Source organism: Eublepharis macularius, chromosome 2, assembly GCF_028583425.1.
Source record: "Eublepharis macularius isolate TG4126 chromosome 2, MPM_Emac_v1.0, whole genome shotgun sequence".
NCBI lineage: Eukaryota > Metazoa > Chordata > Lepidosauria > Squamata > Eublepharidae > Eublepharis > Eublepharis macularius.
The window spans coordinates 213,032,367-213,159,052 of NC_072791.1; the positions used below are offsets into that span (position 1 = coordinate 213,032,367).

General features: G+C 45.0%; 1 protein-coding gene across 1 annotated transcript; it reads right to left on the reverse strand.

Annotated features, from left to right (window-relative positions):
• Positions 1 to 1,854: 1,854 nt before the first annotated feature.
• On the reverse strand, positions 1,855 to 95,333 carry ITGAV (integrin subunit alpha V). The gene is made up of 30 exons (XM_054970819.1): positions 95,120 to 95,333; positions 79,886 to 80,013; positions 66,309 to 66,400; positions 62,130 to 62,244; positions 50,184 to 50,245; positions 48,020 to 48,065; positions 46,997 to 47,122; positions 44,433 to 44,477; positions 44,120 to 44,163; positions 43,966 to 44,022; positions 41,396 to 41,448; positions 39,938 to 40,140; positions 38,128 to 38,319; positions 37,655 to 37,700; positions 37,228 to 37,335; positions 36,462 to 36,520; positions 34,447 to 34,601; positions 33,172 to 33,309; positions 32,562 to 32,629; positions 30,224 to 30,371; positions 23,309 to 23,401; positions 22,989 to 23,068; positions 20,707 to 20,787; positions 20,496 to 20,601; positions 18,753 to 18,911; positions 14,447 to 14,560; positions 9,043 to 9,156; positions 8,841 to 8,951; positions 6,117 to 6,239; positions 1,855 to 4,496 (listed from the first exon to the last, which is right to left on the reverse strand). Exons 1-30 carry the CDS (start codon positions 95,275 to 95,277, stop codon positions 4,401 to 4,403), a joined length of 3,120 nt encoding a protein of 1,039 aa, XP_054826794.1. The 5' UTR covers positions 95,278 to 95,333; the 3' UTR covers positions 1,855 to 4,400.
• Between the last annotated feature and the right edge of the window lie 31,353 nt (positions 95,334 to 126,686).

Sequence of the window (126,686 nt, forward strand, 5' to 3'; positions counted from 1 at the left end):
GAAGTCATGCATAACCAAAACAGACATCATAAATCAAACCCACACTAAGTAACACTCTCATAATCTCTGATTTTCAGTTGAGGCAATTCATCCATTCAGGATGAATTCACTAGTGCTCTTGTGGAGTATTCACACATGCATATTCATCAGTAAGTTCAGTATCAATATCAACCCTGCATGTGAGAAAGACTTTATATTGCCTTTGAAATGACTGTCATGAATCATAAGCAGCAGAAAGGTTTCCGCATCACCTCAAATGCGATGTTTTTTTAATAGAGGGCACTGAACAACGAACACGCCTAAGTGGACTGACTTAAAGAGGCAAGGGGTTACGTGTAACTGGCTGCCTTCATGGGAGCCAGGGCCCCAACAGAATTACAGAACAGGCAAATTCTTAGTCAGGCTGCTAATGATCATTTGATAATTAATTACTCAGAACTGGTTAGAAAACTGTATTGCACTTGAACACTAAAAAAAAAAAAAGTCCTAAAATTTCACACTGTCTCAACCAACCACCAATTCAGTTCCCAACCATTACATTCACTTATGCTGATGTCAATGGAAACTGAATTCTGTACCTCATAGAGAGTGATATGAAAATTAAACAACAGTGTACCAATATTAAAAGTATAACCTTATAATCAACAGAGAACATCGCTATCTCCAAGACAATGGCAAAGTCTTATGGGGACTGGGCAGGGGACTGTTGTGAATTTCATGGAGTGATTCCCACATTTGTTTTGGTGTGTACAAAGAATAGCTTTTCAGAGATCTGAGACAGAGCCATTAAAACACAAACTGAGCTTTGTTTTCTTCTGTCCTGTTGCGATCTCTAGTCAAACAGCTTTTGCACATTTTGATAGTAGCTCAAAATTCAGTAAAAAAAGTTTCGGCAGAGATGAAAGCAGAATAAAAATTTCAGTTGCGTGTACCACAACAACAACGCCTCTATCATAGTGCCTTGTCTCTGAAAAGTGACTCATGGTACAGCTCATTTGATCGCTTATTAACAAAAGCTATTCTGTGGTGCAGACCATAAGCTTAGATACGAAGGATGCAACGTTTTTTGACCCAAACACCGAAAACCTCTGTAATGCTTACCGATGGAGGCTGGTGTGCCAGCAAACAAAAAGGGGGGGAGGGAGCGCTGAGGACTGTACTTGGTCAGACCCACTAGAGCAAATTGAGCCCCAGAGGCTCAGCACAAGGTGTGCATGTGTCTACCTTTGGCTTAGATCTTATCTGGCGTGAGCCGAACCACAGGTAAGAAAACAAACTTCCCCCTCTCTCTGCAGCCTGCCATGCCCCCCAACATAAGGGAGTGAGTGGGGAGTCTGAAGTGGGAGAGGGAATTGCCAGCTTTTTTGCCAGAGAAAGTACCCCTGAACAGTAGAAAACACGTCTAAGCTAAGATCCAGCCCATTAATTTCACAACAAAGTTTCCCACACTGCACCATCTCTCACACTTCATATTAACACCCTGAACTGAAATCACAGCAGCACTTGCCCTACCTTTACTTCTTTAATTCCTGTTATTTCCAAGGCTTCAAGATTAAAGACTGAGAATTTCAAAACTTCCAGCCTTGGTAGGTTACAGTTGTAACTGCTGATACTAGGTATCAGGGCTTTTTTTCTGGGAAAAGAGGTGGTGGAACTCAGTGGTGGAACTCAGGACCGCACAATGATGTCACTTTGGGTCAGCTGGAATAAGGGGGGAGTTTTTTAAAGTTTAAATTGCCCTCGGCAAAAATGGTCACATGGCCGGTGGCCCCGCCCCCCTGATCTCCAGACAGAGGGGGGTTTAGATTGCCCTCCGCACCGCTCGGCAGTGCAGAGGGCAATCTAAATTCTCCTCTGTCGGGAGATCAGGGGGCAGGGCCACCGGCCATGTGACCATTTTTAAGAGGTGCCAGAACACTGTTCCACCGCGTTCCCGCTGAAAAAAAGCACTGCTAGGTATCTATGAGAATTCATGTCACAAAGACATGTCACAAATGCTGAAGTGGTTCTCTTCCTACCAACGCATTGTGCAAATATTCAAATGGCATTAAACTATTCTGCAAAATACAGAAAATATATTAGCATACCTTTTAAAGGTGTTTCTAAAGTACCTTGAGATCTTTTAAATAAGAAAAATAAATCAAATTTAAGATTGCAATCCAGAGAATTATTCTACCACTGTTTGCGAGTGGGTGGGTGGGGGAAGACACCCTCCATGTCACATGGCATTGTGGGAGAATTTTGAATATTATCCCTTTTGTGCCATGGGTTGGGGAGGCCTATTCCAGGGAAATGGGTAAATATCCATCTTCACATAAAAGTCCTTGTGTGCACCACAATTATCTCTCTGGATTGTAGTTATTTGCAAAGTAAAATCTCACAAAACACAGGAACTTCCTCACTATGCCATACTCATAAATAAGAAGAGCTTTGCTGGATCAGACCATTAAGTTTGATGTTTCATATAGCCGGTAGCTATCAAAGAACGCTTTTTAGTCCTATCCCCTTTTAAATGGCACGGAAGAAACGATAAACAGTACATCATTTCAAGATGGAGGGCTTGAAGGGCGTACGTTACCAGTTGATTCTGCATTTCAGCTAATAGTCTCTTATTCCCAGAGGAAATATTACGTATTATTACATAATATTACAATGCAATTAAAATTAGTGTACTGCACAATATCCTAAACCGGGCCAACTAAATACATGGGGAATAACTTCTCCTTCAACATATCTGTGGAATACAAGAATTCATGGGAAAAAGAAATTTGTTAGAAAAACACCGGACAGTGTTAAATGTCAAAAAGCCTTATCCTGGGTTATGTTTACCTACAATTTACTTTCACACAAGCAGATTTAGGGGTGGAATTTGACAATTTTTTTTTTTAAAAAAGGGATGGTGTTTTCACTTACCATTGCATATAAAATATAAATTCTTTCTAACAACATATTAAGTAGAAAAGGCATAACAGATTTCATTTTGCCCATTTCTGTGACTCTTTCAAAAAATATTTATATATATATAGTAAAACTCATTCATCTGAATGGCTTGGGAGATATCCAGTAAAAAGAAGTTTGGGTAAAAACCAGGATACTATTATGACATTATAGTGTCATTGGCCAACATAGAAGGATACAGTATTGGGGGGGGGGGGATCAGGTAACTAAAGATGGAAAATGAGGGGATTTATTGCATTTGGCAGTTGCTGTTTAAGCTACTAGCAAACAGGTATTTTCATCTGCAGGGTGGATTGTATCCTATCTATCGGCTCAACAAGCATCTGGTGCAACTTGATAGAATAGATCAGGGTTGGATTGCAAGCAGCACAGATGTGGTCCTTGTTGCTCCATACAGCTTTTAAGTACTTTCCAAAGTAACATTTCCCTGTCTTGCAAAAGGCCATCACGTTACGCCTTTCCAATTTCTAACTGCTGGTTTTCTTTTTGCTAAAAAGCATTCTATTTTGCTTGAAAACCTTTGTAAGCATAATTAAATTATGCAATGTATTTAAGACAAATATAGAGAGAATATTTAATTTGCACAATTTATTCTGGATGCAGGACTTGGATTTTCTTGCACTCTGCCTGAATTTTCTTAAATGCGTAAAACCCAAAGCTTCGTCCTACACATAGAAATATAAGGGCTTTGGGGAAGTTACTTTAAAAATGGTTTGAAGAATTGATCCATGTTGCCACAGACCAGGCGGATATAAATTTCTAGAGAAAGGGCTGATGATCTCCCCCCAAAAACAAGAAATCAAAGCACATTTTCAACATTAAGGGTTCTGTGAACAGGACAGCAACTCCTTCAATGGATTCCATAGTACAGTCCTCATCTATGATAAACCCATCACCAGGGAGACCACTGTAACAGACCTGTAACCCATTGCATACTTGGATACTGCTCACTTGGAAATACAACGTCAATAGCAAGTAAGTACTCTGAAGAATTTGTAAGTACCTTGGGAAAGTCCTGTTAGGAAAATTCAAGAGTACAAGTCTCCACTTAATGTCCATGCAGTTCTTTAAACTGATGTAGGAAAGAAGGTTCAAGTTGAAAAACTTTAAATGTCATCTCTGGAACCGCTGAAGTTATACCAATCAATCTGCTGGAAAAAAATTGCCGCCTGACGATGGATAAGGAAAATCATGGCACTAAAATATGCTCTTCAATGAACACGTATTAGTCACATGTAAGAACTGGATTAATAAAAGGGAAGCTAAAATGTATTGCCCTGATTCTGCAGTTCAGTTTAACCATTCTAACTTAAACCATTACCAACGTCAAAGGACATTCTGTAGTGCAGTTCTGTATTCTCTGTCCCTTAACAGAGAAATACGTATTTTTAAAGAAGACATTGGCTGTTGTGTTTCAGTAAATGACACACCTAAAACAATGTTTAGGCATCCGATGTCCCTTCTCCATTTTCATGAGGCTGCAACTGTTCCCTTTCTTGTTCTTCCTGAGGCGGTCGCACCCTTTTGAAGAAACCCATCTGGATTCAAGAGAGAGAAAGAGAAAACACTACATTGCATATTGGGAACAAAAGTCCATTGACTTGTATGGCTGGAGATAAATGAACAAAAATGGCTCCCATAGGAGATTTCCATGTGCGCAACAGTCTTGGCACCAGCAGAAATACTAAAAATTACTCCTTGCTGCCTGCTTGTGCAAAGTGAAAGCTGTTGTATCTAGAGATGGGCACGAACAGCAATATGAACTAAAAAAAGCCACGAACAGCCCAATCTGCTGTTCGCGAACAAGCTGTTCGTGAGGCCCCATTCTAAACACACGGGTGGTTGTTGCAAGCCTCGTTCGTTGCTGTTCGTCAAGCCAGACAGTCTGGCACCTGCAATCAATTCTCTTGGCAACTGGAGGCAGGGACTGCCTGAACTCTGTCTGAACTCCTGCTGTTGCCCTAGAAACCCCAGTCTAAGCCCAATTTAGCTTGATAGGCAGGTCTTCCTTTCAAGTATGGAGCTCCAAATTTGTTACAAGGAAGCAAAAAGCAGTGGGGACGGGGGCTCCCAGCTCTGGTTTTGCAGACAGTGAGGGAGAGATAGTTGCTGTTGGCATTTTGAGAGAGAGACAGGGAGAGTGTATTGGAGCTTGAATTTTCTGTGTGTGTGGTGGGATAGGGATCTACCCCTTCAAGCTCCAGGACTGCTGTCAGGCTCTGGGGCCAAGCTATTATTTATTATTGGTACCTTTCCTGCTGCCTGCTCAGGAAGGGGTTCTGGGAGTGGTGTGGTAGGGATCTTGATGGCCGGAGGAGAGCCTGCTGGCCCCCATGAACAACGAACATGTTCATGAACAGGTCATGTTCGTCGATGTTCACTGTTTGTGGATGGCAATGAACAATGAACACCATGTTCGGGTTTTTTTTCTGTTCGTGCCCATGTCTAGTCGTATCCTCCCTATCTTTTCCACGTATGCTGGACACAGTACAAGGGGTTTCTTCAGATACAATTTCAAAAGTCAATCAAATGAAATCAGGTGAGCCATTTGTTGTACATTCCATTGCTCCAAATGCACGCAGTTTGTTTAGTTAAAAATTACGAAAAAGCACTCTGTGTTGCTGCAACTGTTACATTACTGCTTGGGCAATCAGAACTGCACAAAGTACATCTCCCTTTCCGTTCACACATGCCTGGACTCAACCTACTATCTTCCTGAAATTCTAGTGATTTAATTGGATCTCTCTTTCATTCCTCTATATCCAGAATGGCGCTGACAGTACATTCCTAAGCACTGGTGCACCTTTTGAAGCTCATTGCTGTTAATGGACTCAGAGAGGCGTAAACTCTGCTTAGAATTGTTCTGTAAAAGATCCAAAGCTGTCTTAGGCTTCACAATTAGAAATACAACTCCCAACTTGTATGTCATTAAGGGGATTCCTCCCCATAAGCTCACCTAAAATATGACTTTAGCCCACTGGGCTCAGTCTGCTTCGATGCAGCCCTTTCCCGTCATGGCTATCCTCTTTCAAAAGAAGACCTACTACTGTGAAAGGGCTTTGCTATGTGCTGAGACGGGACAATTTCAGGTCACACAGTCTGACACCAGTACGAAGATTAAAAAAAGAAAACACAAAATAATGAACTACACCACTTACTCTGTGCATTACGAAGACGAGAAGGGCTAAAAGTAACAGCCCTGCTAGGACAGCCAATATGATTACCCATATCTGCACTGTCATGGGTGCTGGCTGGATGCCCCACAGGATATTTGTGGTCACCTAAAGCAAAGAATGAAAACATACTTTAGAGAGAAACACCATGAGGGCATCATGGCATAAATGACAAGCTTTGAAAATGTACTACAATCATAATTTGTGGGTCATATTGTCTGTTAGTAGAATAAAACGGACTTGCGTAAATTAAGAGGAGGGAAGGGGGAAGGGAGGATTTCCTCACTGATGACAGGGACTTTGTGTGTGCTCTGATTCTGGGGGCCTGTAGAATTTACAGAATTCAGTTCCTTGAGAATCTTAACATTCTTAGTTCTAGCACTCCTAATCTTAGCAAGCTCGAAACTCTACAGAGGCAATGTCCGTTGCAATTTCAGAAACCAGGGATGAAGCTGAATAAGATTACCGGTGGGTAGGGGTGGAACTTCAGTGCTCTGCATAGCTTCTTGTCCCTCCCCCATGCAAAATCATACAAATGGGCAGGGCTTTTTTTCAGCGGGAACGCGGTGGAACGGAGTTCCTGCACCTCTTGAAAATGGCCACATGGCCGGTGGCCCCACCCCCTGATCTCCAGACAGAGGGGAGTTTAGATGGCAATCTAAACTCCCCTCTGTCTGGAGATCAGGGGGCGGGGACACCGGCCATGTGACCATTTTCACCAAGGGCGATTTAAACTTTAAAAAACTCCCCCCTTGTTCCAGCTGACCCAAAGTGATGTCATTGTGCGGTCCTGAGTTCCTCCACTGAGTTCCACCACCTCTTTTCCCAGGAAAAAAAAGCCCTGCAAATGGGAGAATAAATTGTGATGGAGAGTCTGCATAATTTACACAGATTGCAGAATTCAGGAACCGAAGGCATAGAATCTGGTTTGCTCTGGCAGGAACAGAATATACAGAAGCACAGAATATACAGATCCTTGATTCCACTGTAAATTTCATGGGTCTAACATTACTGAGCCCGCTGATGTGGGGAGGGCGGAATATAAATCTAATAAATTAAATTAAATTACTCTGCCATCGCAACTGGTGCATCCCTTTGTGCTCCCAATTCAAGGGCAACTTTACATCGTTGTCCTAGCACAGCAAGGCTCCACTCCCTTGATACTGTCAGCTAATACGGCCTTGGAATCGAGCAACAAGATGCATTGTGCCTAGATCGGAAACCTTTAGAAGGCAATAGGAACTTTTCATATTTAAGTTTTTTATATGATTTCTATTTTTAACATCTTTCAGTGTTAGGCATTCTTTAAAAGGCTGCAAGTTCTATTATGTGATTTTGGTGCTTTTAATCATAATGTATTATAAGTTGCTTTAGGGATCTCTGAGACGCTAGCTTGACTGCTATCCTATGCACATGTGCCTCGGGGTAAGCTGTACTGAACCCAGGGAAACTTCCTTGCAGGCAAATGTGAAAAGGATTATAGTGGGCATGAGTTTGGCTTGCCCTGTCCGGCTATCAGATTTCTGTGCCAAAATTCTAATCTGTGTGCCCAAGTTAAAACCTACTAAAGCAACAAGGCAAAGGTCAAGTGTGATGGACTCAGCTTCAGATGTTGAGATATGATTGACATGTTTCCTCCCCCCCCCACCCGCATGGGGCTAGCCTGAAATGGCAGTTGGAGATGGAATGTTGGGGAAACTGTCAGTTGGAGTGGGAGAGAGTAAACAAGAGAGTGAAAGGGAGTGGGAGCCTGGCTTTAGACCAGAGAGGCTCAGCCAGAGAATCCTCTGTGTGAGGAAGAAATGTTTGTGAAGCACTGTTAGTCCTCAGACTAAAGTGGGAAAACCCAGCACTAACTCCTGTTTAGACTTGAGAGATCTGGGAATTATAGTGGGCCAAGGAAGTAGGTAGATAGGAGTCTCCCCTTCAGTGCCAGGAACAGGGTTATAGCTCATCACTATAATGCCTGCCCAGTATCTAGGAAGGGTTTGTCTCAGTGGAGCACTCTTAAGTCTGGAGAGGAGAGAAAGTTGTGCTGTGTCTGTGCTTTAAAAGGGAAACATTTGTGAAGCAGTGTCAACCTCTGAAAGAAGCCAGCAACCTAGTGTTATTCCAAGTGTTTTGTGCTTCACACCAGTGAAGTTGCTGTACAAAAACCTTTCTGTTACTTAAGTTCAAACACCTGCCTACCTGCCTTCTGACTTTACCTACTGTAAATAAGCCTTCAGTGATGTTTTGAACCTCCCCAAGCCTTGTGTGCCAGTTTCTGCTAAAGGGAAGCGCAAACCCCTGATCTGTCCCCTACTAAGACTTGGCTGGGTAACCATTTTTAATATTTCTTAAGGGTGGGACAAGAAGGAAAGTTGAAGCTTAACATCAACCACGCTACCAGAGGCTTCCCAGCCCAGTATACAGCTTCATAGGCTTAAAGAGGAGAAGTTTTACCTCAGGGTAGGGGAAGGTCAGCCTAAGCCTGAGTTGCAAGTGGGTTTGTGGCATCAAGCTAGTCATCAAAAGCTTTTAATTGGAGGCTAAAATTGAATTAAAGGCTTCAGCAGCATTAAATCAAACCGAACCAACATAACACTGTTTAATATCAGTTAGTAAAAATGGTGGAAGCTGATCAGATGAGCGTTTCATTTCGCCCGTCCTTTTCAGCGTAATGATGCCACTCCATGTCAAACCAATTTAAAATATCACACAGCTTACGATTGTAGAATTGTGAACATCTTCAGGAAAGGGAAGGTTCTTGTAAGGGAACTCGATCACACTGAAGGATGCAGATGACTTGAGTGAGTAGGAATGGTTCTGGTTTTCTTTCTGTAACGGGAAGGGCATGGAAGGAACGTCAGAGCAGGATCTAGATGTTCCAGAAGCAAGCACAAGCAGCAAAATAGCAACAGATGCTTACATTCATGAAGGTCTGAGTCCAGAGGCGAGATTTTAAGTACAGAATGGTGCTCTTCCCCTTTTCCAAGCGACCAACTTGGCAGAAGATCTTCAAACATTCTGCCGTTCCACAGCCCTAGGATTAAAATAAGACACGTTTTAATCAAGATGGGTAGCCGTGTTAGTCTGTCTGTAGCTCATGCCCTACCGCTAATTTTGTTAGTCTTAGAGGTGCTTCTGGATTCTTGCTCTTTTCCACTGTCATTTTAATGTGCACACAGTTCATCTTCCAGCCAGCCTAGTAACACAGAATTCCCCACACTTTCATTACTTCTGGATTTGGACACCTTATCCTTTGACCTTTAGTGGTTAAGAATGCTTTCAGAAGTCTTGGCTCATTTAAAAAAAGTTTGTGATGAAGTTAGTATGCTGTCGAGTGTTGGACTAGGAATTCGAATCCACCACAAAACATGCTTAGTCAGTCACTGTCTCTCAGCATAACCTACCTCATAGGGTTGTTGAGGAGAGAAAACTGGAGGGAACCACATAGACCCCCCCCCCCGAGCTCTTGGGAAGAAAGGCGGTATAAAAATGATGCTGTGGCTACAAATAAATTGTGCTGTGATTGATCATCTTGAGATACTATTATTACAACACAAGGGTTCATAGACATAGGGCCGGATTGAGGGGGGAGGAGGGGGGTAGTCGGCCCTCAGCGCCGCCAAAGAGGGGGCGCCGGGTGCAGCTGTCAGGGCACACTCCGGGCGCACTCCCGGCTGCACTGCGGGCAGTGCCATTTGCTTGCCCAGCAGGACACAGGGAGCGCGTGACAAGCTGGCTGCCCCCTCAGCTGAGCAAGCGAGTGGCACGGAGGGCTCGGAGACCGCCCGCACCATTCGCCTGCCCCACAGGACAGGGAGCACGTGGCAAGCTGGCCGCCCCCTCAGCGGGGCAAGCGAGTGGCGCGGGCGGCCTCCAAGCTGCTGGCGCTGCCGCCGCTCTGCTGGCGGCACGCCCACCCCGCATCATGATGTCACGAAGTCAAACTTTGCTTGTTCCGGGCACTGGGAACACTAGATCCGGCACTGCGTAGACAGGGGCAGATTGCCATTAAGGCCACTGGCCCGAAGCAAGGCCCAAGGCTCAATACATTTATCTGAAAATTGGAAATTATTTCTCTGGGTGCTTTGATGCTATGTTTATTGAGATAATAGGGCAGTATTCCATGCACAGGGGAACAATTCACGAGAGGTGCCATCTCTGGGCTGGGAAATTCCTGGCAAGTTCTGAGTAGAGCCTGGAAAGGTCAGGGTTGAGGGAGGGATGGGACCACAAGCAGGGTACCATGCCAGAGAGTCCATCTTCCAAAGCAGCCATTTCCTCCAGGGGAAGTGATCTCCATAGCCAGGAAATAAGTTGTAATTGTAGGAGATCTCTAGCCCCACCGGGAGGTTGGCAACAATACCATTCACCTGAGGGAGGGAGGGGGTTTCTAATGTTTTTCTATGTTGCTGCTATTGTCAGTTCAGTTGCGGTAAGCAGACTCAAGAAGACCCGTTCTGCCCCTGAAAGCTACTTGGGGGGCAGACTCTCCGTGGAACGCAGGTAAGCCCTTCTGAAGAAGGGAAAAGGGCAATAAACAGAATCATCATCTTCATCATCCATGATTAGTCCCCCCGAAACTGAAGATGAGGCTGAGAGAATAAAGGCTTGTTGGAGGCCACCAACTGACTTCACGGTTGAGCTGAAATCTAAGTCCAGGGTTTCACATGCTTCTGCAACGGCAGTCTACCTGCTGGCGGCACTTCACTTGGTGCAGAAGTTGGCACGCCCCATTTCAGTGCAAAAGCGCCAACCCTTGGAGGGACGTTGTGAATATATGTGCAGGGATCCATGTTCGTATGAAATGTTAAAAACGGGATGAACGCTCAAGTGTGAATTGGAAGGAAGCGCAGTAACTCAAAAGCAGAAAGTGAAAAAAAATTGGCTTAGATTGTATAGGGCAGCAGCGGCCCCTCTGTTTGCAGAGGAGCAGAGGGTGGTTTTTGCTGATTCGCACCTCCTGCTGCAGACTCTCAGTTGGGGCTAGACTGAACGGAAAGGGAATTGTCTCCAGCACGGCTTAGGATCCCAGTTTTTGTGCCAATCTCTGTGCACTTCCTCTCCCACAACTGCTGGATCAGAAACAAAAGCAGCAGGGGCAGGAGAAGAACGCAGAAAAAGTTACCAAACAATTTTTCATCCTGACATCTCTGTGACTGTGGAAAAATGTGCCTACATTTCCGCTGCAAAATTCACCATAATGTCAGGGAGGGGGTCGTTTTTCCAAACAAGGAGGCCAGAGTCAAACATCCGCTTTGCTGCTGCTTCATAGTTTATTGGACTGGCGAACTGATATTCAGAATTAATCTGGATTTTTAGAGGATGTGTGAGCGACTTGTACCTTTTCCCCCTACAGTTGTCTGCACAAGAGGGGGAGAATATGTATTCCACTGTGGGGGCAATGTTCTGCTGCTCTGATTTGGATGTGACTCTGGAAGCACAAATCATCTCCTTGAGAATGCCTGAAGCAGCTCAGAATAAGATGGAATTATGTTTTTAAGCAACAACGATTAAGTTCAGAATGCAGATTTGTGTCACCCCGTCCTCCCCTTCAACCGTGCACTAAAAATGTTCAGCAAAATTTAAGAGACAAGAACAAGGACCTCTCCTCCACCCTCCTGCTGTCTTTTCCTGTCACTAATAAAACACTTTTGGACCACAGAAGGCATCCCCCTCGAATGGACGAGGCTGAGATCAAAAGAGAGGCTGTCAGCACATTCTTTGAGAATTCCATTGTCCTTGACTTTTCCATTCCTGGAAAGGCTCGGAACAATGAGTTATTTGTCAAGCTTAGTGAATCACTCAGTGATTCAACGGGGTAACTTGCACTTAAATCATCACTAGCAAGGGCCATTAGACCCGATGCTGGCTACACCGCAGTGACTGACGTTATGCCATGCCTCCTCCTGAACATGGAAAGAATGCTGTTAGGAGCTGTTGTCAGACAAGCATGTTGCATTTCAAATTGACGTCAGCGTCACCCTGAATAAAGAGGAAACGGAGGACAGGCCAGAGGCAAAGTGTGCCTTCGAGGAGGAAGACAGAAGTGTTATTTGGGTGTCCCACGTGTGCAGTGAAAGGTCTATGGGTCAGACCCGGGCTACGCATTCTGAAAATTTGAAAGGGGCTTACAGCACCCAACATGCTTTAGGAATAGATAAGATTTATAAATAATTTCTGAATTGTTTTATGATTTTAATTAATAATTGGTATTCATTATTTAATGTGTTTTAATTGTATATGGTTGTAATCCGCCCTGAGCCTGCTGATGCGGGGAGGGTGGAATATAAATCGAATAAAATAAATAAATAAATAAATTTCCCATTAGGGATTTTTAGTAGTGGTATGCAGTGGCAGAGTGCTTCATGGAATGAAAACTACAGTACTCAGTACCTGCGAAGGTTTGAATTACAGGTTAATTAACAGTATATGGTGACATCTCTGTAAACCAGACCTCCATAAGTTTTCAGAGAATCCCAGAGTTAGAGCCACGGCTTTTTTTCAGCTGGAACACGGTGGAACAGAATTCCGGCACCTCTTGAAAATGGTCACATGGCCGGTGGCCCCACCCCCTGATCTTCAGACATTTTTGCCGAGAGCAATCTAAATGTTTAAAAAACTCCCCTTTTGTTCCAGCTGACCCAAAGTGACATCATTGTGCGGTCCTGAGTTCCACCACCTCTTTTCCCAGAAAAAAAGCCCTGGTTAGAACAGTTTCAAAGGATTAGCTCTTTCAACCTAGCATAAATGACAGCATCCAGAGGGAGCAACTTTCTGCGCTGCTGGAGGTGCAACTCGGTGTCAAATCAGAAATAGGGCCAGCAAAAGAAAGACTACAAAGTTTCACCGAGATCTGTACAGTCATTTGGATTGTGCCACACCGTGCTCATTCCAACAATTCACTGGGAATCAATGAAGCCTTTAAGTGATTGCACAGTGCAATGAGGCACCAGGTGTCCAAAAATCGTCCACCTGAAACACTTTCAAGCTAAACTCTGTATTTAGTATGTATCCCACAGAGGGTCATAGCCAGACTTTCCACCTCAAAAACGGCACTTGCAGCCATTGCTAAGCCGTGGGACACACAAAGCTTGCCTGTTCCCAGCAGCCTCTGGAAATCTTCTGCCTCCAAACTCAGCTCTGATTCAAGAAAGCAAAGAGGCAGCGGAACTCCCACGCTGGCCGTTTCCACGTGTCTTTCCTGCCTGCGGAACATCGCGCACAAGACCCGGAAGACAGTGTCTTCCTGCACGAAATTGCAATTTCGCGCAAAACTCCTGGATAACAGCATCTTCCTGGCACAATTTCGGTCTTCCGGGTCTTTTGCGCAATGTTCTGCAGGCAGGTAAGACGTGTGGAAACGGCCACTCTCCACTTACATGGCTTGGCTGGCTCCATGTTGGAATCCTGTCTCCTATTATGAGGTAAAGTTCAGGATCTAAGTTTTGGCTTTTAAGTATTACAACGTCCCAATTTCCAGATTTTCCAATTAATCAGGATATCTTGGTCTTTGTATGTAAAATGTCAACTTTCTAAATGGCCTAATATATTATTTTATTTATGTCATTTTCAATCCGCCTTTCTCACTGAGACTCAAGGCAGATTACCTAGTGTGAGATCAGTACAGTCAATATCACGGACATTTCTGTAAACAATGCCATAGGGTAAATAAATGCAAGTTTACAAAGACATTAGCATTAGCAAAAATCCAATACAAAGTTGAAGAAATGCTGAAACAGAACATAAGCAATTCTAGGACTGACATTTGACAACACAGAACTATCCAATAGGATCATACTTAAAGCAACAGATAGGACATAAGGCAACATAGTGGTGAAGTCGTTAGTGAAGCATCTCTTTGGGACCATGTCCCTACAATACAGCCCTCCTATTTGAGTAAAAAGCCCTTTTGAATAATTCAGTTTTGCATCATTTGTGGAAGGCCAGGAGAGTGGGGCTCTCCTGACTTCCTCAGGCAGGTTGTTCCATAGGACAGGGGCCACCACAGAGAATGCACGTGTATGGTCCCCCCACCCCCACTAATGCAGCCAGTCATTAGGGGGGGGCATGACCAAGCTTCTCCATACATATTAGAGAAAGGGGAAGGAGGACTTGGACAATCATTCTGCCTATAGTCTAACCTCTTTTCTCGTAACTTACCTAACCCTCTTTTTCAACAAGATCACTCAGGACGATAAATCTATATCAGTATTTTGTTTATGAAACAGCCCCTTATGATGTCATAAGTGTTCCTAAAATTCTCACACTATAATTACAATAATGGCAAATGATTACTGGCAAATAAATCAGCCCAAAGGTATTACCAAAGTTTGTATGTCTCCCTCGGCATTACTCAGATCCCTCCGATTGATATGGTGATCACGGTTGTCTTCTCCATTCCATGTTTCATTTCTTTCATCTTGTCCAGTAGCGGACATCTAGAAAGGTAGCATCAAGGAAACAAATGTTGGAAATGTAAAATTAAGGTGGGTACATATTACCATATGTGGTGGACATGTAAAAAAGCGGTGGAGTTTTGGAAGATGACTCATAGAATGATCCAGCAGATTCTCAAAATTCCTATACCACTGAACCCTGAACTTCTTCTATTAAATCATATAACGGCTCAGGTGAATAAAAACCAAAAACATTTGATTCTGAATATAATTACAACAGCTAGAATTTTATATGCAAGATTTTGGAAAACAACAGATATCCCAACACAAGAAAATCTGATTGAAAGAATACTCGATACAGCAGAAATGGATAAACTATCCAGTTTATTGAAAGACAGAGATAGTATGATATATGATGATATTTGGGAGCCTTTTTACGATTGGATACAAAAGAACTTTGAAGGAACTTAATTCTGAGCTAAGTTGAAGACCTTTATGGAAAGTGCTAAAAATGAATGGAAAAATTGTAGTAAGAAGCTGACCTATGGATTACAAAAAGATAATAAGAAAATATATTTGACTGAACAGTGCAATGTATTTGAATTATGTAACTTGTATTTCCTTCCCCCTACCCTTCTTATTCTGTATTTCCCCAACTATCAATAATAAAATTAAAGTATCTATTAAAAAAAGTAAAGGTTTGATGGTTTTTGTATAGGCGTGTGCATCCCTAAATATTTCATCAGCTGATAAGAAGCAGTTGAAGTGTGAAGGAGCTAAAAAGGATATCAAGGCTGCGAATGTTCGGGCACTCTTCACCTGCCTTGATCACTAAGCTGCTGTCACCAGGTGAGCACGTGTGAGTGGATGTAGCACCAGATGTTGTGTAGGGAAGGTCAGTGTTGCCAGGTAAGCCAAATGAGGATGTGCTTGCATCACAGCCTTCCAAAATCTCTTTGCTCCCTGGATCTCTCATCCTGAAAAGAAGGCTCTCAACATTTGCATAAAGTAACCTATATAACCAAGGCAAGAGGTCTAAAATATGTCGTTTGAGTGCTCTGGAGTAATGCTCCTTGTATGCTATTTTTCCTCGCTCTTTTTAAAAAAAAAAGGTAAATCAGGATGCGAGCACCAACACTGTGTGCTAAGTTCCATTTACAGGCAAGGAAGAATAAAAGGGAGATTTGTATCACATGACTGCAGGTTCATATTCACTTGAGACACAATGAGGATGGAATGGAACAAAACGTAGTTTGCACCAGATAAAGATTTCCACTTCTGTCCTCAAGACGGACAAGAGGAAGCCCTACTTCACACAATGAGGGCTGTGGAACTCACTGCCACAAGGTGTGATAATGTCCACTGGCTTAAGATGGGTTTAAAAAGGGGTTGAACAAATTTATGGATAATTGGTCTATGGCTGGCTATTCGCCATGATAGTGGCGGAATGCCCCTGCTTATCAGCTACTGGGGAGCAGTCAGTGGGCAAGAGCTGTTTGTGAGCTTCCCTGTGGGAAAAAGGATGTTGGACTTGTAACGAGCTTTTGCCCGTGTCTGAAGTAAGCTTCCACTAACCAAAAGAAAGATGTATCTTCCTCTTGGAAAGCTTTCAGCAATTAGTTTTCAGACCTGTCAAACAGATAAGTTCTTTGAACCACCTGTTTATCAGTACGTTTATTTTATATAGGGTTCGATCTTGCTTTGCAGCTCCTTATCAAGCACACAGACACCTGTCTAGAGTTTATTTCACTTTACTGAAAATACACCCTAGTTTCTTAATGAATCAAGTAATTAAAATATAAATGGTTATTAATATAAACCCTATAAAAACAGAACACATAAAAGGCAATGAGAAAAAAGTTTGCTAACATTTCCTAATAAATTCTAAGTTTAACATGATCAAAGTTTCCATGAAATGCATAAAGATAAATTCTCACCAGAGATTTCTTCCATCAGAGCTCTGACATTCTATCTGAATTTGCATTTTTATAAGTTATCATATGCAAATATCTACGATCTATTCACGCGATAGCACAAAACAAATGATAATTGGTCTGATGCTTCATTGAATATTCATAATTTCTATTGTATGACCTTCCAATTAGTAAAAAGTGACGTTATACTCAAACTTGCAAAACAAAACTATAAATCTCTGAGAAATGTCAGAAAGAGTTAAGTTAAGAGATCATTATTGGTTGAACAGACTAGATAGACTGTTGGTCCAATCTAGCATGGCTACTCTTATGCTCTGTCTTTTAGCTCCCTCGGATGCCCCTAACATACCTCAACAGCACCATGCTATTCTTGTAATTCTTTATAGAGAAACTTCCAGTCATGGGCTGTTTCCACACGGCTTACCTTATTCTGCAAAATAGCGAAATCTCGCGCGAAATCTTGTGAGAAGACGCTGTTATCGCGTCTTCTTGCGAGATTTCGCTACTTGGCAGAATAAGGTAAGCCGTGTGGAAACGGCCATGGAAAAAAAGAAACATTCCTGAAATATGAGGGTGGCTGAGACAGTCCCTGCAATGCTTTGCCAGCTGCACAAATTCACCTCAGCAGCAAGAGCCAAAGGGCTGCATGAAATACGGCCAGTGTGAACACTGACCGTCCCTCCAGGGGTCCTGGGCACAGCGCCCGGGCGAATCTTTCCTCAGCAGTGTGAAGGAGGAAGGTGCTAATAGCATTTGAAATGGACAAAGAGGGAGTGCAGCCATTATTCTCGAGTTGTTCATAACTCAAGGATTCTACTAAATATAGCGAATCACTTCATTTCTTCCAAAAAAATGAAGTTATTCCTGGAATGGAAGAAAACCTTTGCATTCCACACAGTACATTGATTTGACCACAATTTAGAGAAGGCTGAAGATACCATTCTGATCTACTGAAAATGGTATCAGAAAAACACAATCAAAACAAAATGTTTTCCCTGTTGCTAATTGCACACATGCAGGCTACCTTTTCAACTTCCTCAACAACAAGAAGAAAAGAATTGTAAAAAGAAACGATCTACTGTGATCTGCTGCCCAGGGATTTGTCAATCAGCAATCATCTGTAGAACTGCATGCAATACCACTCTAAAGTTGCTTACCAGGGCACAACATTATTACATGTATTTATTTATTTATTTAGGATATTTCTATGCTGCCTTTTTGGAGTCCTGCTCAAGGTGACTTAGAATTTTAAAAACACAATATAAAAATCAAGCCATTAAAAACAATATATATATCCAATCCCTATTGTTATGGTTCCTCTTTGCTTCCCACTTCCCTTTAGTATGTATTCTGGTGATTATGAGAAGGGCACAGGAACGGGGTCGAGTGCATGGCTTTTTTTATTTTTTAAAAAAACACAACCATCAGATCCCAAGCTGTCTGCTTTGGGTTTTGACAATTGCAATACGCTATTCCAAATGGAATATGACGTTTTGGGATGGTGGAGTGCATCTTGTCATGTTGCACGTGGAGGCAGCTTCAATTACAGATCATCCTAAACAGAATTACACCCTTCTGACTCCACTGAAATCAGAGTTATAACTTGCACAAAGAGGTATGGTTAGAAATTTAGTTGCAGACATATTCAAGTTGACACACTATTGAATTGTAATAATTCTTCCCTCTGATATGATGTTTAATCTTCCATTACGTCCCCTGCAGGGTGTTGCGCTCTGCAGACAAGCAACTCCTGGTGGTCCCCAGCCCGAAGGACATCCGTCTGGCCTCAACCAGGGCCAGGGCTTTTTCTGCCCTGGCCCCGGCCTGGTGGAACACTCTCCCGCTGGAGATCCGGGCCCTGCAGGACCTGTTACAGTTCCGCAGGGCCTGTAAAATGGAGATGTTCCGCCGGGCCTTTGGCTGAGTACCGGCAGGTGTCCCCCTTCTTCCATCTAAGACCACCACTTTTTCTGGGGCTGCCCTCGGCCATCTGCTATGCCCATATACGGACTCCCAATATTTGTTTAAATAGCCTGCTCCTGGACTATTTTAATGACTTTTTAAAGATTATTATTGATTTTATGGTTTTTTGACTTTTAATGTATTTTTTGAATGTTGTTAGCCGCCCTGAGCCCATCTGTGGGGAGGGCGGGGTATAAATCAAATCAAATGAATAAAATAAATTAATTAATTAATGTTATTTGCTGGTGTTATTATTAATAATAAGCTACCCCAGAACAGACATGTAGGAGGAAAGGAGTGCTCAGTACACCAGTATTTTGAAAAAGGCTTTCTCTTACCTTAATTTTTAGTGGGTTGATCTCCATATCCGAGGTGCAGTTCATGGGCCCTTCGATTTCATACTGGACAATATACAGCAAGGTGTTATTGTTGTACTTGTAAGGCCACTGAAGATTGAGCATCACCTTGCTGAAGGCACTCGGGCCGTTGTTTCTGAGCTGGTGGGGAGGAGGAAAAACAAAAGGGCCATGTCAGACTATTCTCTTCTGGCTTCTGCAGTGTAACCCAATCCCAGCTGATGGTTGTTGTGGCTCCAACAGCTGGCCTGTGTGAACAGCTGGATGCCCCCCCCCCCGCAAATATCCTATCACTGGCAGTCTTGCAAACTGGAGGACATGGCTTCCTTTACTGAGTCAAGCCAGCTCATGCTGAGTCTTCCTCTTTTCCTACTGCCTTCAACTTTTCCTAGAATTATTATCCTTTCTAGTGAGTCTTGTCTTCTCATGATGTGACCAAAGTACAATAACCTCAATTTAGTCATTTTAGCTAGGGGTGTGCAGCCAATCCTGGTCATATTCTCTGATCCAGGTTAGAGAATCCCAGATTTAAACGGCCGTTATTCCCTATGGGGAAAATGTCCAAGGGCTGGAAGGGACATTTTTAAAGCAAACTCCATCAAATTTGCAGACTGTCCACTAAAGATCCCCCAAATTTCAGGAGGATTGGACCCTGGGTTCCAATTCTACAGGCCCCTGAACAAGCTGCCACCAGCCACACTTCATTGTTTTCTATGGAGGAAATGTTTCCAAGGTTTTTAAACTCTTCGGCTTGCCCCTCCTGCCTTGCTTGGGAGTCTCTCGTTCAATATTAACTCCCTTGCAAGCTTAAACAACAAAGGCCAACAGAAACAAACCGCAGCAAGGGGAACCAATGTCAAACCTGAGAATCTCAATATCAAACCAGATAATCCCAAAAGTGTCTACAGAAGCAAGGGGAGGGGGAAGCTTGTTGAGCTGCAGAGTTTAAAAAGCTTCTGGCAGCAGCAGCTTGAAGGCCTCTTTTTGAGCTCAGGTTGGGAGGGGAGGAGCAGAATGGTATGGGAATCCTCAGTGACACTTCTTTACACTTAAGGATCTTTTCTAGTTCCTTCATGGCTGCCCTTCCAAGTCTCAATCTCCTCATGATTTCTTGGTTTCAGTCCCCCTTTTGTTTGATGATTGAGCCAAGTAATAGAAAATCTTTAACACTTTCAGTTTCTTCATTGTCAACCTTAAAACTAATTCCTCAGTAGTCATTACTTTTGCCTTCTTCATGTTCAGCTGTAATCTTGCTCTGGTGTTTTCTCCTTTAACCTTCATCAGTAGTCATTTCAAATCTTCGCCATTTCTGCCAGTAATGCGGTGTCATCTGCGTAGCTCAAATTGTTCATGTTCCCTCTACCGGTTTTCACTCACCTAAATCTAATCCAGCTTTCCTTATGATATGTTCCGCATATAGATTGAGCAGAAAGCATAGGATGGGGTTTTTAATAGCTATCTAGGGCCTCATGTGTGAGGAACTTGAGAGACGTGATAAAAAGATGCCTAAAATAGTCTTCATTGTCAGTAAAAACCAGTATTAGCATCAGAGAAATGCAATTCATGCTGTACTGTAACATAAAATTGAATTCACTAGTTCTTTTACTATTAAGTAAGAGAGCTTCTTTTTTTTTAAAAAAAAGAAGACATTTCTCGGTGAAACTTTATATATATTCCACATTAGGATAGGGAGGGCTGGGCCTACACTGACATAATGAGATTTACCTCATAGATGTGTTGAACCAGAGGCCCAATATCATCTTCTGTTTCTGGATTCTCTTTGGCTTGCCAGTTGGGTATCGGAAGAAAGATGTGATCGGGGGAAGAGACGCTACATTGGTCAAGGAATACAGAGGCATGATCAGGCACAGAAGAATCTCTGGAAGTCATTACCCAGTTAAGCAAATAAGCCCCTGGCCAAAGTGGTACAACTCACCCTCTAATTTCAACAGCTGCTAAGATAGCCAGGTCCGCTTGATAAGACATCACTGGACTTATGTTGTTAAACAAATTAGAGCTACAAAAAAGTACAATGGTTCAGAGAGAACATTTAGATTCAAGCCAGGACCCCACCACGAAAAGGAAAAGTTGCTGGTTATGTTTCAGCGGCACACTGGAAATCGAATACTTTGGGGCATTTCAATGTGTTATTCCTGTGGCACCTGAAAAGCACGTTATTTCTGATTCATTCCATTTTACACTATTACAGTTTTATAAGTATTCAGACATCACATCTCACCTCATACTGTATTGAGGAGGGGGATATTTAGATATCAAGTAAGATAGAAGCCCCTTGGAAATATCTTGGGGCATAGCACTTCGAGCTTCATTATCAGAGGACAGCAGAAATTTTTTTATGACAACCAGGGCTCATTTCGAGGGGGAACACACAGGAACGCAGTTCTGGCAGTTCTCCAAAGAGGTCACACGTCAGGTGGCCCTGCCCACCTGACTCTTGGCCATTTTGGGCCCGTTTCGTCCTGGACTGGGTCCGAAATGGCCTGGATCGGGCCTCTGACGGGTGGTGGATCACTCTCCCGCTCATCAGTCGCTCGATCCTGACCATTTTGGGCCCCTTTTCAGCCCCTTTTTGCCATTTTGGGCCCAATTTCGGCCCTGAATGGCCAGGATTGGGTCCAAAACAGCCAGAATAGGTGATGTCAGGGGGTGTGGCATATGCAAATCAGTTATACTAATGACACACTTCCGACAATGGCAAGAGGCATGGCATATGCTAATGAGTTATGCTAATGAGTTCCTCTAGCTCTTTTTCTACAAAATGACCCCTGATGACAACTAGCAGAAATATCTTCCAGTATAATCTGCCACTGGTATAACCTTTTTTTTTAAAAAAAGGAAGACAACAGATGCTGGTCTCCAAATGGCTCTGTGTTGTGTGTTGGGATGCAGCATTAGTGTTGCGGGTTGGAGGGAAGTAATTGCTTGTAACACACACAGACAAACATCTCAAGTGTGGAGGGGAAAAAAGAGCCACAGGTACAAGCAACTGGCTTCAATTTTGTTTAATTTATGACACCAATGGGCAATACGTCTAACCAAGGAAAGCCAGCTAGAAACAGGACATTTGTTCAATGTCAAAAGAGAGTATGAATTCTGCATTGTTTCTCTTTTGCCCCTTTAAACTCATTATGAAGTGTTATCCATTCATTAGGCTGAGATTAAGGGCAAGACTACATGCAATTCCACAATTATTTTTCCCAAATGATTTTTTTTAAGCCGTAGGACTTTTTAAACTCTTTCCCCCGTTATTTCCCCACTGAAAAGTGCCACTCTCAAGCTGGATTTAACCTCACTGGAGAAAACATACAGAGGCCTCTCTATTTTCTCCAGTGAGGTAAACGAAGTTTGTGAGTAGCCTGAGAGGTAATAACAGCAACAACATACGATTTATATCTCGCCTTTCAGGACAACTTAATGCCCACTCAGAGTGGTTTACAAAGTATGTTATTATCCTCACGACAATCACCCTGTGAGGTGGGTGGGGCTGAGAAAGCTGTGAGAAGCTGTGACTGAACCAAGGTCACCCAGCTGGCTTCAAGTGGAGGAGCGGGGAATCAAACCTGGCTCTCTAGATTAGAGTTGACTACACCAAACTGGTGTCTTCCAATGAGAGGCCTCATCGCTGCATTCTGTTTTTAAAACATGATTGGGAAAAATAATCACAGAACTAATCAGGGCAAAGAATTCTACACCAAGATTTTTTTTTTGTTACCTCTATTGCTAGACCTTTGGCAATACCCTTCAGCAGAGGTCATTTTGTAGAAAAAGAACTGGAGGAATTCATTAACGTAACTCATTAGCATAACTCATTAGCATATGCCACACCTCTTGCCACCACCGGATGTGTGTCTTTAGTATAACTGATTTGCATATGCCACACCCCCTGACATCAACTATTCTGGCTGTTTTGGACCCAATCCTGGCCATTCAGGGCCGAAAAGGGGCCCAAAATGGTCAGGATCGGGCCACTGCTGAGTGGGAGAGTGATCCACCACCCGTCAGAGGCCCAATCCGAGCCGGTTTGGCCCCAATTCAGGCCGAAACAGGCCCCAAATGGCCGAGAGTCAAGTGAGCGGGGCCACTTGACATGTGACCTTTTTGGGGAACTGCAGGAACTGTGTTCCCCCTTGAAATGAGCCCTGCCCTTCAGGAACAACCACAGTCAGATAAACATACACAGCGTTAAATACTCCTTACCTACGGATCTGAAGATCAAACTTCACAAAAGTTTCCATCTCAGACTCTTGATGCACGTTGAAATGAAGACCCGCTGAAAGCTTTACCAAAAAAGAAGAAGCAGAAGGTTTAACAGAACAGCAAGCTTCTTCTGGCCCAAACCCAGGGGGTGGCCAAACCCCAGGGGGTGGTCAAACCCCAACTGGCCAAACCCCAGGGGGTGGTGTTGTAGTTTTTTCAATATTGGTTGCTTTACACACACAGGCTACTGCATGCACAGTGCGGGTGTCCTTTTCTTTGGGAAATAGCAGCAAAGTAGTAAGTGGGTCACTCTTTCTTACTTTTGTCCCAGCTTTCATAGGGTTTCCAAGGTCGCAGACAACCAGCCGTGTCTGGTTTTCAGTTTTAAAAGCACAGGATAGCCTCGCTAGAGCCTGCAAGGGAACAAAGTCCATCATTTTCAAAAATAAGCGCATTCTTCCATCCCTAAGAAAGTCACAAAAAGTTCTAAATATACTTCCTCCAGCTACACAAAACTTTCTAAATCTTGTTAGCTGAACACATGAAGTTCTCTTTTATGGAGTCAGACCGCTGATCTATCTAGGGGTTGGATCCAACCAGTTTTTCCGCAGGTGAAAAAGGGAGAAGGGAGTCCCCTTTGACTACCAAAAAGGATATATGGGGAACATGGGACCTGCATGGAAAAAGGCCATGTGGGATGCGGGCTATAAGAAAAAGCAGGTTTCGGAAAGACTGAATGAAAACGTTAGCAGGAGGCCTTTCACATCACTTGCAGCCCGGTCCTTTTAACTGGAGGTGCCAGGGACTGAACTTGGGAACTTCTGCATGGCAGGCAAAGGCTCTCCCACGGCCCCTCCCCTAAATGGACATTTTCCTGATCTGGGTGCAAAATGATCTTTAAATTCTGCTACGCCGTCTAATAGTCAACCATTCCTTACTTCACTCTAACTTCAGTTAGATGATATGTACAGCAAATTATTTTCATGCATGAAAATTATATATGCATAAAATACTTTGCTGTATGAACACACTGCTGCTGTCCTGTGTGTAGGTATGTGTGTGTATATAGACACACAAAATATATCAGGCTTAGTAGTGTATTTTGGAACGCCTTCTTTAAAAATCTCACACCCAGCTGATGTGTGTGTGTGTGTGGGGGGGGAATAGCTACTTCTTTGTCAGGGAAGACATGAGATTCAGTGGCGGTCATACTCAGGAACATCACAATTACCACAAAGACATTTTGACTTTCACAGATCGCTAATCAAGATGACGGCAAAGGTGAACTGTGTGATGGGCCAAACTTGCATGTTCACTTGAATGTAAGCCTCACTAGAGTCCATGGGGGTTCTCCCTAGTAAATGGGTTGGATCCTATTACTTCATTCTGCGGAGCAATGAGTCATTCTCCAGTAGCAGCAGTTTTCCTCTGACAAACGACGCTTCCTCTGTTGCTGCAGGACTCCTTACGTAGTAAAAAGGAGTCGCTGAATCAAGCCCCGTGCGTACAGGGCAGCAGCCTTAACAGGAAGTAAGTCACTTCTGAATAAACATGCTCAGGACTGTGTAAAGTCTTAGATCTAATCGAAAGTCATGCACAAACTGGGCTTGAGGAAGATGCAATTCCTTCTTCCCCTGCTAGGTACCCATGCACAGCATGGTCAAACCTGCCCCCCTGAGTCCAGCTAGTGTATGTTTTTGTCCCTGTGCATAGCCCTGTTGGAGGGTGTGTGTGTGTGTGTGTCAAGGGGACTCCTGCTCCCCGTTGTGCTAGCAGGAATGCTGGCAGCCAGGGGCCAGCCCACAATTAAGAGAAGACAGTTTGCAAAGATGCAAACCAAAGTCGCTGGGGAGTCTTCCGAGGGCCAAGCGGAGAGGGAATGGATGACAACTATTGAGCTGGTCGTGACTCTTGTGGTGTCATTAAACACTGTGGATCAATATAGATTCTGCAGAGCTAACATGTCTTTTTGCAACTTAGGGGGAGGGTATCCACCTCACTGAGCCCGTTTTTGCCCCTTCAGCAACAGCCATTAACCAGTCGTATGAAGAAGAAAGAGTTCATAACCTGTTTACCTACTGGGATCACAGGTGGGAAGTTTCTGGAACTAATTTCTCCTGTATTACGATGACTTCTACCTTTCTCAGTTAATTCTAGTTAGTTTGCTAATTCCAGAGAGCATCTCATTATTTCACACCACGTGCCAATACTTGGCAAAGCTGCTCTAGGGTGGGCTTTTCTCCTGTGGCCTGGATATTGCTGAGGCCTGCTCTAAACTCCTGCAAGCAGAGTGATGTGGACAATGGGATCAAGCAAAACGACCCGCAAGTTGATTTCCTTACTCAGCTGTAGACATGGGCATGGAACAGGGTAGGGGGGCTGGGGTTTGGCCGCGGCAGGTCCCTTTAAACTATCAGCTGGCAGATGGCGGGGGGGGGGGGTGTCCCCCTGCCGCCTGCCAGCTGATAGTTTAAAGGGACCTGCCCTTGCAAGTCCCTTAAAGGAACAGTTTCCCTGGGGAAATGGCCATTTAAATTGCCCCTGTAAATACGACACAACGAACCAGTATACAGTTCGTGGAAGTTCCGTGAAAAGGAGCTTCTACGAACCCTGGTTCGCGAACCCCGAACCGGCCTGGTTCGTGGGTTTTTCTGGTTCGTATTTAGGTTCGTGCCCATCTCTCCTCAGCTGGCCTGAGGGGGATTTCTAAGGAGGAACAGCCATAGGGCTTGTGGGTTGGCTAGGGATCCATTTTGGAGGCCAGCAGCTGTGGCTGTTGAGCTTTCCCAGTGCTGCCACACTCTCCTCTTGCTCAAGACAGACCGAGACCTTCTTCAGCACGAGAAGGAAGTAAGGAAGGGGGCTGAGGTGAGACTGGCACTGAAGCTGCAGGCTTGCCTACAACGGGCTGATGCCCAAACTGACACCATTGAAAACACAGGCTGTGGGGGCCACAGACACAGGGGGTGGGGAGGAAAAGACAAACTAACCAGAGGATTTTGGGGGAGGGTCTCTCCTTTCCTGTATGAAGCACATGCTGCTAATGGCAAGGCTTATGTTTGTTACTTATTTTTATGCTTCTCATTTCCTATGTGGTGGATTACTAGTTATACTAGTTTTATGGGGCTGAGAGAGAGACAGCGACTGGTCCAAGGAGGGCTGTGGATCCCGCTTCAAGTCCAGCACCAGTCCAAACGAGTTTCCAAAGGAAAATTAAAAACAAAACAAAACACTACTCAATTTAAGACAACTTCACTACTTCAGTCTGATGTCAAATTCATAAAAATCACGCAACTTAAGTGACACTTCTGCCTAACTCATTTTGTTAATGACATCTTTTCCCATATCATAAATTAACCAAAGCTTTGGATGACGCCATTACACAGTAGCTCAGTTCTATGAATACTGTCAAGTTCGTCAACAAAACAGTATTTGGCTCATTTAATGTACAAAACTTTTAAAATTTCAAAAAGTGCTTTTAAGACAGTATCGTTGACAATCATTACATCCTCAGGAAAGTAAACCTGAATCCTTCATGAGGAGGAACGTTTACAGCAACGGAATTTTCTGGAGAGTTAACTGGGTTTTAAAAACAGTGTTAATTGCTGCCATTTTTGGCATAGAACAGCAAGTGCTAGACTGTGGAGCTAGTCTCTGGGGACGGCTCCGTTCGTTTCCCAAGTCCTAAGAGGCTGAGCTTGAATTAATTTAATTACAAAATGCGTGGCTCTGAGTGCCTCCACAGAAACAGCTTTGTCTTAGCAGCTGGCCTGGTATGTTGTATGCATTTTAAAATGCAGACTGTGCATTTTAATTAGACAGACACCTCTCTCGCAGTTTAAAGTGAAGATCGTCCTGTTTTATAGATCCAGCTGACAATTCCATGCTGGTCCGTATGACGATCCAAATGGATAAAATTAAAATAGCTCCGGCAGGTCAAGGCAGAACCAGTGAAGCTTTAAGGGAAGGACTTTGGCTCACTTTGTCTCACAGCCTCCTCCCTTTAAATACAAGCTAAAAAAATTGAAAGGGGAAGACTATATTTATAAATTTTAAACATATACATTGTTTAAATTGTACGTATACCTTTATGATTACTGTTTTTCTGATGGAGGCATAGAGCTCAGAGAGAACTAACAATGTGACCGTGTCAGAGTTATGGGTTTGGACATGGGAGACACAAATGCAAACCCCAGCTCAAGAGCATGGAGTTTACTTTACTGTATCTATTTAAAATATTTATAGAAACACAGAGCTGTAAGTGACCCCACAGATCATCTAGTCTAACCCCCTGCACAATGCAGGAAACGTTACAGCTACCTCCTCCCGTCACCTTTCCCACTGACCACTGCTCTATGCCCAGAGGAAGGCAAAAATCCCTGGGCTAGTCTGGCCTGGGTAGAAATTCCCTCCTGACCCTGAGGTGGAAACTGGCATTGTTCCGCACATATAACATATAACATGAGGTCCAAGCACCGACTCTTCCCTTCCTGCCCTCCCTCTCTCAATCCGACTAGGTCCATACTGAGTCATAGAATCAGCCTTGCTGTCAGATGGCCATCCAGCCTCTGCTTGAAAACCTCCAAAGAAGGCGAGCCCACCACCTCCTAAGGAAGCCTGTTCCACTGAGGGACCGCTCTGTCAGGAAGTTCTTCCTAATGTTTAGTCAAAAACTCTTCTGTTTGAAAATTTAAATCTTTTCCAAAGTCAGGATCCCTAGGCCAAACTGGCCTGGAGAAAATTGCTTCTTGATCCCAAAGTGGCGATTGGCATTACCCTGGACATGTAAGAAGGGGCCACGAGAACTAAGCCCTGATGTAACCCTTCCTGCCCTCCCTGTCATGATCTGCCCAGGTTCACAGAATCAGCATTGCTGTCAGATGACCATCTAGCCTCTGCTTAAAAACCTCCAAAGAAGGAGAGCCTATCACCTCCCAAGGAAGCCTGTTCCACTGAGGGACCACTCCGTCAGGAAGTTCTTCCTAATGTTTAGTCAAAAACTCTTCTGTTTGATGATGTAAAACTTTTCTGGGTAAGCATGTCAAGTTGACATGTCGGTAGTTACCTGGACTCTGCTTTTACCCCTTCTTGAAGATGGGGACAACGTTCGCCTGCCTTCATTCTTCTGGCACCTCACCTGTTCTCCAAGAATTCTCAAAGAGGCTCCAAAGTTACATCAGCAAGTTTCTTTGGTAACGTGGGATGCAATTCATTTAGCCCCAATAACCTGATTTCATTTAAAGAAGCCAGGTGTTTATGTACCGAACTATGACTATCCTAGGTTGCAACTCCCTCCCTTCATCATGTGTTTTCTTTTTGCAAGGTTGAACACAGTTTCCCTTGAAAGAGAAAAGCAAGGTAAAGTAGGACTTGAGCCAGTTCTGCCCTCTCTTTATCACCTGTTAAAATTCTACTTTTCTCTCCCCACTTCCTTGTTCTTTTTCTTGCTACAAACATAACCAAAGAACCATTTTTTGTTGTGTTTACCATCTCTGGCTAGCCTAAGCTCGTACTGATCTTTAGCCTTTCTCCCTACAAGCACTATTTCGTTGTATTCCTCCTTGGTTATGTGGCCCTCCTTTCATTTTAATTCTCAGATCTTTAGAAAGCTGTTTATGGAGCCACCCCGGTATCTTCAGGTTCCTCCCGTTTTTCCTTCATATTTGGAATTGTTTTTGACGATGCCTTTAATATCTCTCTTTTAAGAAACTCCCACCCATCTTGAACACCCTTTTCCTTGAGTTTTTCGGACCATGGGATTCTCCCCAGCATAACTCTGAGCCTGTTAAAATGAGCTCTTTTAAAATCCAACCTATACGTCTGGCCATGTTCAGCTTTTCCCTTCCGGGGTTCCCAGACCTGAGAGAGGGTGCCTAGGTGCGACTGTAAATTGCCTGGATAATAGCTTCATTCCAGAGGTCAACCAGGGCATTAACAGGACTGCCAACCGTATCAGCAGAAAACCCCCGAATGCTCCTGAAAACCCATCAGATCAATCAGGCACCAAGGATGGATTACCTTAACTGATCCCCAACCCTGCGGAGTCTTTGGTACCCGTTAGTCTAAACCCCCCAGCAAGCAGTGATCTGTCCACGACAAGGGTAACATCTTCAAACACCTCATCTTCAGATCACCTTTCTGCCCAGAGCAAAACATCAGATCATGAGTGCGGCCTGCACGGTGTGTGGAGCCTGTTATTACCTGACACAGGCCCATGGTTGTCATAGAGACCCTGAAATTCCAGGCCTCTCTCAACAAGTTAGCCTAGGCACAGATGTAGAAGTCACCAACTTTGAGAGCTCGGGCCATTCCAGAGAGAGACCAGCCACAGAGAAAGCCTCAGACCTAGCCATTGCCTTAAGGACAACCCCACCACAAGGAGAAAGCTGTCTGAGGAAGTTAAAGTGTTCCAAGTGGGTGACCAGAGGCAGGAGCTTGGCTGCCTCATGTTGTACCAACTGACATTTCAGAGACATCTTCAAAGCAGCCCTGCACAGAGCGCACTCGAGTAGTCCAGTCTGGCGGTAGTGGCAGCGTGGATCAATGTGGCTAGGTCTACGAAGTCTAAAAAAGGGGTTAGCTTATGAGCAAGAGTTAACTGCAAGAAGGTGCTCCCCTGATTATCAAATGGCCTGCTCCATTGGGTCTTTTAGTCACTGAAAAACCATCTCCTTGATAGTCTATTTCTACTTCTGTTAGCACACAGAAGTTTTGTGTGGGTGGGCCACTCAGGTTGTTGGCTCTTGGAAACGCAACCATACAGGCCCAACTCTGTGTGGCAAGCTGTGTGGCAATGAAGTTGCTGCTACTAGATGCATCCTAATGCATATCCCTCAAAAAGGGGGGGTGGGGGGAACTGTACACATTTGTGCTGATCACATATCTGTACTGAGGCCTTATTCATCCTTTGCCAAAATAAGCTTATTATTATTTCCATTCCACAGTTGAGGAACTGAATTAGTGCACTACCCAATCTATCTGCCCACTGGATGTATCAAGATTTCTCCAGTCAAAATAAAATATTGACTGCTGGGCTACCAAGAGAGCATCAATCAAAGCCATAATAGTCATTTTCTAGATATCCTTTTTGGACATCAACTAGATATCCAAAACTCTTAAAACATTTCAGTATAAAGAGGAAAACACTGAAGTTTGGTTTGATGCTAAATAGAATCCTACTATCGCAACAGCTATCCCTCTGTGCCCTGGGGGACTGCAATATTCACCGGACCTACCTCGTTGTTACGAACAATGCCAATGAAGTCTGCTTGAGGAGGGACAGTCACAAACAGCTCCGCTTCGTAGGCTCCCTCCCCTTGGTTCTCGGCATTTATGATCAGAGTTAAAGGATTGTCATCACCGATATAGATCTCCTTCTGATCACTGCACAAGATCAACAGGGAAGAAAAGAGAGCTCTCTAAATCAAAGAGCGCTCAGGGTTATATTAAACGAGTGTGTAATGATTTCAAGTAAATGGGTGCATGTGTCTTTAAATGCTTGGTGTGAGATAGGTGAAGAGTGGGGTGAGAGAGGGATGAGTGAGTGATATGATTGGCTCATGACTGAGAGTGTGGGTGGAGTGAAGGCAGTTTTGGACTGAGAGCCAAGCTACAAGTGATGCCTGACATAGGTTGAACACTTGTCAGCTTCCCTCAAGTTTTGGTGGGAAATGTAGGCATCCTGGTCTTGCAGCTGTAATGGAGAGCCAAGCTGTAGAACCAGGATGCCTACATTTCCCATCAAAACTTGAGGGAAGCTGACAAGTGTCCAACCCGCGTAAGGCGTCACTTGTAGCTTGGCTCTGAGAGTGGAGGGAAAAAGTTTCAATCAGTCAGAAGAAAGCAGGCTAGCTGTGTGCTGCCTGAGTATGCTGAAGTATTTATGAGAGAAATATAACCTGTATGGAACCTGAACTGAGCATGTTTGTGAAAGAACACTCAGTCAGAGAAAGAGAGGCCAGCTATGTGCTGCCTGAGGAGTTTTAAGCATTTCTGTGAGAGAAATATTGAGTCTAGAGAAAGCAGGCAAGCTGTGTGCAGCCTGAGTAACTTTTAAGAACCGACAACTACTTTTATGAATCCAATACGCTTCTTGACAAAATAAAAGTTTATTTTGTTTTGCTATATCCCAGTGTGGCTGTCATCGCTATATCCCATTCCTATCCTCAGGGCCACACAGAACCACGAAGGAACCTAACGCTTAGGCACGTTACAAAAAAGAAAATTTAAATAAAACATCTTGGAATATAATATTCCTGGTGGCAGCAAACTACCCAGAGGGTGTTAAGGGAAAGAGAAAAGGCAAAATCTACCCTAGAAAAAGTAAGGGTCATAACAGAGTGGCTTGGCGTCACCCTAGTATTGTGCCAGGCCAGCAGAGTGCCCTTGAAGAATGTGGACGCCTCTTCACAGCCACAATTACAAAACCAACTGAGAACAGCTGCGAAAGGCCCATCCCTCATAAATTACCCTGCCTAGTATAAAACACACTCTTCTTTGACACCAGGTACTGCAGAATTGCCAGACAGCACAAGACACAACAAAAGGCAGATGAACTGCACTGAGGGAATGGATGCAAACCAACAAAGACATTTTTACTTGAATTTAAAATTACTTCTCTCTCTCTCCCTTCTTACTGAAAGTAATGCCACTTACAACAATTAAAACGAAAAGGAAAAAAAGATAAAACATCAAATGAAACGTTGGAGCATGGTGACCAAACACAACAGAGGATAGAGCTCTTCTGTATTTAATAACCATCTAAAAATGTATGGCTGAATCAGATCAAAGCCCATCTCATCTAGCTTTCTCTTTCAACCACTGCCAGCCAGCTGCCCGCAAAGCTCTGGAACAAGGCAGACGGATGCTGGCCTGCGATACACCAGGGAGGCAACCTATGCCGCTCGGGCTTGTCAGGGGAATCTGGTCATACTAAATTTAAATTACTTATAAAGAGCCAGGCTTCGGTCAATATACATATACAAACAACACTGCCCTCTGCAGGACAAACCCACACAGAATCATTTCTGCATTTCATAGGCAAAGGCCGGCTTTTGGACTAACAACGTGTTCTATGCAAATGTATGTAACAGTGCCCTGACGTCTCCCCCCCCCTCTTTTTAGAGGGGGAGGGTTTAGAACACAGAAGCAGCAAAGAAAGAAGGTACTTAACTCTTCAATTATTCCACATTCTGTCCTCCATGACCCCATCACAGCTTTTTGCCCAGCAAGGTTTAAAACATGTGTTTGGGAGGGAGAATACACTCAGGGAGAATCTAGTGTGGCATCCCTCTTGTCTCTGCCACTTCCCTGCTCTAAATTCCTGCTTTCCAAGAACAGTTTCATTGCTTTAAGAACAGGTATCAGGGTCTTGCTAAATGTACTAGCATGTAACATGCAGTTTGCCCTTAAGTCTAGGGCAACAGAGTTTAATATCCCACCTTTCAGATTTTCTTTTGCATCACAACAAGATCGGCCAACCCTACGCTGTAATCTGTGTGCACAGGTGAAATGAACGCTATGCCTGGCTTCAGACTCCACTCTCTGCCGTTTACCCAAATGTTAACACTCTACCTGTTGACTGCCACCCGCAAATCGGGACGACAAATATTATCTTCACCACAGTCCAGAAGAATATGAGCCTAAATTTTTTAAAAAAGAAAAGTTGGATTAGGCAGGAATTATTCAGTCTCCATCAAGATATTTACAAATGATTCTTTATTTGAAGTGCTAAAATGAGCACTAAGCAGAGTTAGAAATATGAAACCGTGTCCCCAGGAGAGGGTGGCTTTTATGAACGTGGTAGGAAGAATAGCTTTTCATAGTGGAAAGCTGGTCCATACACTGAAAAAGGTACAACAAGGAACTGTTCTTTTCCTTTGAAGTCTAAACTGAGAAGACAGTGGAGAATCTATCATATGTCTATCCCAACCTTCCTACAAGGGATTTTACAACATGGTATCTCCTGAGATCTGGGGGGAAACTTACTATAATTTGTCAATAACCACCTTATTCTGAGACATGGAGACCAAACTGCTTCCAACCTCACCCAATCCCCACTGAGCCAAATCTTTCAGACTAAAGAGGCCCATTTCTAAGACTCATCGCAATAATTCTTTAAGAGAAAGTAGAAGTGCAAAAGAGCAGGCCAGGCGTTTTATTAATGCATCTATTGATCTCATACCTGCCTGCTGATGTTCGCAGGAGTAAACTGGTTGAGGATGGGCTGTAAACCGGTAGAATCCGAGGCGGTTTTATAATCCAACTGATACTCCATGAATATGGTGATTGGAGTAAGCTTGTCTCTAAATTCAGATTCATCCTAAAATGAACCAAAAACATGGTTAATGTTGCCAAAAAAATAAATAAATGCTCCCAGATGGGGAATTTATAGTCCAGTCCTATGGCCCTTTTCACGCTACTTACCTGCTCCCGGAACATTGCGAAATATCGCGCGAAACCCGCAGAAGATAGCATCTTGTCACGAGAGTTTTGCGCGACATCGCGCAAAACTCTTGCGAGAAGATGATATCTTCCGCGTTTTTTGTGCGATGTTGTGCAACATTCCGGGAGCAGGTAAGTAGTATGAAAAGGGCCATAATTGCAACCTTCTATGTCCACTCAAGTCAATCAGTTTCAAATGATATAACTCTTTTTAAGAGTAATCCAGAAGTTGAATCAGCTGCCTAGGGATGTGGTGGGTTCCCCCTCCTTGGCAGACTTCAAGGAGTGGCTGGACAAATATTTGTCAGGGATGCTTTAGGCTGTTCCTGAATTGGGCAGGGTTTGGACTAGATGGTCTGTAAGATCCCTTCCAACTTTACAATTCTATGATAGCACTGTAAGACATCTTATCAAAACACTATATTGGTGGTTTTTGTTAAGTTTATTCCTTAAAACTATCCACCTTTAAAACTTTAATGAAAACAGCACTTTGATGGGAAAGTCAGCCTCTGTATTTTTACAAAGGAAAAAACAAGGAGCCTTCCTAGAAGAAAAAATAGAGATCACGATCCACAAAAAGTTGAGGTCCAACTGAAATGAAAGGGTTGGCTGCTGTTTGCTGAAGACGGTGGATTTCAATAAAACATAAATTCCTCTGGACTGTATCCAGGCAACCTGGAAACAAAAATGTGCTTTTCGACGTGACAAAATTAACTTGCACTAATAGTTTTATGAAGCACCATCTTCAGTGTTGACTGTAAATCCATGGTGGCTAGTCCAAAGTCAAGAATTTGCACCCCGAACCATCTGGTAAAAAGAAACATGTTTTACGGCCTCTTGAGATAAATGAGCACCAAAGTAGTCCTGATCTTAAGTTCCCCACCCAAATGGGCCATTTCCTCTATTTTCTGTAGAAAACCTTTTCCAAGACAAAAGACTCTGCGGGCCCAAATCCCTGTAAACATTACCAAAGTTAAGCCTACATATAGAAGGAATGGAGTTGGTATTCCCTTACCCTTAAAAAAGCAAAAAGTTCTTCACAGTGCATTCGACCTCCTTTGAGGACCGTCATGTTCTTAGAGTGGCTGGACTGTCTGTTGTGAAGAAAGAGGGCCCTCCTGATGGCACCTTTTTGCTTGAGTTTGTCCAACAGCAGCTCTACATGGAAAGCTATCAACAGATGCAAACTGTTAAGTTGGTGTTGCCCAGTGAGGTGTTGTGCTGGGTGGAGCCCAAGAGCGAAAGAGACCCTTCAACTCAGAAGAAACTAGACTGAGGCCCAGACAGAGGGAGACTAAGAAGGTGACTGGTTAGGAGCATCCAATGTGGCTCTAACCCTGTTTGCTCTTGTGCTGACTGCTCCTAGCCAATCAGTGGTCAAACACATGCGCGATTCCGATTCCACCTGCTTCCTGATTCCACTGCCATTTTTTGCTCCTGCTGGTAAGGGCATAGAGTCTCCCAACCCTTCTCTTTCCACTCAGCAGCAGCCTACACTCCCTGCCTTGCACTGTTTTTTTGCCCTGCTTCCTATGTTAGGAATCTTACAGCACAATTTTAAGCACAGCTACACCCCTCTAAGCCCACTGACCTCTATGGATTTTGAAAGGGGTAACATTGCTTTTGTCCTTTCTGTGGCTATTCTTAAGCCTAGTGCTCACAAATGGCAGGGCAGAGGCAGTGATCAAGCCAGTGTCTCAACGGCAAGACTGTCAGGAAGAAGAGTTCTGGCCTAGCCTTCTCCAACGTATTAGTTTTCTACAAGAAGGGAACCTTTTTGAGTGAAGGAGCATTCAGTCATGTGAACTGGTGGTTGTAGTAGTCTAGCCCAGAATGAGGTTCTTCTGCCTCATCCACTGCCTAAGAAAAGGAGGCATTTCCATGCTCCAGGGCAAAAGATGTCCTACTCCTGAGGCTGTAGCAGCTGCGCCCAGCAGCCTCTTGTGGGGCTTTCTCGAGCACCATCTGTTCTCCTTGCCACCTAACCGGCCCACCCAGCTCCCACTACTCCGTCTCTCAATAAATGCTGGTGGGCTTCTCAAGGCATCAGAATCCCACACCAATATATTAAAGTTCATGGCTCAGACCAGAACCAATGGCTTGAAATTAAATCAAAAGAGCTCTCGGCTCCTTCTTTGGAGGTTTTTAAGCAGAGGCTAGATGGCCGTCTGACAACAATGCTGATTCTGTGAGCCTGGGCAGATCGTGAGGGGGAGGGCAGAAGGGGTTACAGCAGTGCTTGGTTTTCGTGGCCCTCCTCAAATGCCCAGGGTGGTGCTGATTGCCACCTTGAGGTCGAGTGGCAGTTTTCCACAGGGTAGTTTGGCTAGATATCCTGGAGGTGTTTCATCATCTTCTGGGCATGGAGCAGGGGGTCACTGGGGCAGTCGGGTATTTGTGAATTTCCTGCATTGTGCAGGGGGCTGAACTAGATGACCTTAGAGGTCCCTTCCAACCCTATGATTCTATGTGGGTGCTGATTTCTAGCAATCTCCAGCTGACCTCTTTAGTCAGAGGGTCAAGATAAGAGTGCGATCCTAAGCAGAATTACACGCTTCAAAGTTACAGCTCTAAAGTGGTGCAAAGAACTCCCATCCAGCCCAGGCCACTTCAGCTCAGGAAAACAGTGTGCACCGGTACGGGAAAGGAGGATCTCCACCCACCCATGCTGCAGTCCTCTGCCAAATCAGGCTCCTGTGAACCTTTAAACTGCTGTTCTTTGCAACTGCTGTGGGGTTGGGGGGGGGAAGCGATTTGGTCCAGGAAACCCAGGCCTGACTCATTACAAAATGTAATGTGCAGCTTGGCCCTCTCTACTTAGGGTCGGGTTACAATTCTTCCTCCAGCACTCCGAGGGCGGCCCTCATTTCAGATCTGAAGAGGGAGAATGGAAAAGGGTTTTGTACATGTCGGATACTGGCGGCATGCCCTGGCACATACACAGATGTGCACAGCACTGTAGCCAAAAGTTAGCCATCTAAATGGCCACCACTATATGAGGTATAGAAAAAATAAATTGGCAGTACTTACTGAGGTCCTTGGGAAGGCTTCCTTTGCCATTGGCTTTTAAGCAGAATTTCACTTTAAAGCTGTTGAGAAGAATTAAGGGCTGGTTTTAAAAATGTATATTTTAGTGAAGATGCAACTACTGAAGGCCGCAATTGGAGTGATGGCTTTGTCAGTATAGAATGGGTCATCTCCTGGATCTTGCCCGCCGTAGCAGTCGACAAGATCCAGTTTCCGTGTGTTGGCTGTTTCAGCAGCATTGCATTTAGAGACTTGAAAAATACTCGGCCCTCTCTCTCCTTTTCCAGTTCTGAAATGTACTTCATTAACCTAACTGTTTGTCCACATAAACTTTTTATCCAAATAAACCTATTGCGTATTTTGTAGACAGCTTTTCTAACTTGTGAAATGGAGCATCCACTGAAAGACCGCTTCAAAGGTCAACATCCAAAGGCGGCTTTGGTTGTTGCCAAGGAAAGAAACACAAGAGACCATCCTCCCTTGGGTGGCCCTGCTCTATGCTCTGTTCCGCTGGCTATCCAGAGAGGGCTTGGGATGTGGAATCAGAGGAGACTCGAAAGCTTTAAATGGGACATCTTCATTAAGCCACTTCATCCATGATCTACAGCAGTCTAAAGCCAGGGGAAAATTTAGAGGGCAGTAAATTCAAAAGCAAGTCTCCCCCCTGCCCCGTAACCTTTGGATGATTCATGCATCTCCCCACAGGGGAATTATGCATTTTTCCACTTTGGAAATGGATACAAGCCAGGAAACATTCAAACTTTCTTACCAAGAAACTTTCTGGCCATTTTCATTCAAGTCACAGGATTTGCTCTCCGGATTGAGAATGGATGGGGTAACTTCTAATACCGCATTTACAGTAATGACGGGCCGGGCCCTTTTAAAAGAACCAAACAGGAAACAAAGGAGACATTCTAGAACCATAACTTTCTCAATGCAGTATATCTCAAAATACTTCATTCGCTTAAAGTAGGAGGACAGACTGATAAGACATATTGTGACAGATGACGTCTGGTCTGGTACCCCAAATCTCACAAGATAACCTTGTTGAGACTTTTGTGGTCATTCTGCCATGAAGCAGAGATCTCCTCCCTTGCCCTAATACAGCCTGACACAGGAAGGCAAACTTCACTGTGCTTATGGCTATAATACAAATACCATTCAGTTTTCTGCTTTTAACTTTTTGATGCTCTTACCTATATAAGGCAACTCTGTCAACACCAAACGCTCCTACGATCAAGTCTGAAAATAGAATATGTTAATAATATAGATTGGAAAGCTTATTAACTTTTTAAGTGTTCTAATGTGATCACTGGTATGTCCGAAAGATGCTCTATGCTCCAAACAATGTTAAACTTGCATATGAATAGGTGAAGATCCAAAGGTACTAAACACTTTCTCTCGCTCCACCCCCTTCACTACTTCTTAACTTACTAGTTTTAAGCAGACTCCTAAAAAATAAAAACTAGACCACATTTAAATGATTGCAAAAATAAATCACATGCACATAAAATTTTGCAACTGAAAATGACAGATAACACTATTATTTTCTAATAAAAGAGGAAATGTCTCCATATGATCTATATGTTGGAGCAAATGAAAAACTTTGAATCAGGCACTCTGGTAAAATTCAGTATCAACTGAAACCACGTTGTCATGAAAACATCACCTGGGTAGCCATTTTGGTCCACATCGGTAGCTCCTTTCAAGGAGTACCCAAAGCTTGGTGGCATTGTCTGAGAGGCCCACTGTCCTTCGAGGATTTGAGATGGTATTCCATTCAGTCCCGTGGCTCTCCCATTATAGATGTAAACCATCCCTTTCTTTTCCTCTCCACCATAAGGAGCAGACACTGCGATGTCTATTAGACGAAAAAGGAACTGTCAGGATCTCCAAAAACAAATAAACGAACAAAAGTCCCAAACCGAATACACGTGAAACATACTGTGTTTATCAAAATGTATGCTCAAACTGATTCTATGGCAACGAAGTCATTTGGCACTTTGCAACCAATTCAGAACAGTGTATGTGGAGGGGTGTCAATTGAGTAAGGCATTGAATTAGATGGATTTAAATATATGAGAAAAAATATTCAAATAAAGGAGAGTTCAGACATTTTCAGTAAGACTCCGCTAGCCTGGACCTTATTATGAAAACAAAATATAGTTTAAAGCAGGGGTGGCCAAACTGTGGCTCGGGAACCACATGTGGCTCTTTTAGACATTGTGTGGCTCCCAAAGGTCTCTAAGTATCGCCGTGGCCATACATTTTAGTTTAGTTTAGTTTATTTCCCTCCCTTCCCTCTCTTTCCTTCTGACTCAGAAAATACCTGGGGACTTTAGGGGTGAAGCCTAGCAAGAATGTGACATCACTTTTGTGATGTCACTTCCAGGTCAAATGTCAGGTGATGAATCTTCCCATGCTCCACCCCTTCCGATGATGTCACTTCCAGCATACTGCACCAAACCCCCACCCCTTTCTGTGATGTCACTTTCAGGACACCCCCCCAAACCCGCCTGTTCATCTGAAGTCACTTCAATGCATCATGTCTTGTGGCTCTCAAACATCTGTTGTTTGTTCTATGTGGCTCTTACATTAAGCAAGTTTGGCAACCCCTGGTTTAAAGGAAACTGCATTTAGAAATGGAGAGGGCTCTGCCAGCTTCAGAGAAGTAGCCTTTTCAGGGCTTTTTTTCAGCAGGAACACAGTGGAACGGAGTTCTGGCACCTCTTGTGTCCCGTGGCGATGTGGTGCTGTGTCCAGTGGCCCCGCCTCCTGATCTCCAGACAGAGATCAGTTCCCCTGGAGGAAACGGCCGTTTTGTAAGGGGGCCCGTGTGTTTCTCCCTCATTTCCCTCTTGAGAGTTCCACCACCTCTTTTCCCAGAAAAAAAGCCCTGATCTTTTCAAATGCAAAGGTGCCTACATTGCAGGAAGCCCTTTGCTTATTTAGCGTTTAAAAATCAGCTGTGCCTTGCTATCTGAATGGTTTTCTATAGTGCCCTTTGAGCATGGAAATCGTTTTCGAAATGTGGACCTGGTGGCTGTCAGCATCATACACAACTGCTTTAAGTAAGATCCAGAGGAGTTCGCCGTGTTAGTCTGTAGTAGCAAAAATCGAAAAGAGTCCAGTAGCACCTTTAAGACTAACCAACTTTACTGTAGCATAAGCTTTTGAGAATCACAGCTCTCTTCGTCAGATGCATGCATGCATCTGACGATGAGAATTGTGATTCTCGAAAGCTTATGCTACAGTAAAGTTGGTTAGTCTTAAAGGTGCTACTGGACTCTTTTCGATTTTTGCTTTAAATAAGAACGTAACAATTGCCTTCTTAGATCAGACCAAGGGCTGCCTAATCTTGCATTCTGTTTGTAACGGTAGCTAATCAAGTCAGTGACCAGCCTGAAACGAACTCTGCTGTACGCCGCAGGAGTCCAACTGTGAATTAAAATGAACAGAGTCAGGTCTTAACGCCCTACCGTTGAAGCCATCTTGGTCAAGATCTCCCAGAGGTGCAATGGAGCTGCTGAACCTTGCAAAGACCTCGAAGCCATTTAGCTTCATGGGGAGAAAGCCACCAGATGCTTGTTGCAGGTACACAGTCACCTGGCCCACTTCGAGAAGTTTGCCATCAGAACCACGATCCATAAAGAGTGGGGCTCCTATAAGCAAATCCGTGTAGCTGTAACAAAACAAAGTATTTCAACCACTGTGAAAAAATATTTTCATCCACTTTGTCCTTTCACAGGTTCACACTGCTGACAGCCACAATCCATCCATCTATCCAAACAACAGCACTTGCAACAAATAATAATCAATGGCTTACTACAAAATTAATAGAAATTCTTCCATCAATTTACAGTGCTCAGTGCTAAAGTGTACTTCCACAACATCAGTTAACAAACGTTAATGCACAAAATTCATACACTTCAATTATAAATACAAAAGACAAATATCAGCCATGTCCCTTAATAGGCAGTCCCTCAGCAATAGAAACGTCCTCAAGTTTGCGTTTATTCTTAGCATCAAGAGCTGGAGACTCCCTTAAGAAGATTGTAGACAGATTGCTGAGTAATTGTCCAAAATGCAGTCCGTGGTGAGCAGGGAACACCCGACCTGAGCCGGAAATAGTCCCTTCACAGTGAAACCAGAGGTAAGTATGGTGTCGTAGCAGAGTGGAAATTGACTGAGAGCCAAACTACAAGTGACGTCTTACACAGGTTGGACACTAGTCGGCTTCCCTCAAGTTTTTATGGGAAATGTAGGCGCCCTGGTTTTACAGCTTGGCTCTCCATTACAGCTGCAAGACCAGGATGCCTACATTTCCCATCAAAACTTGAGGGAAGCCGACTAGTGTCCAACCTGTGTAAGACGTCACTTTTAGTTTGGCTCTAATCTTGTTCCTTTCTTCTTTGAACCTGGTGGATTTCAAGGATGGAAGGAGAGCCCAGCAAGGGTTCCCCTGGCCCTACAAGCTGCCGGCTTGATCACTCACAGCTGATATTTGTCTTTTGTATTTATAATTGAAGTGTATGAATCTTGTACAATAATGTTTGATAACTGATGTTGTGGAAGTACACTTTAGCACTGAGCACTTTAAATTGATGGAAGAATTTCTATTAATTTTGTAGTAAGTCATCGAATTATTTCTTGCAAGTGCTGTTGTTTGGGTAGCTTGTGGGTTGCACTTTGCAGAACTCCTATGGTTTGTGACAGCCACAATCCAGGCAAGTGAAGTATTTTTAAGGCTTTAAACATGTGTTCAGCTCCTTATCCTTTGACATCCAAGAGACTTAGAAATTCAAATGCTTCAAACCCTCATTAGTAAGTGAATTTCTGGTTTTAGACGATCATATTAAAATCTTTGTTAATCAAAGATTATATTTTTATATTACAAAGACAGCTCATTCCAGAAAAAAATAAAAAGCATAACTTACTCATCTCCATTAATATCTGTAGCCGCAACAGAATACCCAAAATAGGCAGCCATCTAGGAGACAAGATCAAATAGATAATTGTTGCATTTGATGCAAATACTTCAAAAAAGATATTTTGAGACACTTTTAACACTTCCCAGTGTTTTAAAAAATGCTAAGAGCTTTTGTGCATGACTGATTCACAGAGGGAGAAGATTTTAATAACTGACACTGACCTCCCCTCCACACTGTTTATAGCATGAAACAGGAAAAAAGACAGGCAAAGAGAAGGTGCCTGTCTTTTTTCCTTTCAGGGCTATAAACAGGACTGGGGAAGGGAAGTGGTTGGCTTCAAGTAATGAAACCATATAGGGTGAAAGTTTAAACTCCTTTCTCTCCCCTGCTCCCCCATGTTGCAACCCCAATCTCAATCTGAGGTCTGCTCAGCAGCTATAGCCTTTCTAACATGCTAGGAACACAATTATAAATTTCTCAGCATGAGTTCTACTTTGGCCCTTAAGCATTAGAAATATTTTTGCTTTCATCCAATAAAAGTTCCCTTACCCGCCATGCATGATTCAAATTTTGTTTGCTAAAACAGTTTATTTCCTGTTTTACTTCTTTCCCTCTACCACAAACCTATTACTTTCTACAAGAACCAGGGGAAAAAAAGGAATGTTTCCTCTCCTCTGCACAATTAATGACAACACAGAAATGCATTTTGCCCCATTTGTTGGACTAAAAGGTGCTCTCCTAGGCTAAGGACCTTTCTAACTAATCATGAGTAGTAGAGATGGGCACGAACTGAAATACGAACCAAAATTAAGCACGAACCAGGCTGATTTGTGGTTCACGAACCACGGTTCGTCAGATCCCATTTCTGACAAACTGCCACGAACTTTTAGGTTGGTTCGTTTGGTTCGTCACTGCAGGCAGCCTGGTGCCAATCAATCAGTTTCCTAAGCAACAGGGAGTGGACTTCCTGTAGACCTTCTGTTGACCCGGAAGTGATGGTTGTCTGACCTGGATGTGCCGTTTTCATGAACCAAATGAAACGGTTCACGAACCAGGGGCAGGTTCGTGAAAGTTTGTGGTTTGTGAAATTTGACGAACCACAAACCACATGGTTTGGTTTTTCCTGGTTCGTGCCCATCTCTAATGTGGAGTTTCTCCGTACACTAAGAATACATGTCACAGATGTTAAGGAAGGCTCCTCACTTATAGTGGGAGACATCTATTAGACATCTATTTTCTAGGTCATATAAACTGGGTATAAAGTTTGGAGGAGGAGGATATTTTCTGGGTCTAGAGCAACTAATCATGAAATATTGAAAGTGCTCCTTCTGTATTATGCATTATAAGCTGTAGCTCTGAAACTTCTTAGAGCTGGAATAGATCTTGCTGCCATCATGCTGCTGACGCCACCATACAATGCATCCGGTGATAGACACTGGCGCTATAGTGAGCTTCCTTGCTCCCACTAGCAGCTGCCAATATTTGGTACTCATGAACTCATTCATTTATGTATGTTATTTATAGTCTGCCTTTCTTACTGAGACTCAAGATGGATTAATAGTCTAAATCAATACGATCGATGGCTGGGACATCCAATAAACAGTACAATAGGGTAAAGATTACAGAAATTAAAAAAAAAAACAAGCAGCAATCCAATACGGCTTAAGTAATTTGACACGACATATTAAACGATGCAGGAGTTACCCAATAGGAGCATACTTACAGCAACAGACAGTACCCAGCAGTACAGTCTACAGTCCCTGTCCCCTTACGAAAGCAACTCTCTGAGCCACTCCCTTATAGCACCACCCTATTATCTGTGTAGAAAAGCCCTCCGCGATACAGTTTTGCACAGTTTGCAGATAGCCAGGAGAGCAAGAGCCTTCTTAACCTCATCAGGCGGGCCATTCTATGAGGGCCACAAATGAGAAAGCAGGTTTACAGAAAGTTGTTGATTTTGCTCATTTGTAGGGGGGGTGGTATCTGCAAGAGGCTCTGGTCAGATGTATAAAGCTATTGTGGTGGAGCATAGGAATAAGAGGTCGGAGTTTATAATCCATAGAAAAGAAAATTTCTTTAACTGTAGACCAACTCTTATGTCAAAGCAGTTCCACCGACTTTAGATATATTTGACCAAATAACAATATTTTATTTTATTAGATTTATACCCTGCCCTCCCCACCCTGTACCACTGCAGTAAAATCAGTGGGATCCTGATTTTGAAAAACCTAAATCCACCTCTCCGCTCTATCCCATCTGTTCTAGGTTGTTGTTGTTTTTTACTCTAATCTGGAGAACCGGGTTTGATTCCTCACTCCTCCACTTGAAGTCGGCTGGGTGACCTTGGGTCAGTCACAGCTCTCCCAGCTCTCTCAGCCCCACCCACCTCACAGGGTGTTTTATTGTGGGGATAATAATGACATACTTTGTAAACCGCTCTGAGAGGGTGTTATGTCATCCTGAAGGGTGGTATATAAATCGAACGTTGTTATGTTATTATTATTGTTCTCATACATTTTTAAGATTGACCAAAAGCAAAAATATGCACCACAGTGCTGATATAGAGAAAATTATACCTGTTCTCCAGTAAAATTATACAAGGATGTCATGGTTTTTCCATTGTAAATGGACACCTAAACAAGAGACAAAAATTGAGATTTACATTATTATGTATTCTAGTAGTTGCTGTTAAGAATATACTATTTCACATATCTCACTTAAATTTCTTACCATGCCCAATGTTCTTGCTGCTCTTGGGACACCAGAGACAAAATCTGGAAATAAAAGCCAGTAATTAAAGGGATTTCAAAATTCAGAGCAGAGCAGGATTTCTGGGCAGAACTGGCAAGCTTTTGCAATAACTTCATGTTATGATTATAGTCCTTCACCAGCTTGAAAGACTCAGCTCGACTGAAATCACTGGGAATAAATATACATAACACTGCATACTGGAATCCAGTTGCAGCATTGCTGACTATGCAGTTCTTTAAATCTACTCCTTGCAAATAAGACATTGCCGTTTCTGCACATTAACAAGCCATACCTTCTATGCCATCACCATTGAAATCTCCCACAGCCACTGAGTAACCTGTCAATCAAACATGAAAAAAATAAGTCATGATTAAAATGCATTTATTTTCTCCACGTTGCACAAAACTAATGTCGTCCTGATGTACTGGAACACCTTGACATCTGTTCAGGTTTCTTCTTCTGGCTGCTGCTATTTAGGCAATTCTAATTAGCTAATCACCAGCAGGAATTTCTAACTCTCCCTAACAGCGGGAAAGGCTCTGGGGTAGACAGTCATTAGGCTCGATTTATCTATCCCACACGTTTTGGACAGAGGAACAAGAAAGAGTGACCGACAAAAATATCCAATTATCTAAATACTTTGCCAAGCCTCATGATTTAAAAAAGTTAAATGTCCAATGTAAAATATATAGCATGGTAAGTGCTACAGAAGAACTACTTTAGGCATGTTCCATATTTCTGTGATGTGCCAATTTACCAGTCTGTCATGTCTGATTATTGGGAACAGGCTTTTCTGGGATTCTGCCTATCTGACAACTATTCGTTGATAACGGCACAACCTCAACCTCTGGAGGAATGGCAGAGAGATCAATGCTATTAAGTACCACGGAGCTTCTTTGGTGATGGTCCAGATTAGAGGAGGGCACAAACCGAAATACAAACTGAAGTTTGTCACGAACCGGGCCAGTTTATGGTTTGTGAACCGGCAGTTCGTGGGAGCTCATTTCTCATGAACCGTGATGAATTTTAGCCTGGTTCGTTTGGTTCGTATTTCAGTTCGTCACTGCAGACAGCCTGGTGCCAATCAATCAGTTTCCTTGGCAACGGGGGGTGATGGACTCTCTGCAGACTTTCTGCTGACCCAGAAGTGACATTTTCACGAACCAAACGAACCAGTTCACAAACCGGGGCAAGTCTGTGAAAGTTCGTGGTTCGTGAAATGCAATAAACCACGAACCACACGGTTTGGAATTTTCTCAGTTCATGCCCATCTCTAGTCCAGATCAATCGGCTAATGGCTGATCAGGAGTTTAACCAAATAAGCTTCAGTGTACTTAATAGCATTGAATCCCTCTTCTCTGCCATTCCACCAGAGGTTGAGGACAGATATGCACATGTACACGCTCTCACACTCTCTCTCAATGTGATAGAGAGAAAGAGAGAAGAGGGGGAAGAATTTCACCTGGAGTGGCTAAAAATGAAGCATCCTTGGAGTTGCTCTTCGGAAACCTGATGCTGTCTTATTGGACATACTGCCCTACAGGAGTCTGACCTCCAGTATGCTGTGCTTGTTTATTGATAAAGGGTTATTACTAAGACACCATAAGGCAAGTCTCCAGTTCTGTTCTGTTCTTGGACTTTCCACTGCTTGGAAAAGCAGGAGGACACATTATTAACATATTTTAATGTGATATTTATGTGCATGGTGGATACGAGTTACAGAACAAAACAATACAAAATCTACATGCTCGGAGCTGATACACAAGGCCCATTCTTTGCAACCAAGAGCAGCTTTAAATAAAAATGGCTCTCAAGTAGAAACATTCTCCAGATATATCCACATCACTGGAACCTTGAGATTCAGGTCCAGTGTTGTCTGACTTGAGGTATATCGAATCCTCACACCAGAGCTCACACCTCATCCACAAACTATGAGAGCCAGTTTGGTGTAGTGGTTAAGAGTGTGGGACTCTAATCCGAAGAACCGGGTTTGATTCCCCACTCCTCCACTTGAAGCCAGCTGGGTCACCTGGGGTCAGTCACAGCTTCTCGGAGCCCTCTCAGCCCCACCCACCTCACAGGGTGATTGTTGTGGGGATAATAACAACATACTTTGTAAACCGCTCTGAGCGGACGTTAAGTTGTCCTGAAGGGCAGCATATAAATCGAATGTTGTTGCTGCTGTTATTGTTGTTATTACTATTACTATTATAATACAATTAAGTTGTTCATCAGGGCATTTCGATAAAAGTAATAGGGCTGCATCAATAAGGAAGAGTTCAGGAAGGCACTTTTATAAAGGAAACAGGATGCTAATCTATGCTACTGTGGACGGTATGTATTATCACTTTATTGTGTGTATTCTCCTGCTCTTCCTACATTGTTTTCTACTTTTGTAATTATATTTTCTACAGTGTTTGATATATCATGTCTAATACTTTTTGGCACGGTTTCTAATTTTTTTTTAATCCTAGCCCTATTGCATTACTTATTAGGTAACTCAAGCTATTTGACTGCATAATTTGACACTGTGTAACGTGCCTGGAATCTCAGCAAGAAAGGTGGGCTATAAATAATGTCAGTAAATAAATAAATTCTATCTGCAAACTGAATGGTCCATCAGCTTACCCTTACCCTACATCATTTCCTCTTAAAAAAGAAGAATCTTTCTTGTTCCTATTCTGGCAATCTGAAAAGTATCTATATAAGTATTAATATGAATGTGTCTTATCTTCTAACCGAAACCAATGAAAACAATAATGCTTTCATCAATGTCACTTTAAAAGGGAGGAAGAATCCCAAACTTGGCCCCATCATCAATACAAACTGCTACTGTTTTACTTTCAAGAAACCCACCCAAATAGCTGTCGTCAAAAGCAGGGCTTGCCGGCTGGGTTGCTAACTGGTTGTCGTACTCGGTGGTGTAGACTTTAGCGTTGTATTTTGACACAATCTCAGCTACTTGATCTGAAATGAGTTGGCCTGGAAAGAAGCAGGAGAAAGGAAGGGTGAAAATGGGAAAACACAGAGATACAGTTCGGAGGCAATGTTTTTAGGCCCTTTATTCATCAAAAAGTAAGAGAATACTTGTAGCATTTTAAAGACTAACACATTTATTCACAACTATTTCAGCCATCAAGGCCTTGACTGCATTTTAAAATAATACACATATAAGCAGGGCTTTTTTTCTGGGAAAAGAGGTGGTGGAACTCAGGACCACACAATGACATCACTTTGGGTCAGCTGGAACAAGTGGGGAGTTTTTTAAAGTTTAAATCGCCCTTGGTGAAAATGTTCACTTGGCCGGTGGCCCCGCCCCCTGATCTCCAGACAGAGGGGAGTTTAGATTGTGTCTGGAGATCAGGGGGCAGGGCCACCGGCCATGTGACCATTTTTAAGAGGTGCCGGAACTCCGTTCCACCATGTTCCTGCTGGAAAAAAGCCCTCCATATAAGCATACCTTTCTGCCCATTTTCCCTCACTGGTAAAACTATTCAGGGAAAGGGAATTTTGAAAGAAGGGAGGGAATGGAATGGAATTTTCGTGGGTAGAGGGACAAGCTGTCCAACCCTCTTCCATCCCAGTGCTTCAACATTCCAAATTCCCCATAGCTACCTCTCCCCCCTGCAAGGTTCCAAGCACTCGTCAAGATCAGGAAACCCTGGGGGGAAAGTAGCTGGAAAGATGATCAGGAGTGAAGGGTTGGCACTAGGGAAAACAGTTCCTCCCTCTGTCATTTCTTCACTCTAAATTGCCCCCTCCTAAAGCAGCTTTTCCAGGATAAAAGGGCCACAGGGATTTGATTGTACACATTTGTTTGCCACATACACATAGGTGGTTTAAAAGAGCATCATTTGGCAGCAAAGTGTCTCATCTTACCTTGCCAATAAAAGCTTCCTGGTCCTCCAAGAAGCACTCTGTCTCCCTAATGGAGAAAAATAAGTTACGTAAGCAGCTTTGCTGTAGTATCTTTATCAGGGCGCACTACCTGCTTGCCTAATGCTGCAACTTTATAGACTTTTCTCCACAGAGAATTTCCCCAGTGTAAAAACTAGCAAATTTTTCAAGGAAGGTAAATCAATTTTATCATATTCCTGATTTGTTGTTTAAGCTGTATGTCTCAAAGATTTTTTTTGACATTTTTGCATTATTTGATCTGGAAGCTGCTATGATTTTGGTTTTAGGAAAGCCTTGTGGAATAGTGTTGAACAGAGGCGGGCACAAACCAGAAAAATGGTGGTGTGTTGCAGTTCGTGGTTCGTCGCATTTCACAAATTGCCATGAACTTGCCCGGTTCACGAATTGGTTCGTTTGGTTCATCAGTTCATCACTTCCAGGTCTGCAGGTCTTCAGAAAGCCCATCCCCCCCGCTGCCTAGGTAACAGATTTATCGGCACCAGGCTGTCTTCAGTGACGAACCAAAAAATGAACCATACAAAACCGCTCTAAAAATCATAGTGGTTTGTTGTGGTTCATCAGAAATGAGCTCCAACAAACCACGGGTTCGCAAACCAAAAATTGTCCCGGTTCATGACAAACTTTGGTTTGTATTTCAGTTTGTGCCCATCTCTAGTCTCGAATGAGCCATGAACCAGAAAATCCTTGGGTCACATTTTACCTGTTGTGAACTGAGTAGGTAGCACCTAATAGCCTCAAGTCCCATCTTTGTAACATCTGCACCATGGGCACAATACTTTATGCAGTGTTGTGTAAGGATTACTGAACGATATCTTTCTGAGTTATGTAAAGCATTCTATTAATGTATTATTCTTATTAGCTATAGGGTATGGATGGAAGGTGTTGCTGATGCAAAGTAGATCTGAGTTTGATCACTGCCTTGAGTTCTATGATGGGATATAAACAGGGGTCATTTCGCAGAAAAAGAGCTGCAGGAACTCATTAGCATAACTCATTAGCACAACTCATTTGCATATGCCACACCCCTTGACATCGCCAGAAGTGTATCATTAGCATAACTGATTTGCATACGCCCCACCCCCTGACATCACCTATCCTGGCTGTTTTGGACCCAATCCTGCCCATTCAGGGCCGAAATTGGGCCCAAAATGGCAAAGAGGCCGAAAATAGGCCCCAAATGGTCAGGATTGGGCAGCTGCTGAGTGGGAGAGTGATCCACCACCCATCAGAGGCCCAATCCTGGCCATTTTGGCCCCAATCCTGGCTGTTTGAGGCCTGATCCTGGCCATTTTGGGCCCAAATTGGGCCACTTCGGCCCCGATCCAGGCCAAAACGGGCCCAAAATGGCCAAAAATCAGGTGGGCGGGGGCACTTGACATGTGACCTTTTGGGAGTACTACTGGAACTGCGTTCCTGTGCGTTCCCCCTCAAAATGAGCCCTGGATATAAAGGTGGTATAGAAATAAATATAGTACTTCAATGACCAACATTTATTTATGTATTTTGAGCATTTCTACGCTGCCTTTTATATAAGAAAAATCCAGCATTAAAAACTCAGCCAGTGCTCAACATAAAACAAAAAGCAGCATAAAATGAGTCTTAAACATTCCTCAGCCCAAGACTATAAAACAATGTGTGCGTTTTTTAAAAAAAATAACCCTATAATTAATAGTTCTAGTAAACAAAAACATTGTGGCCTGGCACCCAAAAGAAACTAGCGTAGACACAAGGTATGTGTCAAAGGGAAAGGCATTCCACAGGCAAGGAGCCACCACTGAAAAAGCCCAACTGGGGCCTTAAAAGGAAGCACAAAAGAAAAAGGAAATTCTGAAACGACTTTTTATCTTCGATAGTAAGATAAACAAAGCAGAGGAAGACAGCGACCTCCTTTTCATTCATTTTTCTCCTTACATTTCCTTACAAATGCTTTAAAATTCTGAACTGAATAAAACATTCAGTCTCTCCGCTACATCCAAAAGCGTAATTATTAGACAACAGAAATGAAGTGATAAGAAAGATGCTATGACAAACTAGCCGTATAAAAACGATTAAATGTTAAAGAACTGATTTTTGCAAGCTCTCTCACTGAATGGCATGAACGGAAGAAAGAGACAGGCTTCCGTACCTGGGTAAAGTCAATGCTGAATCCTCCTTGACAAAAGCCCTGTCCTTCGGCCTCGATGTTTGCTGCAAAACAGGAGAAAAGAATTGATTGTAAGGGCGCACAATACACATTCGGGTACCTGCTGCTTCCAGTTGGGAAGGGGTGCCCTTGAGAATTTTTTGCCACGATCCGTACGGTCTTGAGAGGAAAATGATGGTGGAAACCTTTGAGTCTAGCTAATGTTGCCAGTTTAGCATTTTGGAATCCTCACTCCAGAACCTCACAATTCTTAGCATCTGAACAGACTATTACGGATTGAAGCAGGAGTCAGAGAAAGGCTGGTCCTGCCCCCAACCCCCAGCTCCTGATGCCAGCATGTCAGAACAGCGCCTTTAAGAAACACAGCCCCCATGTTCCTCAGCTACTGCTCACCCCAGGCAGCAATGGCCCCAGCATGTACAACTGTCCTTCATTTAAGTAGATCTTAAATGAGGTTGCCTCTTCTCTTGCAAAAACCCAGACCTAACTCTTTAACAAAGCAAATGTTAAGTTTAGCCCTATAAGCTCAGAGGTTTCCGAAACCAAAAAATGGCTGCTGGGGCGGGGACACCAACGACATAATAATAACATAGGGCCAATTATAAAATGCAGGAAAATTCCAAACCAAGCACCCTCCCAACAATGGAGGCAGCTGATTCTGAAGGAGCGCTCCCTACAGACATACAGAAGAGGTTCTTCGGAAACGCCTCCTGTTCCAGTGAGATTGAGGAAAACCATGCGTGGCTCTTTGCTTACAGGAAGAAGGAAGCAGGTTCTGGGAAACACATTTCCATGTGTTATAGTGACCATGGGCACCGCAGCCACAACCACCACCTTAACATATTCCTTTTCACTTGCTACAACCACCACCTTAACATACTCCTTTTCACTTGCCCATCAGTGCTGCAATAATAACAACAACAACATTTGATTTATATACCGCCCTTCAGGACAATTTAACACCCACTCAGAGCAGTTTACAAAGTATGTTATTATTATCCCCACAATAAACAGGTGGGTGGGGCTGAGAGAGCTCCAGAGAGCTGTGACTAGCCCAAGGTCACCCAGCTGGGTTCAAGTGGAGGAGTGGGGAATCAAACCTGGGTCTCCAGATTAGAGTCCTGCTGCTCTTTATATGACTGACCCAAGGTCACCCAGCTGGCTTCAAGCAGAGGAGTGGGGAATCAAACCCAATTCTCCAGATTAGAGTCCCGCCCTCTTAACCACTACACCAAACCGGCAAGAGGGAAGCAGCTCACTAGTTATTCATTTACAACATTCATACCCTGCTGTCCTTCAATAAAATATTATCTAGTTGGCTTACAACCTTCAGTTAAAACAATAAAAATAAATACATTCCCCCCCAAAGCAGCACAAAAATGAATCAAGATAATAGAAATTAAAAAGCAACTACACAGCAGATAACTTTAAGAGCTCCATAAAAGCAGCTTGGGAGGGAGAGAGAGGGGGGAGGTAACTGGAGATCCCCTACCACCTGTCGGAACCTGGAGGGGTATCAGGCATACCAGGTTCCCACTGGTGGTAGGGGATCTCCAGTTACTGTGGATTTTCCGGGCTGTATGGCCGTGGTCTTGGCATTGTAGTTCCTGACGTTTCGCCAGCAGCTGTGACTGGCATCTTCAGAGGTGTAGCACCCAAAGACAGAGATCTCTCAGTGTCACAGACTGTGACACTGAGAGATTTCTGTGACACTGTGACACTGAGAGATCTCTGTCTTTCGGTGCTATACCTCTGAAGATGTCAGTCCCAGCTGCTGGCGAAACGTCAGGAACTACAATGCCAAGACCACGGCCATACAGCCCGGAAAACCCACAACAACCATCGTTCTCCAGCCATGAAAGCCTTCGACAATATATCGATCTCCAGTTACTGTTCAGTTGGGTGGCAAGAGAAAAATGAGCTGGAAAATTGGGGGCGACAGGCAGTGTTCCAACATGCTGGTGTCACTCTCCGCATGCCTGAAGGTAAGGTCAGCATGTTGCCACTCTGGCTCTGGGCAAACCACATGCTGATGTCCCTTCCAGATGCACAGGAACTGACATCAGTGTGTCACTGCTGACATAATACTGGCGAGAGCCCTGTCCATCCAGTAAGTCTCCTTGTGCAGGCAATCCTAAGGGACACCAATGTTTCTAAACCTCAGCTACAGTCTGAAGTGATGCAGCCCTGAAAGAGGTGTACCTCTTCATCAGCTGTTTCTAAAAACTAGGCTTCAATACAACTGTGCCTGTACTATAGGGCTTCCCCAGCTGTGACATGCCTACATGTCTAGTGACCAAGCAAAGGAACTAGGACCTGGGAGACACGGGTTCAAATCCTCGCTCGGCCATGAAGCTCAAGGGCTGTCCTTGAACCAGTCCCTGTCTTTCCGCCTAGGGTCTGGGAGAGCCAGGATCAAATCCGCACTCTGCCACGGAAGCAGCAGCAAAACCAGGAGCTTGATTCAGTCCCCACTGGACCGTCCTACATGGCTGGTGAGCTTTGTTTGGCTTCGGGGGTCACGTCACGCAGTCCTGCAAGAACTGATGCCAGAAGCACTGAGGTGGGGGTTATATACTGAGGCTTCTTTCTCACAAACAGCAGATGATAAGGTAAACCTATGGGGGGAGCAGTAAAAGAGAAGGCAAGGCTAGGTAACAGCCGAAGAGAAATAGCAGGAACGTGCACGTTTTTGTATTGTTTTGAACTATGATCAAATAAGGCTGTTGACTTAAAATCAATCAATCAATCAATCAATCAATCAATCAATCAATCAATCAATCAATCAAAGGTTTATCACGGTCACAAGACCAGCCAGGTTAAGTACAGATTAAAAAAGCAGTTTTTAAATACTTAAAATGGATAAATACATAAAAGATAAAATCATAAAATCCCGTTTCCTTTGTCAAGTGATTCCGCTTTCGGAGTGCTATCACACAGAATTTTGCAACTGTGTAAGATACAGTTCTCTGGCTATCCTCTAAAAGATATACCTGAAGGGTTTCGGGACTAAAATCGATATAATACTCTAATGGTTTAAATCTATAGAGTAGTGGGATAATTAATTGTATCCTTTCTTCTTGATAGAATGTGCAGTGCAAAAGTATGTGTGTGATATTTTCGACCACTTTATTTGAACAGGGACAACAGCGCTGCTGCAAAAGCAGGCAGGAGAATCTCCCATACAAAACTGCAGAGGGGAATGCGTCAAATCGTGCTCTAGAGAAGGCCCATCTACATCTTTTGTTTGTAATATCCAAAAGATATGGGGATATGGTGTAACTCAGTTGGCTTAAAATGAAATCTGTTTTGAAAAAACATAAGCATAAATTCTAAAGTGTTCCTTTCCCTTTTTGCCTATATTTACAGATCAGCAAACCACAGAAAGCTTTCAGATAGCACTGGTTTTAAAACAGGAAAAGAGAGCATTCCAGAGCTGATGGCTCACATGCCACGATTGAGACCAAGGAGACTTTTTATGATGTGGTTAATCCTCTGAATATGGGGCTTTACAACAGAAATGCTAACAGACCCTGATCGTTATCATTGCATACAATGAAATCCTTTTTCTTAGGACATTTTTATATTATTTTGATACTCCGGATGATTCACAATCTGTCCCCAACTGTTTTCCTGTTTAAATAGGAGTGGAGAGGGGAGAGAAATCAAGCCAGCCATTTCAAGACAGATCTTTGGCTTCTGTTGATCTCCCACTAGAAATAGGCAAAATTTTGCCTATTCTAGTTTACAAATAATCTGGTTTAATTAGATGGTTTGTATGGAATCTGCAGGACGCCAAATTTCCTATTCTGTTTTCAGGGGTACAAAGGCCCTGTGCTACCTGGGAAGTGTACGCATTTATTTACAAAATTTATACTTGGCCTTTCTGCGCTCATAAGGGCCACCAAGGTGGTTAACAAATTCAAAAAACACATATAATAAAATCAAATCTTCAAGACCATTAAAACCAACAACAAAAAAATCATCAAAACAATTAAAACTACAGCTAAAATATATATACAGGCGTTGCAAGGGTTATGGAAGCTGATGTCAGGTCCAGTGTGTGTTTAAACTGTACTGACTCCATTTTCTAATGCTTCTAGTGTCTAAGTGCTTTCCCCGCAGGTGCACCAGTTCCCAGGCAGCTTTCCCACCGGAGGAGACTGTTTTGTCTAACACCGTTCCACCAAGCATTGGCCTTGAAGGAGAGCAGCTTCCCAAGACTGAAAGATGTTGTTTTGAGAACTGTGGGGGGAGGCTGATTCAGATGGGAACTGTTACTCTGTACCTCATGCTTTGCCCTTCATTGGTAACAATGACTGTGTACCATCCTGAGTCTTCTATTCAGGACAGTGGACTATAATGGACCTTTTCTGCAGTAAAGTTTCCTTATTCAATCAATGGACTCTTGTTTGCTTTTGAAAGGGAACCTGTAGGAAGAGCCTTATCTAGCCACAGGCTGACATTTTGTTACCAATCATGCCGGAGTCGGGCCCAGCGGAATCCAAGGTAGTCCCGGACAGGGATCCTTTGTTTGATCCGTATGCGTCTCCCGACAGTCAAACAGCGCAACCCCAAGAATCTCAGGAACCGGTGCCAGCCGGGACCGGAGCTTCGACTTCTACCCCGCCTCTCATCGACCTCGGCAGTGAGGGGACAAGGCCGACGGCTGCCGCTCTCCCCTTGATCTCGTTACCCACCCCGTCGGAGTGGGGAGCCAGACCCCGAGAAACGCGAGAGCGCCGGGCCGGTGGACTACATCCAAGAGTTTCGATGGACGGGCGCCGAAGCCTAGAGACTGCCCCTGAGCTGGATAGCAGCCAACCGTGGCTGTTTTGGAACAGGACGACCGAACAGACGGACGGGAACACATCCCGCCGCGGCGCCCTGAGTTGGGATTATTCGGAACTTGCCCCATGGAAAGAGCCAACGGAAGTTCCTGAACAAAGTTGGGTGCAGATGCAAAGTCGCACCCATGCTGTAGATTCCGGCATCTCGGCAGTGACGGGCCTAGCCAAAGGAATTCTAGCAGCGAGATCGCGAGTCGATCAAGGAGACCCTCCGCCTTGGGGGCCGTTTTCCCCGGTGAGTACAACCGAGGGAGGTTCCGTGATGGGGCAACCGGGTCCAAGCCGAATGCAACAGTTGGAAGCTAGGCTGATCGACATGGAGGAAAGTTTGGCTCATGCCATTCACCTAATCTCAGCGATGGGGGCAGGAGAGAGACTATCACCTGAAGAAATGGCTGTACAAATAGCCACCCTCCAAAGCGTTATTTCCTATCCAGTGGAGGACGCCCCGCAGCCGCCGCCGCCTTCGGGAGAGGAGGAATCCTACCCTGGAGAACCGGGAGAACCGCCCGCGGAACTCCCTAGATTAGACGAAATTCCGCCTAGCGGAGATACTCCAGCTGAGGTACCTGGAGAGACTCCAACGGAACCCCCTAGATCGGACGGGGATACACCTCCCGAGGAGACTCCAGCTGAGGTGCCTAGAGAAGGGGAAGAAGGGCCAACCCGTCCAACCGAGACGACGGTGATACCCCCTCCCGCTTCTCCAATAACGGTCCGGCCGGATCAGTCGGAAGAGCCTCCGGCTCCTCCTGGGGAGGAATTGCCGCAACAACCGCTAGAAGTTGTCCCCATTCAGCAAACCCCAAGGGACGGTCTACCGGCGCCACAAGACCAGCCGCTGCTTCCCAGAGTAACGACGCCGGGAGGGGCAAGCCCGCACGGCCCACCACCCATCAGGCCTTCGCCGCTGCGGCCCCTTCCGCTTCGACCGCAACTAATCCCTTTGCAGCAACCGATACGTTTGCCACCTGACCAACCCGTATTACCACCTCCGAACCAACCAGTGGGGCCTACACCACTATGACCCCACCAACCCGCCCCTCAGCGGCCGATCATCACTCAACCGCACCGGCCACCTCCACTTCAACCGCTACTGCCGGCACCTCCGGTATTGCCACCACCAGCCCGACCAAGGTTGCAGCAGCCTGCCCGGCCACGGCTACAGCCACCGGCCCAGCCGAGGCCACCACCGCCAGCCCAGCCGAGGCCACCACCGCCAGCCCAGCCGAGATTGCCACCACCAGCTCAGCCGGTGTTGCCGCCGCCAGTGCAACCAGCACCGCTACCACAACCGGGTCCCCAACTACTTCCCCTCGTACCTCAAGTGCCATTGATGCTTCCGACGGACTTCTACCCAGCACCGGCTCCGAGACAAGACCTCCCGATGGGCTGGGTGAAACTGGAAGCTACTTTTGATGGGGATCCCTCCAAACTGGGATTTTTCCTAGTGCAAGTAGTGCAATTCTTCAACCGGTGGGGACACCTCTTCGGCAGCGAGGCCAGTCAAATTGAGCATCTTGGCTCCCGCTTACAAGGCAAAGCAGCGGACTGGTATGTAGGTCTATACAATATCGGGGCCCCTGAACTCAATACTCTCCAGGGGTTGGTGGACGCTATTCGAGCACAATACGAAGACCCCTTAGAGGAAACCAGGGCCCGAACAGAATTGCAAGCCATTAAACAAGGCAGCATGTCGGCAAGGGACTATATTACGAAATTCCGACAACTAGCTGCCAAATGCCCTAGGTGTGAGGAGTCCACCAAAATCATCCTGCTGTTCAAGCAAGGGCTAAACCCGAGACTTCTGGACAGAGCCCTTATGCAGGACAATCCTCCTACGTTGTTAGGTTGGATCCAACTTGCATGTGAAGTCGAAAATCGCATTTTGGAAGTCCGTTTGGTTGAACAACAACAACAAACGGGACAAAGAAGACCCTTGACTTTGCAGAAGGGAGGACGGGGAGCTGGATACGCCACTCGTGGAGCGAGAGATGCTAGATGGCAACAAGGGCTGTGTTTGCAATGCGGACAAGCCGGTCACTTTGCAGCACAATGCCCCTACCGGCCTGTGCAAAGACCTCCGCTTCAACTACGGCGTCCAACCCTTGCTCCATTTCCTACTCTCCAACGCCCGATTCCCGCTCCACGAGCGAACAGAGGCCGCGGCGCTGCCCAACGGCCCGCCTCAGAAAGGGGGCTGGAAGCGGAAGAAGTTATGGAATACGACCCCGCTTCCCCAAACGCAGAGGTAAACCCAGAAAGCCCCCAGTCGGGAAACGAGATGGATCTGTCGTAAAAGGGCCCAAACGACAGATCCACCCCAAGCCCGTCCCTGCACGGAACCGGCCACCTGGGTCCATCCTATTCATGCCAGTGACTTTACTTAACCCGGAGAGGAAGATGCACATCCGAGTGCAAGCCCTTATCGACTCGGGCTGCTCAAGAGACATCATTGCCCCAGCCCTAGTCAACGGACTAGTCCTACCAACTCGTGAATTGCAAAATCCAGTAATATTTGAACAAATGGATGGCACCAATATGAACCCTGTTACCACCGAAACCATTCCAGTGATCACCGGCATGGGCCAACACTGGGAGAAAAGGTCTTTTGTCATCAGCTCCACTGCCAAATACCCGTTAATTCTAGGCAGCAAGTGGCTATGTGATCACAATCCCTACATAAATTGGGCAGAAGGATGCGTCACTTTCAGTCACGCCAACTGTAAAAACCATCGCTGGAACCAAAACTGGGGTAGTGATCCAACTCACACCGAGAAGGCTCTTCTCACCCAAGAAGAAATAAACCAAATACCCGAACCGTATTGGCCCTTTCTGAATGCTTTCTCCGAAGAAGAAGCTAATACTTTACCCCCGCACCGACGAACTGACTGTGCGGTGGAAATTGTACCTGGAGCCTCACTGCCCAAAGGACGACTCTATCCCATGAGTCTCCATGAACGAGAGGAGCTCCGGAAATTCATCGACACCAATCTTCAAAGAGGGTTCATCCGCCCAGCCAATAGCCCCCATGCCGCTCCGGTACTCTTCGTGAAGAAAAAAGATGGGGGACTTCGGCTGTGCACGGACTTTAGAGGACTTAATGCTGTGTCCACCAACAACGCCTATCCCATCCCACTCATCCGAGACCTTCTCAACGTCGTGGCCCAAGGTAAGATCTTTACAAAATTAGATTTAAAAGATGCTTACTTCCACGTCCGTATCAAGGCAGGGGATGAGTGGAAAACCGCATTTAATACACCCCTCGGACAGTATGAATACTTAGTTATGCCCTTTGGATTGGCGGGAGCCCCGTCTGTATTCATGTCCATGATAAATGAAGTTCTACACGAGTTCCTTTATAAAGGTGTAGTGGTGTACCTTGATGATGTATTAATTTATTCGAACACAGAGGAGGAACACATTCAAATGGTGCAAAAAGTCCTGGCCACTTTGATGAATAATAAGCTACCCATCAAGTTATCCAAATGTGAATTCCATAAAACTGAACTCACTTACCTTGGGTACTGTATCTCCCAAGAGGGTTTAAAAATGGATCCAGCCAAAATACAAGCGATCCAAGAATGGCAAACTCCCACCACCCGCAAAGAACTGCAGTCCTTCCTGGGTTTTGCCAACTTCTATAGAGACTTTATAGCAAACTTCGCCCAAATCACGCTCCCCTTAACAGAATTATTAAAGACTAAAAATAAAGGGGACCAGGCTAAAAAACCCTCCTCCAAAATACAATGGACATCCGATTGCCAAACTGCTTTCGAATGCCTGAAAGAGCAATTTGTAACAGAACCCATCCTCTGCCACCCCAACGAGAATTACCCTTTCATAGTACAAGTCGACGCCAGCGATGCGGCGATAGGAGGGGTATTATTGCAGAAGGGGGAGGATGGGAAACTGCGGCCTTGTGCATTCCTGTCAAGGAAGTTTTCAGAAGCAGAAAGAAATTGGAATGTGTGGGAGAAGGAAGCTTTTGCAGTAAAGGCAGCCCTCACTAACTGGAGACATTGGCTGGAGGGGGCGCGATACCCCTTCGAGGTCTGGACAGATCATAAAAATCTGGAGGCCCTTCGAAGCCCTCGCAGACTGAATGCCAAACAATTACGATGGGCAGAATTCTTTTCCAAATTCAATTTCACTTTAAATTACCTCCCGGGCAAGACTAACTTTCTTGCAGACGCCCTATCGCGCATGCCCCAACACAAGAGCAAACGGGAGGAGACTGTAGACACGGTCTTCTCACCTACGCAATTGGGAGGCGTGGTGACTACCCGCAGCCGAGCAAGCCAGCCCCCTCCCGCATAACCAGGAGTGGAAATCGAAACTTAAAGCTGAGGTGGAAAAGGAGGGGGATAAAGCACCTAAAAGCAAACTGGCTCAATCCCCACAGGGGGATTGGCTAGCTGGAAGCAAATTTTACGTCCCGGACAGCCTCCGACGGGAGGTATTACAGCGATGTCACGATGCCCCCACTGCTGGTCATTATGGGTATCTGAAAACGTTGCATCTAATACAACGGCAATTCTGGTGGCCGGGCATGCGCAAAGACATTTCCCAATACGTTAGCTCCTGTCCCATTTGCCTCAGCGCCAAAACCCGGAAGGGGAAACCTCCAGGTCTCCTACAACCATTGGAAACACCTAACAGACCTTGGGAAATAATATCTATGGACTTTATCACTGATTTACCCCTTTCGAAAGGACATAATTGCATTTTAGTCGTGGTAGATCTGTTCTCCAAACAAGCTCATTTTATTCCATGTACTGCTATACCCACCGCTCGAAAACTGGCGGATTTATTCTTAAAACACATCGTAAAATTACATTCTTTTCCGTCCAAGGTGATTTCGGATCGCGGCGGACAATTCGTTGCCAACTTCTGGCGGGAGCTTTTGCGAATGTTGAATATTGAGCAAGGAATCAGCTCAAGCCACCACCCACAAACCGACGGACAATCCGAAAAAACTAATCAGATTTTAGAGCAGTTCCTTCGTTGCTACATTAATTTCCAACAAGATAATTGGGTGGACCTTCTTCCTTTGGCTGAATTCTCATACAACAACAGTGTACATGCCTCCACTGGGGAGGCCCCTTTCAAAATTGTATATGGAGCTCACTTCAATCCCTTCCCATTGGACACTCCCCCTCTCCATTCCTCTAATTCGCCTGATGTATCTTCATGGTGGGGGGAGGCCACGCAGCAATGGACTCTTATTAAAAAACACCTCGAAAAAGCCAAACTGGATTACAAAAAGTACGCAGATCGCCATCGTGCGGCCGAATGGGATTTGCAACCTGGAGATCATGTTTATATTTCCACCAAGAACCTGAAATTAGCTCAGACAAGCCGCAAACTAGCGTTAAAGTTCCTTGGACCTTTCCCTGTGCGCAAGGTAATCAATAAAGTGACTGTTGCTATAAATTTACCCAAGAACTTGCGCCACGTTCATGATACATTCCATGTCAGTCTCCTTAAAAGGGCTCCCACCGACGACAAGTGGCACATCAAAGCTCCACCCATTCCAACTTTGATAGACGACCAAATACACTATGAAGTGCAACAAATTTTGGACTCTAAATTCAAACGGAATCAGCTTTTTTACCTCATTAGGTGGAAGGACTTTGATTCTGGATACGATGAGTGGGTGAACTCTGTACATGTTCATGCTCCTAGATTAACCAAAGCTTTTCATACTCGTTACCCATATAAACCAGGGGGGGATCTATTTTAAGGGGGGCAGAATGTCAGGTCCACTGTGTGTTTAAACTGTACTGACTCCATTTTCTAATGCTTCTAGTGTCTAAGTGCTTTCCCCGCAGGTGCACCAGTTCCCAGGCAGCTTTCCCACCGGAGGAGACTGTTTTGTCTAACACCGTTCCACCAAGCATTGGCCTTGAAGGAGAGCAGCTTCCCAAGACTGAAAGATGTTGTTTTGAGAACTGTGGGGGGAGGCTGATTCAGATGGGAACTGTTACTCTGTACCTCATGCTTTGCCCTTCATTGGTAACAATGACTGTGTACCATCCTGAGTCTTCTATTCAGGACAGTGGACTATAATGGACCTTTTCTGCAGTAAAGTTTCCTTATTCAATCAATGGACTCTTGTTTGCTTTTGAAAGGGAACCTGTAGGAAGAGCCTTATCTAGCCACAGGCTGACAGCTGAGACAGAAGAAACAACATGAAGCTCCCATCCCAGCTGTTGCAGCTGTACAATCAGCCGATCTCCACAGGCTAACACCTCATGAGGACCTAAAGTCTATGTATTGTATAAGCCTATGTTTGAGGTCCCAGCTGGGAACTTAATTGCTAGCAGGGGTCATTTCGTAGAAAAAGAGCTGGAGGAACTCATTAGCATAACTCATTAGCATAACTCATTAGCATATATCACGCCTCTTGCCATCATCAGAAGTGTGTCATTAGTGTAACTGATTTGCATATGCCACACCCCCTGACATCACCTATCCTGGCTGTTTTGGACCCAATCTTGGCCATTCAGGGCCGAAATGGGGCCCAAAATGGCAAAAAAGGGTCTGAAAATGTCTGAAAAGGGGCCCAAAATGGTCAGGATCAGGCCACTGATGAGCAGGAGAGTGATCCACCACCATCCAGGCCGAAATGGGCCCAAAATGGCCGAGAGTCAGGTGGGCGGGGCCACCTGACATGTGACCTCTTTGGGGAACTGTGTTCCCCCCTGAAATGAGCCCTGATTGCTAGGCACATTTGACTGGGGTGTGAGAAGAAAGGGCTTTAGGCCCCCCACAAATGTACATGTAATAATGATAATAAAGAATAAAAACGTTGAAAATTAAAGGGAACTGAAAACAAATATTTCTGAAGTGCATCTTTACTAATGGGGCAGCCTGTTCTACTCTACTGCCTGTGAATAAGAGAGAGAGAGAGAGAGAGAGAGAGAGAGAGAGAGAGAGAGAGAGAGAGAGAGAGAGAGAGAGAGAGAGAGAGAGAGAGAGCATGACAGATCCCCGCTTGTTATGCATAAAATGTGATGTGCAGGCCAAGGAGGCTCAGGGTGGTAAATACAACAGCAAGACATTCTCCACATACCTGACCTGCAGGGAGCATATTCAACAGCTTTAGACCCATCATGAAGATAACAAGTTCCCACAGGTTCCCGTTCTGGTTTCTGTTCAGTTCTCCAGTGATACAATGGAGCGCATGCCTGCGGGTGAAACAAAATCACAGCTATTTAGAAGTAGCTCCAGTATGTCGGAAGAGAAGAGAGCAAGCACTGAAGCCACGGAAGACTCAACAGGAAAGACTCAATGCCAATGAGCAAAAATACTCTGCCTCCGCCTTAGCTATGCATCAAGCAACAATACAGAAAATACAAAGGAAAGCTCTGCCTTCTTTGCAATTTGAGACATGTGAATTTCCTGCTTTGTAATAGGCTGGAGGTCCAAATTAAATCTCTGCCGACTTTCAGTGAGATCTAGCTGTTAATTTGCTGGCGCCTCCCTAGCAGAAAGTAGCATCAGCATCTATTTTGCTCTGACGCTCAGTGGACACTGACTGCCTGTCAGTGTGCAAAAGCTCCAAGCCACCTGAATGTCAGGGAGAAGCTGCTGCGTACAGACTTCTCCTCCCACAGGGACTGGCAAGATTTGAGGCCAGTAGCACCCCAGAGACCGACAAGATTTCTAGGGTATGAGCTTTTGAGTCAAAGCTCCCTTCATCTGATTAAAGGAGCTCTGACTCTTGAAAGCTCGTACCCTGGAAATCTAGTTGGCCTCTAAGGTGCAATTGGGCTTGAATCTTGCTCTTGTTCTGCAGACCGACACACCTATCCACCTGAAACTACAGGGATCTTCTGAGAAACATGATGCAGTACATTAAATAATGATAAAAGCCAGATTTAAGAGCATAAAAACAAACTTTGCACTATGTTCTGACTATGCGTCATGTCCCAGGTTCACTTCACCCTTCCCTGGCAACCACAAGGGGAGGGGTGGAGGATGTGAGTTGGTGCGAGATTAGCCACCGTTCCTACATGGGGCAGATGACTCAATATAGCCCCCCCACTAATACGAGACAGGCAGGGAGGCCAATCGGTGGATCTGAGTACTGGACTCAACCAAATGCCTGGCGGAACATCTCTGTCTTACAGGCCTGCTGGAAGGACACAAGGTCTTGGTGGGCCCGAGTATCCTCTGACACAGAGTTCCACCAGGTTGGCGCCAGGACTGAAAACGCCCTGGCCCTGGTGGAGGCCAGTCAAGCCCCCCTAGGGCCAGAGACCACCAGTAGATGTTTTCCTGCTGATCCAAGTGCTCTCTGGGGTACATATGGGGAAAGGCGGTTCCTCCGGTATGCCGGTCCCAGTCCGTTTAGGGCTTTATAAGTTAAGACCAAAACCTTGAACCTGATCCGGAACTCCACAGGAAGCCAGTGCAGCTGCTGCAAGGTTGGAGTCACATATCTCCCGTACGGTGTACCCGCCAGGACACGTGCAGCAGCATTCTGGACCCGCTGCAACTTCTGGGTCAGATCCAAGGGAAGCCCTGCATAGAGCGAGTTACAGTAGTCTAATCTGGAGGTGACTGTTTCATGGATCTCCATAGTTAGGTCATGGGTTGAAAGATAGGGGGCAAGTTGCCTGGCCTGCCAAAGGTGAAAAAAGGCAGACTGGGCAACTGCTGTGACCTGGGCCTCCATGGATAAGGAGAAGTCCAGCGTCACACCAAGACTCTTGACCGCCGGTACGGGCACAAGTGGCGCCCCATCGAACGCTGTAATGCAGCCTTAGTTCCTTAAATCAGTTCACATTCTAGTGTGACCAGGATGGGCCTATGCAGAAAAGAGGCTTGGCTCAATGGCTGAGGCCTTCAAGTGCAGGCAGGAGTCCCCATGCTGTGTCCCAAGAGAGATGAGAAAATAAAAGCAAAAGGTTACAGAAATCAGGTGTGAACTCAAAATGCAATTTTTCAGCAGCCTGCACGCAGAGACAAAAAGAAAACATTTATAGGCCTGTTCCACGAGATGCAGGAAATCAAAGGAGAATTCAAACAATGGTTAGGTATGCTAAAAGAGCAACATACATTATCTGATCAGGACAAAATAAAGATAGAAACAGTAAGCCGAAGAACCACTATACAGAATGGATGAAAGGATGACAAATTCCTTCAAAGAAGAATATTTTGACAAAGAACTTGCAGTTTTAAAAAGTGAAGTGAAAATTTCAGAAGAAAATTTGTTTGTGTTTTATACACAACAAAGCTGTATCATGAAAAGCGATGGATGGTTATAAAAGAAATGGGTTTGCCACCACAACATCTGATTTGTGTTGCTGTGCAACCTGTACTCTGGACAAGAAGCTACTGTTAGGACAGACCATGGAAAAACAAAAGGTTTCCAATTGGCAAAGGTATCAGACAAGGATGTATATTATCACCCTATTTGTTCAATCTATATGCAGAATTATATACAGAACTGCTGTAGCACAGTGGTTGAGGTTTGGTTGTGAATCAGCACTCTGCTAGTTCGAATCCCACTACTGCCATGAGCTCAGTAGGTGGCCTTGGGTCAGCCACTCCTCTCAGCCCCAGCTCCCCAGCTGTATTGTGGAGATAATAATAACAGTAACTTGTTCACCGCTCTGGGTAAGGCACTACTCTGTCTAGAAAAGCGGTATATAAGCACAGTTATTATATCAAAAGGAAAGCTGGGTTAGATTTAGATAAAGGTGGAGTGAAAGGAACATGAACAATTTGAGATAAGCAGGTGACTGCGCATTACTGGCAGAAAACAGTGAAGACTTGAAATGTCTACGGATAAAAATTAAAGAAGAAAGTGCCAAAGCAGGATTACAGCTGAACATGAAAAAAGTAATGACCCCCAAGGATTTGCACAATTTTAAGGCTGACAATGAAGAAACTGAAATTGCTGAAGACTTTCCTATTCCTTGGCTTGATCAGAAACCAAAAGGGAGACTGCACCCAAGAAATTAGAAAGGGATTGAGACTGGGAAGGACCCTCATGAAGAAACTAGGAAACCAAAATCAAGATAATACATGTAACGGTATTCCCCATTACTTTGTATGGATGTGAGAGTTACATAATGAAGAAAGCTGACAGGAAGAAAATTGTTTTATCTGAAATGTGATTTTGGAGGTGATTTTTCAGCATGCCATGGACCACCAAAAACACAAATAGGTGGGTCCTAGATCAAAATCAAGCTTGAATTCTCTCTAGAAGCTAAAATGACAAAACTGAGGCTATGATACCTTGATCTCATCATGAGAAGACAAGACGCTCTGGAAAAGACAATAATGCTAAGGAAGGTGGACGTTAGTAGGAAAAGAGGAAGCCCTCGAATGAGATGGCTTGATAGGACATTTTGGAGGTCTTTCATTCATAGCTCACCACAGGTCAGAAGCAACTTGACAACACATAACAAACATGGAAGCAATCCTAACTAATGTCTACTCAAGATGGGTAGCTGTGTTTGTCTTTAGCAGTAGAAAAGAGCAAGAGTCCAATAGCACCTATAAGGCTAACAAAATTTGTGGTAGGGTATGAACTTTCTTGAGTCACAGCTCACTTCATTAGATATCTGTCTTATCGGTGCTACTGGACTCCTGCTCTTTTCTATGTCTACTCAGAAGTAAGTCCTATTTTCTTCAATGTGACTTATTCCCAGAAAAACGTTCTTAGGATCTCTTGCTGTGTAATACCACCCTCCGGTGACTATTGATGCAATCATGCGGTTAAAATCTCTGCAAGTTACAAAGCAGTGTTGATATTAAGTCCTGTGGTGCTTCCAAAGAGCATGCCTCATAACTCTCCCTTCCATTTATGACAGGTCAGAGCAGCAACTGCTAGAAACACAGACAGACCGTAAGGCTAACAGCAAGTACAACCCTCTTGATCTCATTGCTCTTCATACCAACATTATGAGCGAGGCCCATGCTATTATTACGCGGAACCCAGGATCTCAGGCCATGTAGTGCTCAGGGCCACTCAGCGGTGTCCATGACAGCGGTGACTCATGTCCATGACTCAGCGGCGTCCATGAAATGTTTTAAATGTTTTTAATGCTGTTATCCGCCCTGAGCCTGCTTGCGGGGAGGGCGGGATATAAATATGATAAAATAAATAAAAATAAAATGTGTTTGTTTGTTTGTTTGGCGTATTTATAGTCCCACTTTCTCACTGTTTTTAACAGGCAAAATTCCCACACAGTTTAAACACCACAATAAGTCAAAAGCCTTAAACATGAAGCCTTACCAGAATTTTATCATTTTTAGATCTCACCGATGCTCCAAACCATTGATGCGACTTGAATTCCAATGGATCATTCGCAGCATAATTTCGGTTGCCTGAAGAAGACAAATAATTCAGTCAGGAAACTGGTAAAAAAGAAATGTGTCTAGAAATCCTGCTGTGTCTCAACAGCTCAATGATGATTTCATGTGAAATCCCAAAGAAAATGACTCTGAGCTGCTTTATGCGTCATGAGTGGCTCTTCTCTGTTTTCTTGTTACTCGGACCTGTTGGCCTGCAGGCTGGTTCTACAGAAAAACATTGTGATGTAAGGTGGTATGACATTTTTGTCTCTAATATGTAGTCTGGGACAACTCATTCACACACTCAGTTGTCAAACCGATAAATAAACCATGACTTGAACAGTTAAGCTGTCATCTCCCCCCCCTCCTCTCTCACTCACAATTTTTAATTTCATGCAAAAACTAAGGATACATTCACACAGCATAAAAAGTACAGATATTGACAGTGGTACAAAAACTTCACATGTACTGTATCTTGGGTGTATTCACTAACTCAAGCCAAACTCAAGCCAGATTTTCTAGTTGTTTAAAGCTGCAGGTGCTTGTACAGAAAAAAATACAGCCAATCTTGTAATGGAAAGTGACTGTATTTTGCTTGTATCTTTTAAACAATGTATAGGTGACAATCTAACTGATAAACAGCCACTTCCGGGTGCCCTCAAAAGTGCAACCAGGTTGCAGTTTTTCCTCCGATGATGACACTCCAAGGTATGACTCATCCAAACATCTTTGTACGCTACAGATGTGTAAGGACATCTTTTTCTCTTTAAGCTCTTAACTTCCTGTTGTGAAAATTCTGGGGAACTATATTCCTATCTTTGCTAACAGCCAAAATAAAAGGCTGGTTTTGAACTGTACTTTAATCTCATGCACATGTAGCACAGGGACAGTTGAAGATCTAACACGTTAGGTCCGATGCTGTTCTTTGTATAAAATCTCTGGAACGGAGCTACTACGGGCCTCCTTTGATAAGATACAGAATATGACTAAATGCCACTTTTTTTTTAAATTGACGGGTAAATGTTACCTTTAAGGCTGAATAATTTCCTAGAATTTGGAAAGATTTCATAAGTCTTAAGTTTGTTCAAAGGGGATGAAATTGGTATGTCTGGCACAGACCTGATTATCTATATAACTGTTAGGGGGCTAACCTCCAAATAGGGTCTGGAGATCTCCAAGAATTACAAGTGATCTCCAGGGCATAGAGATCAGTTCCCTTGGAGAAAATCGCTGCTTTGGAGGGTGGGGTCTATGGTATTATACCCTGCTGAGGTCCCTCCCCTTGCTAAACCCCACAATCTCCAGGATGCACCCCCAAATCTCTAGAAATTACCCAACCCAGAGCTGGCAACCCTAATAAATGCCTACTTGGACTTTAGCCCTGTAGAAGTTTTCAGATCTAAAACGGAATACCACCAATATGGGGATTTCTTCAAAACCCATTCCAGTCCAGCTTCCACCCAGGACAAGGGACGTAGACTGTACTGGTTGCAGACGGACGCGCTTCACAGACATCTGGACCGAGGCGGGTCGGCACTGCTGATTTTGTTGGACCTTTCAGCAGCGTTCGACATGGTCGACTATGAACTGTTGACCCACCGCCTTGCCGAGGTGGGGATCCGAGGGACTGCCTTGCAGTGGCTTGTTTCTTTTCTCCACGGTTGGGGACAGAGGGTGGCGCTTGGGGAGAGCTTATCTACACGCCAACCTTTGGTGTGTGGTGTCCCGCAAGAGGCAATACTTTCCCCCTTGCTATTCAACCTGTATATGCGCCCCCTTGCCCAGCTGTTGCAAAGTTTTGGACTGGGTTGTCACCAATATGCGGATGACATCCAGTTGTATCTGTTGATGGGTGGCCGGCCTGACTCTGCCCCTGATGTCCTAGTGAAAGCTTTGGAGGCTGTGACTGGATGGTTAAAACAGAGCTGACTAAAGTTGAACCTGGTAAAGACCGAGGTCCTGTACTTGGGCCAAGGATTGCCAGATTCAGGAATCTGGCTCCCAACCTTTGATGGGGCGCCGTTAGTGCCTGTCTCATCGGTCCAGAGTCTTGGAGTGATACTGAATTCCTCCTTATCAATGGAGGGCCAGGTCACAGCAGTTTCCCAGTCTGCATTTTTCCATCTTCAACAGGCCAGGCAGCTTGTGCCCTATCTGTCGACCCATGACCTAACTAAAGAGATACATACAACGGCCACCTCCAGAATAGACTACTATAACTTGCTCTACACAGGGCTTCCCTTGGGCTTAACCTGGAAATTCCAGAGGGTCCAGAACTCTGCTGCACGTGACCTGAGGGGCACACCATACAGGGCACATCTTACTCCCATCTTGCAGCAGCTGCACTGGCTCCCCATGGAGTTCCGTATTAGGTTCAAAGTTTTGGTTTTAACCTTTAAAGCTGTAAATGGACTGGGACCAGCATGCCTTTTGGACTGTCCCTCCCCATATGCACCCCAGAAAGCATTAAGATTGGCAAATAAGAACTTGCTGATGGTCCCTGTCCCCAGGGAGGCCCAGCTGGCCTCAACCACGGCCAGGGCTTTTTCAGTCCTGGCCCCAACCTGGTGCAACTCTCTGTCGGAGGACACCTGGGCCCACCAAGACCTTATGTCCTTTTGGCGGGCCTGTAAGATGGCGTTGTTCCACCAGGTATAGGGTTGAGGCAAGTCTTTGACTTTCTGATTGCTTAGGAGCCTCCCTACCGGTCTCCCGCCAGGGGGGCGACAAAGTCATCTGCCCCCTAAAAGCGCTGTCACCAGAATATTATCAAACTATGGCTCTCAGCCCTCCTCTTGGTTTGTTTATGTTCGGATTGGGGAAACTGGAAGGGGCCACCCATTGATATGCTGTTTTACATATTTATGTATTTACGTTTTCTGCATTTTAAAATCTATTTATAGATGTATACATATTTCAAATGCTCACTGAGCATTTTATTGTACCCCGCCCTGAGCCCATTTGCGGGGAGGGTGGGTTAAAAATCAAATCAAACCAAACCAAATCAAATAAATAAATATGAACTTAAACCATAGGGGTTTTTTTCTGATTGGGTTGTGAGCATAAATCGTAGCTTCTTTGAGCCAAAATCAACACTGCCAGAAAAAACGAGATACATTAAATTATTGCATTCTTTTTTATGGTCTCATCTTCTGCTACGTTCAAGCTTTAGTATGCATAAAGGAAAAGAGGAGGAAATGATGCAGGTTAAGAAAAAGAAGTGCTTTATTGGGTCAGGTCAACGGCCTGACTTGTCCTTACACCTCCTACTCCTGACAATTACTGGTCACCTATAGACATTTTTGAAGTGCAGTAAGTGTAGAGAGCAGTAAAGATTATTTCTGTTTCTTTTTTAACTGAACTGTGAATCCAGTGAACCGCTCTTGAATGAATAAAGGATCATGGATTCATTCCAATAACAACAGCACTTTCTCCTCATGAAAGAGGTGTTTCTGGAACAGGTACAGATCTAGGCAGACTGAGAAACCATTTGTATTCTTACCACTATCAAGTAAAAAAGAAAAGAAAGTGAAAAATCTAGGAGGGCCAGGTCCTGGGACACCAACGGAACTAAGCAAGGCGAGAGCCAATCAGTGGCCATTTTCACACTGCTTACCGGCCACGGAACATTGCGCTGAGCTCCCGGAACGGCGTGTCTTCCTGGTGCGATTTTATGCGAAATCGCACCAGGAAGATGCTGCCGTTCTGGGAGCTCAGCGCGATGATCCGTGGCCGGTAAGCAATGTGAAAACGGCCAGTGTCTGGATGGGAAAACCAGAAGTCCAATTAAAAGAAAGCTAGATATAAGTATAATAAATATATGTTAACATTTTAAAACAATTCAATTTAAAATGCAGTCCCCAGCAATCAGTCCTTTGCTGTCCAAACTTGTGACTATTTAAAAGCAATGTTGTGTGGCAATGATTAACTGCTCAAGGGGAAATTCACAGTCAGATATATTTCTTCTTAAGTACTTAACCACATTACATCGTTTTCTGTTTATTTATTTGCTCTACAGAACATCCTTCCCTAGGCAGTTCACAAAGATAAAACAGGCAGGATAAAATTTAGATGATGAGAACAAACCATCCATAAGGCAAAGGCAAAAAAACCTCCAATAATCAAACAGTGCCAAGCAAGTTAAAAGATTAAAACCCACAGTTTAACTGCCTACAAAAATACCAAAGGTTTCATACAGCATTATAAATTGTTAACTGATGCCAAATTCCTGTGGCCACCCACCTCACTTCAGAAATAGAGAATGCCCACTGAAGCTGAAGAAGCCTTTTGATTGTTTCAGCTGCCGCTGCTACCCTTATTTTGTTAGCCTGGTTTTTGTTCCTTAATGCTTCAGTGTTGTAAAAGTTTGTACTGGGTTTTTACATTTTAAATCGGCCATTAGCTGCCACCGAACCCATTTGCGGGCTGGCTGGCAAGATAAAACAATTACACTAAATCTACAAACAGGAGAAGGACCTTCTTATGACCTCCAGATACAGCTTTTGAACAACGACCCATCTGCATCTTCTTCATTTCATTTTTCCAGCTTATTTGAGGAAGAAAGACGGAGGGGGCAGCTACTCACGAATTCCCCTTTCCTAGACCCCTGACACACATTTTCTACCCTGGAGGCTGCTGAAAGAATGCAGCAGTGCACAGCTCGTAAACTACATTGTACGCTAAATGGGTCACAGAAAATGGCCATGCCGGGATGACAGCGTAGGCTCTCAACAAAGCTTCCTGTTGTTGGCATGTGAGGGGGGGGGGGTGCCACTCACTTAACAAGGATTCTGGAATGTGGCTGTGCTATTATTTTAAAGCCTTGGCGTCCTATTAACATCTATTGGTAAGGGAACCTGAGTCATAATCGATGGTGGGCTTGTGTCATCGCAATGGTTTTAGAGCTGCCAAGTTGCCGATGCAGCCAGCTCACATGGGCGGGGGGGGGGGGGAGGAATCCAAGTTTTGAATTGCTTATTGAACTCTGTCTGCCTGTTCTGCCCACTTTTCAGGAGGTGATAAAAAGCGGTCAAATGAAATGCTCTTTTAAAAGCAAAAGGCATGAAAGTCTAAAATTGCCTCAAGTGCTAAAATTTATTCCGGGGGAAGTATTTTTCCTACACTTTGTCCAAGGAGCTCCAAGCATAGATTGTCCCCACTCCCCATTATTTTTCATAACAACTTCTGAGGTGAGATACTCTGAAGGGGGAAAAAACCTGATCCGCTCAGGTCCATGTGAGGATCTGGACCTGTGTCACCTCAGAGTTAAGCTAGGCTCTTAGAAGGGGAGGTGAAACTGACAGAGCCTTTGGGAGGCAAAGAGGAAATTGACAAACCTTCTGAGCAGGATTTCTCTGGCTCTGTAGAGAGGGAAAATTGACAAAGCCTTCCGATCTCTTTTAAAACTCAGCTGACTCCCTTTGTGTGCTCCTCCTTGTGTAATTTGTCTCTTGTAGCTTGGCTCTCAGTCTTAATACTAGATTTCTGACCCACCTCACTCTTAAGAAACATGTGAACTAACTCCAGCTGCATTCTGAGGATGTGCGCGCTCGCGCACACACACAAACACACACAGGAAATGATTATTATATATTTATACATGCAGACATCCAAAAAGATCCCAAGAAAAGCACAAATAATTCTGCTTTCCCAAGGGATCCGGGCTTCTCAAACAGCTCCTGTTGCTATGTGGGAAGCTTCTTTTGAAACCGGAAGGAGTTTCAAAGCCAGTTTAGGAAGCAGCTGAAGGCCAAGCTACAAGTGATGAAGGACATTTGAATGGCAAGTGAACAGACTCACATGTATTCCTCCCTGTTCACTTGCGCTCCACTTGATCACATGATCAAGTGTGATTTGTCACTTGTAACTTGGCCCTGAGGCTCTATTATTCAAAGAAAAAAAATCTCACTATGTCCACTTCCTTGAGTGAGATTAAAGAGGCTGTTTCGACATCACCCGTGTATATTCAGCGCTGTCATGCACTTTAAGAATTTTAACTTGATTAGTCATCATTCTTTAAAAAATAGAATACATTTAAAAATATTTCCCTACTGCTAAAACCTCTGCAGGTGTCCTTTTGAGATAATTTCTAGAGATATAGAAGTCTTGCAAGCAAGAGACCCACAAAGACTCAGGGAAGCATCTCATTTGCCCCCCATATTCCACATCCTGCACTATATCTTCTCCTTCCCCTGACTGCCCCCCCCTCATTAGCCTTCCTCGTTCCTTCCCACCCAGCCACCCTACCTTTGATGCATCTGATGAAGAGAGCTGTGGCTCTCGAAAGCTTATGCTACAATAAAGTTGGTTAGTCTTAAAGGTGCTACTGGACTTTTTACATTTTGCTGCCTTTAACTGTCCCTCTTAGTCTTTCCTTCCTTCCCTCCCCCTGGCAGCCATTCGTCTCTTCCTGCTCCCATTCCTCTTTTCCTGCTACTACCTTTTCCCCCTTCCTTCAGCTTCACTTCTCCCCTTTTTCTTTGCTTCCTTCCCTCCCTTAGCCTTTTTAGCCTCTCTCCTCTGCCTATGACTGAGAGAAACCAAGCCTTGGAAACATCAGCAGTGTTGCTTGTGGGTTTGCTAACACTCCATGGCCTCCGAGATAGCAGAACATATGATGTCACCGAGAAGGTGGCTAAGTTTCTCCATTCTGCTTTGAAGTTGCATCAAAGGATATCACAGAAATAAGCTCTAAATGTATTTATGTATTGGTAATGCAGTATTCTTTTAACTTTGTTCTTTCTTTTTTGTAAATGGATAACTTGAATTGCTGCTATATGCCAATAAAGGCTAACTTGAACTCCTCAGCAGAACACAGGCTGCTTCCACACACGTTGGATAATGCACTTTCAATGCTCTTTAGTGATCATTTGGAACTGGGTTTTCGTGTGTGAAACACAAAATCCACTTCTAAAGGATAACTAAAGTGCATTGAAAGTGCATTATTCAACGTGTGTGGAAACGGCCATAGACTCATGATGACATGTCAGTGTGCATTCACTTCTATTATTCTGCACTGCTTCTATCACTGGGGGGGGGGACGCTTCACCCCAATGTATTTTTTAAAAATTTCAGATTTTTCTGTAAACCTTAAGCTTCCCTCACCTTTGCAGAAAAGAATCCCCCGTCTACCCCTGGCCCCATTGTGTGGATTTTTGATCTGCACTCCAGTGCCCAGTTCAGAATTAAATATAATGATATACAAATTAACAAAAGCAACCCTTTTTTATCAGGGCACACATCTTTAATATTTTATTCTTCTTTCCATGTTACAGTTAGGTACCCAAGATAGCATAATTTTTTATTTCTTTAGATACTTATAATCTGATTTTCTCCTCAACGGAGGCCCAAAGCACCTTACATTGATCTTCTTCATTTTATCCTCAACACAACCCTGTGAGGTAGGTTAGAGGGAGAGACAGTGACTGGTCCAAGGGCACCCAGAAAGTTTCATGGCAGAGTGAGGATTTGAATCTGGCCATTCTAGTCATACATGTCAACCACCACACCATGGTGGTATAGGGATTAAAAATTTTCTACTCCGTTTTTCAGAAGTTGGTTTTCCATTTTTCAGAAGATTGTGCCCCATACAACACTTTGGATTGGGACTTTGCTGGGGCAATCTGTAACTCACAGCATGGGAATTCAAGCCTGGTTTTATAAGCGTATTTTACTTTTCAAGATACTCTGAAACCTTCTGCCTTTTATCAGACTATTTAAACAACTGTCAAGGAATCAAAACAACATACATTACGAAATTCTCCCTACATAAAAGGGCATTTGCGAATTAAACACCTAACATTACTCAATTTAGTCTACAATGCAATAGCTAGGAGATAAACCACAGATTAACGAGGAAGGAACTTCGCTGTAAAGCTGAGTTCCTTACTAATAGTAAGGCGCCCCATAGGAGGACTATCCATCTATGTATTTCTTCTAACAGCTGTACAGGTGAACTACTAATCTCCTAGGTATCTCTTAGCCCTGATCTGCGTAGCGCAATCTCGTCAGTTCTTGGAAGCTAAGCAAGGTTACCCCTGGTTACTACTTGGGTGGGAGACTACCAACAAAGTCCAGGGTCACTACGCAGAAATAGGCAATGGCAAAACCACCTCTGAATATCTGCTGCCTTGAAAACCCTCTAGAGTTGTCGTAAGTCAGCTACAACTTGATGGCGCCTTCCATCACCACCCTCATGAGTTTCTCACAAGATCAGATTCTTTGGACAGAACTCTAAAACTGCTTCAGCTTTCAAATTTGTGGTGTTAATATTGAATACAAAGAGCCTCATCGCAAGATACAAAATGCCTACTCGGAAGTCCTTTACAAGGGTGATGATTATCTGTGGCTTCTCAGAAGGCACACAGTGAAAAAGGTGCTGAATAATCACCACATGGTATGATCTATTGGCATTGTCTTCTCCATTTGTAATTCTAGAAAGAGAACAATACAGCATAAGAAAGCTCTCGAAAGCTCATGCTATTAAAATCTAGTTGGTCTTTAAGGTGCTATTGGACCTGGATCTTGCTCCATGATTAAGGGCAGCTTTTAAAAAAAAAACCACTACATATTATGACAAACGGCTGCTGCAACTGTGGGCTTAAAGGGAACACAATTGCTTCTTAAAGTAATTACTTCTTAAATTACTTCGTAAAGGGAACACAATTGTGCTGGTATCTCTTAGCATCTGCATTATGCCCCACCGGTTTAAATATATCAGCGCTCCCAAATACCCATTATAAACTAGTTCAATTAAATACACGACTTAAGAACTGACCTTTGACTTGTAATGAGCCTAAGCTAAACAACAAGAATAAAACAGAAGCCATTGTACGGGTTTTAAAATCAACTAGATGATAACGATACCAAGGGCCATTAAGTCAGACTGCATCCTCTCGGCAGCTGTTTGTGACCACTGGGTCGAATGAACAGTAATAGAAAGATAGATAGAGAAGACAGACTACATTACAGGATCCCAGTTGGGGACTATGGGTCAGGATAAGGTTGCCAGCCCCACTTACCTGGAAAGCAGGGGGTGGGGGTAGGTAGGCAGGCTCAGGGACGCAAGTAGGGTTGCCCGTCCCCTGGGGGGATCTCTGCTCCCAGCCTCTGTCCCCTCACCACTTACCTGGCCGGCGAGGGGAAACAGTGGGGAAATGGGCCTCCCGGGGTGCCCTCCCAGAGTAGCATGACGACATCACTCCCAGGAGTGATGATGTCATCGCGCAGGGCCTGGGAGTGCTCCTGTGCTTCACGTTGGGCCGATCTGGGCCCCAAACAGGCTGATTCTTTAAGAACTGGCCCGTTGTGAAGTGCAGGAGCACTCTCCTGGGGCCTGCGCGATGACATCACTCCCAGAAGTGATGTCATTGCGCCATGCCGAGAGCATGCACATGCAAAGCGCAGGTGAGTGCCAGGTTCCTCCCTGCCACACAGAGAAGGTAAGGGGACTGGTAGCCCTGGCCCCGATCCCCTTTCTGCATGCTTGTATGCACTCTGGAAGCCTCAATGATGTCACTTTTGGTTGAAAACCAGAAGCTATGGGGTATCAGCAGGGCCAAAACCGGCCCCCAAAGTATCATTTTTGCTATGTTTGGGGCTGGTTTGGCTGTTCCTTTCAGTTTTCAACTGGAAGTGAGTCATCAAGACCTCTGGAGCGAGCATGCCATCTTGCTGCGTGCTTCAGTAGCTCCCAGCCTGCCTCCCCCTTTTCTTTCTCCCTGTTGGCCAAGTAAACTGGGAGAGGGGGCAAAAGGTGGGGGCCTGGCATCGTTAGCCAGGATCCAAACACCTTTGAAATCTCTTCTGTACGCATACGGGTGCTTTTCAGGTTCCCTTGCATCAATTCAGCTTGTCCCCTCCACTCGTAGAGGTCGCAAGAAGGCCCTCTATGGCAGCAAGGAACCCAGCACAAGGGGTGCAGCCGCACACAACAGGCAAACAAGGAAACTAGTGAGGTGCAGAGGATCTTGGCAACCTGGCCTCTCAATCTAAAACTGGCCAACTCTTTTGATAATTTTGTACAGCTTGGAATTTAGCTATTACCTTACAGACATTTTACTGACGGATACTCCTGTCTATATACATACTACGCAATTCCCACCCGACACCAATGGTCGAACTCACTAAGACTTTAATAATCCTCTCCCATGACATGCTAAGCTTTTCTCACATGCTGCTTCTAAGAAGCTGTGGGGGGAAAGGAATCCAGCAACACCTAGGTGTCTCAATGTCGGGACACGTGCAGCAAGTTACGGACTGCCATTGTAAAGCTACAGAATGCTATCAATAAGGAGGCAATGTTATTTAATACAAACATCAATCTCTCTTTATTGGATTTTTATGTCTTTTATATTAGCAGTGCTACACTGCTGGTTGGGAGGTATTTTTTAAGACTGCGGTTCTCAACCTGTGGGTCAGGACTCAAAAATGGATCACGGTTTTTCTTGCACTGGGCTGAGAGGCCAGGAGGAATGGGGTGAGCTGGAAGACTTGGTTCACTTCTGAAGGATTTATTTATTTAGAATATCTCTACACCACCTCATCAGAGTCCTGCTTGAGGCGGCTTATAATTAAAAATCTCAATATTAAAACACAAGCCACATAAGAACTATCCATAAAACAGAAGCAGACCATTAAAAAGCTGGTAACACCCCTAATCAAAAGCCTGGGTTAAAAGATGCACTTTAGCCTGGCACCTAAAAGAGCCAAGCCTCAAGAAGGAGGGCGCTGCAAAGACGAGGTGCCACCACACAATAAATGCCCTGTCTCTTGTCACCACCCACCTCATCTCTGAAGGCGGGGAACAGAGAGCAGGGCTTGAGAGGCAGATCTTGACTGGTAGGCCAAATTGTATGCGAGGAGACCCTAGTCCCTCAGGTACGCTGGTCCCAACCCACTTAGGGCCTTAAAAGTAGGAACCAGCACTTTGAATTGTGCTCGGAACAGATGGGTAATCAGTGCAGAACGTTCAGCACTGGAGTGATACGATCCCTGTAACCGACCCCTAGCGGTAGCCTGGCCACTTCGTTTTGGACTGAGTTTCTGAACCGCTTCTAAAGGCAGCCTCATGTAGAGTGCTGGTAAAAGGTGCTACATGCAACAAAGGAGCCCTGAGCCTCCAGCTGTAGGCCAGGATCTAGTAGCACCCCCAAGCTGCAAACTTGCTCCTTTGGGGGGAGCGCAGCCCCTTCCAGAAGAGGCTGACTCCACAATCCCCGAGCAGCTTCTTCCCTGACCAACAGCTCCTCCGTCTTGCCTGGATTGAGCTTCAGTTTATTTATAGTCATCCACCTCACTACCTTTCCAGGCACCTGTTCAGGACCACCACAAACCGCCCCCCCTCCCCGGCTTAGTGGTTGAGGAGAAACAGAGCAGGGGGTCCTCTGTATATTGGTGGCACCTCACTCCAGCCCCCCAGATGGCCTCTCACAGCTGCTTTATGTAGAGGAGAAATAGCATGGGAGGCCCCCCCCCCCAGCATAAATGCCACAGGGCCAAGCACCACTTCTGGAATTGTTGGTTAATAAGAGCCAAACCACCAAAGCACGGTCCCCCACAAGCCTGGACCAGCCCGCCTCTCCAGAAATATACCATGTGTGAAATAGCCATGAATTACAACCTGCTGTTCAATAATGCTATATATTTACAAATGCAAAAAATGAAGTTTTATTTATTTACATTTACACCCCATCTTTCTCCCCAAGCAGATTACATCATTCTCCTCCTCCTATGTATTTTACATTTATATTGGGGCATGTTGGCCCCAATTCGGAAAAACCGAATCTTTACAAATCGTGTCTGATTCAGGCATTTTTTTCTGAATCGGACACCCGAAGCGCACACTCCTAGAGCTGTGGCTTTTGAAAGCTTATGCTACAATAAAGTTGGTTAGTCTTAAAGGTGCTACTGGACTTTTTACTATTTTGCTACTATAGACTAACATGGCTAACTCCTCTGGATTTTGCTACTATAGACTAACACGGCTAACTCCTCTGGATCATGGGAAGCACCGCATTCAGCTGAATGGAGAGGAAATCCATCAGCCTCATGAAGAAACTGGCACAGATACGAACAGACATCACCTTCATTTCTAAATGCAAAAAACTGGACATTCTACCCAAGGGACTGTGTGAAGAACCCACTTAAACCCACTTACTGCACAGACTACAGTGAGAAACTATGCAACACCCATGCATCTGACGAAGAGAGCTGTGGCTCTTGAAAGCTGATGCAAGGAACTGGAAGCCTAAGTGGGATGCAGCAAAAGTAGAAAATCAACAGGAATTAGAGCCACTTAGCCTTTGAGTACACAGAAGTCCTTCTTGGATCCTAGCTATTGTTTGGAAAGATCCCCTTAATCAAAAGAAAGTGCACTATTTTCCTACTTCTGCACTGTTCCTTATCACCCCACCTCTTCATTTCCACTGGAAGGTATGTCTCTCTCAGCCCTTTAGATGGTAAACTCACCTGCTGGCCACACACATCTGACAGAGTAGTCCACAAAACCTTGTGCAAAATTAAATTCATTCATGCACTGCATTTCTGTATAAGGAATCCCCAAATGCCTGCCTAGTTTGACTGCAATAGACTAACAAGGCTACCCCTCTGTCATAGTTACCAGGTGTTAGGCCAATGTTTCCCACAGCAAATGTAAAGTGTGGGTTGCACGTTATCTTTAAAGTCCAGGGAACACACATCGGGCCACTCTGGCCAACCAGGATTCCCAAATACGGATATACAGGACTTTAAAGAAGTAAAAGCATAGATGACTGTTACCCATATTTGCTGGAGGAAACTGTTGTGCCAGAACACCTACAAAGAGTTAAACACAAGCCACTGCCAGACCTTATCTAATTGCAGGCCTCAGCTCCCTGCCTTTCACAGCACTGGTGATTTCTCCACCTTATCTGATGGAATTACAGGTTTCTTCTGCCAGAAACAAAGCCCTGGATCAGAAGACACAGTAATGATAGAGCCAGACTTCAAACACTGGACCTCCAAGCCATACCATTCCAAGTCTATACACGTAACTTCCACATACAGAGGCAGCAAACCTCCGAAATCCAGGGCTGGGAGGCCTTGGACTCTCTACCCCGTTCGTTGGCCCTCTAAGGCAACGGGTTGGTTGCCGTGTGAAACAGGACACAGCACCAGATGGACCTCTGGTCAGATCCAGCAAGGCTCTTCCAATGTTCTCATATACTGTGCTGACTATCGCAGCAAGGCCCATTCAGCGCAGGGCAGCCACTGAATTTTTATTTATTTATTTTGGTTAGCTGCCTGATACCACTTACGAGTCAGAACCATTCAGGTTTCTTGCACACCGGCAAGCCTGCCACATGCTAGCAGGATCCTCAAGATATCTTATAATACAGGAGCCCTTGGCCAACAGGTCTTTGGCCATCTTGAATACTGATGTCAGCACAGAAAGTGTTGGCTATGGCGGCCTCTGTGCAAAACCTTTAACAGGTATTGGCAGCGTGTTTGCACTTCTCCAGTCCAAACATCAGAGATTACCTGTAGAGTCAAAGATGATAGGAAGGCAGTTTCTGTTGGAATTCCAATTGCACTTGAGAACTTGACCTCCTTGCACAATTCCAGGCTGCGATGTATTTGCCTTTGGTGCGCCCACAAGAAGAAATGTCCTGCAAGACACAAAAACAGAAAAGCATGTTCAAGACTGCTCACTGTTTAATGGGCGGCAATTGATTAAGCACACAAACTACAAAACCAAGTGAGTGTCAATCCATAGGAGGCACTGAAGAATCGAGGAACAGAAAAAGCACTAGTATAAAGTAGGTAAAGGGAGTCCCCTATGCAAGCACCGAGTCATTACTGACCCATGGGGTGACGTCGCATCACAACGTTTTCTTGGCAGACTTTTTACGGGGTGGTTTGCCATTGCCTTCCCCAGTCCTCTACACTTTACCCCCAGGAAACTGGGTACTCATTTTACCAGCTTTGGAAGGATGGAAGGCTGAGTCACCCTTGAGCCAGCTAACTGAGCCCGGCTTCCGCCAGGATCGAACTCAGGTCGTGAGCAGAGCTTGGACTGCAGTACTGCAGCTTACCACTCTGCGCCACTAGGGAAGGCAATGGCAAACCACCCCATAAAAAGTCTGCCAAGAAAACGTCGTGATGTGACATCCCCCCATGGGTCAGTAATGACTCGGTGCTTGCTTGACCTTTACCTTTTTAGTATAATGTAGCAGCTAAGAAAATGAGGCTTGGTTCCTAGAGATGGGATTCATGGAAGCACTCTTTTTCCTACAGTTAGATTTGCTACTTCAAGACTGCACAATTTGTGACCCACCAAATCCACTAGACACTAGAGGCTTAACAAGACTCCCGGTTGCCTGTGCCTGCAAAAGTGGAAGGAAGGGTTAAGGGGTATCAAGCTCCAGGCAAGTGGTAAAACAAGGCTAGTAGGTCACAATCGTGTTGTGTGGCCCTTTCTAGTCCCACAAGAGCTGGAGAAGCCAAGGTATCGCTCCACCAGTAATCGCTTAAAGTAAAGGAGGGGGGCAGCTGCCCAGCAAGCAGAGCAGAATGGCCTCCAGAATATCGGGATCTGGCTGTACTTTACAACTCCTCCCAACATGTCTTTTTCACTTGCCAAGCCTAGAATCTAATTCAGCTGGAATGGCAAAATACATGGTGTGCACAGACCCCTCCTCCACTACAGCCAGTCTACACAGCTAGACAGAAAGAAGAGACAGAATGGCAAACTCTGACAGTTGTGCCTTCTGGAAACTCCGACACTTCCATCCACTAGGCTTGCGTAACCAGCAGAATCTTCAGTGCTCAAGTTTTTTTAAAAAACGCAGCATGTGAGAATTAGTAATTTCCGATCCTTGTAGAAATTATTCTTTCAATTCCATTCCGCAAAACATTACAGACAACAATTCCAACCATCAACATCTCACCTCACAAATATATGGAAAAATAAACGCATCTGCTCCAAAAATAAAGTAAATAGTGCCCGGCAGTCCCTATACTAAGGGGCTGACACTTTCTTTTCCCAGAGCAACTCAACACTATACACAGTTCCCCTCGTTCACAATATCACGGCTTCACATCCAAGACTATCAGTCTCATACGGTCTTCATTTGACTTCCTGGCCCTATCGGGATTTAAATGATTGTTGCAATAGCAAGGAAATGAAAGCAACACCCCCAATGGCGGCAATATCTTGATTTTTAATACCTTCTAAGCCAGCAAATAAATGTAAAACATATGGCATCTGTGCTGCTCTGCCAACCTGGTGTCTCACAATATAACAGTATGCCAAGGACATGAACGCTGGAAAACATAAATGTTTAGGACAGGACTGTTACGCTTTGATCTGTCAGATATAAACTGCTGCAATGGTCAGCCACAAAATATGATCCTTGCCAACATATTCTCAAAGGAATAAGGCATTTGTTTCTCTCAGAGGGCTGAGGAAGTTTTGCAAGCACAGCCTTTTAAAAATCACAATATGGGAGAAATGACAAAAACGACACCTGGAAACCGACATCAATACAAGTTCTTCTGTCAGGTTTCACTTTGTTTCACTCTTCGTTTCTCCTCACAGCACAGTCCTACACATGGTAAAAGAGAGACACTCTTCAAAACCCACTGACTTTATACAACTAGTCAGGGCTCATTTTGAGGGGGAATGCGCAGGAACACAGTTCCGGAAGTTCCCCAAAGAGGTCACATGTCAGGCGGCCCTGCCCACCTCTCAGCCATTTGGGGCCCATTTCAGCCTGGATTGGGGCCGAAACAGCCTGGATTGGGCCTCTGACAGGTGGTGGATCACTCAACCGCTCAGCAGCAGCCCGATCCTGACCATTTTGGGCCCCTTTGCAGACATTTTGGGCCCCTTTTTGCCATTTTGGGCCCAATTTCGTCCCTGAATGGCCAGGATTGGGTCCAAAACAGCCAGGATCGGTGATGTCAGAGGGTGTGGTATATGCAAATCAGTTATGCCAATGACACACTTCCAGCGATGTCAAGGGGTGTGGCATATACTAATGAGTTATGTGAATGAGTTCCTCCAGCTCTTTTTCTACGAAATGACCCCTGCAACTAGTAGAGGGTAACTTAGGACAGCGCTGACATTGCCCCAGAACTAATCTTTGCTCACTTCCAGCACATACAGTTACTCTCCCCAGAAGTCACACAATGAAACTCACTTTGTCTCTTTAGCAATGCAAAACCCTGCAGCCGACCCCCAACCAGGCTCCCCACCCCAAAAAACAGGCAGTTTCAGCTATAAGCACACACTCTTGAAGATGGCGGCCCCCTTACCAATTTCCCTGTCTTTTCTGTTCCCTAAGCTTGCAGATATTGTTGGCTGAAAACTGCAAGTGGATTACTGAAGATAAAACAGATGGTCCTTTTCCAGATTATGCACAGCTACACACAGCTGTAGCATAGCAGCCAAGAGACAGACGTGTGATCAGCAAGGTGCTCCAATCACATTTCACCTCTGCCACAAACCCATAAACCAGCCTTGGGTAAGCCACGCAGCACCCCTCCATACGCCATATAGAGGGAATGGTCTGCCTGATAGGGCTGTTGTCGGAACAAGATAATGGCTGCAATCTTAAATTCACTTTCCTGGCAGTAAGCCCCACTGAGTAAAATGGAACTGACTTCTGTGAAGACCAGCTTAGGCTTGCTCTCAGTGTGTATGAAGTATTTTGCACACTGGAAGTGCTACACAAGTTCTCAGAATTATTATTTTTATTGCCATCGTTTTCGGTACAAACCAGATGTTAGACTGTCAAAAAACCTTCAACAGGTCTATTCATGGCATACTCAAATATTTCACAAAAAGGGACCTTGTTTTGAGACAACAGTAGAAAGAGGTATGTTTGGCTAACGATTGCTAGCATTTTATGTGTTGCTGTCACGAACTGTCCTATTAGGGGGGAATATGAGATGGGAAGCCTCAGGCATTGGTTCTTTGATGCTTATGGGCTGTAGAATGAGAGAGAGACAGAACTGATAGCAAAGGCACACTCTGCCAGGGAATTCAGTGGCACAAGCACCGTTAAAATAAATAGGAGTTTCACAAGAAGATAAAAGTGTGAACTGTTTTACTTATTTTATACCCCGTCTTATCTGGGTTTTCAATCAAAGATTATGCAATTAATCTACCAAAAAAAATCACCTGCCCACCCCTCCTCCAAATCCAGCAATTAATCCAAATTGTCTGGTTTATCGTTTCGTGCTTTGTTCCCTGGCTTCAGAATCCAATTCGGGAGCATCAAGAGAAACTACATCCGAAATGAGTCATGGACTAAAAATAAAGAGAGAAGTCAACAGCTCCAAGAGCATCGATCTGACTTGGCCTACAGCATAATTCATCGGAAAAACAACATAACTTAAAAGGAAAATGGACCACAGTTGAAAACTTGACAAGCAAGCCAAAAGGACTGGTGGGAAATGGAAGTGCCAACGGAATAATCTATGCATTTCACAAGACCCTGAAAAGGAGCAATTATCTTGACAGCAGGTAAGGACAGGGCACAGTATCTGGTGGACAGCAAAGAGGGAGCTGTGATTATCAAAGCTTAAGCAAGCCCGCACAATTTGTAACCCACCAGCCTAGTTCTGTGAAGTTCTGCCAGGCACTGAATAACTCCTGCAGGCAGGATACACTGGCAGGCTACTGTACATGACCTGCAGTCTGCATCCAACTTGGCAGGTCACAAGCGGTACGGGCTTGAGACAAAGACTTCCGTCTTCAAATAAAGCGACACCTTAAGACTTTTAACAAAAGGCATTGTAAACGAGGATAGGCTGGGCAAAGACTCGGCTGCAAGACAGCTCATGCGCATTTATGTGGCGCTGCCGTTACATTGCACTGAACAACCACCGCACAGTACATTGCACTGAACAACCACCGCACAGTACAAAATTTCAAATCTGGCAGTGTCAAATCCATTTTGTGGGTACTTCTAGCACAGCTCTGGACAGGCCTCCGTACAGATAAGTCTCTCTCTAGCCATTCCTACGTTTCCCTGCCTTGAGAGCGTTTTCCTTCAGAAGGTGAGAGCTCCAGCTACATGTTAAAAGATGTTTTAAATACATATTTCAGGATCCACAGAGACGCCTTTGCTGTAAAGGGCAATCCATCAGCCAGGTCCCCAGGGCTGCTTCAAGGCCTTCTGCGACCCCAGCAGCCTCCCCGCATTGGAACGAGGTGGTGACGACATGGGCAAGTATGGAAAGCACGGGTTTCCTCTCGTGCTGCCATCACAGGGCCAAAAGGAAACATTCCCTGGCAGTGGCAGCTCGGATGCACCGGGCACTCAGCTTCCAGGGCAGAGTTTCTGGGATGTGACAACTGGCACAAGCCGTGCTCTCACACACCATTCATTGACTGGCACCCGAAACAGCTGCTTCAGTAACCTGGGCAGTGAACCAGCCCTGCCTGTACAGCAGTATAGAATTTATTCCTGGGAAGCAATGCGGGAGGGCATCGAGCTGCCTGCCGCTAGTACTAAAAACACACAGGCAGCAACTCCTGAGTCTAGCACACAATGCAGTACTGGGAGACATTTTGGGGCAAACAACATCAAAGAAAGATTGGCACAGGACTTTTTCTGGCCAGCAGTGGGGAAAGACTCAACACACAATTGCCAGTCCTGCCTGCCCTGCCCATATAGCAACCTGAGGAAACCAAATGATCACCATAAAGAGGTTCAGTACACAACGAACAGTTCATTATACAGAAAATGTCCTTATCCTTTGGGTTTTCTCTTGATCGCCCTCCCTTTTTTCTTCACATGGCAGCAACTCATCAGGGATAAGCCCCCTGTTTTTGGTCCCTGCTTGGTTTTGCAAAAACAAGAGACTGTCACACAATAATATCTGGCTGGCGGGCCAAGTTTGGCTTAGCAAGTTATAGCTTGTACAGGCCTACCCAGTAAGACCGGGGATTTACTTTCGAAATTCTCCTCCGTTTCAAAAACAGTCTGCCGTGCGCAAGATCGCTGATTGAGAACAGGCAGCCTAAAACCCAAAGAGAGCGAGAAACTTGTTGGGCAGAGTTTTGGAAACAGACCATAATTTGCAGATAGAGAAACTTATTTATGAAGATGTATTCCTGTTCCACCAAGATTTAAGTAGAATGTTGGCGGGGGGGGGGGGGGCAGACAGATGGAAGAATTTCTAAAATGTAGTCTACAACACTACTTCAAAGATCTAAAGACAATACTGCAACTCTTATAATGGATACAATAAGTGGGTTTTATTGTTTTTTTTCCCCAGCCATGAAAAAAAAATCCATTCCAACAAAACTGACAAGAACCGGTCATTTGTTATCTGGGTAGTCCATTAATATACTTGATGAGATTCCTTCCTGGGAGGTGCTTCTAAGCAGGAATCAGCATTAATCTCACATAGCACTCTATTTTTATTTATTTATTTAGATCATATTTGTATTCCGCCCTCCCCGCAAGCGGGATCAGGGCAGATAACAACCTTAAAATCATTAAAAAACATTCCATGTTAAAACATTAAAACATCATATAAAAATAGCAGCACTCTTTTGCCTGGTGGCAACAATACAACTAATATCCAACGATACAGCAACAGCAGCTGAAAAACAAACAGTGGTGGGCAACTTTCACAGGAAGGGGAGGTAGATGTCGCATCCTCTGGCCAGTGGAGGCCCAACCTCAGCCCTGAGCCTGGCGGAACAACTCTGTCTTACAGTCCCGGCGGAAGGATAGGAAATCCTGCTGGGCCCTGGTCTCAGAGCATTCCACCAGGTAGGAGCCAGGACTGGGAAAGCCCTGGCTCTAGTCGAGGCAAGGCGGGCCTCCTTGGGGCCAAGGACCGATAACAGTTGTTTTTCTCCCGATCGGAGGATCCTCCGGGGAATATACAGGGAGAGACACCCTACATCCTAGCTTCCTGGATCTCACCTAGTATCCCACATCACTACATGTGCAACATACACAGAAGCCTTCCTAGCACAAATGCAGATAACAAATCACACACTTGAAAAAAGACACAGTTCATGAAAATCCCTATAGTGACTTCTCGTGTAGGAATTTTCTCGCAGCGTACAAAGTAAAGAGTCAGTGCTCAACTGGGAAGTATTACCTTGTGCCTGTGTTGAGGGACAGACCCATAAGCACAGTCTTGGCCTGGTACAAAGATTATCTGGAGTTCATTCTCTCCCCCTCCCCACCAACAATTAGCATTCTCGGTCTGGATTAAACTCAGGGAAAGGGTTGTCATACGTGTATACACCATTGGTAGCCAGACTTCGTTTCTAACCAGAATTCCTTCATCACAGTCTGTCCAAGAAAGGAATGGTTCTATGAAGTGTGCGTATGAAGTGTGCCCAGCAACTAGCAGGGTTCATACACATTTTGATTTAGCCACAGTTAAATTTGCACCCCAAGACAGACTGCCACTATACACTTGCCATTTCACACAGTGATGTATTTGGAGCTAATAAAAACAGATTTTAGGACAATAACATTTTTTTCTGTTTACATTGAATCAAAAGAACAATCACTTCCGTAAAGACTAACCGCTTTCTTGACTTTTAAAAGTCGGCTATTTCAAATGAATGCGGCATACATCCAGTGGTGTTTTTTTTAAATATATTTTTATTTTAATTTCTAACATAGAAAACTACAAAAAACTACAAAAGTATAAAGGAAAAAAGGGGGACTGGGGAAAAAGGCTAGAGCAACATATAAACAGAAAACACACACTACATCTACATGTCTTGTATTCCCTTCATACTGCAATTTTTCTTTAAAGTTAACTTTCTAATATGCTATCAGATAGGTAGATCTTATAAAATACAGACTACATTCAGGATCAGGTCTTCTCCCCCCCCCCCCCCCCGCGTCTCGGTCTCAGTTCTCTCTGCGCAGCTACAATAGCTGCACTCGTTCCCTCCTCCCCCCCACTCTCCCCTTCAGACTTTGGACTTTCTTCTTGCTGAAACTCCTGATGGTTAAACAAAAAGTCCCTCAGCTGTACTTCCGTTGTTATCTTGTAGGTTTGATCCTTGTATCTGAACCAGATGCCTTCTGGAAACAACCATTTATATTTTACTTCACATTTCCTCAGGAAAGCCGCAAGTCTTTTATATTTAAATCTTCTTTTACGAGCCAAAAATGGAACATCCTTCAATATCTTAACCTTATTGCCCAGATAATCCAAGTCCACATTATATGAATTATATAAGATGGTGTCCCAAGTCTTCTTAGATGAAAAGTCAATAATAATCTCGCAAGGCAGCTGATGTTCCACTGCATATTTTGAAGATGTCCGACGGACTTCCAGAATATCGCTTTTTAACTCTTCTTTAGTTGCCTTTGCGAATGATGCCAAAAGTTCCGACACCAAATCCTTTAAATTTTCACTTTGCTCCTCTTTTACATTCTGAAGACGCAGTACCGTTTGGGCACGGTCCACTTGTAATCCTATTATTTGATTCTCCAAGAGTTTTACTTCTTTCCTTGTTGCTTTCATGAGTAGAACGTTTTCGCGTGCAGACTGCTCTGCTCCAGACGCTGTTTCTTTAATGGTTTTCACTTCGCTTTCCACTGAATCAACCTTTTGCCCCATTTCATTTAACTTTGCTGCAAAGGGCTGCATAGCTTCAAAGACCGCTCGTCTGACCATCTCTTCCAGGGTTTCTCCCTTCCCCTGTAACATCGCCATCACCGATTTACTCATCGCAGGGCTCTGCTTTTTCATCGCCATCTTAGGGGGGGGGGGGGTGGCGCCAGCTAAGTTCCGAAACTCCGTGAAGGGGAAGAAATCCGAGCCTTCTTAGCTTCAACTCCCACCAATCCTTCGCATACGCTTGGAATGACAGAAGGGATTCACTTACTTACAGGTTTTCACCTTAAATCTGCTTATTGCCGTTCTCCATGGCCCGGCGGCACGCGATGTGCTGCGCAAGTCTGCCGGCCTCCGTAGGAGCAAGTGAGCTATTTACCCCCTGCATTGCTTTCAGGGGGTTCTTCCCGCAGCGCTCCGGACCCTGGCCCCCTCACTGGGAGTCCTGGGGGTTAACCCTCGCAGGTCAACCACCCGGTCAGGCTGCTCGGACATTTCCTCCCAGACCTGCGGAGAGGAGCGTCTGACATGGCCGGGAAAACGAAACCAAATCCGGCATACATCCAGTGGTGAAGAACGCCCAACAACTAACAGAAGAGGGCTTCCAAAGTGATACTGGGCATGAAAAAGAGGTTTTAAAAGCATGCTTTTATTCTCATCTGGGAGGCGTCCATGCAAGTTTGATTCTTTGGCGACACCCGTATGATTTGTCAGCTACAATTTCTTCAATCAGGTGACAGTCCTAAGAGTGGCCGTTTCCACACTACTTACCTTCATCCAGAACGCTGCTGAACGTCGCGGAAAAAAGCACAAAACTCGATCGAGAAGACGTTATTTTCCGCGACGTTCCAAATTAAGGTAAGTAGTGTGGAAACGGCCAGTGTTGCTGTTTGTAGCAATGTCACATCACAGAACCACAGAAAAAGAAGAGCAGATATGCCTTTTAGAGCTGTAGATGCTAAGCAAAGGTGAATTAGCTTTCAGGGCAGCAAATAAAGTTAAGAGCTTCTAGCAACAATAGCTAGACTTGAAGCCACCGTTTACAGGGCAACATACCTCTGATTATTCTACAGCAAGGACAGACGGAAGACCTTGTTTGTGACCAGAGTCAAGGCTATCCACCACAGCAGCGCCCTCAAAAACACATCAAGTTGTCTTTAATTTCTTATACTTTTTCTTAACCCTTGGGATGTTCAGTTCTAACAGTTGTAGGGTTTTTTTTTATATTAAAAGGGGCTTTAGGGAATAAACATTTGATTCAGCCTTCATTTATCCCAAGCTGATCTGGAAAAAACTTGGGTAGCAACCCTACTATGGTTGTTGTGGATTTTCCGGGCTGTATAGCCGTGGTCTTGGCATTGTAGTACTTGACATTTCGCCAGCAGCTGTGACTGGCATCTTCAGAGGTGTAGCACCAAAAGACAGAGATCTCTCAGTGTCACAGTGTGGAGAAGATGTTGGCAGGTAATGTATATCCACTCAGGAAGGTGGGTTTGGGCTGAGTCATCCTGTAAGAGTTTCCCAGGGTGTGGAATGCTAAACCCACCTTCCTGAGTAGATATAACCCATCTTCCTGAGTAGATATAAATTACCTGCCAAGATCTTCTCCACACTGTGACACTGAGAGATCTCTGTCTTTGGGTGCTACACCTCTGAAGATGCCAGTCACAGCTGCTGGCGAAACGTCAGGAACTACAATGCCAAGACCATGGCTATACAGCCCGGAAAATCCACAACAACCGTTGTTCACTGGCAGTGAAAGCCTTCGACAACCCTACTATATTTATTTATTTATCGACATCTGTATGCCAGCATTTTTTCCTTGCACTGCAAGGTGACATATATTCAATAAGACTCCAATTCAAGGCAATGATCAGATCCAAACACATTTCATGGCAACAAGGTGGCGGCATCCTGTATCTGCAAACCATACCCTCGTACATCTAATATACAAGCTGTAATTAGCCGAAATGTTTCTCCCCTCTTCCATTTCATTCACAAAACCAACCTATGAGGCAGACTCGGTAGAGAGAAACAATGACTGGCCCCGCATCACCCAATTTCATCCACGGCAGCTTTGCTCATCCGAACAGGGTCTTTTGCAGGTGCCAGTCTGCACACATGCAAAATCTACTGCAGCCTATACATGGGTCTTCACTGTGGTGGCTCCTACCCTATGGAACGGCCTGCCTGAGGAGGTCAGGAAAGCTCCCACACTCTTGGCTTTCCGCAAACAATGCAAAACTGAATTATTCAAAAAGGCCTTTTTAACTCAGATAGGAGGGAAGTATTGTAGGGAGGGGGTCTTGGATGTTTTGCTAATAGGAGGGCGGTATTGTAGGGAGGGGGTCTTGGATGTTTCGCCAATGAGTTGGGAACCATGGGCTCCACCATTATGTTGCTTTACGTATTATCTGTTGCTTTGAATATATACTCGTATATACTGCTTGTGCTTCATGTTGGCTAATGTCAGCCTTAGAACTGCTTATGTTCTGTTCCAGCATTTCTTCAACTCTGTATTGGATCCTTGCTAATGCTATGTCTTTGTAAACTTGTATTTATTTACCTTATGATGTTGTTTATGGAAATGTCCTTGACACTGTATGGAAATGCCTGCCCTTGTCCTTGCTACTGATTGTACTGATCTCATACTATGTAATCCGCCTTGAGTCTCAGTGAGAAAGGCGAACTATAAATTACATACATACATACATACATACATACATACATACATACATACATACATACATACATACATACATGGATGAATGAATGAATGAATGAATGAATGAATGAATATCAAGCGGGGAGTTTGCCCACTACTCTAATTGTTACATCACCTGGATTCTCCCGTCGAAGAATATCAACCTACTCGGCCATTGTATCAAGCCTCAAACAAACGTTTCATCTAAAACGTACCACCAGAGCCACACCCTTGAGCATAAACACTTTATTACAAGGAAATCAGTGGAACATGCTTCAAAGTTTCTCATGAAATCAGGCTGAGGCCACCAACACTCTTCCCCGCCCCCCGCCCCTGGTGACTCAAAGATCCTGCAATCCCAATAATTTTCTCCATAGCAAAGTGTAGATAAGTCAGCCAAAAGTGCTTTGAGTAAGAGCTGTTAATACCTGAATCACACACAGACATTGGCTCATGAGGGGGAAATATTCTCTGACACAGCTAGCACCACTTCCCATAAAGGATCAGCTGTTTCGGAAATTTGCAGCTTAGGGTTCCGTTTAAGGATGTACTTGTGGTTCAAGGGACTCTTGGATCTTATTTTATTCGTTTCCATCTTTCCAATTAAAAAAAATATCTCCCCAGGCAGCTTGCACAACATAAAATAATAACATCGCCTTTATCTCGCAGTTCTACCTGATCTATCACGGAGGCTGTAGAAACTTGAACTAGTGCCTGGAGGCAGTTTTGGAGCGGATGCTGGCTAAAAAACTGAAGTGTCATCTCACTGGTGAGCAGAAAGTCCAACTCCGGATTTAAGGTGTCACTGCTTCTGGAAGGAGTTGGATAGTTTGGGGGTATTTTTGGACCCCGGTCTCCTTCTGGATAAGCAGGTGGCAGCTCTGGCCTGGAGTGCCTTTTACTAGCTTTGATTGGTTAGAGATTAGCGGCCTTTCCCGGGCAGGAAACATCTGGCCACTGTGGTGCATGCCTTGGTTACATCTAAATTAGATTACTGCAATGCACTCTACGTGGGACTGCCCTTGAAAAGTGTTCATAAACTTCAGTTGGTGCAGAATGGAATATTGGCTGATTCCGCACACGTTGGATAATGCACTTTCAATGCACTTTATCAATCGTTTGAGGTGGATTTTTTGTTCCGCGCACAAAAAAATCCATTCCAAATGATCTATAAAGAGGATTGGAAGTGCATTATCCAACGTGTGCGGAATCACTCATTGATTGGAGTGGGTCGTAGATATCATATCACTCCAGTCTAGGCCTATCTACACTGGCTCCCAATCCATTTCTAGACACAATTCAAGGTGCTGCTGCTGATATTTAAAGCTCTATATGGCTTGGGAGTAGCATACCTGAAGGACTGCCTACTCCCTTACAAACCTACCTGACCAGCAGGGTGGATTTGATTTAAATCAAATCGATTTAAATCACTAGTCAGTAAGACTAGATTTAAATCACGGTTTTCTACACAAAGACTCCTCACAGTTAGCTTCTTGTGCAGATCTAGTCTACTCCCAACAATCTTCTATCCATTGAATTTTTTGAAACTTAGCACTTAAGAGGTAAGGGGTTGGATTTGCAAAGGAACAATGGGATTAAAGTCTTTTTCTCAACTGGGTAGGTTTATTTTATAACCTTTTTGCTGTGAAGAAGAGGCATGCGATCTCTGCAGACACAAATTCACAATTTTGAGAACTGTAAAACCAAGCATCTGTGATAATATCTAGATAGAAAAATTGCCCAGTGATTTTACAGAAACCTCTGGAAGAGCATGACATTGTGAATGGATTAAGGGAATTCGTTTACCAAGAAATTTAAACACTGCATGAATATAAAGCCTCATGCTACGTAATTAAAAACTAATCCTTATTTCATGAACTTTAGGACTATAATGTATCTTAAATAGAAAACTATCTTTAGATAGATTTTCCTCAAAAAACTTAATAAAAAAATCCGATTTAAATTTAAAACTTCATTTTTAATTTTTTAAAAAATCATTGATTTTTATCCGCCCTGCTGATTAGTATGGTTATCCTCAGAGGCCCTGCTCAGATACTTCCGCTTTCTAAGATTAGATGGGAAGCAACCCGGGAGAGGGCCGTTTAGGTCACGGCACCAAAACTCTGGAATTCTCCCCAGAAAGATTCACCTGTCCCCTTCTGTTGCTACCTTTTGCCAGCAGGTGAAGACTTTTTGTTTTACTTGGTGCCTCTTCAGGCATCCCTCCTCCATGCCCAATGTGATCATTGTTTTCAAGGTTTTAATTGTGTTTCTTTATGTCTCTGTATGTTCTTAAAGCTCTGCTTTTAACTGTTTTAATGGTGGTTGATTTGAATAGTTTTATAACGTGATTTTCTATGTATGCTTTAATTTGTTAGCCACCTTGGTGGTCCTTGGCCATTTTCACACGTCTAACCTGCCGCCGGAACATTGCACAAAACACCCGGAATATAGCATCTTCTTGTGCAAAATCACGCCAGGAAGATGCTGTCATTCGGGAGTTTTGCGCGAAATCGTGTCTTCCTGGTGCGATTTCGCACAAGAAGAAGCTGTCTTCCGGGTGTCTTGTGCGATGTTCCAGCAGCAGGTAAGACGTGTGAAAACGGCCTATAGTGAGGGCAGAAAGGCAGGATGGAAATTCAGTCAAATAAAAAAATTAAAATAAAGTTTCAAGAACAGCAGGGGCATTCTCAGAAGGCCTCTGTTAGGAGGTTCACATAGGAACAGGAAGCCTTTAATATATCCTAGTAGGCAAAGGTCCCCTGTGCAAGCACCGAGTTATTACTGACCCATGGGGGGACGTCGCATCACGACGTTTTCTTGGCAGACTTTTTACGGGGTGGTTTGCCATTGCCTTCCCCAGTCATCTACGCTTTACCCCCAGGAAACTGGGTACTCATTTTACCAACCCTGGAAGGCTGAGTCAACCTTGAGCCGGCTACCTGAACTCGGCTTCTGCCAGAATTGAAAGGTTGTGAGCAGAGCTTGGACTGCAGTACTGCCGCTTACCACTCTACGCCAGGGGATAAAGCCAGCACTTCAACTGTGCCCAGGAAAGAAACTAGAAGCCAGTGAAGCTCTTTCTTGTAAGATACGTTGAACCATGAGGGAAAACATTATAAAATGTACTGAGGAGTACAGTACTGAGGAGAGGAGATTTGTTTATTGTTTTTATATTTATGGGTTTTGTTAATTTTATTATATGATTGTTCTGTACCGCATTTGGAAATGAATATTTACTAATATAATAACCCCAGGGACTCTCTGAAAGGCAGGATACAAATGGAAACACCAGTGTGGCGCAGTGGTTAGAGTTTCAGACTAGAATTTGGGAGGCCTGGGTTTAAATCTACACTCTGCTGGGCGATCTGGGCCGTTCACTCTCTCAGCCTCACCTCCGTCCTGGGATTGTTGTGGGGGCAAAATGGAAGAGGGGAAACCGATGGGAGCTGCTCTGCATCCTCACCGGGGAGATAAGCAGGTTATAAGTAAAGAGGGAAGTTTTATACCATTTGCCATTTCGGGTTACTGTAGGGGGGAAAAGCACGCCACCTGACTTTGTTATAAAATAAATGTAGCAATGCCTCACGGTACCAACGCCCAAGTATATACCTGTCTTGAGTCGCTAAGATAAAGGCAGACTATTTTATTTTATTTATTTTAACTATAAAGTTCAACACTAACTGTGCAATCCGAAACAGAGTTACTCCAGTCTAAGCTCACAGATTTCAATGGGCATAGAAGGGCGTAACTCTGTTTAGGATTGCATAATCCTCTGCTCTCTTGCCACTCCATCCCATACATAAAGTCTGACCAGGCATAAAAGAAGCCTTTTGATTTTATTTCTAACACAACAATAAGTGAGGGGGGAGGGGCTGCAGTCCAGGGTCCCAATGCCATCTACTGATTGATTGATTGGATTTATACCCTGCCCTCCCCACGAACGGGCTCAGGGCAGCTGGCAACATCCATGAAATACAATAAATTAATCATCAACTATAAAATCAGTCATTAAAATAGTTACTACTCGCCCCCGGGGGGGGGCGGGGTGTATGGGCAGCATTTCTTCTCCCTGTTTTGCTCCCCTTTCCTGCTGCACTTACAGCTTCAGACAGGCACACCGAGAAAGCGCTCCTGGCAGGCTTCGGAGTCTGGCTCCGAAACAAGAACCTGGACCCCAGCCAAACCCCGAACCCCTCTGACGGGGCCGGGACGCCGTTCCGCCCGCGGAACTCTCCGCTTGAACGCAGCGGGGCTGACTTCGGAGCAAACCGCACAGGTCCGGGCCCGGGACGGCCGGCTGCCGGACCGGCGGGGTTCTGATCGCGGGCAGGCCGGGCTTTGGGAACAGCCTCAGCCTCGCTCTGCTCGGAAGGGAGGCCGAACGCTGCGCGCTCCTCTCCGCGAGAACTTCCCGGGACTTTCGGAGCCGGGCTGCCCGGGGGGTTACTTACGAGGAAGCGTCGGGGGCGAAGAAGTCCACCGCGAAGCCGAAGTAGCTGCCCCGGGCGCCGGCGTAGACGGCCGGGCTGGCGGCGTCCAAGTTGAAGGCGCTGCCCGGCGCCAGCAGGCGGCCGGCCAGGAGGAGCCAGCAGAGCCCGGCGGGAGTCATGGCGGGCCGGCCGGAGGCGGCTCCCTGGGGCAGAAGAGAGGCGCGGGCGGAGCGCAGCGCTGCCGCCTGGCTTTGTTTGCCGCCTCCCCGGACGGCGCGGGGCGGGGAAGGGGCGGCCCGGGACGGGCAGGGCAGGGCCGGGCCGGGCGCTCGCTCGTTGTGTGGCTGCCGCGAGAGGGCGGGCGGGCTGGAGCGGCCTCGGCCCTGCCCGCTCGCCTCCCAGCCCCTTCGGCAGCGCGAGAGGCGGGCGTCCCGGTCTGGTCCGGCTCCGCTGCGCCCCGACGGCTGCCCTGCCTGCGAGAGCCTGCTCTGCGGCCCCGTCAAATGAGACGGGCCCTGGACGGGGATCTCCGGCTTGCCCGTGCCCAAATGTCGGGCCAGAATAATGGCGAGAAATCCGAGCCAGGCTGACCAGGATAGGCGGTAGGGTTGCCAGGTCCAGATTTGGACGTTCCTGGAGATTTGGGGGGTGGAGCCTGGAGAGCGTGGGGTTTGGGGAGGGGAGGGGTCTCACAACGGTATAATGCTGTAGTGTCCACCCTCCAAAGCAACCATTTTCTCCAGGGAAACTGATCTCTCTCACCTGGAGATCAGTTGTAATTCCGGGAGATCTCCAGCCGCCACCTGGAGGCTGGCAACCCTAATAGGCGGGGGGAACTAAGGTTGCCAGTCTCCAGGTGGTCAAAGACTACCAAAAAAAAAAGTCCAGTGTTCAGGAACTCAAGGGTTCCACAAACAAATTCCAAGAAATTAATTTTATGTATTTTTATCTATATTCTAAAGTGCAAGGTGCTAGTATAGTACAAAAATCAATGAATCAAATACTAATTAATTACATGTAACAGCAGACTCAATCAGTATTCATCCAAGTCCAACTGGTAGAGTTCATCAGTCAGTGTTTGACAAGATGAGTCAATACTTGTCAACGTCCAACCGGTGAAGGTAAAGACTCCAATATTGCAAAGAAACTTCAAGACGGTGACCTCCAATTCCATTATTCAGCAGAAGAGCTGTAGCTGAGCGTTTCTTCATCACCGGATTTTTCTTGTAGTCTTGCACTGTGTTATCTGGTGGGGCCCATTTAGGTTTAGTCTCCAGGTGGTGGCTGGCGATCTCCCGGAATTACAACTGATCTCCAGGTGACAGAGGTCAGTTCCCTGGGAGAAAATAGCTGGACTCTTTGGCATCATAGCCAGCTGAAGTTCCTCTCCCTCCCAAACCCTGCCCTCTCCACCCCCCCCCCCCAAATCTCCAGGAATTTCGCAACCAGGAGCTGGCAACCCTCAGACCCGGGTCAGTGTCTGGATGGGAGGTTGCCAGGCTTGGCCTCTGGACGCCTCTTGCCTTGAAGCCCCTCGGTGGCGCACGCACACAAGATCGGGTTGCCTTAGGGGCCATCCCAGCTCCGTTCCCAAAGGTCCGGCCACAACACATTTTGGTGTCTCATGGAAAATGTATAGATTTGTCTGCTTAAAAGGCAGCAGTCGATAACAAACTGCCGTTCTTGGTTTTTTGTGGTCCTTCCAAGCAGGGTCAAATCCTGACCTCTTGCGAACTTAAGCAGGTCACTTTCAAACGTTTATATGAAGTGTGACTCACTGGAGCCCTCAGGCTCTCCATCAAAAGTTTAAATATTTACAAAACTCTGTGAATGCCCAAAAATGGTATCAGAAGTTGAAATGATCAAATTACTTTTTCTTTACTCATGCTGCAGTCCCATGCAGAATTAAACCAGTCTAAATCCACAGAAATCAATGGGCTTAGAGTGGCATAACTGTGCATAGGATTGTACTGTCCGCTACTTACTTGCTATGCAATTTGTCAAGGAGGGCTAGAGACTCAGATTTGTTTTAAAATATTTCTTTGAGAATAGACACTGGAGCTCCTTCAAAAATGGGCAGGTCTCCTTATGAGAATAGTAGGAAAGAGCAGGAGTCCAGTAGCGCCTATAAGACTCACAAACAGGTTTCAAACAAAATATTGCCAAACAAGGACCAGTCTACAGAAACCTGATAGATAATAACAATAATACAATTTTAATGAAAGTGCCAATGCAATGAGTGCAAAAAGTGAAAGGTAAGTATTCCAATATATATACTCCAAAAATACTAGGGACTATCCATCTGCACGCATGTAGCCCCAATTCATGGAATACAGTCCATACAACACATGTATAATAACATGCATATAAATACAAAGTTCGTCTTTCAAAATGCTTACCAATGCTGGTTAAAAAGCTGTTTGGAGAAGATGATGCGATAGAGGAATGGCTTGACAAAGCAACACACTGCGAAACGGGCTGTCTACATTGCTAGCGCACCCGTTGCCAACAGCCTGGAAGCTTCCTTATTGACCTTCTGGCTCCCGTCGGACCCTCTTCGCCTTTCATTGGCAAGATTGCCTGCAAGAAAGAAGAAACAACCCGTTGGAACGGTACATTTTGAAAGACGAACTTTGTATTTATATGCATGTTATTATACATGTGTTGTATGGACTGTATTCCATGCATTGGGGTTACATGCGTGCAGATGGATAGTCCTTGGTATTTTTGGAGTATATATATTGGAATACCTACCTTGCACTTTTTGCACTCATTGCATTGGCACTTTCATTAAAATTGTATTATTGTTATTATCTATCAGGTTTCTGTAGACCGTTCGGTCCTTGTTTGGCACCTATAAGACTAACAAAATTTGTGATAGAGTATGAGCTTGTGTGAGCCACAGCTCACTTCTTCAGATACAGCTAGAATGTGAGTCCTTCTGTCCTTGTATCTTAGAGAGTGGAGTGATTACAGATTAAGATTTGTATTTTAGAGGATGTTTATGTTTATATTTGTTAGCTGCCTTAAGTATTCTTGTTAAATATTCTAAGTCACCTTGAGACCTTAGGGTCAGCAGAGGCTAATGAATAAATAAAAATGATTAAACTACCCATATAAAATTGTGGTTAAAAAAATCAAATGTAGTGTTAATAAAGATTAACAAGTACCTCTTTAGAAGAGCAACTAATTAAAACAGTGCTTATTCCATTCTTAGGATTGTATACAGAAAAGAGAAGGAAATATCACCTAGTGCAGATGAGATAAGATAAAGAGTCCTGTGTCAGGCAGGTTCTGGCACAACGTTTAAGCATGGAATTTTTTTGTTGCTAAATATTATTAACTGGCGAGTCTTTCCATTTTCGTACAGCATAATGCAAAAACCGTAGTAATTCAGCGAGAGAAACCATTTAATTTATATCTCAGTGCAAGATGATGTAACTCTCTCTGTTTGGCAGAAGCTTAACAGTGGTAGAAGTAACTCCAAGGACACATTTAATCCTTATCTTGTCTGCACTTGGTGATTTTCCCTTCCTCCTTTCTGTATATAATCATAAGAATGGAATTAGCTCTATGTTTAATAGTTGCTCTTCTAAATCGATCCTTTTTAAACTTTATTAATTGTACGTTTGACTTTAAGTACAATTTTATGGGTATATTTAATAATAACTTTTTATAACATTAAGGGAACTCAATATTTATATTGCAGTGTTAAGTTACAGGTTTCCATGAAGAAGTTTTATATCAAAATATGTTGGGAAGGTTTTACCTGGATAATAAAATACTCTTCTTCCGGGGGGGGGGGGTTCTGGGAAAAGAGGTGGCGGAACTCTCAAGAAGGAAACGAGGAAGAAACACACAGGTTTCTTTGAAATAAAATTATTTTCAAGCACTATTGGCAAGTATTTTCAAGAGGTGCCAGAACGCCTTTCCACCGCGTTCCCCCTGAAAAAAAGCCCTGCTCTTCTTCATTTGCACCATTGGCTTTTGTCTGCTTTCAATTTTTTGTGATTGGTGTAGCCCTTTTGTTTTCTTCATTCCTGTTATTTGAAAGACAAAAGGTCTATGGTGGTTTTAACCATTTTTACTCTGAAGTAAACCCAGTTGAAATGGGTGGGGCTCCTAAATCAACATGTTTAGGCTCATTTTATAGGGGTTGACTCAGATACTTGAGAGCTTCAGTGTTTATCACACGTCAATTGATGAATCACAGCTGATTGTGAGAACTACCTCCACTGAAAAGTGTTGTGTTTTGAGTGAATGTAGTGATGGCTGCAATCCCAAGCACACTTAGTAGGGAGCAAGCTCTTACTGTACTCAGTGTGACTTGCTCGGCATATCTCTAAGCTGAGGCAGTACCAGCATCTGGGCCCACTCACTTTGAAGGAAAGTCAAATTTCCCCCGATCCAGTGTTCCATATTTGCTCAGATGTAAAACTTGTCCCCACCACCATCTGAAAGGATTTCCCCGTTGGTTAAAGTGCCAGATTCGGATCTGGGGAACTCGGATGCAAATCCCACTCTGCCAGGCAACTCGCTAGGTTGCCTTGAACCAGTTACACGCTCTGGCTATCCTACCTCACAAGGTTGTCATGAGAGTGAAATGGAGAAGGGGAGACAGATGTGTGCCATCCTGAGCTTGTAGAAACTGGAATAAAAATGTACGAAATACATAGAAGGCACATCTGCAAATGGGTGGGAGCTCCTTTTTATGTGACAGTCTCCCTTGGCAAGGTTTTAAAATATCAAACAACACGAGGAAAGAGGTCTCTAACACAGCAAATATACACGGAGGACCCCGTTCAAAGACACAGTCCTAAGAGACCACTGTATATAAAGTATAAATTTAATATATCAGTGAAAGTGCAAAGTGCAAGAAAATCCCAATCAATATCTTAGCTCTTAATAATGGTTCAAAGCTCACTGACCACAATGTAAGCAGTGCCTAATAACAGCGTTCACAATCAGACAATGTCCCAATTATCGACAATTTATTGACAGTAATTGGGACTGTCTGATTGTGAACACTGTTATTTGGCATTGGTTATATTGTGGTCAGTGAGCTTTGAACAATTATTAAGAGCTGATATTGATTGGGATTTTTTGGAAGTTGCACTTTCACTGATATATTAAATTTATACTTTACATACAGTGGTCTCTTAGGACTGTGTCTTTGAACGGGGCCCTCCGTGTATATTTGCAAGGTTTTAAAATAGCCAAAGATTTTAAAATAAATGACCTTTCAAAGGGGAGGTCAGTTCAAATTTATCTCAGTAATTTTTAGTACTATTCCAAAAGCTTTCTCATGCCAGAGACAGTAAAGAGCAGTGAAGCTAGCTGGAAAGAGTGCTTCTCACTCCACTGGCAAACTCAGTTGCCAGTATTTTTAAAAACCTGCAGCAGTTAAAGCCAGAAAATAACACATTTTTTAAAAATCCTCAGGCTTTATCTGTTTTAACTAACATGCTTTCCCTCATGTAGGTGTTTAGTATGGTATTCCGTGTCACTTTTTAAAAACATAGATTAAGCAGAATGCATGCCAGAGTTGAGTAAAATTGGCTCACCAGGGCTCATTTCGAGGGGGAACGCGCAGGAACGCAGTTCTGGCAGTTCCCCAAAGAGGTCACATATCAGGTGGCCCTGCCCACCTGACTCTCAGCCATTTTGGGCCCATTTTATCCTGGATTGGGGCTGAAATGGCCCAGATCGGGCCTCTGATGGGTGGTGAATCACTCTCCCGCTCATCAGCAGCCCGATCCTGACCATTTTGGGCCCCTTTTTGGCTATTTTCAGCCCCTTTTTGCCATTTGGGACCCAATTTTGGCTCTGAATGGCCAGGATCGGGTCCAAAACAGCCAGGATAGATGATGTCAGGTGGTGTGGCATATGCTAATAAGATATGCTTATAAGTTATGCTAATGAGTTCCTCCAGCTCTTTTTCTACAAAATGACCCCTGTGGCTAACTATTCTTGGAAGTATTTTTCTTTCTTAAACTTCCACCTTTATAAAAATAGACATTCTTCCTCGTCATGTTTTGATATATTAGAGGAGAGGCAGCTGAGTAATGAAAGCTGCTGTAGTGCTGGCTCAGCGTCCTGCCGCCCCCTCATCTCTCGTCCCACCAGGTTTAGTCATCCAACAAGCAAAACAAGTCACAGAGTCATTATAGTCTGGCATTAAGTCACTGCCCACTGGCATTGACAGTCTAGACATAACCAAATAAGGAAGAGGCTGCACCCAGAATATGTGGCCCCGAACTATAGTTTTAAAAGAAAGGGGGAGTTGGGACAGTTTTTTCCTTCCATGCCCTGTATTTAATTAAAATCAGCTGCAATCACAGAAAGAATAACCATGGATCAGCAGTATAATTTGGGCTGTTGCAAACTTGTTAATTCTATACACACACACACACACACACACTCCACTAGTTCTGACATGCGAGATTACAATCTGGCATGCCAGATTAATCTGAAAATAGCAGATTGACTGATGGTTAAGAAAGATCATTGTGAGCAAAACGTTATATTACCTAAAAGAAGAAAACATGCGTTTCTAATCCTGTGGGCTGCAACTGGCAACAGCTTTAACATCAAGTTCCAGACAGTAAACAAAAAGGAACAGAGATTTTTTTTTTTTCATCTTCGGAGTGATGTTTATCTGTCTGCTTGAAAGTGGCATTGAAGGGGAGATTAGAGGAGGCTAGATTTTGATTTAAACCATGAACTCTAAAAAGTCTTCTCCTGCCTTATCCCGTTCCCTTTATAACCAGAGTGTATGAGTAACAACCTCAAATCCTTTGAGTAACAATCTCAAGTCCTTTGGGACAGAGCAGCGTGTCTAGTAGTTGGAGCATCATACTAGGACTAAGAAATGGGAGGTGGCAACCTTACCCTCCAATTACATTTACTGCCTGACTTTGGGCTGGTCTCTCTCAAGGTTATCATTAGGGTAAAACTCAAGAGAGACCCATATATGCTGCCAGGGCTCATTTTGAGAGGGAAGGCACAGGAACGCAGTTCTGGCAGTTCCCCAAAGAGGTCACATGTCAGGTGGCTCCACCCACCAGACTCTTGGCCATTTTGGGCCCATTTCAGCCTGGACTGGGGCTGAAATGGTCCAGATCGGGCCTCTGACAGGTGGTGGATCACTCTCCTGTTCCACAGCAGCCCAATCCTGACCATTTTGGGCCCCTTTTCGGCCATTTTCAGCCCCTTTTTGCCATTTTAGGCCCAATTTCGGCCCTGAATGGCCAAGATTGGGTCCAAAACAGCCAGGATAGGTGATGTCAGGGGATGTGGCATATGCAAATCAGTTATGCTAATGACACACCTCTGGTGATGTCAAGGGGTGTGGCATATGCTGATGAGTTATGCTAATGAGTTCCTCCCGCTCTTTTTCTATGAAATGACCCCTGTATGCTGCCCTTGGAGGAAAGAAACAAAGAACAGAACAAAGTGTATGTAGGGGGAAACAAATAATGAAGTTGCCAGTCAAATGTATTAAATCACTAAGCTATAATGTTTTAAACACCATGAAAAGTGGAAATCAAACAAGCATAATCAAAGCATAAATCAAAACACACATTCACCAGGCATAGTCAAAGCATGAATCAAAGCATACAATCACCCAAATGAAGCTGCTCTACAAAAGTAAGTAAAGTCCACCAAATACATAGGTTCCAACGGAGGTCAAACAAAGAAGAGTAAACTGGTAAGTGAAGAGCTATTCCACGTAGTGAAGCCAGTAATAGTCCTTCCTTTTGATCTTGAGCAGATGTGAGGAGTGTTGCAGAAGCAAACGTCTGGAGGACGAGCCTGGCCGCCCACTTCTGCCTGTGCCTGCTGATACTGAGGGATCTCTAATAAAGTAACTTTAACTCATACACTGGAGTGTGTGCAGTGGAGTACTATGGGGATCTAACTGCCAGAGCCTGACACAGGATTTTTTTGGCATCAGCACTTCACCTGTGGAATGCTCTTCCCTTGAGGCTCACCTGGTGCAACTGTTCTGGGAGCCAGCTAAAACCTTCCTTTTTACCAGGGCTTTTTTTCTTGGAAAAGAGGTGGTTGAACTCAGTGGTGGAACTCAGGACCGCACAATGATGTCACTTTGGGTCAGCTGAAACAAGGGAGGAGTTTTTTAATGTTTAAATCGCTCTCGGCAAAAATGGTCACATGGCCAGTGGCCCCGCCCCCTGATCTCCAGACAGAGGGGAGGTTAGATTGCCCTCCGCGCCATTCGGCATGGAAGGCAATCTAAACTCCCCTCTGTCTGGAGACCAGGGGGCGGGGCCACCGACCATGTGACCATTTTCAAGAGGTGCCGGAACTCTGTTCCACCGTGTTCCAGCTGAAAAAAAAGCCCGACTTTTTACCAAGACTTTTATCTAGGGGCTGCTCTTGTTTCAAATAGTTTTAGAGTCTGCTTCATGAGACTCTTTAAGCTGTTAGACATTTATGATATACTCACACTCTGGCTTGCTTTATGTGTTAATATTTTGTCCATTTTTAACCAATTTTATCTGTTGCTGTTATCAAGTTTCATTTGTAAACCGTCTCAAGCAAGTTTCTGGGGGGTTGGCATAAAAATGTTCTAAATGAAGAAATAAGAAAATGAGGAAGTGACAACCATGTACACCGCCCTGAGCTCCTTGGAGAAAGGGTGGGATAAAAAGCCCCTAGATAGATACTCTCGTACGATGTCAAATGGTGGCAGGATTGGACTGCATAACTAGGCAGATTCATTTTTTTCAGTAAGCTTTTGTAATGGAAAAATATGATATTTTGGATAGTGGGTAACTGGCAAACTGTGAAACATACAGAGATGGCTTTCAGGGTTAATCTGTCAAAGTTAATCACTGGATTTTGCAGAATTAATGTGAAAACCAACGCCTTAGAATCTCAAAAACATCCTAATACAACTTCTGTTATAGTCATGAGTAGAAGAATCATTGTATTAGCTACTTTGAGTACTGAGAGAAAAGATTACAATTTGGTTAAATCCATAAAACAATGGGATTGTGTTTGTGCATGTCAAATAAAGTATGTTTGTTCATTGTTTGTTTATCTCAAAGATAATGAGCTGTGATTATTGTCTGACTTCCCAAGCCCTAATAATCTCTAAGACAGTGACCTGCTTCCAAGAAGCAGATCTAAAGATAGAATTTCTAATTACACTGATAAGAAACAATAGTGTTTGATTCCCCCTCCCCTGCTCCTTACTTCCTTTAATTCTGGCAAGAATAAATGACTAACCAAAACTTCCATCTCCAGCAAGATATGAAACACTCAAACAATTCCATTCGCTTCTGTCATGGAACAACAGTTCTTTTGGATTTGGTTAGAATTAGATTTTCAGAACTCATGTTTTTTCATGAACTATTTCCTGAAGACAGATGGCCAAAAAAAGACATTCTTGAGCAAGATCTGAACATTTTCCTTTGGTTGTCTAAGGAATATGAGAGCGCCCCTGCCCATGGCCAGCACCAGCATTTCCGGAGCCTGAGGCCAGGGGCAGCTTCAGGTCTGCTCCTGCCCCCCCCCCCCGCTCGTGCGCACGTCCGAAACACGCGCGTGCACCCAGACTGCGGGACGGCAGGTGGCTGGGCTGCCTGCTGAGACTGCTCTGTGCTGTCGCCACTGGATTGCCCTCCCATCCAGGCATGGTGGGCGGCTGGGGAGGTGCACGTGTGTCCTCCCAGCTCTCCTGCTCCGTTGCTCCGTGCGCCACCCCGGACGCCTGCTGTGCCTGGCCTGCGGCTGCTGCTCCTGACCAGGGATGTGTGCTGGCGGCAGCAGCAGTACAGGAGGGCTGGAAGGCTGCAGTAACTGCGGGCCAGGCATGGCAGGCAGCTGGGGCGGCACACAAGTTGCTTCCCATCCCTCCTGCACAGCCACCCATGTGCTGCTGCCACCACCTCCGCAGCATGCACCCTCGCCCCTGGCACCTCCGCCGGCACCTCAGCGCTGGTGGTGGTTGCCGGGCCTGCCTCAATGGAGCCGCTGGACCTGCCCCCACCAAGGGAAGGCAGTGATGCCAGAGATTATGATGCAGCCGGAGCAAAGGGGATGGGAATGGCTCAGGGGGGAGAATGGCAGAAAGGGGGAAGGGAGGAGAAGCCGCCACTGCTAACACTCCCCTCCCAAAGCATGAGTTGAGTGGCTGACTGAGGAACTGGGTGGGTGTGGAGCCCCCTCTGCCAGCCAACATGAACAGGATGGCTGGGTGGTGATGCTGCTGCCCCCCCCCATGCTTGAGGAGGGCAGGGGGGAGGTGCTGCAGCAGGCAGATGGCAGCACTTCAGCTGAGCTGGCTAGCGAATGTCCGGCCCACCAAGCAAGGGAAGGGGGAGCAGTGGCACTGCCAGTAAAGCAAGGTTTGTGAGAATTTGGTGGCCCAGCCAGAAAGAGGGGCAAGAATATTGATTATTGATTAAAGCTCTTTCGTGCAAAATGACCTGGACTGGTTTGTATTCTCAAGGGTCTGCCTGGTGAGGTATCTGGAAGTCTTGAAATCACTCCCAGCATCTCTGGTCGGTGGAAAGCATGAACTGGGGTGGGGGACTCTTTCAGCGAGTGCTTCTGTTTCCTTTTCACAGTGACCCTGTCCACAGAGGGGCAAAAGAAGAAAAAGGTGAAATATTGTCTCAGTATAATTCTTTTCTACGTTCTGTTAATCTGTTCTGTCCGTTCTGTTAATTAGTACTGTTTTTATTAGTTCTGTTTATTGTTACTGTCTAGGGTGGCCAGGCCCTCCTTACCCCTAAAGTGAGAGATGGGGGCATCATCTGGCAGGTGGGCCCCGTCTTCCTACTGCCTCATTCATGCACTCTTTCCAGAGGCCCTGATGATGTCATTTCTGGTTGAAAATCCGAAGCTACGAGGTCTCCGCAGGGCCAAAATCGGCTCCAAACATAGTGTTTGGGCTATGTTTGGTACCAATTTGTCCCCACTGAACCCCCGTCGCTTCTGTTTCCCAACATCATTAAAGCGTCTTGAACACATGCGTGCTCCATTTTGCCGTGTTCTACGGTGGCGTCTTTCCTGCCTCCCCACTGCCAGCCTAGTGAGAAGAGGAAGGGATGAAATGTGAAAACCCTATTACTGTCATTGTTTTTCCTTATTTATTAAAGGATTTTTATGCAAAAGGACTTGGACTTGTTTGTATTCTCACAAGATTGCCTAATGGGGCATCTGCCAAGGTCTTTTGTGGGCTCACTACCAAACACAGGTGTTGGGGGTGATTTGCTCCTGCTGTAATTGGGAGCCCACCTAAGAGAGATCTGAAGGTCCTGGTACAGGGGGGACTACAATGTCAGCTCAATGTGTTATCACACATACACAGGGCACCTCCAAATACAGCCAGCTCCAAAGAGAAGTTGGGCATTTGGCCCAAGCCCAAGAGGGTGGCTGCCCCAATAACCTTGTCACTTCATGGATACACAAAGCAAGAGGGAGTAGCATACAGGAGGGTGGCCTGGTGCCAGATAAAGCAGCATGGTTTGAAAAAAATATAGCCGCTGTTGCTCCAGGCTCCATCCCAACAGAGGCGGGTTTGCCCCACCTGTGACAGCCTCTGCCTCCTAGTTCTGGGTTATCCCAGGCAGAGCTCTCCAGTTTGGGTTGTGAAAGGGAGAACTTAAGTCTAGTTGGCTGAGCTGCTCATTTTTTAGGCTTCTGCATGCAAAGACTTCCCCATGTGTTCATTTTTAAAATATTTTTTAAAAATCAGCCTGTATATCAATAGAACAATATAAGGATGTGCAAAAAATAAAAAGAGGGGTGGGTGTTATGATGTCACCAATGATGCCACGGATGATGACAGCACACACACACACACGAAAATCTGTAGGGGCAGAACAAAATAAACAAGACTCTACAAATATGAACATGCGAAGAGAGAGCAGACAAGTGGAAGAACTGTACTCAGACCAATTTCAATGCTTAGGGATTGACTGCAAAGAAAATCAGGAATAAGTTGAATGTGCGGAAAGCCCTTTCTCTGCTGCTGTTGTGGCTGCCAATAGAGTGCAGTGGCGACAAAGTTTTTGCACTACATGTTTCTTTGCACTCTTTGTTAGCAGAGATGCATAGTAAGTAGTGGGAGCCTATGAGAGTGAAAAACAAACTCCGAATCTTAACTGAGCATTAGAAAAGAAATGAGTTCTTTATAGTAGGAACTCCATAGAGAACAGGAAAGATATGAGACAGATCTCTATCTAGTCTAATAGAAAAGAGTCCAGGAGGTCTGACAGCATGTATAGGGCAGTCTATCTCCAAAGGCAAATAGCTGGGGCAAACTCCCAGAGGAAAGGAATAAGACGACACTCTGTAATTCGCCTTCAGCCTAAGTCAGCCTAAGTGAGAAAGGCTGACTAGTGGATGTCAAACAATCTGGTCAGGACTTGTTCATCCCCCTCTATAATAGGAGGGGCCCTAGTTGCCAGGTCAAAGATGAGGGACTTCACTTCCTAGGTCTCCCTTCTCTGGCTAGGTTTGGAAATCAAATCCTCTGATAGTCCTGCTTCCTTGGCTCTCTCAATTCCTCCCATCCATTGTTATTCTAACTCTGCTATCCCTTATTTTCCCACCCTCTTCTTCTCTCTCGCTCTGTTCCTGCCACTGACCCATCTGGCTCTACTTTCCTGGCTCCAAGAACCACTTCTAGGTTGCACCAAACTCCCCTGCCACCTCTGGCCACATTCAGTGTCACCATGGCATGCAGAATCAACCTACCAGCCCCACTTCCTGACAGAGGGGGCAAGGGTCCTCTTCTATTATGTTGTTATCCCAATGATTCTTGCATTGGAGCTCTACTATCATACACTGAAGTGCAAGGAAGGCCTTGGAGATATCATCAGTGCCACTAACACTATGAGATATCAAGATGCTCTTTGCAGATGTTCCAAGGGGGACCGTTGCTCTTACACCTCCAGTCACCAAACTAGCTCCTTTAACAACATTGTTATCACACCACACAAGCTACACCTGGCCCTTTAGGCGGTATGCTGTTTGCTTGATAAGTAAATATTCTACTGGAGGAGTTTCCTGGCCAGAAACCATAGACCTTTGTTCAAATACCGCAGGGACCATAACCACTTCTCAACTCAGGGTAAATGTAAAGGGTACATTAAAGACATTGGTGTGTGGTGTGCTACAGAACACAAGAGGGACATAATTCCTGATGAGAGAGCATAGACAGGACAAGAGGCAGAAAAACAAAAGGTTGTGTAGGGGAGGCTGAGAGAGAAACATTAAGCAGATGTGTAAGCCTCGTAAAAATATTTGCAATTGAAAATGCTGCCCTCTAGAGGGAGGGGTTGCCTAGCAATGGGACAGTTGGAGGATGGCAGTTGGAAGCCCAGAAGGGGAAGGAGTAGGTTTACCAGCCTCCAGGTGGTGGCTGGAGATCTCCTGGAATTACAATGGATCTCCAGGCCAGAGAGATCAGTTCCCCTGGAGAAAATGACTACTTTGGAGGGTGGACTCTATGACATTATACCCCACTGAGGTCCCTCCTCTCCACAAACCCCACCCTCTCCAGGCTCCACCCCCCTAAATCTCCAGGAATTTTCCAACCTGGAGTTGGCAACCCTAGGAAGGAGTGAAGGGTCTGAGGAGAGAGCTTGGTGAGGTGGAGGGGAAAGCTGGCCAAGAGTGACCCTCATCAGGTGTGGACCTTCTGTTGAAGTGTTTCAGCTGCTGGGAGGAACCCTTACTTCTTGGAGCCATAAAGAAGATACTTTCCACCCCACCTCTATGCTGTCCTGGAGTGTGTGAGTGGGAGATCAAAGACTGAGAATAAGAGGATATTTTCCATCAGACTTCTATAATATGCTGGAGAGCATGAGTGAGAGCTCAAGGACTGAGGCTTAAGTACTCCTTCATCGTAGATTTGGGACTTCTGAACTTACTTTATCGATGACATCTATGTTTGTTCGAAACCCCAAGTTTTATTCCTCTGGTTTACCGCCCCTCACCTTTAAACAAAAGATTTTATTTGTGCAGACAGAAGTTAACAGTTGAACAGGGCATCCATGCTCCTGTAACTAGTAACCTGGTCCTTCGGGGGCTAAAAAGGGTTACAGATGTAATGGGAAGGGAAGTGTCACACAGCAAAAGGAAATCAAGTATGGAAAGCTAAAGTTGTTGGACAAAGGCTTTGCTAAGAAACAGCTGTTTGGGTTGGGGGGAGAAATAGACGACTCAAGACTTCCAAATATGATTTTAAGAATGAAGATAAGAACTGCTCTATACACAAACAATAAAAAAGACTAGCCCAAATGAGGACCATCTGTAACCAAACACGTTTTAAAAACAAAGTCTCTTCCATGCGAGATCTTCATGCCTTCATCATCCATATCTGCAACACGTTTCTCTTTTTTTTTTTGCCGTTTTCCATTGCAGCCTCCTAAAAATCTGCAACACGTTTCTCTATTGCAGCTCTGAAGTTCTCATTACAACCTGGCCGAAATAAGGGAATGCCACAGTTCAAAGTCACCTCAGCAACTGCTGTCTGCAGGCTTTCTACCAAGCTGGAGTTCTTCAACCCCAACAAAGACCCCACATCTCTTGACGGGTAACTTTAGCAGATATTAAAAGAATGTTAATTAGATGGTTGTTGTCGATTTTCCGGGCTGCGTCGCCATGGTCTTGGCATTGTAGTTCCCAACATTTCACCAACAGCTGTGACTGGCATCTTCAGAGGTGTAGCACCGAAAGACAGATATCTCTCAGTGTCAAACTGTGGAGATGTTAGCAGGTAATTTATATCTACTCAAGAAGGTGGGTTTGGGTTGCATCATCCTGTAAGAGTTTCCCAGGGTGTGGAATGCTAATGCTTCACTGTATCCTGAGGAGGTTCTTTTGCATATGGATTGGTGCTTGATATGTGTGATGCTCTCCCCTCTGGGTTGGTAGCACCCCTCGGTTTGGGGTCAGCCACTGCCCCTTTAACTGCAGTCCCTGCCTTCTCAAGGTACTCCTGTCTCTTCCTCGTCTCTCCACACTCTTCCTCTGACTCCTTACTCTCCACCCCTCCTTGTAGGAGGGACTCCCCTTTTATCCCTTCACCAATCCCAGCCTCCACCTCCTAGCCCCGCCCCTAACAACCTAGCTGCGGCCTGGACTGCCTTAGGCAGCCACACCTGTTGCTGTTCTGCTGCTGGCTCTTCCAGGCTACTCCCTGCCCCTCCTAGCCTGCCTGTTGGTTTGCTCTGCTGCCGCACCTCTCCTGCCAGCCTCTGGGTGGTAGTGTGGCCTAGTGCCTCCTTTACTGCCTTTGGCCTGCTGCTTGAGGTGGTGCTGGCTGGCTGCCTCTGCCCTCTGCCTCTCCTCCTCCTGGCTGGCCTGTTGTTCTTCCTCTGGGCTGAGGGAAAAGGCTGCCCTGGAGCCCTGACTGGGTAACTGGCACTCATTAGGACCCAGGAGGCTTCACCTAGCCTGCTTCCTGTTGTTGAGGCTTTGCCTGAGCTTCTTGCACCTGGGGCTTTGCCTGAACTTTCTGCACCTGGGGCTTCTTTGGCATTCTTGGCCCTTGCTGGTGTCTCTGACGTCTGTCCTCTCCTGGCTGGGTGAGGGTTATGGGTAGTAGGGCTGGGCTGGGGGCTGCAAGCCTAGTTCCTGGGGTGGGTGTCCCTGGGGCATTCCCTAAGTCCGGCCCCAGCACCAGACAATATGCTAATCTTATTTGCAGGGCTATTGTAAGATGTAAAGTATTTTGTTAGCCTGGTGTTTTTCAGGACTGGAAACCATGCTCTATTCATTCTTAAAGTCTCTTCTTTCCTGTTGAAGTTGTGCTTATGCTTATGAATTTCAATGGCTTCCCTGTGCAATCTGACAAAATAGTTGGAAGTGTTGTCCAGTATTTTAGTGTCCTGGAATAAGATACTGTGTCCTGTTTGAGTTAGGCTATGTTCAGCCACTGCTGATTTTTCAGGTTGGCCAAGTCTGCAGTATCTTTCACGTTCTTTTATTCTTGTCCGGATGCTACGCTGTGTGGTCCCGATGTAAACTTGTCCACAGCTGCAGGGTATAAGGTATACTCCTGCAGAGGTGAGGGGGTCTCTACTGTCTTTTGCTGATCGTAGCATCTGTTGTATTTTTCGGGTGGGTCTGAATACTGTTTGTAGGTTGTGCTTTTTCATAAGCTTTCCCATCTGAGCAGTGATTCCTTTGATATATGGCAAAAACACTTTTCCTGTGGGAGTCTGTTATTCCTTAGTTGTTTGATTTAGGATTAGGAAGGAGAAGCCTCAGCCTCGATTATTCACATTCCCAGAGAAAAACTTTGGGGATACACTTAACATTATTCACATGTGATCTATAATCTCTGTGGGATTCTAGACAGATTTCTTGGTCAGAGCAATGAATGAGTGTGTCATCAGACTCAGTGAGTATGATGAGATTAGCAAAATCCCCACGCTCAAAATTGGTGGTAACGTAAAGTCAATTACAACTCGTAGAGCTACCAAAAAGAGAACACCCATATAAAATACAACAAAAGCTAATTTATTTTCCCTGTATCCGTGTCCGGACCATACATGTTTAAAACACAGGGCATCAGATTATTTTGCGCTCATCCATCCAAAATGTCGAAGCTGATCTTTTGGATATGCACCAGTTCCCTTCCTTGGTGGGAAATCACCAGGCTTACTGCCTTGCCCACCTTTGTCCTCCTCAGTAGGGAGGTAACATCCCCTGGGGTTCTTGGCATTAGATCAATCCTGTTAACCTAGAAAGATTTAAAAATCTTAAACTGCACAGTCTTCACTGTCATGGGTAAAAAAACATACCACAATAAAACGTTCAGCTAGAACTATATAATAGCTTTAGGGAGAGCATGAAGTTACGTGTGTGTGCATGAAGTCACAAAGGTCTATGCGCAGTTATCTCAAAGTGAGTACCACTGAAAGTAAAAGGAAAAAAGCACATAACTATGATGATAAGGCAACAGATAAGGCTGTCTTCTGATCTCTTTTCATTTCATGTACCCATAGACAGTGGGAAACCAATGCAACGTGAACGAGGGGGAAAACAAGGGCTGCCTTCTTTGGCGTGCTGAGAACGATGTCATTCCCAGTGCGACAAGGAAGAGCTCCGGAGTGTGCTCCCGCATGCTCCAGAGCTTCTGGGCCCAATCCCTGCGCTTCATCCCCACTGGCCAGGTGAGTTGTAGTGGGGCCGGAGGCTTGGAGCGGGAGATTGCCCTGCTCCCACTGGGGGCCTAATAACTATTGCAGACACTAGTAGGAATGGAGGTATCTGAGCCTTTATAACTCAGCCAGAAGTTGCAATGTTTTACAAGGGAGGGCATCACAATGTAGCAGTGTGATGCCATTTCTGGGGAAAACCAGAAGAGACATCGTGCCTTTTTTTATGTGGGTAGCTGTGTCGAATCACAGAATCTGCAAGAACTCTGCAAGGTCTCTAGAACTTGCTCCTCCACTTAGGCTGTGGCTTTGTGCCACCCTAATTGCTGCCCACGTGTGCTTATTACGAAGGGTAAGTTCAGAGGCGTCTCCACTCAGAGGATACTAAAAATACTACTTTCGATTAAGTTGTGGCTTCTTGCAAACATGTTTGACAACCTGGAAACCTTCATTACCAAGAGGTTAGATGACCGGTCACTCACAGCCAAGTTTGAACAGCTCCTCCTCTAAGGCTGTGACTTTGTGCCAGTCTGTTTGCCTCCTTAGGAGCCTTGATTACCAGGCGGTATGTCCAGAGGCTGGTCCAACCAGAGGATACTAACAGTGGCACTTTCGACATGGATATGGCTTCATGCAAGGATATTTGTCTCCATGGAATCTTTTATTAGAGAGAGGTAAGTCCAGAGGATCAGTCACTCAGAGCCAACTTTCAAAGGCTCGTCCTCTAAGAAGGCTATGGCATTGTGCCAGCCTGTCTGCTTCCCTGGCAGCCTTGAATACCAAGAGGTAAGTACAGTTAATAAAAATCTCCATAAGTTATAAACACAGAAAATAATTTAACTTTTACTTGTTTAAATTTACTTGATACCTGTACCAAAGAACACTCTAAAGATTATTTATAGATCCTATTGATATAGTCACTACTGCAGCAATCTGTGATCTCTTCAGACAAGGTTAGAAGGGAAAGTATATACACAAGTCAAAATAAAACTTTTCAAGTGAACAGGAATTTACTAATCTATTAAAACCTTTAATACTAAGTATCCACAATTCATCTTAGCTACTAAAGATCCTTCATATAAAGCTAGCAAGTTCTTCTATAAATTGAATCCTACCAAACAGTACAAGAGGTAAGTACAGAAGTCTGGACACTTAGTGCCATCATTCAACAGCTTCTCTTCTGAGGCTGTGAATTTGTGCCAACCTGTTTGACCCCTGGCAGCCTTCATTACCAAGAGGCGAGTCCAGAGGTCCCACACCTCAAAGCCAACATAGAACGGCTCTTCCTCTAAATCTGTGGCTTCACGACAGCCCGATTGCTGCCCATTCATGTTTATTACGAAGGGGTGAGTTCAGGGGCCTGTCCACTCAGAGGATACTAACAGCAGCTTCGTGCAAATATGTTTGCTACCCTGTCGACCTTCATTAGCAAGAGGTAAGTTTAGAGTACCGGTCACTTAGAGCCAACTTTCAACGGCTCCTCCTATAAGGCTATGGCTTCGTGCTAACCTGTTTGCCTTCCTGGCAGACTTGATCACCAAGAGGTAAGTTGAGAGGTCCCACCCTTCGTAGCCAAGGTAGAATGGCTAGTCCGCTAAGGCTGTGAATTAGTGCCAGCCCAATTGCTTCCCACGCACACTTATTAAGAAAGTGTAAATTCAGAGGCTCGTCCACTCAGGGGATACTAACAGCAGCATTTTCAACAAGGCTTTGGCTGCGTGCAAGGATGTTTGCCTCTCTTGAATACTTGATTACAAAGTGGTATGTCTAGAGGACCAGTCACTCAGAGCCAACTTTATACGGCTCCCCCTCTAAGGCTATGGCATTGTGCTAGCCCGTTTGTCTCCCTGGCAGACTTGATCACTCAGAGAATGTTTCTTCCCTGGCAGCCTCGATTACCAAGTGATAAGTGCAGAGGATTGGCCACTCAGAGCCGTCTTTCAATGGCTCCTCCATTGAGACTATGACTTCATGCCAGCCTGTCTGGCAGCCTTGATTACCGAGTGGTAATACAGAGGTTTGGCCATCGGAGCCAACTTGCAGCATTTCCTCCTCTGAGGCTATGACTTCGTGTCAACCTGTTTGCTTCCTTGGCACCGCTGATTGCCAAGATGTAAGTCCAGAGGTCCGGGCTCTCAGAGCCAGCATACAATGGCTCTTCCAATAAGGCTTTGTGTCAATAAGGCTTTGTGTTACGACCCCTTTCTTTCTCTTGGGTAGGGCCGTCTTTGAGTGCACTGAGATTATGCAAGTAAAAATTGCGTCGTGATGTTATGATAATTGTTTCTGAAGGTGGAATTATTTATTGGCCCCTGAGGAAGTTGTATTCCAGTGAAACAAGCCTAAAGATCTCAGCCGGCCTCTTGTTGGGCTGGGGATGAAGCCATGTTCCCAGGCAGCAGAGAGTCACCATGGACAGTTTGCTCTAAGCCTGCCATTCCAAGGTCAGGCTCCTGTCACGTTCATGGAGTCCAGCCTCGCCTTGATATGCATATTGCTGGAAGCTGCCCTGAGACGGGAACTACGTGCCAACTGTCCAGAGCACCTAATGGACGCATATCAATACAGCCATCGCATTCCAGGCAGATCCCATCAAGACAACTCCAGCTTCCTGACAGATCTGATCAACCCACCCAGCACTCCCTCCCCTCCTTTGTCCCCTCTTCCTAAGGTGTCACAATCATACATTCAGACCCTAAAGTGGCCCATTAGCTGTAGTAGTAAAGCCATCAAGCTTTTGTTTCATCTCCTGAGAACCACATGGAAGGCCCCCGCCTCAGGGTACATTTTTGGGTACTTAAGCAGACTCTGCCTGCCACGAGGCGCGCACCATTCCTCTCCCGACCCTGACCGTCACTCTGCATATCTAGTGCAGGCATTAGACATCGCCCCCTCTTCACTGCTGCCATCCCTGCTTCTCGCCGTGACCAGGTAAAGTATTACCCCGTTCCATTGATCTCAAACAGATACCTGCTAATGCAAATGGCTCTATTCTTGCAACCTTTATTTCTTAGCTCTGGTATGTTTCTTGTATGCATGTGTTATTGTAGGCTTATGCAACATCTCAGTAAACACAGTTTGTTTTGACTATTCACCTCCTCTTTATTGCATGAGCAATCCGGAATTCGGACTCTGGTACACATTGGTAAAGATCCACATTAATTTAAGCCAAACCGCGTGCTAATTTCCCCTATAAAATAGCAGTTCTGGTAACATTGGCTAGGCTTTGGACTAATGCTCCCTGCTCCCTGAGGGACTGCTAGACCAACTGGTCTACCACCTCGGCATCCCAGCACCCAGGACGGGCGCTCCTCATCCCTCGCATGACAAGTATACTAAAAACAGCACTTTCAACAAGGCTGTGGCTTCATGCACGCATGTTAGCATCTGTGAAACCCCTGATTACCAAGAGGTTAAGCATAGAGGACCCATCACTCATGGCCAACTTTGAACCACTCCCCTCCCCCCAGGCTACGGCTTCATATTACCTTGATTGCCTCCCTGGAACCCTTGATAACCAAGAGGTAAGTTGAGAGGTCTGGGCACTCAGAGCCAATTTCCACGGCTCCTCCTCTAAGGCTGTGGCTTCATGCCAGCCTAATCTCTTCTCAGGCACACCTATTATGAAAGGGTATTTCCAGAGGCCTGGTCCCTCAAAGAATACTATCAAAAGCTCTTTTGACACGCCTGTGGCTTCATGCCAACATGTTTGCCTCAATGGCACCCTTGATTATGCGGACTGGGCCCAGTATATCTGCAGGACCGCCTCTCCCCATACAAACCCCAGAGGATGCTTCGTTCAACAAATAAACAACTGTTGGTGGTCCCTGGCCCAAGGGAGGCCCGCCTGGCCTCGACTAGAGCCAGGGCCTTTTCGGTCCTGGCACTGAACTGGTGGAACTCTCTGTCTGAGGAAACCAGGGCCCAGTGGGATTTATTATCTTTCCACCAGGCCTGTAAGACAGAGATGTTCTGCCAGGCATATGGTGGAGGCTAGGTTGGGCCCTCACTGGCCACACTAAAGATCTGTCCACTGCCCCACATATGAGCCAGGGCTTGAAAAGCAGTATTTTATCGTTGCCATCTGAAGAGAAGCTGAATTGTATAAAGTTGTTTTAATGCTATTTGTATACTTTTTTATCCATTTTTAACTGTATTTATGTAATTTGAAATGTTGTACTCTGCTTTGAGCCCGCCTGGCAGGGAGGGCGGACTAAAAATCTAATAGAAGAAGAAGGAGGAGGAGGAGGAGGAGGAGGAGGTCTAGAGGACTGGTCAGAACCATTTTTCAATGGCTGCTCCTCTAAGGCTGTGGGTTCGTGCCAACATGTTTGCTTCCCCGGAAACTTTGATTACCAAGAGACGTGCAGAGTTTTGGGCATTTAGAGCCAACGTACAGCAGTTCCTCCTCTAAGGCTTTGGTTTCGTGCCAGCCTGATTGCCTCTCTGGATCCCTTGATTACCAAGAGGTAAGTCCAGAGGTCTGGCCACTCCAAACAACCTTACAATGGCTCATCCTCTAAGACTCTGGCATTGTGCCAGCCTAATTGGTGCCTGGCACACTTATTATGAAAGAACATCTAGAGGCTTGTTGACTTAGGGAATATTTCAACAAGGCTGTGGCTTTGTGACTGCCTGTTTGCCTCCGTGAAATACTTGACTGCCAAGAGGTAAGTCTACAGGACCAGTCACTCAGAGTCAACTTTCAGTGCCTCCTCCTATAAGGCTATGGCTTCATGCCAACCTGTTTGCCTGTCTGACAGCCTTCATGACCAAGAGGGAAATAGAGAGGTCCCACTCCCCAAAGTCAACATAGAACGGCTCTTCCTCTAAATCTGTGCCTTTGTGTCAGCCTGATTGTTCTCCCCCCCCCGCCCCAGTCTATTGATGGTTGGTTACTGACCCTTTCCTTTTTTGTCCTACTAGATGAAAAAGTTTCCTTTGCATTTTCAGTCGATTCACATTTTACTATGATTGTTCAGTGTTTTCACTTTCACAATTACAGTTCTGTGTACCTTATATAAAGGTAAAGGCAGTCCCCTGTGCAAGCACCAAGGCATTACTGACCCATTGGGGGGACGTCGTATCACGATGTTTTCTTCGCAGACTTTTGTTACGGGGTGGTTTGCCACTGCCTTCCCCAGTCATCTACGCTTTACCCCCAGGAAACTGGGTACTCATTTTACCGACCACGGAAGGATGGAAGGCTGAGTCAACCTTGAGCTGGCTACCTGAACTCAGGTCATGAACAGAGCTTGGGCTGCAGTACTGGGGCTCTTGCACCTTATATACCTTGGCAGAATTTGGTCTTCAGTTTAAGTTTCACACTTCAAGGGATATCCCAATTTGGCTTCTTTTTTACTAGACAGAGCATATGTGCGTCTTTCTCATGCGTTCAGTGCTCTATTCTTCCTAGAGCACCCTTGTGATGCTATGACTCTGAGAGTTAGTGCTAGGGTTGCCAGCTCCAAGTTGGGAAATTCCAGGAGATCGGGGGGGAGGGGTGAAACCTGGAGAAACGTGGAGAGAGTGGGGTTTGGGGCGGGAAAGGACCTTGGCATGGCATAATTCCATAGAGTCCACCGGCCAAAGTAGCCATTTTCTCCAGGTGAACTGATCTCTGTGGCTTAGAGACCAGTTGTAATTCTGGGAGATCTCCAGCCACTACCTGGAGGTGACATCTCAGTTAGTGCCATCTCAGGGGCCACCCCTATGGTGTGAGGGCCCTGATACGAGGGTGTGTGCCTCCAGGTGGCTCCTGGTCTTCTGTAAAATGACTTTGTCATACTACCACCACTTTTACGAAGACTACTAGACATTGGGGAATGCCCTCGTTCATCTTTTGGTAAGGTAATCTGTTTTTATGTTTTATCTCCTGGCTGTTTGTTGCTGCACAGATGGTTCTGCTAGCAGCTCAAGGTTCATTTGTGTCCTTTCTTTAGCCCCATCACACGTTCATCACTGTTTTCATTATTCTGGTGTGGATCTGCTATGTTTCTCTCCCACTGACGACCGGCAGTTTTGTTCAGCTTCTTTTCTTGCTCTATAGCAGTAGTCTCAGGTTTTAGTTTTTCCTTTTTTCTGAGGGGCAACTGCTGCTCCTTGACTACTATTTCTCACAGTTTCTGTTGAGGCTATAGAAGGGCCTGGAAGGACCTACTATCCTTGTGCCGAGCCTGCAAGATAGAGTTGTTCCACCAGGCATATGGCTGAGGCTGGGCCTCCGCTGGCCTGGGGGTGGGGGAAAGGGGTGTATAAAATCTTAACCCTCCCTGTGAAGGCTGTCCACCATCCTGTTTTAAATATGTATGGATTTTTATTGTATTTTAATATGTTGTTTTTATTGTATTTTGTATTTTAATATGTTGTTATCTGCCCTGAGCCCGCTCGCAGGGAGGGCGGAATAGAAATTTGAAATAAATAAAATAAAATAATAAATAAATTGACCCTTGCTTCTTGTGCTATTTATGTTTGGGACTCAAATTCTCTAAAACCCTTGTTAACTTTTTACACCTCCCTGATGCTTCATTTTTAGTGTACAACACTTCCACCTGTGGAATGAGGAAACTGTAGGTTTCTAACCTATTCATAGAGTTTCACAATGTCAGGATTCCCTAGCAGGGGTTGGCTTTCAGCTTGTGTCTCACAACAGTATTGGTTGTTGTATTGTCGAAGGCTTTCACGGCCGGAGAACGATGGTTGTTGGGGGTTTTCCGGGCTGTATTGCCGTGGTCTTGGCATTGTAGTTCCTGACGTTTCGCCAGCAGCTGTGGCTGGCATCTTCAGAGGTGTAGCACCAAAAGACAGAGATCTCTCAGTGTCACAGTGTGGAAAAGATGTAGGTCATTTGTATCTACTCAGGAGGGGTGGGGTTGAGCTGAGTCATTCTGTAAGAGTTTCCCAGGGTGTGGAATGCTAATGGCGGGAGGCTTCACTGTAACCTGAGGAGGTTCTTTTGCATATGGATTGGTGCTTGATGTGCTAATCTTCTCTGCAGGGCTATTGTCGGGTGTGGAGTGTTTTGTTGGCCTGGTGTTTTTCAGAACTGGAGCCCATGCTCTGTTCATTCTTAAGGTTTCTTCTTTCCTGTTGAAGTTTTGCTTATGCTTGTGAATTTCAATGGCTTCCCTGTGCAGTCTGACAAAGTAGTTGGAAGTGTTGTCCAGTATTTTGGTGTCCTGGAATAAGATACTGTGCCCTGTTTGAGTTAGGCTATGTTCAGCCACTGCTGATTTTTCAGGCTGTCCAAGTCTGCAGTGTCTTTCATGTTCTTTTATTCTTGTCTGGATGCTACGCTTTGTGGTCCCGATGTAAACTTGTCCACAGCTGCAGGGTATACGGTATACTCCTGCAGAGGTGAGGGGGTCTCTGCTGTCTTTTGCTGATCGTAGCATCTGTTGTATTTTTCGGGTGGGTCTGAATACTGCTTGAAGGTTATGCTTTTCCATAAGCTTTCCCATCTGATCAGTAATTCCTTTGATATATGGCAAAAACACTTTTCCTGTAGGTGACTGTTTTTCCTTGGTTGTTTGATTCATCCTGGGTTTGATTGCTCTTCGGATTTCATTTCTGGAGTAGCCATTTGCCTGAAGTGCGTGGTTTAGATGATTAATTTCCTCATTGAGAAAGCGCGGCTCACATATCCGTCTTGCACGATCCACTAATGTTTTCATTATGCCTCTTTTCTGTCGGGGGTGGTGATTGGAGTTTTTGTGTAAGTACCGATCAGTGTGAGTTGGTTTCCTGTAGACCTTGTGACCTAACTGAAAGTTTGCTTTGCGGATGACCAAGGTATCCAGGAATGAGAGTTTTCCCTCACTTTCTTTCTCCATTGTGAATTGTATGTTCAGGTGGATGTTGTTGAGATGATTCAAAAACTCCCTCAATTCTTCCTCCCCATGGCTCCAAATGATGAATGTATCATCCACAAACCGGAACCATACACTGGGTTTGTGGGGTGCTGATTCTAGAGCTGTTTTTTCAAAATGTTCCATGTAGAAGTTTGCTATAACTGGGCTGAGTGGGCTCCCCATGGCCACCCCATCCATCTGTTCATAGAATTCGTTGTCCCATTGGAAGTAACTGGTTGTCAGACAATGATGGATGTTCTGAAAAACACCAGGCCAACAAAACACTCCACACCCGACAATAGCCCTGCAGAGAAGATTAGCACATCAAGCACCAATCCATATGCAAAAGAACCTCCTCAGGTTACAGTGAAGCCTCCCGCCATTAGCATTCCACACCCTGGGAAACTCTTACAGAATGACTCAGCTCAACCCCACCCCTCCTGAGTAGATACAAATGACCTACATCTTTTCCACACTGTGACACTGAGAGATCTCTGTCTTTTGGTGCTACACCTCTGAAGATGCCAGCCACAGCTGCTGGCGAAACGTCAGGAACTACAATGCCAAGACCACGGCAATACAGCCCGGAAAACCCCCAACAACCATCGTTCTCCGGCCGTGAAAGCCTTCGACAATACATCGAACACCTCTACGGGGAGGAAACATTCCAACAGACCCGAAGATTGGAAACACTTCGGAACAAGAAAGCACATCTACTCTGTTCTTTGACCTTTCTTCTACGCTGCAGGGACACAAGAACCATTCCATCTTTTCTCACAACTAAAAGAATCTTCAAAACCACACAGGCGAACCGCATTTATGACCGTCTAGAACAGGCCCTCTTACGTGAGAGAATCCACACTACCCGCAGAGAACTTGCTGCCACAGACAAGGAGCTATTTTGCTTGCATATCAACACCAGCCATAAAATGAGAAGTCAGGATTGGGACAAGGTCGATAATCTCACCTACAGGAAGATGGAACAAGTGTTTACCAACCACACATCCAGACAGAAGCAGAAGTTTAACAAACTACAGGAAAAAAGACAGACAAGCCCAATGCTCGACAATGCACGCATTGTCATCAATCTGACAGACCGTCAACTCTCACCAGAAGAAACCTCCATCTTGGCAAAGGGAGGAAACTTTGCAGTCACCCCCACCAGAATTCCTGTGGAAGACATCATTGCAAATGTAGAAGCTGCCATCCGTCATTTACCTGAAGAGGAAGCTGAGGAAATAAGAGGAGAGACAGCCAGGATTCTACGAAAGGCAAAGCTTCCCACCAGCAATATAAGACGCAAGGAGAGAAATGCCATCAAGACCCTCAATGCAGATCCAGACATCATCATTCTACCAGCTGATAAAGGCAATGCTACAGTGATCATGAAAACGGAGGAATACAAAAAGAAGATTAAGGAACTCCTGGACCCCTCCACCTACAAAAAACTAAAACGAGATCCCACTTGCAAAATCACCAGGCTAACAAATGCACTGATCAAGAATTCCTCACTACATCCCGACACGCACAGAAAACTATGCAAGACTGAAGCACAGCCACCTAGACTATATGGACTCCCCAAAATACATAAAGATTCAGTCCCACTCCGACCCATTGTGAGTGCCATTGGTTCACCGACATATGAATTAGCTAGACATCTGGCAGATCTCCTGCTGGACCACATCGGGAAAACCTCGTCTTACATCAAAGATTCAGCAGATTTCATCAACAAAATCAGTTCTCTGAAACTCAATCCACAAGACATACTTGTCAGTTTTGATGTTGTATCCCTGTTTACCAAGGTTCCAGTAAAAGACACTATTGCACTGATTAATCAGATTTTCCCAGAGGATGTAACAGCCTTATTCCATCATTGTCTGACAACCAGTTACTTCCAATGGGACAACGAATTCTATGAACAGATGGATGGGGTGGCCATGGGGAGCCCACTCAGCCCAGTTATAGCAAACTTCTACATGGAACATTTTGAAAAAACAGCTCTAGAATCAGCACCCCACAAACCCAGTGTATGGTTCCGGTTTGTGGATGATACATTCATCATTTGGAGCCATGGGGAGGAAGAATTGAGGGAGTTTTTGAATCATCTCAACAACATCCACCTGAACATACAATTCACAATGGAGAAAGAAAGTGAGGGAAAACTCTCATTCCTGGATACCTTGGTCATCCGCAAAGCAAACTTTCAGTTAGGTCACAAGGTCTACAGGAAACCAACTCACACTGATCGGTACTTACACAAAAACTCCAATCACCACCCCCGACAGAAAAGAGGCATAATGAAAACATTAGTGGATCGTGCAAGACGGATATGTGAGCCGCGCTTTCTCAATGAGGAAATTAATCATCTAAACCACGCACTTCAGGCAAATGGCTACTCCAGAAATGAAATCCGAAGAGCAATCAAACCCAGGATGAATCAAACAACCAAGGAAAAACAGTCACCTACAGGAAAAGTGTTTTTGCCATATATCAAAGGAATTACTGATCAGATGGGAAAGCTTATGGAAAAGCATAACCTTCAAGCAGTATTCAGACCCACCCGAAAAATACAACAGATGCTACGATCAGCAAAAGACAGCAGAGACCCCCTCACCTCTGCAGGAGTATACCGTATACCCTGCAGCTGTGGACAAGTTTACATCGGGACCACAAAGCGTAGCATCCAGACAAGAATAAAAGAACATGAAAGACACTGCAGACTTGGACAGCCTGAAAAATCAGCAGTGGCTGAACATAGCCTAACTCAAACAGGGCACAGTATCTTATTCCAGGACACCAAAATACTGGACAACACTTCCAACTACTTTGTCAGACTGCACAGGGAAGCCATTGAAATTCACAAGCATAAGCAAAACTTCAACAGGAAAGAAGAAACCTTAAGAATGAACAGAGCATGGGCTCCAGTTCTGAAAAACACCAGGCCAACAAAACACTCCACACCCGACAATAGCCCTGCAGAGAAGATTAGCACATCAAGCACCAATCCATATGCAAAAGAACCTCCTCAGGTTACAGTGAAGCCTCCCGCCATTAGCATTCCACACCCTGGGAAACTCTTACAGAATGACTCAGCTCAACCCCACCCCTCCTGAGTAGATACAAATGACCTACATCTTTTCCACACTGTGACACTGAGAGATCTCTGTCTTTTGGTGCTACACCTCTGAAGATGCCAGCCACAGCTGCTGGCGAAACGTCAGGAACTACAATGCCAAGACCACGGCAATACAGCCCGGAAAACCCCCAACAACCATCAGTATTGGTTGTATTAGTCATTCAGGCTCCAAGAGAGACCTGGCAATATCCTCACACACCCCTTCCTTTGTGGATTGGACTGAGTGCACGACTGTTCAGTGCCCTTTCCCTAGCACGGCTCTCCCCACCAGAGCGCTGTTTTTCCGTTGCTGCATTCCTGCTGGTACTTTGGCAGAGACCCTTGTAGAGAGCTCCCAGCTTCTTTAGAAGCACCTCTGGATGAATGTCAATGAGACACTAAGCATCTGTTGGGAAGGTGGCCCTCCATAGTTCCTTGCTTTGAGAACTTCACGCCCACCTCCTTCAGTAAGTGAGCTTGCTACTCTCCCAATGTGGGACTGCACAGAAGCCACAAAAATGAAAACAAGGTTGCACTTTTATTTTATTTTATTTTATTTTTAACCTGCCTTCCTCGCAAGCGGGCTCAGGGCGAGGCACAACATTGATTAAAATACAACTCAAAATACTACTTACCTGTAACTGTTGTCCATCAAGTGGTCTTCTGTGCAGAACCACATCCCTCCCTCCTGCCCCGCTGAGAACTCTCCGGAACCTTAATTTCTGGGCAGGGGGGGCGAGTCTCCGGTGGCAGCATGGAGAGTACTGAGGAATTAATCCCGTTCCTCCTGATCATGTGATGTTTTTGGCACAAAAGTGCCAAAGGGAGGAGGGGCACGCCTAGCCTTCTAGAAAGCTCTGGAAACCTCCATGGGCTGGTCTGTGCATGCTCAATGAACACTCGATGAACAACACTTACAGTTAAGTGCAACCCTGCTTTTTCCTTCTATACTGGAAAAGCAATGACCTCCATGCTGGTGGCCGTATCAAGACGGGCAACGCAGTTAGAGGTTACAGGTAAGTGCAACCCTGTTTCCCCACTGACTCTGTAGAGACCAACCACATCCAGACCTGAAATGGAGGGAGTGACCCTGTTATGATCTTCACTTTCTTTAGGGTGGATTTTGCTTTAAATCTCCCCCTTACACCCTCTGGGTAGTTTGCTGCCACCAGGAATATATTATTCCAAAATGTTTTATTTAAATTCTCCCTTTCGTAACGTGTTTGAGCATCAGGCTCCTTCGTGGTTCTATGTGGCCCTGAGGATAGGAATGGGAGATAACTCTGGGATATAACAAAACACAGTTTATTTTTTTAAGAAGCGTATTGGTTACATAAAAGTCGTTCTTAGTTCTTCTAGTTGCTTCATCCAAACTCATTCACACAGATCTCTTGTAAGGCTTCACACACAGTTTGCCTGTTTCAAACAGAATGAATATATAGTCTCACAGACACACTCAGTTCAGGCGTCCACTCAGGTTGCCTTTCCCTCACAGATACATGAACGCGCTCAGGCTGCACACAGCTCGCCTCTCTGGCCCTGACTGAACCTTTTTCTCTCCCTCAGTAACTGAAAACTGCCTTCACTCCGCCCACTCTCTGTCATCAACCAATCATATCACTCACTCATCTCTCTCTTACACCCCCACTCTTCACCTATCTCACCAAACATTTAAAGACACATGCACCCATTTCTTGAAGTCATTACAGACCCCATCATAAATTCTTTGTAGACTTTGGGGTTGGTAGGATGTACATGGAAGTGTACTTTCAGGGCTGGGGGAATATACTAGCCCAGATGGTGCTGTCAGGAAAGCATTCCTTGAGCTGAGTTCAAAGAAGTGACTAGGCTCACTTAGTACCCCTCTGTTCCACAGCTGCCACGTGCTGTTAAACAAAAGCCATTTCCACACTACTCACCCTCATCACTACTCACCTCCATTTTGCACAATGTCGTGCAAAACTCATGCAAGAAGATGTTTTTGCGACATTGCGCCCCGTTCCGGATGAAGGTGAGTAGTGTGGAAACGGCCAAAGTGTGGCACTGTGTCCTATTCCTGAAGGCACAGGGCTTCCAGACAGCAGCCAAAATCCTGGTCAAGGGATGAAGAGGACAGGGGTGTAGCAGAGTGCAGTGGGATGATACAATATGATATATGGGCTGTTTCCACACTACTCACCTTCTTCCGGAACGAGGCACAACATCGCAAAAAACCTGCGGAAACTCACTCGAGAACGCTATCTTCCGTGGTTTTTTCGCGACATTGCACCCCGTTCCTGAAGAAGGTGAGTAGTGTGGAAACGGCCATGATATGCGGTGTTGTGCATTAGGCAGCCTGCAGTAAGCCATACAGCTGAGTTTTGCTTTGATTGCAGCCCCACACTACCTCACGGGACCCAACATTCATTCACACATACTCACAGGGTAGAGGGATGGATCAAGCCAGTTCTGTCTCTTGAACTATCCTTAGCCAACTTGTACGAGCTGCTTTGCACCAGAGCATGCCAGGTCTTGTGGTTCCACGTTTGGGGGATGCAGAAGGTGTTGACAGGGGTGGTCTTTGAAATTCTGGGGCCCTAGGCAAAAGTCCGGCTTGGGACCCCAGAATCATTGGTAGGGAAATTCCTGGAGATTTGGGGATGCATCCTGGGGAAGGCCAGTTTTGGGGAAGGGGGGCCTCATGAGGGTATATTACCATAGAGTCCACCTTTCAAAGAAGCCATTTTCTCCAGGAGAACTGAACTCTGTAGACTGGAAATCAGTTGTAATTCAGGATTCATCTGGAAGCTGATAACCCTACTCACAGACATGGGCCGTTTCCACACGGCTTACCTTCTTTCGGAAAACAGCATCTTCATGCGTGAAATCACGCGAGAAGATGCTGTTATCATGTGAAATTGTGCAAGAAGATGCTGTCTTCCATGATAACAGTGTCTTCTTGTGTGATTTCGCGTGTGAAGACGCTGTTTTCCGAAAGAAGGTAAGCTGTGTGGAAATGGCCATGCTGTGAGGATAAAATGGAGGGGAGGGGAATGATGTAAGTTATTTTAATCCCTATGGCATGGGAGGAGAGGGACAGCAGGCAGGGAGTGTGGGACATATCTTCTTGGTTCCAAAACAAAGGGTATTTAAGAACTGACCTGAGCTATCGGAGAGGTAGTGTTATGTAGTGGTTAGAGTGTTTGCTTAGGATCTAGGAGACCCAGGTTTGAATCCTGCCTCTGCTGTGGAAGCTTGCTGGCTGACCTCTCACCCAAACTTACTTCATAGTTGTTGTTGTGAGGATAAAATGAAGGACAGGAGACTGTTGGGTCTCCATTGGTTTGGGTGGGGACAAAGGGGGCATGGAGGAGGATCTCATCTTGCCCAGGGCCCCAGAATCACCCTGTTTTCACCCTTCCTTCCTTTAACAAAAATTGTAAAAATGACTAATGTATTCTTTTGCATTATCTTTATCTGTGAGGTCTGTACGT

Excerpts from the sequence above, each read along its gene's own strand:
- ITGAV (XM_054970819.1), bottom strand. The coding sequence starts at position 95,277 with ATGACTCCCGCCGGGCTCTGCTGGCTCCTCCTGGCCGGCCGCCTGCTG. Across the intron at positions 44,478-46,996 it reads TTTTGACGACAGCTATTTGG|GTTACTCAGTGGCTGTGGGA; the intron begins GTGGGTTTCTTG and ends TTTGATTGACAG. Across the intron at positions 23,402-30,223 it reads GCATTGTTCGTAACAACGAG|GCTCTAGCGAGGCTATCCTG; the intron begins GTAGGTCCGGTG and ends GTTCCCTTGCAG.